The following is a 123,205-nucleotide window of genomic DNA, read 5'->3' as shown; positions in this document are numbered from 1 at the left end:
CTAATTATAAGCATGTCATCAATATAAGAGAATTTATCACATTAAAAACTTTTTCAATGCGCAAGTGTTTCTGAATCTGTTTAAGAATAAAGTCTTATCTACCGTATGCAAAAATTTCTTCCTATAAACATTCAAACTAGAAATAAGTTTTGCTATTATTCCTCCTATTTGCAATGACTTAGGAACCACCACTTTCAAATTCTTAAGTTTTGAAACAAGAAAATGTAACTCATAGAAGGATATGTTACTTATCGATAATAGAGACATTATTAACTATTTGGAATTCAAAAATCTTTTATGATAAAAAATTTATTCACACTTTATTTTTTCTATGTTGTATTTGAACTCTAGCGAATTTCAAATTTCCTTTGGAGACTTGACAGAGGTAAATAGATTGTACAGCTTATCTGACAAGTAGTTGAGAATATGACCTCTGCACAGCAATTCATCTTCTTCATTTTTTTTATATGCTTTCACCTTTTCAGCGAATATAATTTGTTTCTTCAAAATGATCTAGTTTTATAAACTATTGATTCATCATAGAAATAACCTTCGAATCCATTGCGATTAATACCTTAAAATTGTTGAGGCAGTGGGTGTAAAATAGGTTTTGAAACGTAATGAATCACTATCTTTAAGATATTAATTGCCCCCATTAGATTGCTATAAGGTTATGGTAATATACCTCCAGGATACAATAAAGTTTGAAATCTGCAAACAGCAACTCCTGAAGATTTCCCTTAAGAACTCTTTCTACGAACGGAATTTAGAGAGATTAGAAGAGAAGAAGAAGAAGAAGAAATAGAAGTAGTATATTTTTTAATTAAAAACTCATCCACATTTATAAATAATAAAAAGTCATGGCACCTATTCTAAACAAACATGTCTGTCTATTTTCAACAGATATGACTGTTTATTTAAATTGATATATCTTCTAACAGATGTAATTATATTCGTTTATTAAAAGACACATCTTCTAACAGTTATAACTGTTTGTGTATAATAGACATGTCTATTTATTAATAGACACATCTACTTATTAACAAACATATCTGTTCGTAATTTATTTATGAGAATTAAAATAAGATAATTATTTTATTTCACACACATACGTGCCAAATGCCATATCAAAATAATATATATTATAGGAATGACCTATTTTTCTGTGAGAGAGGGAACACTATTTTTTAGTGCTCCCCGTGTATCTAATAATTAGCCCTAGGATTGCTGGTTATGAGCGTTGTAAATGATGATAAATGCATAATTGGTCACTATCGATTGCTCCCTATTTGTAAAAGTAAACTATAAACCAAACCCTTGGCCATATATCCATATGTGAGCATGTTTTGCGAACAAACCCATCCCACTTTTTCAAACCTTAATCATATCATCGACGACAAATATAAATGGTCACTGTTGCTTTTGTTTTTGTGACCATCCAGGTTTAGCCAAAATAAGGATGTCCAAGACTAGATCATATTCCTATTGTAGGATAAAAGATACGTATCCACCAAGTGGCACTTCTATTTCCCCAGGTTTGGGTCATTTCCAATGTGTGGAAGGCAAATTAAATAGTATCATTTACTCCTATGGAAATATCTATAGCTCAATTTTTATGCCATAATGCGATTCTAAAGTAAAATAATAGTAATTTGGATTGTTAGTAGATGTTTTAATTACTATATTTTTGCAAGTTAATTTAAGTTAGAGACTAGATATGATGAATTTTTTTTTAGGAATAACTTTTTTTATTAATAATAACTATACAAGATCTACTTAAAAACTCTACCATCAACCCTACTTAATAACAGTATATAATTGAGCGTTTTATAATTTAATTAATGTAGGGAAAGAAATCATATCAATTAATGTGAAATAAATGTTTATTTAAGGCAGTTTGCAAGAAAATGCTAATATGTTAAGAAATTATTTTAGCACATGTTACTCTCATATATATGTGAGATTCATGCTCCATATTTTAAACTATATTTTAAAAAATAATTAAAATTTTGAGAATGTATAGCACTATATCCTATATATATTAATCCAGAAAACAACCATTGTTCATAATGTGGTTGCATATTCGCAAGTATACAAGTCGTTCAAGTAGTAAAGAAAATATATCGTCCCACAGAGATTTGTTATTTGAGTACTAAACTATAAAAGTTATGATTATTTTGGTTATCGATAATTTTTGCCAAAAATAGAGTAAGAGATGCAGCAAACTAAATTGAAAAAAATAAGGAAATTATAATAAATTAAGCAATTAAAATTCTACGCACTATACTAATTTACTAAAATTTCAGCAAGTAACAAAAGATTTAATTAATTAATGGTAAAAATTGATTTCAGAGTTGAGGTTCATGAAGTAAATTTTATTGGGATTTGGATAGGCAAAGCCAAGATTAAGGGAAATACAAGTTTGAAGGAAGTTGATTCTGATTTCCTTTAATTTATCTTTCAAGCAAACTAAAGAGTGTTTTAAAGGAAACTAAACCTCATTCTCATGCGATGTTTAATTACCCAAAACCCTTTAAGCATTTTAATCAACTTGAAATTCCACTTAACCCATTAGTTTATTTCTAACACTAGGTGATTAAGTTCATTATCTTAATTATCTATCATAGATTTTCACCTCTCGGTCTTTCAATCTAAGATTAAGAACAAAACCCAAAAGGTACCAACAATGGGTATGTAAATAAGCATATAAGATAAGAATCAAAGCTTATATATATTAAAATCTGATTAAAACCCATCCAAATCCACAAATAAAACTTAAATTATTACACCCAACTCTGAAATCTTAAGTATCTACTCACTCATACTTGTATTTACAAGTAGAAAATATGAAATAGAGTAAGAAAACATGAAAATAAAACTAAAAATAAAAGAACTCAGAAGAAGAAAATCTAAATCTCTGAAAGTAGAAGCTGTAAAATGTCACTCTGTATGTGTTCTTCCTCCAAAAATGGCGTGATTCCCTCTTTCCTTTTTCTTTTGATTTTTCTCTCTCTTTCTCCTTTTGGTAAAAATGAGAATATAATGCTTATATATCCCCTCAAGGTTTGCCCTAAAAATAGTCTCTAAAGGGATAAAGACAAAAGGTGTGAAAAGAAAAATTTTTTCCATGTCAGCAAATCTGCCAGCGCCATCCCACATGCCTCATGTTGATTTAAGTTGTTTTCCACATGCCTCATGTTGATTCGGAGGAGGAGCCTTTAGATTCTGCATGACCAGCTACACAGGGCACGCGGGAATTCCTGAAACTTTCGGCGTGTTTTGCTCCAAAATCTCTGTTTACACGACTCGCCACACGGGGCATGTTAAAGCCCATGAAACTTTCGGCGTGTTTTGTTCCGAAATCTCTATTTACATGACCCAATGTGAATTTACATGCCTCATGTGGATTCCTATTGGCTAACTCTTATCTTCACATGACCCTCAACACGAGGAATGTTGAGGCCCTTGAAAGTCTCGGTCAGTCTTATTCTTTAAGCGAATTTTCTTAATTTTTCACACCATTTTAGGCTTTCAAATCACTTTAAATTTCTTCTATATGAACCTTTTTATCTTTAAACCTTATTAAAACCTATCAAAAATATTAAAATTTCGAAAATCAAATATAATAAAACTAAATTAACAAATTAATTAAAATAAATATTAAATGCATAAAATTACTAAGCTAAAAAGGGTAAAATGAATATAAAACTAACTTAAAATATCTATATAAAATAACTAAAATAAACATTAAATGCATAAAATTACTAAACTAAAAAGGATAAAATGAATACAAAACTAATCTAAAATATCTATATAAAATGAGTTTATCATACTGCATGCTCGCATGATACTGGTGCCGGCAACCAGTGGAATTAGCTAGCTATTTATTGGGCTAGTCTTCAAATGCATTGAAGTTTCTGAAAATTTATCATTATTATTATTGTTCTCAACTTAAAAAGGGATCACAAAATAATGGCAAATACTATTTTCTTTGAGATACTACATTGGAGAGCAGTATTCATAAGAAAGAAAGGTTGCATAGCCAGAGTGACACCGGCAAGGCAACAGCCTTTACCTTCTCAAATCCCAAAGTGCATGTTTTTAACGTCAAAAAAGAGAGCAAACCTAAGTTATCCTAGGTGTGTAATTAGCTTTAGTTATTAGGACTCCTACGGATTGGGGAGACTTCTTTTGGTTGGTAGGTGGAAGGACTTGTGTAGGACAAACGTGAGTATATATATATACACACGTACAAAATCTCTGATCATTTCATTCACAGCAAAAATAAATAAATTAATAAATGAAAACAGTGCAATTATCTGTTCAAGCTAAATGATAATGGTAGTGGAGTGGAAGGCATTTGCGTTTTGATTTTTATAAAAAGCGATGAGAGAATAGACTTAGCTGGACCCGGGCACATGCTACCTAGCTGAAAAGGAATTCAGCCGGCCTATAGTGTGTAGGGTTTTCGAGTTGAGTCCCCCCATAGAGTCCATGCCATTTATTTGTCATTCTGTGTTTGAATGGCTAACGGTTTGTGAAATTAAAGGCATCTGTGAAATGGGTTTCTTTTCTTTTAAAAAAGAGTTATTAAATAGAGAAGAAAAAGAGTGCTTAATTGGATGAAGAAATTTATAGGCATGATGGTCCAGCTTGATAATTGCAGCCTTATAGCTCAGATGCACAAAGGAAAGGAGTGAGTGAACGGATGCCATGAATAGCAATCACGAGAAGCAATGCATAGAGTATCAAAAGTTCAAAACCCAAAATTCTTGTTCATCCAGTAACTCTCTTAGCACTGCTCTCTGTGCTACTGAAAATGATGTTACTTATCACTTATCAGGGATTATTATATGAAAGGAAACTAACGTACTCAGAATCAAGGTATTTAACATCAATATCATTATATATGCCCAGGTTTATAAAATATATATGGAAATATCAAAATACCGATGGAAACGTGACTTAATTTCATTTATCATCCCTTAATTTTTATGTTGTTTCATCACTGTCCATCAACTTTGATTCATATCATAAAAATATTCAAATTTTAATTTAATATCATTCAAAATTCATCTGGTTATATTCTGTTGGGTATTCCAATTAAAAATTGATCCGAACGTGTTTAAATGGATACCTCTTAGAGACGTTATTGTTATCATTCTTTTGGGTATCCAGTCTCTCAACAGCCGGAGGTGCAAAATAGCTCTGCCTGCTCCTGGTGTGTTCCCCCTGACTTCAGATCTGCCTCCTCTGGGGTATTTTTGTGTTTGGAATCACTGTGAGTTGTTTAAATTAATTCCATCGAGCTGTTTCATGATGCCTATTGCTTTTCTAGAGTGGCTTTGCGATGGGAGTTAGTTGGTGGGCATCGACTTTGTCTTAGGTGAAATCAAAATCTAGGATTTGATTTTTTTGGATCTCAAACTTTCTTTCGTTTGGTTTTAATTTTGGGACAACTTTAGAACCATTTTAGTATTTCAGACCTTGGTTAATCTAGCTTGAGCTTTGGGCTATGTAATCAATATGTTGGATTTAGTTAGATTGAGTTTGGATCTGCCCCAAATGTAATCTGATTATGCGTCGTTGTAGTGGTGTTAAGCCTTTTCTACTCATGCAATGAAATTTTACCTTGAAAAAAAAAAATCAATTAATTTAGATTATTTTAAATGTCTTTTATGTTTTGCAGTTTTCTAATTTGGATTGAGAAATTATTATTTAATAAAACCATTTGTATATATAAGTGTCTAAATTTATTCATTGCATTTTAAAATTTCACTTAATTGGAGTGGCAGCTAATTTGTCCCCTGCTGGGTCTACTTTCCGTCCTTGGTCTTCGTGGGCTTGTAGAATAGACTCAGAGAGAAGCAGCACCTGCACATAGACATTCTCAATTATCAAGATTCACGATATTTTTAACATATCAGGATTTTTAAACTAAAAAATATCAAAGATATCTTTGATAAACTAATTTATCATGCGATAATTTGTTGAAGAGAAACAACAGCTGAAAATCATATCGAGGTCTCCTGATATGCGATCAATCGACCGATATTTCGTTAGAAATGACGAAATCATCAGGACTTTTTTTATTATTGTTATTATTTTTATAAAAACTTTTTAGAGTGTATATATCCATTAAATAAAAAAAAATTAATATATCATTAAAATAATAATAAATTTTACTATAATATAGTAAATTTTACTATAAAATATATACTATATTTTTTTTTTTAAATTCTGATTGGTTGGATATATAATATAGTTCATTCACTTTATTATAGCTAAGTATTTTCCATTTTTTCTGCTTATAGTAGGGGGCTCTTACCCTAAAAAATGAAAATCCTTGCAACATTAATATTTTGATGGTAGTGCTTAATGGTATGTGGGTGACCTCTAAAATTATGAGATTTTGAATTCAAGTTCTGATAAAACTCAATCATACAAAAAAATATATATATTTCAATGATCTTTTTTTTTTTTTTAAATAGCTATCGGTAAGAATTTTTAGTTTTCATTGATAATAATTTTCTTATTATTTTTCTAATAATTTTAAAATATATATTTATTTTAAATAGATTTTAGACATATCTCTCTTAATTTATTATTACATATAAATTTTAAATAAATAAATTTTTATGCTTATTTTTGTTAAAAAATTTTAAAATTTTAATATTTTTTATCTCATTTAATGAAATTATTATGTATTTTTATTATTAAAATATGTACATATTTTTAGAAAAGTATTACGTAAGATGTAAAACTTTGATTCAATAAAATATTTAAATTTAAAGATTGTCTAATAGAACTAGTAAAAAGTCAATAAAGTGAAAAAATGAAATATACAATTCATCAATTTATATATTTTATCAACATCATCATCATCGGCTATTTTAAATTTTTTATATTATTCTCTTTTATTTGTACTCTATTTAATACAATATTTTTTTTAATTTTAATATATATATATATAAATTAAAAATAACTAAAATGATATTTTTCAAATAAAATCTTAATATCAAATTAATATATCATTTAAATAAAAAGTAGTCATGGAGAATGATAGAATTACCTTTATTATCTGTATGAATTTATATAAATATATATATATATATATATATATATATATATATATATATCATTTTATAACTAATTTTGATAATTAATTGAAATTATTATTATATTAATAATTGATTTATAATTTTTATTTTTTTAATAAAATGATTAATTTTAAAAATTAAATAATCTTAAATATATGATTAATAATTAATTTCTTTAACATAAAATAAAAATTTTTTATAGATATATTTTTTTATTAATAAATTATTTATAGTATTAATTTTTTATAATAATATATATGATAATTTTTTTAGCAATTTGTCTTATAAATACCTTTTTATATATAATTTTTTGTTAATATTTTTTATTAATTGTTATTATTAGTAATTTTTTAATAATATGCTCATATTAATTTTTTAATATTAATTTTTATTAATAATTTATTATTTTAATAATTTTTAAAATAAATTATTTATTTATTATTGAAAATTTTATTTTTTTTTATTTTTTTTAAATTAACAACTAATTTTTCTTTATTATTAAATTGATTGTAAATAGTAATTAATTTACAAAATATTTATAAAATTACAAAATTAAATACGTCAAATTTTTTTACAATCAATTATATTTCGATTGCTATTAACAATCAATTTCATTGCTAAATCAATCGATAATTTTTTATTAAAAGTTTTATTTTTTTAAATTTAATTAATTTAATAATTAATTGGATTGTGTGTTTGCTTTTATATATATATATGCTAAAATGTTACTGAGGGGAACTATGGCTGGAAATCAACCAAAGAAAAGGTACAAGACTAAAGTCAAAATAGGAAACCAAGTCTCGCTGTAGATAACTGAAAAAAGAAAAAAGCTTAGTTCTAGAAAACAAGCAAATGATATAGCAAATTCATGAAGGAGCTCCTTAAAACTTAGAAAGAACACCTAGCAATCTGATTAATTGTATACGCCTTCATGGTTTCATTTCAAAAGGAAAAAGAGAAGACCCAAAGAACAGATCAATTGAGCCGTTGTAAGCTGCCCGTTCTTCGTTGATCTGCTTAACAAAATTTGGATCACTTCTTCATTAGGCACAGATTAAGGAAAGTCTAATACCTTGCCGATTTCTAATGTTTTTCAAGCTTCAGTTCCTGCATTGAAAGGGGATGTTTCATTTGAGCCCCGGGGGTGCGAATTCATGCAACATATATCACTATCAGTTGGCTTGTTGATTTTGGATCCGACCATAGTTGAAGATTTCATGTACTCTCTCTTTGATGCTTTTTCTTCTTATCGACACAGAAAATTTAATTAAAATATTTATTATCTCATAGAGAAATTTATTTTTCATTTTTTAAGCAACTTGCTTATTTTAAAATATTATAGAAAAAACTTAAGACGTATATAAAGATAAAATTTTTTTAATTGGCTCAAAAAAATTATTAATTGTTATTTGTAAATAATTTCATTGTATTCTACATTAATAACCAATTCAATTGATTGCTCAACTGAATTTTTTTTTTTGGTGCAATATAAAATCACCTATTCACAATACAATTTTCCATACACCAATTGCAAGAAGAAAAGGCTTAAATTATAGAAACAAAAAAGGAAGATAAAAATACCAAATATCGCACAACAAAGTACTGAAAAGAAAGAAGCAAAGTTGGGGCAACAAATTGAAGAAAGCATATGAAGAAATGGTGGAGAACAGTGAAAGTGAATGAATATGCAGAGACAAGAAGGACGAGGGAGAAGGGGGTTAGGGGGGGATCTACGGGCGAAAAGTTTACTGGGGAAGCAGAAGCAGGGGCTTCTGGTCTTTTTAGCAGACGATGGGTTATCGGGCTTGGTAGTCAGTAATCGAAGAAATTCTACTCGCTGCTACTGCTGCGTCTGTGAGCCGCCCTGCATTGCATGATCTTTGATTGCCTCGTCTCTTTTTTTAGCTTTTACGGACATAAAACTCCATACACAGTAAATGAAGTTCTCTCTTTATTGCTTACTCCTTCATTCTATGCAACTTTCAACTTACAAATTTCACGTCTCATTAATAATACCAATGGCATCGTGGTCTCTGTTCCGTGTTTATATAAATTTCCTTTTTTTTTTAAAATTTTTAGTTATTTTTTTTTCTATTTAGTTATAAGTTATTCAATGACCTTGATCTGTGAAATTTATCATTAAAAAATAAAATTTTCCTCTCTCATTGTATGAATAAATTATTATTATTATTATTATTATTATTATTATTATTGAACTAGTTGAATTTTTTATTAAATTAAAAAGTATTTATTTAATGATAAAATTAACAAAAATTAAGAGATTTTAAATTTAAATCTCATTAATATTGAGTTGGTTATAATTTGATGTGAGCTACTATTACATTTATTCAGAATTAACTTATTTTTACAAAAAGTTTTTATTTATCAATTTAGTTTTAACCCAAAAAGGGGCGAGAAGACGCAAATGAAAGCAACAAAATAGGCCAATGACAAGGCACAAAGGCAGAGAGCCATCGATTCGATGAGTCCACATCCTACAGCCTGCGACCAAATTACGCTGCGGAAGCTGCTCTCTTTCACCCGCACACTCAGAGTCTCCGCTCCCTCCCTCACTCGTCGCGGGGACTTTTCTTTCCTTTTCTCTCTTCCCAAACAACCAACCCATTAAATGCCTTAAAAAACAGAAAATCTTAGTAATTTCTTTTAGAGCCGCGCCTCTCAGTCAAGTACAATCATGTCCTTTTCTAATCATGTATATATACTAGTTGTACCCCTTTTTTTGCTCTTTCTCTGTCTCCATTACTTGTCAAAATCACACATCAAATTAACAATGTCTGGTTGCATTAACTGGTCAATAATCAACTGAAGGGTCTGATTCAAGGCAGTTTTACAATCTCGTCTCTTTTCTCTTCTTTCTTTCTCTTTGAGCTTGCTATGATATCCCACTCTTATTTCTGACTTTTTCCTCTTCAAGATTGAGGTAACGATCCCAGCCCAGAAGCCACCCCAGACAGATTTAGCAATAAAACAAACTAACTTGGGACTGAGTTAGTTCTACAATTTTCAACTTAGTTCTATAAGAATGGTGCTTGTTCCTCTTGTTCTGGTTTCGGCCTAAAGCCCTTTGCTTCTCTCTAGCGAAATTCTTTTTCTTCAGGACCATTTTCAAATGTGTGACAACAAAGTGGAATCGGCCAAGAATCAAACCCAACAATCGCAACAGCAGCAACTTTCACCTTCCCCAAAAGACCCACTTGAGGAATCACCAGAAACGAGACCACACCATCACCAACAGCCACCGTCTGTTGTTGTTACCGGAGCTCCTTTCATCTCTACTCCTCTGTATGTCCCAATCGGTGCTACTTCTTCTCCTTTTGACCAACAATTTGACACTGTGACTGTAACCCCCAAGAGACCCAGATATGCTACTGCCCAATGGAAAATATTGCCTTCACCAAGCCAACAACAACAAACACAGACTCCGATTGTCACCAGCGAATCAAGCCCATCAGGGCCATCACCATCAACAAATCCCACCCCCATCGTCGCCTCCACCACCACCACCAACCCACAAACCCAACAACTTCACGCTACAGCCGCTTCCTCCTCGGACACGGCCTCATCTCCTCCACACTCCCCTATCCCTTCTTTCCTGGCAGCTTCTGGTCATGAGACAAGCAAAACAGAAGGACAGCAACTTCACCACCAGCTTAGAAAGGGCAAGTATGTGAGCCCAGTTTGGAAACCAAATGAGATGTTATGGTTAGCGAGGGCTTGGAGGGTCCAATACCAAGGTGGGTATGATGCCTCTGGTACATCTTCGAGGACTGAGCACCTAGAGACCGGTCAAATCACCGGCGAAGTCACAGTACAATCAACAAGAGGGAAAACGAGAGCTGATAAAGATGCAGAAGTGGCAGAGTTCTTGCAAAGGCATGGGGTAAATAGAGATGCAAAAACTGCTGGTACCAAATGGGATAACATGTTGGGTGAGTTTAGGAAGGTTTATGAATGGGAGAGAGGCAGTGAGGGAGATCAAATGAGGAAGAGTTATTTTAGAATTTCTCCTTATGAAAGGAAGCAACGTAAGTTGCCTACTTCTTTTGACGAGGAAGTGTTTGAAGAGTTGTCTCAGTTTATGGGTTCTCGCATGAGAACTTCGAGCAGAGGACCACCTGCAATTGCTTCTGATGATGATGGTAGTAGGACTGCTCTTACTGGTGCAAGAGCTCTCCCTCCACCCCCTCCTTTCAAAGAAGATGACTATTCTGTCCCAGGTAGGCACTCTACTATTAGTAATCAATAGCAATGTTCCATTATTTTCCGCTTCTTCCACTTGTTTTCTCTAAAGAATGCAACTTTATTTTTTTGGGCAGCAAGGACAAAGAAAGTCATGACCAGTGGAGCTGAAGCTTACTTTCACGGTAGTAGGGGGAGTATGTTAGGGTTTGAGACTTCGATGGACGTCGTTGCTGGTACTTCTTCGTCATCAAAGGAGCGTCGTAGAATTGGTAAAATAAGAATGACATGGGAAGAATCAGTGAGTTTGTGGGCTGAAGAAGGGGAAAATAGAGGGAGAGTGAGGGTTCAAGGATCAAGCTTTTTGAATGCCGATGAGCTCACTTTCTTCGACGATTCCATGGTAGCTTGCACCATGGAAGCCTTCGAAGATGGACCCCTAAAAGGTTTCTCGGTTGATAGATTCGTTTCTGGACAACAAGTCAAAGTCTTCGGAAGAAGAAAGTCTTGCCCATCAGCTTCCGCTTCTTCTGGTACAAATACCTTTGTCTTAACATGAGCATTTTAAAACTGGAGTCTAGGAATTCACATCTCACAGCTTTCTATTTATACCAGGTTTCGTTGAAAGAGCTCAGCTTCCATCAATAGAACCCTCAATAAGATGTGAGTCTAGTGATTTATTGTTCTAACGAACGCAACTGTGTGAGCTTATGGTTTACGATGAAATCCCTACCAGTTTTCTTTTCACGTGTCTTTTACTGTTAAATGTTGTTTTTAGTTGGGAAATTTGAAACGTAAGGCATTTTCCATAATATGTATATGCATGTTAATATTATGCTTATATGAACAGCAATCCCACCAGGAGAATTTCAAGATCCAACTGAGTATTACGTGGGTTGTCTTCGAGTGCCACCAACAGCACTTCCAAACTTGTTTGAACTCTCATGGTATTTACAAGAGCCGCCACCTGAAGAACTACGCTTCCCACTTAGGAGAGATGTTTACAGAGACTTACCTCCAGGCAAAGAACGCTTCTTCGCTACTACTGCTGAACTTTTAGATTGCAGAGGTATCGCATTTGATATCTTGAGCTCAGTTATCCGAACTAACCCTTGCATCAGTGGTGGCAATGCCTCGAGTAGAGACTCTTTTATTGGCATTTGGGATGATTGTATTAATAGGGTTGTGTCCAAATTCTGCTCTGTTGAAGTGGTTATTGTTAGAAAAGACTCTTCATCATCAGTGGATACATTGCAGGATCAGTGGCCAAATGTGACCGGATTTGTTAGAAACTTTTGTTTGTGGAGAGGAGAGGAAACCGACCAATTGAGGGAAGGTCTGATTGATCCCTCTTCTTCTATAGTAGAGAAGCTTTTATGGACTTATATGGATATCCCTTATATTCTAGGCTACTATGCAGTTGGCTACTTGGTAACATTTTGTGCATTGTATCGATCCCAAGATCGCATAATCCGTACCGATCTCTGTACTTTAGACCTATCTTCACCGGTGGAGAGACTAAAAGCCCTGGTGCCATGTTACAGAATAGCTGGGTTATTGCCATTGCTAGCTGAACGCTGCTTCAACAACGTAAATAATGGAGGAACTTTAAAGCAATTAACCTTCAGTGATTTTGAAAGAGTGGATGCGGGCGATGGAGGCATCATCGAAATGACACCCAACACAGTGACAAGATTCTTCCCCAACCGAAGAAAATGGGCAGCGGTCAAGGAAATATACGATTTTCTTGATCAGAGAATCCCACACGCAGAATTCATATACCTTTCACGGGAGAAAGATTTGGCATTGGTGTTCAAACCAAGAGGGGTGAAATTTAAGCCTACGAACTGTGAGCAACTGGTAGAGGCTCTTAAATACGTGACTAAAGCCTTGGTAGCACTGCATGACCTATCTTTCATGCACAGGGACCTGAGTTGGGACAAGGTAATGAGAAGAGGCGACGGAGAAAATGAGTGGTTCGTATGTGGGTTCGATGAGGCGGTGGTCGCCCCTCAGTTGAACCCACATGAAACAGTGGAGGCGCGTGGAAGGTACGCTCCGGAAATGGGAAGAGGATTGCATGGGGTGAAAGTGGACGTGTGGGGTGTAGGTCACTTGGTGAAGACGTGTGGATTGTGTCCAAGTGGTGTGCCGAAGATGCTTAAAGAGTTGCAAAATAGGTGCTTAGATCAGAACCCAGAGCAGAGACCCACCGCCGCCGATTGCTATCACCACCTTTTGCAAGTGCAGTCATCTCTGCGATCATCCTCCTCCGGAGGGACCTATTGAATTGACTGATGGGGTAGCTTTTGGGTATTGTTTTGGGGTTTTATTATTTATATATATTGTGGGTTTTTAGGGTGGCTACTGATATTGTTATGGGCTGAATTTGATACCTTAAAAAATTGGTTTCAAGAGAAAAATGGCGGCTGCTTCCACTGCAGTGCTGCGGCTTCTGTCTTGGGGTTGCAACAGCTGGTCCCTTTCTATCAAATCATATCTGAAATTTTAATTTCATTTAATTTTGTAACAGTATTTTTTGGTTTTTCAATTATTATTATCCTCGAGATAGTGACGAGCTGCGACACTACCCATTTCTTTGTGCTTGCATGCGATAGCTATGAGCTGAAGGTAGGGACGGCATCGGCGGAGGTTTTTTTTTTTTTTTTAGTTTAGGATGAATTCAGTTTCAAAAATAATGTGACAGAGATCAAATTTAGATTTTATATTTGTTTTTTATTGTTTAATAGTTTATATAAATATTTAATTAAATGTAAAATATATTTTTAAAATAATATTTATAAATGTTTATATATTTTATAAATTATTGAATTTTTGAAATATAAATTAGTAATAAAAAATAATTTATATAGAATATTAATTAAAATATCTAGGCTCAGGATGTGAGGAGGATGTTATTCATAAGATTAAAGCCGGATGGTTGAAGTGGAGACGTGCCACGGGAGTTTTATGTGATCGTAAGATTCCCAATAAATTAAAAGGAAAATTTTATCGCATACCATACGATTGCTATATGGTAGTGAGTGTTGGGCACTGAAAGAGTCGTATGCATCTAAGATAAGAGTTGAGTTGCAGAGATGAGAATGTTAAGGTGGATGAGTGGCCATATTAGACTAAATAAAATCCGTAATGAAAGTATTAGAGAAAAGGTAGGAGTGGTGCCAATTGAAGATAAGTTGAGAGAAGGGAGATTGAGGTGGTTTGGTCATGTGAAGCGTAGACATACGGAGGCTTCAGTTAAACAAGTAGAGCACATTAGGTTAGAGGATAGAAAAAAAAAGGGGTAGACCTAAATTGACTTGGAGGAGAGTAGTACAGCATGACTTAGAAGCATTACACATTTCTGAGGATTTAACCCAAAATCGTTCAGAGTGGAAAAAGCGAATCTATATAGCTGACCCTAAATTTTTGGGATAAAGGCTTAGTTGAGTTGAGTTGAGTATTAATTAAAATATATAAAATGAAATAAATTTAGATATTAATTAAAATATATAAAATGAAATAAATTTAGATAAAATGAAATAAAGTTGAACAGTGAGGTCTAAGACAGTAACTCTCTGTTGTGAAAGGTATTTTTTATTTTTAATTAGTAAAATAAAAAATAAAAAAAATCCTGGGTTGCCTACATGTTCCCATAAATTCATGTTAGAAACAGGAGGTGATAAGTTGGATTAATGAGCTTTATAGATCATCAAATTTTCTGATTCATTAAGAGAATTGCTTTCACTCTCAACGAGGAAAATATTTGCAAAATATTAAATAAGAACTTTTTAAAACTTAAGTAAACGGATCTAATTTCATTCTAAAAACATTTTATGTAGCAAAATTATTTAATTTAACTCATTTAAAGATTACTTTCCTATTATTTAATTGAAAGGGTAAAAAGTAAATGAATCCATCAAAATAAGAATTACAGCAAATTTACTCAAATTTGAACTGATTATTATTAAAAGGTTAGAATTAATTTAATTGACTCTTTTACCTTTATAAACCTGTTTTAACTCGAGATTCTTTTAAATATATAAGACTCTTCACATCTACCCACTACGGCTTTAATATATTGTGTTTCATGTTAAGTCGTTTACTTCCTCAGCAAGTGACGCAGTGGACTTTGCAAGAACAAGTTGGCATTTTTTAAGAAAGAATAAAATTCTGCCAACTGCGCTACCAAATAGATTGAGCATCAAATATTGTATTTGAAATTTGTAAGAAAAGGGGAACATAAAATCCCACAGATTAATATTTGCTATTCGTAGTTGGAAACCCATTGCAATAAACAGAGTACTCCAATGTCAGGTCAAAATTCAGCATCCATTTGCAGAGTGAACCCCTACCAATATCTCCAGATTGTGGTCAATCCTGATGGCACAATTACAAGAGACCCCAATAGATACTCAAATTCTTCACCCTCAGTCGATTCCACTCCTGTTCTTTCCCAAGACATATCCATCAACCAATCCAAAAATACATGGATTCGTGTCTTTTTACCTGATTCTTCCTTTACTTGCAGCAAACTTCCTCTCATAGTTTACTTTCATGGCGGAGGATTCATCAATTGCAGTGCAGCCTCAACAATTTTTCATGATTTTTGCTCAAACATGGCCGTTGACATTCCCGCTATTGTTGTCTCTTCCAACTACCGCCTGGCGCCTGAGAATCGTCTACCTGCGGCCTATGATGATGCTGAAGAGGTATTCCAGTGGATCAAGAACAGCCAACTCGACTGGCTGAGAGAGCATGCTGATTATAATAGATGTTTCATAATGGGTAGTAGTGCAGGGGCTAACATAGCTTACCATGCGGGCTTTCGTGTGGGCGGAGAAGTTGGTAGTCTTGAGCCGTTGAAGATCAAAGGGCTGATACTGCATCATCCATTCATCGGTGGAACCCAAAGGACGGAGTCAGAGCTGAGGCTTGTGAACGACCTTCATTTGCCACTAAGTGTGAGTGATCTCATGTGGGACTTGTCCTTGCCAATTGGGGTTGACCGTGATCATGAATATTGCAATCCAACGGCCAATGGTGGGTCGAAACTCTGGGAGAACATGAGGTTGCTGGGATGGAGAGTGTTGGTGACTGGATGCGATGGTGACCCAACGATTGATCGTCAGATGGAGCTTGTGGAGATGTTGAGGGCCACAAATGTAGGAATTGCAAGCCATTTTAGCGAGGGAGGTTATCATGTTGTGGAGCTTAAGGAGCCCTCCAAGTTCAAGACTCTGGTGTTGGTGTTGAAAGAATTCATGTTTTCTTCAGCAGATGATTAGAAAATGTGTCAGGCCCAATGGACTTTTTGGTAATGATGGCCATGATTAATAATGAAATATTATCTTTGTCAGTCCGAAAATAATTTTTTTTTAATTTGTAGATCTACTCTAAGCTTTCCTCTCTATATTTTTCCTTGTACACAAGGAATATTGCGACACTGAATTAATATCTTCTTGTGTTGTGAAATCCAGATTTTTAAATGCGCAAAAGTTTCCATATTAATCAGAAAAGGTCAAAATTACGTATAAATTGATCTGATTTCCTTATTTAGCTTAAGATTTTGTGCATATAACATCTAAATATTTTTTTAAAGATACAAATGATAAGTTAGCTAATAATATATAAATTTCTATCCACTCCTAACGTAATGGAGGAGTTTTCTTTCAATTAAAAAAATTGCCCATAATGGGCCTAGGCACTTAAGGCTATAAGCTTTTGTCCTTGGGTTTGGACTCTAAGCCCATACATGGTTGCCCCAGATGCTTCACATATAATGATCCGATTAAACACTACAAATAAAGGTATTCAATATTTGAATGTGTCCTACTCACCAATGATGATGAAAGTTTTATTTAATTTAAACATTTTTTAATGATGATAACAATTTAAAAAATATTATCGCCTTGCTCAGTTTCTCTGTGCTGCTTGAGGCTATAAAATATTTCGTGGATCCAAATGATGGGCTGTGATTGGGATTTTCTCATCTTTGTTCAGTTTTTCTGGATTTTTTTTTGGTTAATGGCCAATTCATGTCGTGTTTATCGTAAAAACACTAAAATCAATTTCCTGGACTGCCTTAGGCTGTACTGTTTTTGGCCACAATGGGATTGGTGTAGGATACCATACACTCAAAAAATAACCAACATGAAAGAGTGAGGTGTGAAGTAGTTGACTTCTCTCTGGGAAATAAAGAGAGAAAATTTCTTTTTTTTTTTTTTTTTTCTTCACTTCCTCTTCGGTTAGTTGATCATCCTTATTTTATTAGAGGTCTTTTTTGCCCTTTTTAGATAAGGAAGATCCTTTCCCAGCTCAGAAATGTGGGTTAATCCTCCCTCTTTTTTGGGCTGAGTTCTATTTATATTTTGTTGATTTGCTTTTGGTAGCAGATTTGTTGGGATATTTCTATCTACTTGCATGGTTGGGTTGTTGCTTTTATGCAGATGGTGACTCGGGGTTTTAAGAAAGGTGGCTCGAGTCCTGTAGAGGTAGGATATCATCTCTTACTTTTAGTGGGTTGGTTGCAGTGTTCCTGCTTTTTATGGGTTTTCAGTGGGAGGATAGTAATCTCATAGGCCTTTGCATGTGTGGCTAGCTCCTATGACTACAAGGGATTAAGAAGCCACAGAGCTCTATCATGCTCTCCTCCCAAAATTGCTGCTAGTTTGCTCTATTACGGGCTTTTCAGGACTTGGTTTTATGATTCAATGAAGACTTCAACTCTACTTTTTGGATGTTCTCTCTTTACTTGAAGCCTGGTTTTTAAGGATGGTGTCTCTATTTTTGCTTTCTCTAGTACTGTGGTTTATTGTTATTGCTAAAGGAGTGAGATGGAGGTGGCGACAGAAAAGATGGTCTTGAAGTCCTCAATCTCTCTCTCTCTCTCTCTCTCTCTCTCTCTCTCTCTCTATACATATATATTCTCTTTGATTATCAATAATAAAATCCTTACTTTCGAAAAAAAAAAAAAAGGTTGACTTCATAGTACAGATTAGTAGATAACGATGGATTGGAAACTACTTAAACAATTCACGTCATATTTCCAAATTAACAGGAAAAGAGACGTTGTTAAGGGAAGAAAAATACCTTATTATACTTGTAACTCATCCATTGATGGGTATCCATATAAATGTATTTATATTAAAGTTTTATAACAATGTTTCAACTAGTTTAATAAAAATGTTTTAAAAAATTATCATATGGCAGTCTATTTTTTTATAAAACAATTGTATTATCATATTAAATATTATTTTTTCATTTAAATATTATTAAAATTTTAACTATTAAATTTTTATATAATAAAAAATAATAATTATCTAAAATTATATTTATTATAATTTTTTAAGAAGTTTCAAATTTTCAAATTTACAATTTCAGATGTTACAAAACTTTGCTCATTATATTTTACATTTTTAAAAAATTAATTATTTAATTAAATTTTTTATTATATTAAAAAAAGTGATTTAAAAATTATATATAAATAAATAATTTCTAAATAAAATTTATGTAATAATTTTTAAAATTTTATTTTAAAAACATTTCATATATTTAAAGTCTAAAAATTTTATTAATGATATTTCAAAAATCATTACATGGCACACTTTCTTTTTCTACTTTATTGATATATATTAATTAATTTAAAAATAATCTATTAATTTATTTATTAATCCGTGAAATAAAATTATAATTAATTAAAAATTTTATTGTAAAAAAAATTAATAATATGATTATAAAAATATATATAATTATATTATTAAAATAAAATAATAAATAATGTGGGAAAACCGAGTAATTGCTCACGTAAAATTGAAAAAGCCCACAGAAATGGATCTGCCGAGGGCCTAGGAAGAAGTGTTGCTCAGGTGAAGTTGCATTTCGGCCTACGCGAGTAAATCTGTCAAGTTCCAAGGGCCTATTAGTCCAGAAAAAGGTGTTGTTCTTGTGAAATTGCGTTTCAGCCCACAGAAACAATTTGGGTTCGTCGTTTCTGGGAAACGTTCAAGGTTGTCATATGAGTCAAGACGACAACTCAAGTATAAGAACCACATATGGCAATATGCATGCAGCACCATCTAAAACTTCACTGAAAATATCATCACCATCAACCTCTATCATTGAAGTTCATTTTCATTTCATGCGCAAAAGTTTTGTACTAAATACTAATATCGTTTTCGATCAATTACGTGAAAACATAAAACAGCACTAAAATTCAACGCAATAAATTGTCTCCTCAAATAAATAAATAAATAATCATTTATCATCTTTCAGATTATTTGCATTGCGTGGCGAATGCTTATCCCGTCCTTATTTATTTTTAAGAATCTCTGTCAATTTTTATATTTATATTGGAATTACCATTGCTGTAGAGGTTTAGAGCGAGAGTGGATAAGAGATATGAGGAGTGAATGTATATATGTACATATATATTTCGTCGTTTTTCTGACGATATCTCTCTATATGAACATGTCATTTTCTAGGTATGCAGCCAACAGAAAAGACAAGGAAATAGAAGAAATAATATTTTGTGTAATTGAATAGCCATTCTTGTGTGTTCGTTATCCTGGCACGTCACTATGAAAGAATTACAAGTAAAATATCACTCATTTGTTAAGAAAGAAACAACGTTATCCAACTCAATCTGCACTTCCTTGCGAGAAATTATATACCATATCCGATTATTTTATGTAAAATAGCCTATATAGAATGATAAATCAATATATACATATATATATAGTGAATTTTAAAAAATTATAGCGGAAAATAGTTATTTTTTCTTTTAAATTTTAATAATTATATTTATATATTTTCTATTATTTTATCATTTCATGTGATATGTTATATGGAACACCGACTTTACTATAAAATTACTCATTTTCACGATGTGGTCCTAATGGGTCTAAATTAGCCAATTCGAACAAACAAAGTGAGCTAATCTCGCAATTAATGGTGGGTTATTTTATATTATCATGTAATTAACAACAAAGGAACTAGGGTTTTCACTTTTTCTTACGTTTGTCTTATATGCAATGAAAACTAGATGATTTAAACCAGGGCAGCAAACACAATAGGTCTAGTTGATAAAGATATGAAAATGATAAATTTTCTAAGCAATGGTTGGGCAATTAATTAATGAAAGAGTGTGAGTGATATTGTTTTTATTGCCTGTCCTAAATAATTATATGGAAACCGTTTGAACTGTTGCTTTGTTGTTTTTGCTATTTGCTTATGAGGGGATTTTGTTAGTGTTCATGTTAGTTTATTTAATCTCTTGCACTTACTTCTTATTCAACAAGATAACGACACAAATACCCATAAATACAAGCCCCATCAATTTGTCCTTACCAAATTCCAAACAAATAAAAATAAAAAATTGTGTTGCATGGGAAGCATTGGATAGAGACCCCTCATGTGCATTGGTCCCAACATTTGAAGTGAATCTACCACGCCATGATTGAATAGCCTTTACACAATCATGCAGGAAGCATGCATGTGGATGCTTTCTACTGTTGGAAACATTAAATTATCCTTCTTCGTTTAAGTCCAACATCCTATGTACATGTTCATTTTTGGTTAATCCTATGTTGCTCGCTCGTCACTTTATTTAAATTGGACAAGATTGATTTTTTTTTTTTTAACGGATGTAATTGTATAATTTTGACAATGCATCGTGAAGAAATGAAGGATTTAAGAATAGATAAAAAAGAAAGAAAGGTGTGAAATTTGTATGGATGTGGGTTAAGGCAGGTCAGGTGTGGTGGGTATTCATGAAAGAAATCGTAAGAAATGTCGTGTAGTGACAAGGGAATAGTTTTCTGAGCAAAATATATGTATACATGTTCCTTCTTGGAGTTGGAATAGAGAGTGGCGCCAAGACAAACAACAAATGTTTCCATGTGATGCGGGCCTTTTGGAAGGGAGTACGGGAATGGCACTGTCATTGTCCTTACCTTTGGCGGCTGTGTGCCCAAACAACATTTCTCAATTGGAACAATTAGTGTATGCAGCCAATTAAGATAGCTGTCACCACCATAAATTCAAACAAATTGCGAAATAGAATACTCACTGTATTTGCAGGAGGATGAAGGATCTGCTGTAAATTCATTCCCTAGTTTCTCAAAACCAAAATTTCCTTACTTTTTTGTCGAGTAACAATAGACTAAAAAAGCATGTGGTGCAGAGAAACATGGTAGCTAGAGTGAGAACCATGGTAATAATAGACTCCTCGTTGTTGTCGTCAGCGTCGATGCTAGCTGGGGATGTGTATCATGTGATGGCAAAGACGATGGCGATCCATTAGATAGACAGAAACCTACTGATAAGTTAAATCGTCTTTTGGTTTAACTTAGGTTTTAAGTTGAGTGCCCTCTTGACATGATATCATGTTGGACAAAAATAAATGCAAAAGAATAAAAAATATTTTTATTGAATAGAAAGAAATTCTTTATATATTTCATTGACACAAAAATTAATTAATTGTACTATTTATATAGCATTAAAGTGTAACTAAATAAAATAAAATCTCATACAAATTTTAACTATTTAATCAATATTAGATCATCATCTTAAAAATTAAAATGCAACAATTTTAAAAACTATTATTTCTAAAATCTTGAAAAATATTATGAAGACTAAATCAATCATATTTGAATTAATTTCTAATATATCAGAGTATTTCATATCAAGGTTTATAGTTTGATTCCTGATTACTCCGTTTATTAGTTAACATAAAGTAAAGTGACTTATGCTTATTTACGCTTCAAGCCCAACCTTGTTTTCACTAGCAGCATGCCATTGACTCGCTGTATGATGCAGTCATGGCCTTTAATTTATTCCTTAAATTTTTTTTATTTGGTGATTTGGCGAAGTTTCTTTACGAAGAGAGCACAAAAGGCCCGTTAGGTTACACAAAAGGTAAAGTGAAAGAACTAAGAAAAGGCTAGTGGCATCTCATTGCAGGGCACTGTTAAGAGAGGTTTTAATGGAGTGAGAGATTAGATTAATAAATTTTTGGAGTTGGTAGAAGCATGATTAGAAGAGATGGGCGAAACGAAATGATGAGCTTATAATAACACATGGGGAGTTGCAAATTTGAAAGTTTAAATAGCTAGGCACCCTCTATACATATTCACTAGAAAAGAATGTTACTGCATTCAAGGACAAACGCCACGACAAATGTTGAATGTATTTCTTTCTATTCTATATTGCAAAACCTTCCAAATCTCCAGATATAATATATATATATATATATATATTATTCATTTATGACAATAATGAAAATTACACAAAGAAAGCTCTGTCAATCCTCTTATGGATTGTAGCAAACTATTGTTCCGAATGATTCAATTGGTGGGCCATATCCTTCCTTGGATTTATTTGAAACTCTCTTAATCCTACCCATGTAGATATAGGTCCAAGAACAGCAAATACACAACATACTATTGGTTGATGTTATCTCTGACGAAGGATTTTGAACCATGGAATCATTTCGATGATCTAAAGGAATTTCCATTGCAGTTTCAATTTTTGTTTTTTTATATAAATTTCAGATTAAACTTTTTTTTTTTTTTTTTGGGTTGGGGGGGGTGGGGTTGGGTGGTGTTGGTGGGGGTGGGGGTGTTGGGTTTTCTTGGAACTTGACCTGCTTGTGCGGTGTTGTGCGCACATGCCAACAGAGAAGGCAATTTGGTTGTCATAGATTTGAATGGAAGAAGGTATATATTAACACTGAAAAGCAGTTTCTCATATGTAGTCTATTTTTAGAAGAAAAACAATCAAGGATTAGTATTATGATCGATCAGTAGCCAGAAAGTAAGTGCAGCACAAACCTTTTGAGTGGCGTGCTACTGCAACATCCTCTATGTGTGTGTGTGTTTTTTTTTTTTTTTTTCATTTTTTTATAATTTTCGAACCTAATTTCCAAAATTTGAATGAATGTTTTATAAAATGAAAAAGAAAAAGTGCAGAGTTCAGTTCTGCCTTGTGTAATTCATGTGAAGAGAGGTAATGCTAGTAATAGTTTTTTGTTTTAGAGGAATATTCTTTCTATATTATCAAAGAAAAATACAAAAATTTAGCACATCCAAGTTTCGATTAATTGGTTCCTTACGTGGCTTTTGTTCATGAGCGAATAGTTACAGACTTATGAAAATAAAAACTAGCATTTCCTTCTCTATGTTATTGCTGCTATTTGTCTTCCTCCAAATCTGACCAAAATTCCCATCTCTACCTTACGCTTCTCTTTCCTCTCCCACCAATGTCACTTTCCCGGGCGAAAAAGACCAATAGCATGCAGAGGTCTGATTAATTGCGACGCATTACTAGCTACCCCACTTTCTTTAGCTACTTTCTCTGTTGAAGCCAATTTGTGAACATTTCAAGGGTTTTCATGTCGGCTCTGTAATGCTTCTGTGTAAATTCAAGAAGCGTGGCCCATTTAAAATCAGGATATATTCTTGGGTTGCAACTGTCCACCAGTTCGGTTGGAGGAGTTACCATCTTATCACTCTTTGGACTCAGAAAAAAAGCCAGAGATTTCCTTTGTGTCTCACTGTTCACCACGGCTCTATGCAGGCAACTCTTGTATCTCCCATTACAAAGAGCCTGATAAAACAAGGAAACAAAGAAAGCCCACTATCAGAAACATTAACATTTGTCTAAATTTTAACCTTCTCGATTTCCTGAAATTAAATTATCATCTTGATATTATTGTTTACCAACACATCATCATATCATATGAGTATGAGTAGGCGTTCCATATGAAGCTAAAAAACAACTTACCATGAAGGTGTCGCCAATGTTAACGACAAAGGCTTCGAAATTTGGGCTAATTGAACGCCATTCATTGTCTACGAAAACTTGAAGACCGCCCACTCGGTCTTGATGAAGGATTGTTAATGATGTTGGATCGCAATGAGGCCCAGTTCCTAATGTCAGGTCAGGTTTTTGGCATGGAGGATAGTAGTTAAGCCTCATTATGGAATCATTATCTTCGAAAAATTCCCTGAAATGGGCTTTGCTCACTCCTAGGCTCATTCCAAGGAGTTCCATGATTCCCAGTGACAGAGTACTCATAGACTCGCAATAGTCTTGGTACACCTTCCTGGTCACACAAAGATAGAAGAAAACTTGTTCTTTTTAAGTCTTCAATTTTAATTTATATATAAGAAACAAAAGAAGAGGAATAATCGATCATAATATAGTATCATTGGTCTGGTCTCTGCCTTACCCCAATTCTGCGAAACTTTCACCCATTGTCTTATGGAAATAGTCTTGGACGAGTTTTGCTGAGTTTTCCTCGGCAGAATAGCTAAAAGAAAGCGTTTCTTTCCAAGGAAGCTTAGAGCAAAACCTGCCAGTGAAGCTACTAGCATATCCACAGTGCTCTCCAATTTTCCTCTGAGCTCTTTGCTTCTCTGAGAGTGGCAATTCAAAGAAGTTGTCCATGTAGCGATGGGCATCGGCTATGAGCTGTCGATCGACTCCGTGATTAACAACGAGAAAGAAACCGTGCTTCTGGCATGCCTCGCCTACTAGCTTTGAAGCCTCCATTGCGGCAACAGGGTCACCAGAGAGGAACCCACCCATGTCAATAAGAGGAACAGGGAGTTCTGGTGCATTAACGTTAGGCTTTTCATGGTCTGGCCAAATGAACTGTTGGGGTATGCTGGATTGGTAACTAAGCACTCTGGCATCAAAAACTATAGGTTTCTGATCATCTTTGCATTCTTCTTTAGGATGGTGTTGAGGTATTGATGGCATGGCTTTGATGCAGTCTATTGCCATTGCATTACAATTATTAATTTGCAGTAAATGATATGGAAATTGAGAGAAGGAAAGGTTAATTAGTTATGGGATAGAGGAGTATGAAGAAGAAAAGGAGGGAGAGAAATAAGTTTATGTGAGAGTGAGCTAAGCGTGTTGTGCTAAAAGAAAAGCCAAGACCGCTCTCATCGGGCAGATCGGTGAACAAAAATTGGAATCTTATAGCTCCCTCTCTGGGGTTCGCGTTTCTCTTGTTCTGTTTTTGCAAGGGAGGGCTTCCCAAGAGAGAGCTTTGCAGTTTGAGGTGCTTCTCTATGAGAAAATTAGGTGATGGTCCAATTTACTGGAGTTGTGTCCTTTTTATAGTTGCCAGGGAAGCCTGCCCAATGGCTATTTTTTGGCGTTTCTTGGTGGAGAGAGAATTGCTACTCTCACCTGTGAACTCTTTTCTGTCTTCTATCGTAGGAGAGGACAATGCTTCTTCTGTTCCACCCAGAATCCCAACTTCTTGTACATTAAGTACCTATAAGTAGGCCTATGCCCTACAGCTACAAGTTGAAAGGGGCACTGGATTGAGGATGCAGTCTTCTGTGGAAGCAAGTATGAACAAAGGATACTAGCCGAGCTGATAGTTTTGTTAGTAGCATGCTCTAAATTATATCATATAGTATGTATTTTATACATGTCTTATTAATAAAAGATATTTTCATTTTTGCGTTTACATAATATATTTATGTGTAATAAAAAAGGTCCATTGATATTTTGTTAAAAATTCTATTCTTAAGTTGTTAAAAATATGAGTGACCGTATTTCCATCACAAAGTATCACAAATTGGTTCACAATTGAGGATACTTCACACAGGACTTGACTTATCCAGAAAGATTATATTCATGTTTGTTCCCAATGTATTTATATGAGATATAAATAAGATGGAATGGTGAGTCTCATACAATATAACAAACATGATAGGCACTTATGCATGATAAGTAGGCCGAACCAGTAACATTTATGACAAGCACATGGAGTTTACTCTTGTCAATGTATTGTCATAAATCATATCAGTGCATATAATCTTTAGACCTGAAATAACACAGTTATCTTATATATAGGTAGTTTGAGTTTGATACTGCTTTCATACTTGTACTGTGTATGGGTATATGAGCATGTGTTGGCTCCTACTAGTTATATATGGAGGTAGGTGTTGATCAAGATGGAATCTGTTACCCTAAGTAAATAGGGATAAAATCCTCTGTTCATTTAATTGTTCTTGATGTTTTAAGTTCCTGGCCAGGATAGATAGATTTAATCAGAAAAGAGTTTATGATGAGAAAATCTTTTTAATCAAGAACTGGAATTAAAAGAGAACATAACATTCATAGCAAATGGGGTTTGACATAAACTATAACTCCAGCTCGAATTGGGATTTTATAACAAAGAGATTCTAGTACATGGTAACATATGATTATAGGTTCATTTAAGGTAAACCTTATTACTAATTGGGTGGCCATGGCATGCTATGCTAGGTGTTAACCATGGTCTATGAGGTGCATAAAATGATTTAGAGAAATCATTTATGGTAAAGAGATTCTAGTACATGGTAACATATGATTATAGGTTCATTTAAGGTAAACCTTATTACTAATTGGGTGGCCATGGCATGCTATGCTAGGTGTTAACCATGGTCTATGAGGTGCATAAAATGATTTAGAGAAATCATTTATGGTAAGAAAGAGTTCTGATAATATTAAGAGTTAATATCATGTCTCATTGCCAATTAGTGATGAGCCTAGTAAGTCACACACATACACAAGTAATTACCAAATTAAATATGATTTAATTAATTAATTAAAGAGTTTAATTGATGAATTAAATAGGTTTGGTTTGCAATTAGATTGCAAAGCCCTTGCATGGCTTGAAACCAAATTTAGGTTAATGGATGTATAGATAAGTTAAATTTATACTTAAAGTGTTTAAATATGAATTTAATTATGAGAAATTAATTAATAGAGATTAATTAATTAATTTATATTTGACATAAATTGATTAGAAGAAGAGAAATAATTATTTTGGGTTGAGAACTCAAAATTAAGACACGGGGGTATTTTGGTCATTTCACAGGATGACATGTGGCACCATGAGATGGTGACACATGGCACTATACATAAGCTTGCCATTTGTCTTTTAATCATGTAAGATGATCAAAGTCAAGATTAAATCTAGGTTTGACACTTGGCACAATGTGATTGGGTCAATTAAACTAAGAGCCAATCAAAAGGTGACATGTGGCAAGGGTTTTAAGTGGTGACCTAGCTATATAATGTGTTATTATGAAAGAGTAAAATAACAAGGCTGCTATTCTTCTTTGGTGCCGCCACCCAAAGGAGCCTCTCCCTCTCTTCTTCTTCATCTTTCACCACTTCAAAGAGAATGACCAACATTCTCTTGAATTAAAATTGCGAGAAATCATTTCTAGTGTCCTGTATACATTTGTAATCTCTCAAAAGGCAAAACCTGAATTTCTAATTGATTGGAAAGGCTTAAGAAGCTGTTCAAGGGGCTGCCATTAGTGATCTTAGTGTGGACAAGCTAGAGGGACAACATCTGGTGTCCTAGGAGCATCCCAAAGGTGTCAAACATACTGCAGACCATTAAAAAGGTTAGTGCACTTGTTCTTAATCTAATCTAGGGTTCTAATGAATTAATCTGTTAATTCTAAAATCTTAAATGATAAATGTAGATCCAAAAAATATATTAAAAGTATTTTAATATGTTGTTTATCATTGAAATTAAATAGATAAAAAAGAATTTTGCATGATACATGTGACCCTAGATGAAAAATTTTTTTGAATTCAATGATCTAAACTTATATTTTTCATGCTTCTGCTCCATCAATTGGTATCAGAGCCACTATATTTGCTATATGATTTAATTGTGTGATTTGATCATGAGGTTATTGATTCATTGCTGGTTGTAAAGCAAAGGTGGCGGCTTGATGAAGAACACCATGGTGCACATGGCTGTTTGGACTTGTTTGTGGCTTTGGTTTCAAGGCCCATAATTAGGGCCATGACTAATTAAAGTGTTTAATTAAGAGTTTTAATCACACAATTAAATTTTGATTCAAATTTGAATTTTTAAATTTGTTTGAATATGATTCAAATCTGAATTTTTAAATTTATTTGAATCTTATTCAAATCTGAATTTTTAAGTTGAATATGAGATATTCAATTTAATTTAAGTATGTATATTTTATTTAATTGTTAAATAGTGATATGAATAATGGATTATCATGGACAATAAAAGACCAATGTGATTGAATTTATTTTTTTATGTTTCTTTGGGTTGTAAATTAATTAATTTATTTTAATTTATTTTGGGGCATGTATTATAAAGGTTGTAATATTTTGGGTTGTAATTTCATTTATTTAGTTCTTGTAAATTCGTCTTGGTATGCCAAGGATTACTATGTAATTGGATTGCAAGAAGATCAAGGAGGTCAAGAGCATTGGTGAGACCAGTGGGAGGAATTCAAGATCAAGTGTTGATTATGTACTTCTTCAGTAACTCTTGTAATATGAATGAATGAAATGCACCTAGGAATGCCTTGATTCAATTCTTGGTGGCTCAGAATTGAATTCCCTAGAAAGTCCATGATCATACTATATTTATTATCCATGAATGCATGAGATGTATGAGAATGTGTGCAAGTATATGATATATGCATGCTAATTGGATATTGTGCAAAGTGAGACCTTAATAGTAATTAGAACGACCACAAAATCTTCCAAAAAAATGATTAAGTTGGAAATTGTATAATTAAAGTAATTATAACATGGGCCCTCCGTTGGGGCAATTATTTTAAGAAATTTCAAATAGTTGCATATGATGTAATTAATTTAAGAGATTTTCTTAAGAATAATTGTTAAGCATGAGATGTTGTAAATATGTAAATGGTTTGGTGGCCAATAATGGATGTGCCTGAGGACATTAAAATTATTTGCATGTTTACTGGCTCAATAGGATCAACTTAACTAATGCAAGATAAGCCAATATTGGATGTGCATGAGATTTTGAGCATTAGGGGCTAGGTAAAGGATTGAACCTCACATGAGATGTGATGGGCAAGGAGTTGCTCACTTATAGTTTATTGAAATTCCAATAATGGATGTGCCTGAGAATGATCAATAAGATTATAAAAATTCAATCACCCACTATAAATCCATCCAACTAGAATTTCTGTTTTCTACTTTGGAAGTATAGGATTCGCTAAGTTAGTGGGAGGACCAATTTGATTAAAAGACCATAATCATTTTGGTTAATTGCATGATACATTTACTAATTAATCTAGTTATTTTCTGTAGTTAATTTTCTGATAATAATGAGCATAGAACAACCACCACCATCTAATATCCTTACAAGTATACTTGATCGCAATAGGTTGACAGGACATAATCTATCTGATTGGCTAAAAAATTTGAAACTTGTCCTGAACCTTGAACATTTAGGATATGTTCTATACTCACAGGTTCCTGGTCCCTTACCTCCAGAGGCCACACAAGAGGAACATGAAACTTTAGACAAGTGGAAGGAGCATGATATGAGAGCCAAGTGTTACATGCTTGCTTCTATGAGTAATGAGTTACAGAAGTAGCATGAAAACATGCAGAGTGCGAGTGAGATCCTCCTTCACCTGCAAGAGTTGTATGGTGAGCACAGCAGGAATGCTAGGTATGAGATATCTAGACAACTGTTCCGCATGAGGATGTCTGAGGGACAGAATATTGGGGATCATGTCCACAAGATGATTCGGCTGATTGAGCAGCTGGAACATCTTGACTTTAACATGAATTTCTAACTGCAAACGGATTTGATCCTTCAGTCCCTACCTGAGTCATTTGAGAATTTTGTGACAAATTTCTACATGACTAAATAGGAATGCACCTTGGCTGGTTTACTCAACATGCTGGTTATTGCCCAAAAGAATATGCCGGACAATAAAGGAAAAGAGGTAGCTTTGATTGCATCTTCTTTTGCTGGAAAGTCCAACAAGAAGAAGGGCAATAAGAAAAAGAAACCTCAGATTCCTGGTCCTTCTAAAAAAATAGCTAAACAGAAAGGGAAGACTAAAGCTGATAGAGGCAAAGGAAAGTGTTTCCACTGCCAGCAGGATGGGCACTAGAAAAGAAACTGCCCAGGGTATCTTGCTTCTCTGAAGGACAAGAAGGATACATCTTTGGAAGGTATGTCCATATCTTTTTATTTAGATTCTGACGATACTCATAGTTCATCTACAACTTGGGTTTTAGATACTGGTGCTAGTTCTCATATTTCTTATGATATGCAGGAACTAGCAAACAGTAGCAGCTTGCGTTCTCAAGATGTTAGACTCCGGATTGGCAATGGCTCAACTGTTGAAGCTTTAGCCATATGATCTAAATCTTTTTACATGTTTAGACATATTTTGTGTTAGGATAATTTTTTATATGTACCTGATGCTTTTAAGAACATCATTTCTATAACTAGTTTGACTAGAAATGGCTACGAATTTCAGTTCACAGATGATGTTTGTAATATTTATTTTAGAAATAAATATATTGGTTCGGGTTATATGAATGATGGTCTTTATTATTTGGATAATAATAACAAGCACAAAATGAATGCAAGCGATCTAAATGAATGCAATGCCATGGTGAAAATCAACTCAAGTTCAAAATATATTTGACACTTAAGGTTAGGTCATGTTGCAGAAGATAGGATTGCAAAATTGAAGAAAATGGGGATTCTATCCTCATTGGGTTCTGAAACTATTCCAACCTGTGAATTCTACCTTCAGGGCAAAATGACTAGATCACCCTTTGTAGGACAAGGGCTAAGAGCTGAAAATATTTTGGAGCTAATACATAGTGATGTATGTAGTCCATTTAAAAAAATAGCTAGAGGCGGTTTTCATTATTTTATTACCTTTACTGATAATAAATCAAGGTTTGGGTATTTGTATTTGATGAAATACAAACATGAATCCTTTGAAAAATTCAAAAAATTTAAATCTGAAGTAGAAAATCAAACAGGAAAGAGTATTAAAGCTCTTCTATCATATCGTTGAGGTGAATACTTGAGTACTGAATTTTATGAATACTTGAGAGAGCACGGCATTATTTCCCAACTGACTCCTCCAGAAACACCACAGCTGAATGGTGTATCTGAAAGGAGAAATCGTACCCTATTGGATATGGTACGTAGTATGATGAGCTATACTGATATGTCAATCTCCTTTTGAGGATTTACATTAGAATCAGCTTTGCATATTCTGAATAGGATTCCATCAAAATCAGTATCTTCCACACCTTATGAGATATGGCATAGAAAAAAACCAAGTCTTAAGCATGTTAAGATTTAGGATTGTCCAGCTTATATCAAAAAGCTGAACACTAATAAATTGGAAACCGGATCAGAAAAGGGTCGATTTGTTGGATATCCAAAAGATAGTTTTGGATATTATTTTTATTTGCTTACATCACAAAAAGGTTGTGGTAAGTAGAGATGCCACATTTCTTGAACAATAATTTGTTCAAAAAGGAGGCAAAGGAAGGCAAATAGAGTTAGAATTGGAGAATTCTGACTAACCAACAGATCAGATGAATATAGATCTATCTACTCAACCTACACCTATTGATGAAACATCTACAGTTGTTCCTCGTAGAACAATCAGGGTATCTCACCCTCCAGTGAGATATGATTTCCTTCATGAAGAAGAACAAGAGTTGTCTGCTCATGAAGAAGTAAATCATGGAGATGATCCACTTACCTATGAAGAAGCTATATCAGATATAGACTCTTCAAAATGGATTGATGCTATGAAATCCGAGATTGATTCCATGTATAAGAATCAAGTTTGGGATCTTGTTGACCTACCTTAAGGTATTGTACCTATAGGGAACAAATGGGTTTTCAAAAAGAAAATTGGTTCTAATGAAAAGGTAGAGACCTATAAAGCAAGGCTAGTAGCGAAAAGGATTTCGCCAAAGGCAAGGAATTAACTATGAGAAAACTTTCTCGCATCTTGCCATGCTTAAATCAATTAGGATTCTATTAGCAATAGCTACATACTATGATTATGAGATTTGGCATATGGATGTCAAAATAGTTTTTCTCAATGGATACATTAAAGAAAACATTTTAATGAAACAACCTAGGGGTTTTGAATCCCAAGATGGTTCCAAAGTATGCAAGCTAAAGCGATCCATTTATGGGTTAAAATAAGCTTCGAGGAGTTAGAACATCCATTTGATGATGCCATTAAGTCATTTGGTTTTATTAAAAATGAGGATGACCCATGTGTATATAAGAAGGTTAGTGATAATGCTATCACTTTCCTTGTCTTATATGTGGATGATATTCTGTTGATGGGTAATGACACAGGTATGTTGACAACTATAAAGGTATGGTTGTCAAATACATTCTCCATGAAAGACTTAAGGGAGACAACCTATATTCTTGGGATTCGCATCTATAGAGATAGAGCAAAAAGAATAATTAGTTTATCCCAAAGTCTATACTTGAAAAATGTGTTAAAGAGGTTTAACATGCTTGATTCCAAGAGAAGATTGTTACCAGTGAGACATGGTATCCACCTTTCTAAAGAGATGTCTCCAAAGACACATGAAGAAAGAGATAAAATAGCCAGGATTCAATATGCTTCGGCTATTGGAAGTTTAATGTATGCAATATTGTGTACTAGGCCGGATATCGCATATGCTGTTAGTTTGACTAGCAGGTATCAATACAATCTAGGTTTGGAACACTGGATAGCTGTAAAGAATATCCTTAAGTACTTGAGAAGAACTAAGGATTTATTCTTAATATATGGAGGTGGTGACTTACAATTGGATGGTTATACTGATTCTGATTTTCAATCAGGTATCGATGATAGAAAGTCTACCTCTGGGTATGTGTTCATTTGTAATGGAGGTGCAGTCAGTGAAAGAATTCCAAACAGAGTACAACTGTAGATTCCACTACCGAGGCTGAGTATATTACTGCATCAGATGCTCCAAAGAAAGCTGTTTGGATAAAGAAGTTTGTGACAGAACTTGTAGTAGTTTCTTCCATTGAGTCGTGATTCCACTTTCTTTGTGACAACAATGGAGCGATCATCTGAGCTAAGAAACCCCGGTCTCACCAGAAATCTAAACACATAGAAAGGCGCTACCACATTATCAAAGAGATAATTGGGCGAGGCGATGTAGCCATGCAGAAAATAGCATCAGCTGAAAATCCAGCTGATCCATTCACTAAGCCTATGTCACAAACTCAGCTAGACCAATATCTTGAGAAGACGGGTCTAAGATATTGTAATGAATGGCTCTAGTGCTAGTGGGAGATTATTAATAGTATGTCCTAGAGTATATCATATAGTATGTATCTTGTACATGTTTTATTAATAAAAGGCATTCACTTTTCTGTTTACATAATATATTTATGTATAATAGAAAAAGTCCATTGATATTTTGTTAGAAATTCTTTTCTTAAGTTGTTAAGGATATGAGTGATAGTATTTCTACCACAAAGTATCATAAATTGGTTTACAATCGATAATACTTCACACAGGACATGACTTATCCAGAAAGATTATGTTCATATTTGTTCCCAATGTATTTATATGAGGTATAAATAAGATGGAATGGTGAGTCTCATACCATATAACAAACATGATAGGCACTTATGCATGATAAGTAGGCCAAACCACTGACATTTATGACAAGCACATGGAGTTTACTCTTGTCAATATATTATCATAAATCATATAAGTGCATATAATCTTTAGACCTGAGATAGCACAGTTATCTTGTATATAGGTGGTTTGAGTTTGATACTGCTTTCATACTTGTACTGTGTATGGGTATATGGGCATGTGTTGGCTCCTACTAGTTATATATGGAGATAGGTGTTGATCAAGATGGAATCTGTTACCCTAAGTAAATAGGGATAAAATCCTATGTTCATTTAATTATTCTTGATGTTTCAAGTTCCTGGCCAGTACAGATAGATTTAATCAGAAAAGAGTTTTTGATGAGAAAATCTTTTTAATCAAGAACTGAAATTAAAAGAGAACATAATATTCATAGCAAATGGGGTTTGACATAAACCATGACTCCAGCTCGAATTGGAATTTTATAACAGAGAGATTCTAGTGCATGGTAACATATGATTATAGGTTCATTTAAGGTAAATCCTATTACTGATTGGATGGCCATGGCATGTTATACTAGGTGTTAACCATAGTCTATGAGGTGCATAAAATGATTTAGAGAAATCATTTATGGTAAGAAGAGTTCTGATGATATTAAGAGTTGATATCATGTCTCATTGCCAATTAGTGATGAGCCTAGTAAGTCACACACATATACAAGTAATCACCAAATTAAATATGATTTAATTAATTAATTAAAGAGTTTAATTGATTAATTAAATAGGTTTGGTTTGCAATTAGATTGCAAAGTCCCTAGCATGAATGTATAGTATAAGTTAAATTTATATTTAAAGTGCTTAAATATGAATTTAATTATGAGAAATTAATTAATAAAGATTAATTAATTAATTTATATTTGATATAAATTAATTAGAAGAAGAGAAATAATTATTTTGGGTTGAGAACTCAAAATTAAGACACATGGGTATTTTGATCATTTCACAGGGTAACATGTGGCACAATGAGATGGTGACACATGACACTATACATAAGCTTGCCATTTGTCTTTTAATCATGTAAGATGATCAAAGTTAAGATTAAATCTAGGTTTGACACTTGGCACAATGTGATTGGGTCAATTAAACTAAAAGCCAATCAAAATGTGATATGTGGCAAGGGTTTTAAGTAGTGACGTAGCTATATAATGTGTTGTTATGAAAGAGTAAAATAACAAGGTTGCTGTTCTTCTTTGGTGCCGCCACCCAAAGGCCTCTCTCTCTCTTCTTCTTCATCTTTCACCAATTCAAAGAGAATGGCCAACATTCTCTTGAATTAAAATTACTAGAAATCGTTTCTAGTGTCTTGTATACATTTGTAATAGGCAAAACCTGAATTTCTAATTGATTGGAAAGGCTTGAGATGCTGTTCAAGGGGCTGCCATTAGTGATCTTGGTGTGGACAAGCTAGAGGAACAACATCTGGTGTCCTAGGCGCATTCCAAAGGTGCCAAACACAATGCAGTGCATAAAAAATGTTAGTGCACTTGTTCTTGATCTAATCTAGGATTCTAATAAATTAATCTGTTAATTCTAAAATCTTAAATAGCAAATATAGATCCAAAAAATATATTAAAAGTGTTTTAATATGCTATTTATCATTGAAATCAAATAGATAAAAATGAATCTTGCATGATGCATGTGACCTTACATAAAAAATTTTTCTGAATTCAATGATCTAAACTTATATTTTTTATACTTCCGCTCCATCAAGTTTTAGGTGACAATATTCTATTCAGTTGTTTGATTTAAATTTAATGTTTCATGTTTAGTGGTTGTTGTAAAAAGGGGTTCATGTCACCACCAATGTATGATAGTTGATTTTCTTATGAAATGACTTAAATCGAGAACAATTAATAATGCTTGATCAGCAATTTTAAATCGAATAAGACAATATTTAACACTAAGTAATATAAATTTTTTTTTTGCAATTCAGAAAAAAAAAAAAAAAAAACACTACCGCTTATGATTTACTCACTCATTCTAGCTAATACCTTCAATAGTTATTAGATTACTATTTTAACAATTTTAATTTCATGAATTAACTTCTCAACTTGCATGTATAGAATGTATTTTTTTTTTTTTAATTCAGTTCACTATGGACTTAAAAATAAGATGTATGATAAAATTCTTATATTAAATACACGACTTCTATATGATTATGTTCTAATTCCATGACACATTAAACTTAGATAAAGAATTTTCCATATAAAATTAAAATTAACATTCAACGTTTCCATATAAAATTAAAATTAACATTCAACGCATATATATAGATTTAGCTATTTAAATTGTATCCACATTCATTTTGAAATGAAAATGTGAAATTTGAATTAGAAAGACTTTTATAAAGATATGTATATTACAAACAAGCAATAGAAAGAGATAATGCACCACAATAATATATATATATATATATGGGTCTTTTATGCCATGGAAAGAACCAGAGCAAACTATAGTTGATCCAAAGGTCCTGGTGCCTGGGTAGCCAAACATTCAGCATCTATTAGTTAAGGTTTAAAAACGCAGATTTCCCCATCATTTCATGTAATTATGGTGAGGCATGAGTAAGAAGAAGAGCTGTGCCTGGGTATGGCAGTGTGTTGAATTTTTATGAGTATTCAATTCGTTAAATTCTAATAGAATGGATAGTATATAATTGAGTTTATGATGAGTTGGAGTTTGAAAAATAATACTAATAATAAATTTAGATTTTACATATAGAGTGTAACACTCTTCACCCGATTACAGTGTACTCGAGTAAGGCGTATTACATTCGATGTCGGGTGAGGGGTGTTACATAGAGTATCGATTATATAAATTCATTTATATATATACTTAATTAAATGTAAATATATGTTTTTATAATAATATTTATAAACTTTTATATATTTTATTTTAAATAAAATAAATTTTAAATATTTTATAAAATTATTAAATTTTCAAAATATAAATTATTAATAAAAAATAATTTTTTACATAAATTATTAATTAAAATATATAAAATTAAATAAATTTAAATATTTTTAAATAATAATAATTAAATTTAAAATAAATTTAAATAATTAAAAATAAATTTTAATAAATTTAAAATATAATTAAATTTTTAAAAATATTAATCAAATTCGTGGGTTGCATCTCAAGCGGTGCCTGCGAGCATCTATGATTTTCAGCTTTCTCCTAAAGAGGCCAATGTTTGTCAGCTTTTTAATTATCAAGCAGTAGAATTTTGGCTTAAACTTGTTTCTTTCTTTCTTGCTTTCAGGCTCCCGAGGGGCGTCTTCTCTATTTACTTTATTTTACTCTTTCGGAGAAAAGGGAAACGAAAGGATCTCACTTTCTTTTCTGTTTTTTTTTTTCTTTTTTTTTTTTATAAAGATAAACACACATATACAATTTAAATATACGATTCAAAGATAAAAATAAATATTTATTAAAATTATAATAATTTTAATAAAATTTGTATTTTTATATAAGTGACACACCGCACACTTATTAAAACTAATGTTCTCAGCTCAGGCCAAATTTGTTGGTACTGATGCCCTTCTTTTCCTATTTAGTTTTTCATTTTAATTCTATTTATTTTTGCCGAGTGAGGCTGAAAGGAAATAATTTCGTCATTATCACCATTCTTGGAATTAAATAGACATGTTTGATAGGGATAAAGTAAAGGCCTGAAATTACCGCTGATGGGTTGATTCAGGTTGTAAGAAAGTTTAACCTGAGAAATCTTAAGTTCAAATCTACTGTTATGCACATATTTATATTGTCCTTTAAAGAAAAACCTGAAATTAATATTTGACATCCACAGTGGGGAAAATTGTTACTTTGCGGGTTAACAATTGAGAGTGAATTATCTTCTCCCTCGCTTTCCTATTTGCTCTACCGATCAAATCTGTCAACGAATGTAATGTACTCTGTTTACAAGATGACCGACCTGTACTTTTCTGCAAATGTTGTATGATAGGCTTGTACATTTTTGTCTTTTTTGATGTATTTATTCTAAAACAAAGTCATCATACTTTGATAAATAGATAGGTAAACTATATATTACATTCATCTTGAATGTGTACATTTCAGTGCAACCTGTCAAACCAGGATGTTTAGATAAGCTACTGAACATATGTATTATTGGATATTGATTTATTTGCAGAACTCTCAAAATATGTATTATTGGATAAAAAAAATAATTTTTAATGTTTATTTAAATCTTTTTTGTTATTGTTAATAGGTATAATTGGAAAAGGGGTTTTTTTTTTAATTATCACATAAAATTAAATTTTTTTAATATATTTTACTAAATTACAATATTTATAAGAGTTTACATAATTAGAGTGAAACAGTAAAATTGAATACAGATTTTAATTAAAGAAAGTAATAAAAGTGAATTTAAATTATCACTGATTTAACGTAGAAATGGTAATGGATATGATATTAGTGAAAATTAATCTACTCGAATTTCAACTCAAGTAATATTCTTAAAATTTGAATTCATCCCGAACTCAATTAAAATTTATTCTCAATTACTTGAACCCACCATGCATGATTATTATTACTAAAAAAATATCAGAACTCATTTAATTTTATATATTTTAATTAAAAATCTATATAAAAAAATTATTTTTGTCAATAATTTATATTTTAAAAATTTAATATAAAATATTTCAATTTTATTCTATTTAAAATAAAAAATATAAATATTATTATAAAAAATATATATTTTTATATTTAATTAAATATTTATATAAAATAATTTTAGATAATGGATACTCAATATGTAAAACCCAAACTTGATACGAGTATTAAAATTCAAACATGAACCTATCATAAATTCAATTATATATTACTTAAATCCGTTCTATTAAGGTTTGGTCGAATCGGGTGTCTGTAAAAATCTAACCCATTGTCATCCCTAATTTAATGTAATAAATTTCTTTTACTTGTAAAAGTTATAATTTATATTATTATTAATTTAGAATTATTTTTTAAAATAGCTAGCTTATAAAAAAAATTAATTAATGCATTTTAAATAAGAAAAGTTTATTCTTACACTAATATAATTCAATCACGTTTTATTTGGAGCTTTTAGAATCATGTTCCACCATTTCTATTAAAAGAAACTACTAATGGTTATATGATCAACAATTTCCCCCTGGGTGATGATCCTTGAGACTTCAATCTGCCTTGATATCAATTGACAATAGGTAACTCATCTCTATATTACTCCAATTTGAGCAATTTTAATCTAAGAGCTCTTAAAATCACGCGTCAATATTTCTACTGTAATTAAAAGCAATTATTGATAGTAAAGACACATCTTAGCTATTTCTTTTAAAATATTGTAAATCCTTGTGTTTCATGTATTTTTTTTTATAAACAGAGCATACCCAAATTGCAGGTAAACATCAATCAACTTCGGATTGTATTTCATGTGTTATGAGCGGACATTGGTATTTCGTAATATGCTTATTTGACACGTTATTCAATAAGATAAAAGATAATTAGTCCTCAAAGTACTATTCCTATAGTTGACTTCTCATATGATCAACAATTAGATTACTATTTATTTCCATTTAAATTTAAAATATCTGTTATAATGATATATTTTCAAATACTTTTAGCTAAAATTTGATTTTTTGTAAAAGAATTAAATTATACGATTTAGGTTAATTATTTAGATAAATTTCTGATTTCAAGTACTCTGTCGAAAAAGACATTGAAAAAAAAGTGAAAATTTTGATCAAGAACAAAATATATTTTATCACATATATATATTTTTTTTCATAAAATTAAAGTTTTTCCTTCATATTATGTGTTCCATTAATTTTGTGGATTTCATGCACTTCACATAAAAATCTCAAAGAAGTGGCCAGATTGAATTTTTAAGAAGATTTATTTATTTATTTATTTTTTAGATTCCATTTCTATCAATCAATGTGTTGTTATATCATGAAAAAAAAAAAAGGAAATAAGCCCAAAAAAATATTATGAACCGAATATTAATAAATTAATAATTGACTAATTGAATATTTATTTTATAATATCAAATATTAAGATTTGCAATCTCTTTTCAAAAACTTTCTATATAAAATATTACAAAGCCTACATGGTATAGTCAATAATACATATACATAACTATTATTTAATTATAAAATATTTTTCTTTGTTTAATTTTAATTAAAATTTAAACTCAAAATTAAATACAATTTTAGTATCAATGATAAACATTCCATTTCTTCATAGAGTTGGTTCTATTTTTATTTTTTAACATAATGATTTTTTTTTTAATTTATTTGTCTTTGCTTTGTAATGAGTTCGAGATTTTATAATATTTAAGATGATAATTTTAATATTATAGAATCAAAACTCATTGAATTAAAATTTTGTAAAAAACAAAAATATAAAATTTTAAAATATCACATTGAAGTTAAAATTCTCAATCCTCAAGGTGGGGATAAGATTTTTGGTTGTTGAATTGCCTTCATGTCACGGGGATAATTAAGCAATGAGTGAAAAGTTAATGTACAATTTATTTGAGGTGGGAAATTATATTTATCTTTATTGAACAATTTTTTTATTTTTCTAATAATAAATTAAAGGACAAAGATTTATAAATCCCATACAAGCTTATATATTTATTCTGGATGATGAGAACTAGATAGGATAGAGGAACAAAACTGTATATATGCAATAATTAGTCATCCATTTGTTAGTAGGGAACTCTTATAATTAAAAAAAAAAAAGAAGTTATTGAGTTTTAATTTAATGATACTGAGTTATTGTCTAAATTAGTTTTTATATTTAAGAAAATAAATTTATATATATGATGATCTAGATAATGCAGAAGGGATATCTCGAATTGATTTATCAAACAATGAGATAAAAGGATAGGAAATTTCCCAAATAATGTAAAATTTGCATATAAATGCAATGTAGTTAATGTAAGAGAATAGATAATATGGAAATTGGTGGGCTATAGGTGGCAATTAAGGTGGAGGTGATTTATGAGGCTACTAGCAATGGTGGTGGGTTCGACAAAACGTCATTCACATAGAAGGAAACCCTATGATCTTACTACAACACAGGCCCCCCAAATTTGATTGAACATCTTACTTGTTTACTATACCCATAAATGGAAAGTGTGTGTCATGTTAAGAGCAACATACATAGTTCTATCTGCTCCAAGTACTCACTCCACCAAAATTTGCTTGCTTTTTTGCCCATTTGTTACATCATTTCCTAGTGGGTCCAATTAATGGAGATTTTCATTTCATCTGAAATGACAAACCCAATTCTTTTTTTTTTTTTTTTCAAATTCTCAAAATTTAGTTAATTAATTTGATGGAATAACTGTCCTCACTCCGACTTGGCCTGCTCCTAAATACCTTAACATTAGTAAAGAATTCTCCTTAAAATTAAATTTTAGGGTTTGTACAGTTGAGTTTGGCATTGAAAGAGACCTATATGTATACATATACACATACACACAAACATCGTACTACTTGCCACGAGAAGCTCCGCCATGTCATACAAGAGAAGGGACAAAAAGTAAGGTTGCAAGAGACTGTATTGTTGCTTTCTACTGCATATATTATGTGGCTGGAAATCAAAATGTAACTATGTATATTTTTTTTTTTAAAAAAAAAAACCCAGAAATTGCATGATAATCTTTCAGGTTTCAGTAACTGATGATTTTTAATTTATTTATATTAGTTGATATGGGTGTTGTTAAGCAGCAAAGCAAAGCAGAAACAATTGGACTTCAACTTAAAACAGGAGAACAAATTCAAAAAAGTTAATAACTTTAACTGGAGAATGAGTGACTAAGTAACTATATATAATTAAGACTTCTATACGTAATCTTCCAATTTCAAAATTTTTATTGAGAGTTCTCTAAGATTTGACTTTGCAAATTAAATCTATTGCTGGGTCCCAAATTGACATTTGATTTATATTGCCACATTTCCAGCACTCTTTTCTGTAAATATCTCCTGTCTAGCTAGGCTTGCTCCTAGCTATTTTTAATTTGGAAAAAGTAATTTTTAATTACTTCAACATTATATCTACCAGGGATCACTTCAATCTTTAATTATTTCCACTCATTTTAATTATATTGAGCAAAACCCTTTGATCGAAAGCATACATGCTATGATTCCGAAGTACAGTTGTCTGTCTTTGCTTCAATACAAATAAATATTCATTGAATAATTAAATATATATTGAAATGAAATATATTAAAAAAAAAAAAAGAAAGAAATTGTGAAGGAGACAGAAGATCGTGCAAAGTATCAAACAGAAACGCTCGTTGATGAGATCGTCTATTCAGTATTCAGTAGTGGGAAGTGAGGAGGGAAGTGCGTGCAGGAGCACTAAGGTACGATCACATAAAACATAGGTCAAATTACCTTTTCGTCCTTTATTTTATCAAAATTAATATATGTAGCATTAAATTTTTAAAATTAATGATTTAATTCATGCATTTTGACTATGTCAATTGAAAGTCCTCTGTTCATATTTGAAAATAGTATTGTTTTTCTTTTTAATGTGATAGAATTAAAATACAAGAATTAAAAGCATATATAATAATTTTTTACAATCTAGGGATGAAAAAAATAATTTTCTTATAAAATTGAAAAAAATTGGAGGTATTATAAAGGATAAATAAGTAATTTACTCTAGGGTATACAATAAAAATGGTACTATTATTATTATTTTTTTTTAGGAGAAATTTTATTTATTTATTTTTCAGTTGACTTATAAAATTGCATGTCAAGTATCAACTAATGTCCAGTTCGCAATTGAAGTTGAAAGGGAAAGAACACATTTAAGAAAAATATTATTTTAAAAACTATTTAAAAAAAATCATTTAAATAAATATTTAATAAAAAAAATATATATATATTTTTTAAAATAAGAACTCTGGTAATAATAATATTAAACAAATCTAAAGAGATTCTCCATTAAGCATATGAAGTGAGTGGGGGAGACTCCAAAATAATTAAGAATCATTTTCTTTTCAACAGACTATTAGGCAACAGGATTCAACACAAGAGAAGAGAAGATGGGTTGTTAATTGTTCCATTTTAATGATTAAGTTTTGAAATTTATTATGAATTTTTGGGATTTAAATAATGTTATTAATTATTATCCCCAATTATGTCAACCCAATAAATTATTACAATCATAATTAAGAAACTTCGAGAAGAAAAACATTTCAGAAATACAAAATAATTACTTATACCACAAACCACACCTCGATTTCATTAGTACATTCAAATTGGAAGAATAATAATAATAATAATAATAGGAGAAAATTAAATTTTTTTATATATATAAAAAAAAATTTTATAAAAGAAATATTTTATGGGCAGTAAAATTATAATTTTAAATTTAAAAATATAACAAAATGTTAGAATATGTTTATAATTTTTCAATCTTTTTTTTTTTAAATTTTCCTCTTAAATTAAAGAGAAAATGAAAATCAACTCCACAATTTATTTCTCTACCATTTTTTTTTTAAACCAAACATAAAGTAAATAAAATTATTTTCCTCTCAAAATTATTTCCTTCATTATTTGTCTTCTACACTGTTGTATTTGTGTTTGCCAAACGTGCATCTAACATTTAATCACTTTATCAATAAAAGCCTATTTTTATATAGAAATAAAAAAATATTTTATTAATTAGAAATAAAATATAAATTATATTTTATATAAATAAAATTAACCATTTATATAAAAATATGAAAAATTTAGAATAATTAATAATATAGATACAATATGTAGATTAACGAATAAATAGACTGCACATTCACTTCTTAACATTATAGTCTTTTTACAAGTCTTATCAAATTTCACATCTCTTATTAAAGGAAATATATGTACCTCCTAAAGTACTTTTCTAAAAAAAGTCTCAACAACAAAAATATATAAAAACTCATGAGAGAAAATATCACAAAAATTTAAGAAATACCAACAAAGATAGATGTAGGGATTTATTCATTAAAATCCATCAATAATGATAGATTTGAGATATATTGCTCAAAATCTATTCCGATTAGATATAAACATGAAAATTATTAAAGAAAAAAAAGAAAGAGAATGGGTTGTTATCATTGCAAATATTAATGGTGACTATTTAAAGAGAATATCAAAGAGAAGAAACGAGAAAATATAAGAAAAATGAGAAAAAAGAAAGATTTCTAAAGAGAAGGTAAAATTGGGAAAGATGATGAAGCCTAAAATAGTACATTCACTAATATGGGTTCAATTTCTATCGTCTCTAATTAAGGAACTAATTAAACAAAGAAATAATAGTTAGAGTTCCACTAGGGAGGTACCTGGTGAGAATTTTTTAATGCTCAAGTTAGAGAAATAGTAATATAGTAGAAATATAGTAAAGAGAGAAGAGAGAGTAGGTCTGAAAAGAGAGAGAGACCCTTTTTCATCTTTACCTGTCTTATTTATAGAAAAAGTGATAGGAGTATATTTTTTTGTATATTCTAGAGAATATTTTTTAAGAAATATATTTTTCAATAAAAAAGAATATATATATTATATGTGATTATTTTATAGTGTATCAAAAGGTAATATTGATAAAGTATTTAGGATTACTAAGTTGTTTTTTTTTTAAGGATTAAATTGTTATTCTAATAACACTTAAGAATGGATCATACAACCTTTTGTTTTTTTTTTTTAATAAGAGGCATACACCAGTTTTCATTTTTATTTTTGTCGAAAAAAAGGATTTTTTTTTTTTAAGCAAAAAGATGTTCAACCAAATCTCTAAATGAAAATAATGATTAAATTTTGTAATTTAAAACAAGTAAAATAAATAAAAGACAAAAGTTAATGGAATATAGATATTCCTGTGAAAAAAGCTTATGAGTTTAATGGTGGAGAGACATTAGAGAGTCAAAAGCTTAATTATTTTGAGTCTGGACTAACGTAATAAAACAATATTTTTAATTCAATATTATTAAACAATCACTAATTAAAACTAATAATATATACTTTTTTTAAAAAAAAAATTAAAAGATTTTTATTTATTAATACAGTGAGCTGAATTACCCATAAGTTGCTAAATGGGGTATAATAAAATTAATTTTAAGAGTAAAATTGAAAAAAATAAAAGAAGTTGAATGAAGGTTTTAATTAAGCCAGTTATTCTATAATTAGTAAAAGATAGTTTGACCAAAGCAAGTCAAATAAAGAGTAATGCTATTTCTTTTTAAAGCTTAAGCGTGAGAAAGTGATAAAAGATTCACCAAACATCATCACAGAACTGTTATTAATATTTCAAACTTGGAATCATATCAGTCTCCAGTTATTCCAATTAATCACTTTGGGATTTACTTTCCGACAAGATCTTGTGGATAAAATTCATATTTACTCTCCTCAAATCAGCATTAATGCTAGGGAATTATAAGGGCTTTATTATCACTATCATCCATATTTGTCTTTCAGTCCATTAACTTATCTGTTTCGTAAAGCAAAAGACTGAGAATTCAATCCCTCTTTCACTTTAATAATTTCTGTATTATTGAAAACAAATGCTCATTCTTCCCACTAATTAGAGCTCAGTAGTTAAGGGGCTGGACCACTGAGGTTAGGTATTTTCTTATTAATATATAAAATAATTAGAAATTTATATTGGGATGTAGTAAGATCTATTTTCTCAAGGGAAAAGAAATCTCATAAAACCAATATTTCTACTTTCGCAATTTTCAACAAAATGACTGAGTGATTAGTTGAATAAAGCCCAAGCATTAGATTGAGGCATATTTGGGGAGTATTGGTCCATTTGATGTTGAGATGATCTGAATTCTGAAGTAGTAGGGTAGAAACTGCTAAAAGTTGGCCACAGGACAGAGGACAGTAGATGAGGAAAGGAGGAGGGGAACATCAAGGTCCATCACTAGAGGCAACTAACATGATGGTGGAGTTGTCACAAGGTCATGCAGATAAAAGGTGGAGCAAATTGAGTTTTCTCTTCAAGAGCAAATCCCATGAAACTGATAGACCCAACAAGGTTGGATCCATACACAACTATTGCCAAAGTGTTTTTGTCAATTAGGACAAACACAGTTCCATTCTCATACTTGTCTCTACAATTATTTGTTGGTGGGTCTGGTGGAGGATTTAAATCATATTACAAATGGGGGGCAGAGACAATCCGGATTGATTTTGGTTTTGGACTTTTGAAGAAAAAGGCAGGGCTCCATTTCAATTATATCAAAAGTTTTGTTCTCTTTGCCAAAGGAAACACCATTCCAGTTTCTCACTCAACTTATGTGCCCACTTCAGGGGCAGCTAAAAGGCAACTAACAAAAATATGACTCAAGTTTTGTGGTTAGACCACTATGTTATATATCCAATGTTTAAACATCACTTGTGAATTGTGGCCAAAAGCTTTCGTTCTATTATTATTCACCAGGTAGTGGTGATACATTAGAGGTTTAACACTCTAATGTGCTATATACAAAGAGAAAGGAAACCTTCAATTCAAACTGAAAAAGCACACTTCTAGGGTCCCCTTGTTTTTTCAAGGTGCTTTTCTTCAGTGAATAAGAGAAAATGTAGTTAGAGAATGTCACACCCTGATAAAAAAGGCATAAAAGTTTTCTGAGAGGCGAGCTTGTACTAGTACATGCAAAGCTTCAGAGGTCAAATATAGTGTCTTGAGTGCTTGCTGTTCCATTATGTCAATTGGGGTTGGCTTGCATTTGAAACAAGATTGGGATGAATTATAAGCACAATATTTCTCCCACTACAGCTTATAAGGTGGTCATGGTTTATCTTAGTTGTACACTCAGCTCCCACAACAGTTGGTCGGGATAGCTCATTGGATGTTTTGTTGTATGATGGAGATCTTATCTGCTGAGGCCAAAAACCAATAGGATCAACCCTGATTCTAGCTACTTTGCTTCCCATAGGAATACCACCATATTATGCCCTTCGAAGGGTTGGCCATTGCTCACTAGGTGGTACCCAACACCAATATATCCTTCTTGTTACTTCTGCACGCACAAGACACTAAATGGGCATGCTATTTCATCAAACGAAGCTGCAACTTGGTACTATCATCCAAGGCAATGGATGCTATCCCCTTCCAAGTGGCCTTTAATCATGTAATGTCATGCTGCTCCTAACACCACTCTCTGAGTCATTTCAAACCAATCAGATGAAATAAATTAAAAGTTAAATGACACATGTTTCGAATTTTAATGCTGTTTTCCGCTAGTTCCCTTTTTATGTTTTTTTCCCAATTGGAAATTTACTCACTGGAGTTCTTAACCAGAAGCCCAAATTCCAGCACTGGAACCTGAATAATGAATTATCTACAACAAAACTGACAATAGAAAAAGTTGATCAGGAAAGTCTTTCCGGCTTTGAGCAGGCATCGTCTAATCATATCTGGTAACTGGAAGGTTGCTCACCTTGATCATAATTAATAGTAATATATTTGGATTATTTACGCTGCTATCCATCCGCGACGGTACCGAATCAAGAAGTCGAGATTAAAAGGCAGGAACCAAATGACAGATTTTATTTCCACTTGGCTGTTTTATTTACTTTACCTGGACTAATTATATCACAATAACAGATGGCTACAGAACCAAAATTGAACAGCTAATACATGTAGCAAATTAAGCCAAAAAGAAAAGAGATGAAATTCCAAGATGCCACTTGATTCATGATACTAACAATTCAAGGATATGCATTATGTGATAACTGTAGGCTTCTCCCTGCCTGTGAAGTCCTTCAATTTTGACAGAGACAATGCCAGATCTGAAACAAACCAAAAACATCATTAATACATTTTCGTTAAAGAAGGAAGCTTCAATTTTATGCACGTAAAGCACAAAGAAGTAACATTTTGCTTGCATAAAAGAATTCCAAGCTGACCTATTAATGGTTTCAAGGCTGTTTGGGCATCCATCTCATGTTTAGAGGCAACTGGTTCAAACTGTTCGATGTACATTCGAACAGTTGCACCTGCAGATCCAGTTCCCTACAACACGTGGAAATTTCAGTTAGATAAAAAACTGTGCCATATAAAGTTTCAAAGCTAGAAGGACAAGAACAAATGGCACATACAGATAACCGAAATATTATCCTTGATCCATCAGTAAAAACAAATCGAACCCCTTGCTTTGTTACCACGCTTCCATCCACCTGAATAATTGCATAAAAAGACAAGCACAACAGGCATATTTCAAATTATAATTGCCTCTAGGAAATATAGTAAAGATAACAAACAAACAATGCATTTTAACTTACAGGATCAGTGTACTTGAAGTCATCAGCATACTGAAGGGCATAACTGCCTGCACCCTCAAATTTCATGATGGTCAAACATTTCAGAGAAGAAACGAGATTAAATGATGTATTAAGCTTACCATATTTTATCTCCTGGTTTGCTTACACACAAGCTTACCATATTTATCTCCTGGTTTGCTTTTAGAGACCAAATCTCTAAGGTATTCCATCATTTTATTTGCTCCTTCAGACTCACATTCCTGAAAAAGAAAGATGTATTAAGGAGTTGCATCTACTCTCGCCCAAGACAATCCAACTTACTCTAGTGATGTTCAAGATCAAGAAGTCCAAAATATAACTGCACCAGCAATTACAACAGTGTAACTATTTAAACTGCAGCTATGATGCTTACTTCATAATCATATCTAGAAAAGAAATTTCTTCCAAATGTTGCCCAGTGCTCTTTCACAACATCAGCAACAGATACTAACTTCTCCCCTGGTTTCTTGTCCTTGTTTCTGTATGCAATAATTGAAAGCCAAGCTAATACAGCCCTGCCATTTGAAAATTTTAAGTTATTAAATTGGGATTTAACGGTATGGTAACAGAAGGAAGAAAGATATGCTAAAATGAAAATATAGGAGGAAAAGTATACATGTAAATGATAAACGTCAACTTTACAAATGAAAATCACTAATCAATTCTACCATGAACCTATTAAAAGGTAGACAGAAATGAAGTATGATAGAACTTGAGGGAACATAACCAACATTATGCTAACCAAGCATTGCTGATATGCTACAATACAACATGATTCTGATAAGGTTTTGATAATTCCAACATGGAAATCACATCTGTACTGTTTCTGTGTTAGGGTCCATTTGGATAAAATAAAATAGAAGGGGTATCTGAATTTGACATTATATTGGTGTTTCATAATTTTTCCCTTAAAACACATTCAAATCCTCCTTCATTGTAAATGCACATCCATCCAAACAGATTCTTGTAAAAATTTCAAACGTGCAATCAAAACAAAAACTGTGTTTTGTGACTTGATTCGCTTGAACTTTCATTATAAGGTCAACCAACTATGAGGAACAAATTTTAGCTAGGTTGGATGCAGTTCCATAAGAATAGTGGATCATCTACCTCCATCCACATAATATATTGTAGGCTTCACACCCTTCTAATAGGTCCCAAGACACAGTTCATGGGATAATGGTAGATTGCCAGCCTCTATTGCCATTAATAGACCCCCACAAAATTTGTGAGAATTCAACAATTGTGATAACCACCCAAAAATTAACCACAGACCTTGACAAAATCATATACCATAAATATTGCCAACCAGGAGTTTTTGCGATGTGAGATAAGACTTGAAGGGTGTGATTCTGATTCTCTTCTTGATACACAATTTTTAGTCATAATTTATGAATTCTACTGTTGGACTGCTTAAACATTTTTGTGCGCGCAACCATGCATAACAAATTTATGATGCTTGGATAGATGCCAGAGTTGCATAGACAGCCTTAAGAAGAGAATTCAACTGAGTTGACAAATACAGGTAAGAACTAAGAAGCCTTAGCGTCAGTATATGTGGCTGATTTTGTCTACCAATAGATATGTCATAGTCAGTACCATATGCCATCCTTCTCACGAATGTGATCAGAACCAGTTCCAAAACTCTCTTCCCCACAAATAGACAACTTTCCATCATCCATAAGATTGCCAAAAAATTTCCAACCCGTGGGGACCTAAAATCAAGAAATAAGAGAATTCAATAGGATTCAAACATCTCCAAAGATGTAAACTGAATTATAACTTGTTTTGTTCCTTCACAAATCACTTTTTTATTTGAAGTGCTTAACCTCAAAAAAAGGAAGATTCAATTTTTCAGCCACACGATCCAGCGCACCACTTGTTGGCATGGACCGCGCTAAGCCCTGAAAATTGGAATAGAATGTCATTTCCCATTCTTTGAAAATAAATAATGGAGGGAAAGGCTGGATTATTCCTACCTTAGCGCCACTCTTGAAGTACGGAATGGCTCCTTGTGAATTGGCAGCAATGATTGCAACAGAATCTGAAGGAGTAACAAAAAACCCTCTACCCAGGATCATGTTTCTGTCACCATCGCCTATGATAAAGAAAAAGACAATTAAATTGCAAGCCAACATAACGTATTTATGTTAGTTGAATCCTATGTAAAAAACTGATAATAGAAATTACATTCTGATTCTGAACTTCTAATGTTTTACATGAATTCAAAAGATTTACTAATAAGGAAAGACAATGACATCATTATTTAATCATGATATGAGATTAAGAAAAAAAGATTGAATGACTGAAACAGGAAAAAAAATGTTTATTCAAATGCAACAGATAATAAACATGACCCTGTAGCATAAAACCTAGATTTTCAATTTACTCCACTCCCATCCATCTTACCCAGCATCAACCTTGTAAAATGAACACTCTTAACAAAGCATCCAACACTAGAATAAACTCAAGCACGCATCACTTTCAAATTTTACAAGTTCTCAAATTTCCCCTAATGATGACTACAAGTAAATTTGTACTCATCTTTCCTAAATGGCAGTAAACAAGATCATCAAAGCAAGCCAACAATTGGTTGCACATGCTCAGTATCAAAATCCATCCTACAGGGAACTCAAGAGAGGACAAAGTTTGACAACAGTTCAACAACCCTACCAAGCGAGACCTCTACAGCTTTGACGGAGACCAAGCTTGGTTAAAAGGCAATATCAAATGGTTTGCCACCCAAATCAATCAATTTAAGTCTTTGATCTTTCAAGGCCCTCACCTAACCAACACAGTTTAGCTGCTTCAAAATTCCCACTATTTCATCATGCAAGACTTGTTTTGTTCTTTTGCCTACTTTTCCCCCTGTAATATCATCTATCTGGATAAGATGTTGAGACCACAGCATAACACCTTCATCTAATTTGAAACTCAATCTGATATTCTCATTGCATAACTTGTGAAGCAACATAACCTAGAGAACTGATTCTCAGAAAAACTTTCTCCACTGGACTAATAGCTTCAATGAGTCAAATATTCTCAAATACCCCCATGCCCTCCATTTATGCTGCCAACGGGTACAGTCCGGGTAAACCACGACCTCTTGGATTCAAATTGCTGGCAATGATAAAAATCATAGGATTTTCCAAAGCCCATTTGCAACTAAGATTTATTTTCGATACCCATTGTCAGCCGTGTACATAACCTTAAATTTTTTCAAAGAATGATCGGTCTGATTGATTTGATCAGTGACCCAACCGACTAGTTTAAACCCGACCGGGTTAACAATTTTACTGGTTAGCCGGCCGGTTCATTCCGGTTCAGGACGGGTTTCTTAGAGGTAGGGTTTATGAATGAACTGAACCGGATCGAGGTCCTGTTCCCGGTTAAGCCGGTCCAACCAGCTGGTCTGGTTTTCAAAACCATGGTTATAACTGAAGCCCAAATTTTCTACTCCTCTTTTTACATCCTTCTTGTTATTTCAATACCAAAAAAAAAAAAGGAAAATCAAGGAAATTATAGAATACAGCATAAAATACAAGTGAATTTGAGCATACATAAAGGAAATGGATTCATCTAACATACCATCACTTGCAGCTCCAAAATCAGGCCCATTCTCACTATACATAATTTTCACCAAATCCTTGGCATATCTGTTTTATAATACAAGTCAAAAGTCAGTATCCTTTTCAATAATTTCAGATCACTTCCACTTGAGTAGGCATTATTTACTTACGTAAGATTAGGATCTGGATGACCATGCCCAAAATCCTCCAGGGGCACTCCATTTGAAATTGAGTCCTATATGAAAAATCTAGCATTCCTATTAAAAATTTACACATAGTTGAAAACTATTTTCCAAATATTCCATTTGCAGAACGTACTGGACTGGCTCCCAGCTTGTCCACGAAGATGGGCTTTGCATAAGCACCAGTGACCGCATGCATGGCATCAAAAATAAACCTAAAAGATAACACCCAGTGTGATATATTTTAAATTTAAAACCAAACATTTTGCTTTAAGAATAGATTCAAAAATGTCTAAGATTGCAATTTGTATCTGAGATATAACAAAAAGGCATAATTCTGTAAAGAGAAGGATTTTTCTTTTTTTTTTTTTTTTGGGAAAGAGGAGTGATTGATATTAGGTAACCAATACAAAAAGCACAAATAATTATAATGGAAAATATAATTGTCCACCCAAAGTTCCAAACATTTTTGCAAGAGTCATTAATTGGAATGGGAAGAACAAATATAACTGTAAATATGGCCACAGATAAGAGTGGCCTGGTGAAACCATTAAAAAGATGTTGAGAAGTGTGAGACTCTCAAATCTCAAAGCTGCTGGGAGCTTCTCTTGTAACTTATTCTGTTAGTCAGTTAGCTTAGTTTGTTTGTTAGTTTTGCTTAGCTGGATTCTTTGTCAATGTGTATAAATAGCTCAGCTGCACTTCTTCAGTTCATAATGAGAAACCAGTTTCTTTTCTCTCCCAACACAAGTTTTCCAAAAGATAAAGTGCGAATAGTTCAGGGCAGTCTTATTGTGTGGAAATCCAATATTTTATCTATTTACTTATTTTAATTGGCTAACATTAATTTAATATATTTATCTAAAAAAATATATTTTATTGGATGGCCTGCTTATTTATTTATTTATATATATATTATTTTTGAAATTAAATATATATCTATAATCTGAATAACCCAGTTCAATAATAACTCTTATCTCATTGTATACCTAATAGAACTTTTCAAATATATATACCCTAATCATTTCTTTCTGTTTAACTTTGCTCTCAAAATCTGTTTATCACCTCCTCTTTCTACCAAATACTCTCAACATGTATTTTCATCATCTTTCATTATTGTTATATATGTGTGTATATATATACATAAATATATAAAAATTTATGATTTATAATCTGATGTGCGCAGAGAATCCATAAATTCTTACTTCTCTATTCATCACCTTGGATTATATTTTCAAGGAGATTCGAATATTCAATCTGTCAGTTGAAATTGTCTCTTTTTCATTGAATATAACTATTATCTTGGAGATTTCAGGTGAGTAGTATTTATAGTACATGATACCGTTTTAGTTCCCTTTTAAAATTTCTTAGCATTAAATTTGTTATTAAATGAAATTTTAAACCAATATTTTAACAATTATTTTACATGTAATTTTCTAGAGTTTTATTTTATTATTGAATTTTATTCCGATTTTGATTAAATAATTAGGATTCCGGAAACAGGCCTCTTATGTTTTTATATTGATTGATATATGATTATAAAATTTACCGATGTGTTACACTGAATTGATTTGAGATTGATTTGATCTTATTGACTCTCTGGAATTATTGAAATAAACTATTGGAATTGTACTATCAGTTATTATTTGCTATTTGAAATTTTTTTTGTTGATTTTGATTGATTTGTACAAATTGATTTTCTGTTTTGAATTGGTACCTGTGCCCAGTATTTGTATCTATTATCTGGCCCCACCATGTGGACTACCACGGTATTATGTTGCATTATTGAGTCATACATCTTTGCAGATTATAGTTTGTAATAGTATCATATGCATTGATATCTGTAAAGGAGGAGGAAAGTATCTAGTATCTGGTAGCGCGCTTACCATCTGGCCTTTGGTGATGTGGAGTATCATCACCCATGTGTAATGTACCATAAAATTTTATCAAATGAATTTCTTTTATATATATATATATTTTATGAAATTATTTTATTAATGATTTTGATAGCATGAGCATGATTTTATTGAATAGAAAATTTATTGTGAAATTAATCAAGCGTCTGCCTGTTCCTGTTCCGTTGTGTGCTGTAATTATCATTCACTGAGCATTAGCTCAAATCACGTTTTCTCTGTCTGTTATCTATTTCAGATCAGTAGAGTTCTGTAGCTGATCCAAATATTCCGTCCATTTTCTGGAGAGGGAAAATCTTTGATTTGTTCTCATGGTATGCCCGAATTCATGTTTCCTCGGGCTAATAATTAGTTTAGCTTATTGAATAGTTTAAATTTTTATTTGAAATCTGTAGAGACTCCGCAGTTTACTTATGGAATATTTATGTTGTTTATTCAGTGTTTTGTTTATTTGGATTTTATCTATTTTTGGGATTAGCAAGTGACAATTTATTTATTCAAGATACTCTGATAAGGCTTGCATGATTTAAGAATACTTAAATTATGTGCCGGTCGTGACATAGAATTTTGGATCGTGACAAAGTTGGTATTAGAGCCCAATTTCGGTCTAGTAAACTTGCGGAGCATAAGATCCTTAACGTCTTTTCAGTTTATCATTGCTTTAGATATCTGCATCCTTCGTACTTTTTCACCTATCTTAATTTGGCTAACATTTTCAGATTTAATGCTTGTTTATTAAAATAAATAGATGCCTGGGTCTGTTAAACGTAATTGGAGAACGAAGGCCAAGGGACTTAATGGTGCTAACCTTGATCCAACAAGGGAGGTATCACCTCAAACTATTAATTAGACATCTGAACAGACGCCTATGGCTAAGACTGGGGCACAACCATTCCAATTAGCTACTGCAGCTCAAACACCTAGAGCTGATCAGGTTACTGTGGCAGCTCTGGCAATGAGATTGCATGCAGTGAATCGTGTTGTTAATACTATAACTGAGTACCTTACAGCTCAACAACAACAACCAGCATTTGGCCCTATTTTAGCACTAGCTCAAGATAGGGCTCAATTTATTGACTCCACAGACTTTCTCAAGCTAAAAACAAAGGAGTTCACTGGAGAGGATGCATTAGCTGAACCCTTAGATTTTTTAGATGTCATGGAGAGGTGTTATGACACTATGGGTTGCAGTAGTACTAGGATGGTGATGTTGGCAGGAAATCAGCTTAAGGGAGTTGCTCGTGAGTGGTATCTCTCTAAGAAGAGTGGGCAACCCGAAGTTTCTATCCTCTGGCTTGAGTCTCACTCTCTCTTCTTAGAGCGATTTCTCCCTCCTAGTGTTTAAGAGGCTAAGGCTTTGGAGTTTGAAACCTTGAAGCAAGGCAACATAACAGTTACAGAGTATGAGATGAAGTTTACCAAATTATCCCGCTTTGGTAAACACTTAATTCCAAATGAAGAGAAGAAGGCTTGCAGGTTTGAAAGGGGCTTACGAGACAAGGTAATTGATCGTGTAACTCCTTTACGACTACCTAAATATGAAGAGGTGGTTGATCGGGCTAAACAAATGGAGATATATGATGATGAACGTTGGGCTCGTGAGTAGTGCAAGCGGTTTAAGAAAGATGGTCAGGGTAATCAGTTTAACAGAGGACAGAGTCATCAGGGTTCTTATCAGGGTAATAAGCAGGGTTCTCAGTCTACAGTTTAGAATAGGGCACATCAATCTGGAGTTGGTCAGGGATGTGAGCAGAGGACTCATGCAAGGAATGCTCGGTATAGTCACATTAGCACTAGGCCTGTTTGCACTCCTTGTCAGCATTGTGGTAAGCTACATAAGGGCACTTGTCATTGGGTCACTAGGGCATGCTTTGGTTGTGGACAGCTGGGACACCGTAGACAGAACTGTCCTACTAGTGGGACAACTCAAGGTGCTGGTCAGGCAGCACATTCTGCTCCCTCTCAAGTTCGGCCAGTTTCACAATATGGTGATAGAAGTCAGGGTTCTGGTGGTCGTGGTCAGGGTGGTAGAGTTTTTGGTGGTAGAGGATCTGCACTCAGGGACAAACATCTGGTGGTAGAGGTCAAGCCCAAGTGTTTGCTTTAACTCAGCAGGATGCTCAGGCATCTAGTGTAGTAGTGATAGGTACACTTCCTATTTGCTCATTTCATGCTGAGTACTATTTGATCCTGGTTCCAGTCATTCCTTTGTTTCTCCATACTTTTTCATGAGATTCAGTACACCACCTACTTTATTAGAGTATCCTTTATCAGTATCAACACCTATGGGGAATGCAATAGAAACTGATACGGTGTATAGGGGATGTATAGTTCAAATTGGAGATAGGGAATTAGCTGTAAATCTTGTCTCTTTGGATATGTTTGAGTTTAATGTGATTTTAGGCATGGACTGGCTAGCCACTTATCACATTTCATTGGATTGTCATAATAAAGTTGTGTTCTTTAAAATTTCTGAGGAGACAGAATTTCAATTTTAGGGAGATCGTAATATAGCCTCTAGTAATCTTATCTCAGCAGCGAGTGCTAACCGATTATTGCGAAAGAGGTGTAAGGGGTATCTAGCTTATGTTAGAGACGTTCAGGTAGAAGGTGCAAGTTTGGAGAATGTTGCAGTGGTTAAGGAGTTTCCTGATGTGTTTTCAGAAGATTTATCAGATTTACCCCCGGAACGAGAGGTAGAGTTTGGTATAGACTTAGTTCCTGGAACTGAGCTCATATCTATGCCACCTTATCGTACTGCAGAACTTAAGGAGCTGAAGAAGCAGCTACAGGACCTACTAGATAAGAGGTTTATTCGCCCTAGTGTTTCTCCATGGGGTGCTCCTATGTTATTTGTGCGGAAAAAGGATGGGTCTTTGAGAATGTGCATTGATTATAGGCAATTGAATAAGATGACTGTGCGTAATAAGTCTTCCACGCATAGATGACATGTTTGACCAATTCAAGGTGCAAGTGTTTTTCCAAGATTGATCTTCGATCTAGATATTATCAATTGAGGGTCAAGAAAGAAGACGTACTTAAGACTGCCTTTAAGACTAGATATGGACACTATGAATATCTTGTAATGCCTTTTGGTCTTACCAATGCTCCAGCCGCTTTTATGGATCTCATGAATAGAGTTTTCAAACCTTTCTTAGATCAGTTTGTTATAGTGTTCATTGATGACATTCTAGTAAACTCAAAAAGTAAGGAGGAGCATGAGCAGCATTTGAGAATTGTCCTTCAGATCTTACGAGAACACAAACTATATGCTAAGTTCTCAAAAATATGAGTTCTGGTTAGATAGTGTGGCTTTTCTAAGCCATACAGTGTCTAAGGATGGGGTGTGTATTGATAAGAAGAAAGTTGAGGCAGTGCTTCATTGGCCTAAACCAACAACTGTGTCAAAGATTCGTAGTTTCTTGGGTTTAGCAGGGTATTATGATACATACATTTTGCATAGTCATTTAGGTCTAATTTCATAGCTATTTTATTCTATTATTAGTTATTTTTTGCTAATTTCATTAGTTAATTAGTTAGTTTTCCATAATTGTCGATTTTGGATTAATTTGTATCTTTTACTTTGTTTTGTAGGAAAAATGGTGTTTTTGAAGGACTGAAGAGAAATTTTGCCATTGAGGAGTGACTTCTACAGCCAAAGATGTCAAAAACAAGTTTTCAAGCTGAAATATGCATTGATCAAATTGTGCATAACTTGCCGCATAAGCTATGCAGATCTGCATAAGGAGAAAAATCACTGTTCCAGAACCAACCGAAATGTGCATAAGGAGACTGCATAGCTTATGCACATTCACGCCTCCCTTATGCACTCTCACAGAATTGTGCATAACCTATGCACCAAGTCATGCAGTTTCGCATAAGTGAACCAGAACCAGCCGAAAACTGCATAAGGGACTGCATAACTTATGCAGTCCACTTATGCAGTCCCATAAAGGTTTCATTAATGAGCTGGCAGAAGATTCTCTCAGATAATTCCTCCTAGAACACACCATTTTAGGGCTCCATGTCAGAAAAATGCTATAAATAGTCTCATTTCCCATTTTTAGAGGGAGAGACAAGGAGCAGAAAAGAAAAGGAGAGGAGAGGTAGAATTTGAAGAGTTACTTTCACCTTCCACACCATTTTCAACCAAGATTTGCAGATTTCTTTCTTTCCTTACATTTTTCTACATTTCTAGTGTTTAATTTCTTATTCCTTAGCTTAGATTAAAGCTTTATTTCCATTTAAACTCAATATATCTTGTAAGCATTATGGATAGTGAGTAGTTTTACTTTTGATTCTGGAGTAAGGGTTGTAATATTTGAGATATTTTGTGGATTTTGATTGGGTAATCCATATTTTGTGGTCTTAATGAGTTTTATTCATTTCTTGTGTGCTTAATGACATGCTTAGTGTAGGATCCCATTAAGTGATGTTCTTAATCCATGGTTGAGGCACCGAAAGGAGAAGGCCTTGTGATAGATAATCAAGGAATTGGACTTAATTAACTTAGACCTAGAAATAGGCTAAGGATTAAGAGGATTCACAGATTAATTAAAGAACTTAATGGGTCTTAATTAATTCTAAGTCCACGAAAGTAGGATTAAATTGATTAAGGCACTCTTTGTCTCACTCGAAAGGGAATTCAAAGGATTTAAGAATTAATCTCCTTAAAACCCATTAGTTTCACAAGATTGGATAACCAATTTAAAATCCCAAAATAGCTCGAGTATGAAATCCCGAACTCCGGAATCGCCTTTTTACTATTGTTAATTTCTAATCGAATTTAATTACTTGCCATTTTGAATATTGCCATATTTGAACTTGCTTATTTCAATTTGATGCAATTTTAGTTTAATTAATACATTGTTGAATAGAATATTAAATTTTGCACATATAGATTTCACATTCTCAATACCCATTAATTCATTACTTTAATTTCAAAAATATTTCAATTTACTCAACTTTTTATATCAAAAATTCAATCATTAACACAACTCCTCATGGGAACGATATCTTTACTGTATTACTTGTACGACCCGTGCACTTGCGGTTGGGCCACATCAAGTTTTTGACGCCGTTGCCGGGGAGTTGTTTGTGTAAGATTGAATTCTTGATTATTTTAGTTGTTTTTAGTTTTATTTTGTTATCTTTTCATTTTGTGTTTGTTTGTTCTTTTTCAGGTACTTTTAATCTTTTATGAGAAGAGCTAGAAGCTCAAGTGACACATCCTTACTGTTCAATACTGAAATTGAGAAATTTTGTAAAGCCAACAAGAAAGAAACCAGAAAAAGAAAAGAAGCCTTGAGAGAAACTGAATTAGAAGCAAACATGGCTGATGAAAGAATGAGAATTGGTGTTAATGCTGGAAATGATCGAAACAATGAAAATGCAGCCCAAGGTGAAGAGGTTGTTAATGCTAATGTGCCTAGGGGAAGTATGATGGATCATGCTTTTCCTCGTTTTGATGACTTGAGAGAGAGCATAGCAAGACCAAGAATTGATGCAAATAGCTACAAGATGGATTTTGGAGTTCTTCAAATGATTCAAAATTCTCAATTTGGAGGACATCCTTCTGAAAATCTACACAAACATCTGAAGAAGTTTGCTATGATTTGTGATATGCAAAAACAACCTGGAGTATCTGATGATGCAGCAAGATTGAAGCTATTCCCGTTCTCTTTGAAAGATAGAGCATTGGATTGGCTTGACTCTTTACCTCACAACTCCATTACAAATTGAGAGCAACTCACCGATGCATTTCTTGCACAATATTTTCCACCTGGAAAAACTCAAGAATTGAGGAATCAAATGACAGCTTTCAGACCAAGAGAAGATGAAACTCTCTATGAGTCATGGATGAGATGGAAGGAATTAGAGAGACAATGCCCACATCATGCCATTCCGAAATGGATGATAAACCAGAATTTTTACACAAATGTCACTCCTGCAATAAGAGGGATTATTGATGCTCAAACAGGAGGAGAATTTATTATGAAGCATGAAGATGAAGCTTATGAGCTATTGGAGAAAATTGCAAAGAATACTCATCTTTGGAGTAGTCCAAGAGGACCAGCTCCAACTCAAAAAAGGCAAGCTGCTGGAATGTATGATCTTGATCCATTCAACATGATTAATGCAAAGTTTGATGCACTTACTAATGTTTTGGCTAAGAAGATGGAAGACTTGAGTATGTTGGTTAGTTCATCATCATCAGCTGGAAGTTCACAACAAGTTGCTTATGCAGAGGGAACTACCAGCTGTGGAGTAGATTATGGAGAACAAGCAGCATATGTTGGTAATTATGGAAACAAGCAAATGGGGAATTCTTATTCTCAAACTTACAATCCAAATTGGAGGAATCATCCCAACTTTTCATGGGGAAATCAGCAAAGTCAAGTTCCAAATCAGAATTTTCAACCACAACAGCAACAAGGAGTTCCATATCAGCAAAATAGGCAACCATTGCCTAATTTTCAGCAGAAAAATATGAATCCTCCACCAAAACAGCAAGAACAAAATTCCACCACTGAAGCTTTATTGCAACAGATTCTTGCTAACCAAAATAAGCATGATGAGGAGATGAGAGAGATGAAAGCAAGGCTAGAACAGATGCAAACACATAACAGAATGCTGGAAAATCAGATTGCACAACAAGCATCTTCCTCAAGTGCCAAGTCTTTTGGAAAACTACCAAGTCAACCAGAAAACCCAAGAGAGCAGTGTCAAGCTATTACTTTAAGAAGTGGGAAAGTTATAAATGATGAGAAGAGTGAAAACAGTGAGAAGAGAGAAAATGAGAAAGAAACTGATGAGAGTGAAAAACAAGAGAGTGCAGAAAAATGTAAAGAGAAAATTGAAGAGAAGGAAGAGAAGTATATACCTCCTGAGCCCTACAAGCCACAACTTCCCTTTCCACAAAGATTTCAAAAAGCCAAGCTTGATAAGCAATTTGGGAAGTTCTTAGAGGTTTTGAAGAAACTTTACATAAATGTGCCATTTGTTGATGCTCTTTCACAAATGCCCTCTTATGCAAAATTCTTGAAAGAAATTCTCTCAAACAAGAGGAAACTTGAAGATGATGAAACTGTAGCTTTGACAGAAGAATGTAGTGCTATCCTCCAAAGGAAACTTCCTCCAAAGCTCAAGGATCCAGGGAGTTTTTCAATTCCATGCCACATTGGGGAATCATGTTCTACAAAAGCTTTATGTGATCTAGGGGCTAGTGTTAGCCTTATGCCCCTCTCCGTTTATGAAAAGCTCAATATGGGAGATCTTAAGCCAACCCACATTTCTCTTCAGTTAGCTGACAGATCAATCAAGTATCCTGAAGGGATTTTGGAGAATGTGCCTCTGAAGGTTGGAAAGTTCTATATACCTGTTGACTTTGTCATCTTGGACATGGAGGAAGATTCTAATATCCCAATCATCTTGGGAAGACCCTTTCTAGCTACAGCAGGAGCATTGATTGATGTTAAGGGAGAAAAGCTGACTCTTAGGGTTGGTGAAGAGCAATTGGTTTTCAATATTAATAACACTATGAAGAAGCATCATTCTGAAGCTGATACTTGCTTGAGAGTTGATATTATTGATGAGCTGGTTGAAGAACATTTCAGAAAGAAATATCCAGAAGATCCACTTGAAAATTGCTTGGTTCATGGAGGAGGCATAGACTATGACAACCCTCATGTGGCTGCATATGCTCAACACTTAGAGGGAAGTCCACCATTCATTTCTGCTCCAGTTTTTCATCTCACACAAAAGGAAAAAGTCGAATTTAAGCAACCATCATTCAAAGAAGAAGATGCACCTAAGGTAGAACTTAAGCAACTTCCTTCTCAGCTCAGGTATGAATTTCTTGGCACTAATAACACTTATCCAGTAATTGTAAATGCAAACTTGAGTACCTTAGAGGCTGATAAGTTGTTAAGAGTGTTGAGACAATTTAGGAAAGTCTTAGGATACACCATAGATGACATTAAGGGAATAAGCCCACACTTTTGCATGCATAGAATCATTTTGGAAGAAAATTGTAAGCCATCTATTGAACATCAGAGGAGGTTGAACCCAAATATGAAAGAAGTTGTTAAAAAGGAAATTTTGAAGTTGCTTGATGCAGGGATCATATACCCTATCTCAGATAGTACTTGGGTGAGCCCAGTACATGTTGTCCCAAAAAAGGGTGGAATGACAGTTGTCAAAAATGAAAATAATGAATTAATTCCCACCAGAACAGTAACTAGTTGGCGAATGTGCATAGATTACAGAAAATTAAATGTTGCCACTAGAAAAGATCATTTTCCACTTCCCTTCATTGATCAGATGTTAGAAAGACTGGCTAGGCATTCTTACTTTTGCTATTTAGATGGATATTCAGGTTTTTTTCAAATTCCTATCCATCCAAATGATCAAGAGAAAACCACTTTTACTTGTCCATATGGAACCTTTGCTTATAGGAGGATGCCATTTGGGTTGTGTAATGCACCAGCCACTTTTCAAAGGTGCATGATGGCAATCTTCTCAGATTTCATTGAAGACATAATGGAGGTTTTTATGGACGATTTTTCTGTTTATGGATCTTCATTTGACATATGCTTGGCTAATCTTTCTAAAGTTTTGCAGCGATGTGCAGATACTGACCTTGTGTTAAATTGGGAAAAGTGTCATTTCATGGTTCAGGAAGAGATAGTGCTTGGACATTTGGTGTCTAACAGAGGAATAGAGGTTGATAAAGCCAAAGTTGAAGTGATAGAGAAGATGGCTCCTCCTACCAATGTCAAAGGAATTCAAAGTTTCCTAGGACATGCCGGGTTCTACAGACGCTTTATCAAGGATTTTTCTAAAATAGCCAAACCTTTGTCTAATTTGTTAAGTAATGACACACCATTTGTATTTGACCAAGAGTGTTTGGATGCCTTTTGCAGGTTGAAGCAAGCCCTTATCACTGCACCAATCATGCAACCACCTGATTGGAGCCTACCTTTTGAAATTATGTGTGATGCTAGCAACTATGCAATTGGGGCTGTTCTTGGTCAAAGAAAGGACAAAAAGGCTTATGCTATTTATTATGCTAGTAGAACACTGGATGAGGCTCAAACAAATTATGCAACAACTGAAAAGGAATTTTTAGCAATTGTCTTTGCATTGGAAAAATTCAGACCTTACATTATTGACTCAAAGGTGGTTATATTTTCAGATCATGCAGCCATCAGGTATTTGCTCCGTAAAAAGGAGGCTAAACCTAGGCTCATTAGGTGGATTCTGATGCTACAAGAGTTTGATTTGGAGATTAGAGATAAGAAGGGAGCTGAAAATGTAGTTGCTGATAATCTTAGTAGGCTGAAATTGGATGATGAAGAATTGGATGAAATCCCTATTGATGAGTTTTTCTTGGATGAACAACTTTTCTCTCTTGTTGCTAAACTACCTTGGTATGCAGACTTTGTGAATTATCTATCTTGTGGAGTTTTACCCCTAGGTATGACATGGCAACAAAAGAAAAAGTTTTTGCATGAGGTGAAATTTTATAGATGGGATGATCATTTACTCTTTAGGAGATGCTGTGATGGTTTAATAAGGAGATGTATTCCTGATGAAGAGACACAGAGTATTATACATCACTGCCATGCTTCTGATTATGGAGGACATTTTGGAATCTCTAAAACAGCTAGTAAAATTTTGCAAGCTGGTTTCTTTTGGCCAAATCTTTTTAAGGATGTGAGGAAATTTGTGTTGGATTGTGATAAATGTCAAAGGAGTGGAAATTTGTCAAAAAGAGATCAAATGCCCCTAAATAATATTCTTGAAGTGGAATTATTTGATGTTTGGAAAATAGATTTTATGGGGCCATTCCCTCCTTCATATGGTAATAGATACATCTTAGTTGGGGTTGACTATGTGTCAAAGTGGGTGGAAGCTATTGCAACTCCAACTAATTATGCTAAAGTGGTAGTGAAATTCTTGAAGAAATTTGTCTTGAGCAGATTTGGAGCTCCTAGGGCTGTAATTAGTGATGGGGGTTCCCATTTTTGCAATAAGCAATTTGAGAGCTTAATGAGGAAGTATGGTGTAGTGCACAAGATAGCTACCCCATACCACCCTCAAACTTCAGGACAAGTTGAAATTTCTAACAGAGAGCTCAAGCATATTTTGGAGAAAACAGTGAACAATTCTCGGAAAGATTGGTCTATCAAACTAGATGATGCTTTATGGGCATATAGGACTGCCTACAAAACCCCTATAGGAACTACTCCCTTTAGGTTGGTGTATGGTAAGTCTTGTCATTTACCTGTGGAGCTAGAACATAGAGCATATTGGGCCATTCAGACCTTGAATTTTGATCTTAAGCAAGCTGGTGAAAAGAGACTATTGCAACTTAATGAGCTTGAGGAACTGAGGATGGATGCTTATGAAAGTGCCCGTATTTACAAAGAAAGAACTAAAGTTTGGCATGATAAGCATCTTAGAAAAAAGGAATTCAAAGAAGGTGATTTAGTTTTGTTGTTCAACTCAAGATTGAAATTGTTCCCTGGAAAACTTAAGTCAAGGTGGACTGGTCCATATAGAGTTTCTAAGGTTTTCCCTTATGGAGCAATTGAAATTTGGAGTGAAAAATCTGGGAATTTTAAGGTCAATGGGCATAGATTGAAACATTACATAACTGGAGACCCAATAATAGGAGCAAGCTGTTACAAGCTCTCCAATCCCCCACCTCTTTTCAGTGAAATTAATGAAAAGTCCAGCTAAGGACTATAAATTAGCCCTCTTGGGAGGCATCCCAAGTCCTTTTATTTTTATTTTGCTGATTTACTTTTACTTTCATTACTTTTGTTTTTATCTTGAATCTCCCCAAATTCAATTTTTGACATTTGTTGAATTTTGTCCCTTGTAGATGTATTTCAATGGAGGAAGGTTGGTGAACTGCTGGGGAGTGACCCTTAACCTGAAATTATGTTCTTTAAATCTCCTACAAATTGATTGATTTTTGCTGCATAACCAGTGCAGGGTCTGCTACCTGGTTTATGCAGAGAGGAAAAATGAAATCTGCAGCAAGGAAAGGTCTGCAGCAGATGAATTATGTCCTTGGGTTGCTACCTGGTTTATGCAGAGCAAAAAAATGACATTCTGCAGCAAAGAAGGTGTCTGCAGTAGATGGCTTATGTTCTTGGTGAGGTTGGGTGTGTAAATTTTTAATATTTGTGCTTATAATGTTAATATGGTGGTAAGTGAGTCATTTTTTACAGTTTTGAGCTTATTTGGGTTGTGGGATTCAAGGTAGGTATGGTGCATTTTCTTGGCAAAACTTGGAGAGTTCATTTCATCATTTGTGAATAGATGCAACTTTATGCAGATTTTATTGAGTTTTAATGTGCTAAATGTTGATTTGCAGAATTTGAGTCAAAATGGCATAGTTCTCAAAGGTCTTTTATGTAGGATCCATTTCTACATGCTTGTGTGATGCATTTTTATGAACTTTGTATATATTGATGTGTTTTTGGTGAAAATTTCTCATGGTTTATGCTTCATAGAATTATATTTCCTCATTCTAGGGTATTTTTCACACTTGCAATTCATGTTCCATTGCAATCTTAATCTTGTTGAATTGTGCATAAGCAACTGCATAGCTTATGCAATCCTGCATAACCACAATTCTTGCCATTTTTCACCTTTATTGCAAGTGCATAAGGAGAGTGCATAGCTTATGCAACTCTGCATAGCCTAATTTTGTCAAATTTCACATCTTTCGAAACCTGCATAAGCAGAGTGCATGACTTAAGCACATTTGCATAACTTCAAATTCTTCATTTTCTCTCTCTTCCGAAGTCTGCATAATGAGGGTGCATAACTTATGCACTTCCGCATGACCAAAAGCTCTGAATCTCCAAACCTGCCGAGGGGTGCATAAGCAGAGTGCATGACTTATGCACTTCTGCATAACCAGAAACCCAAAATTCCAAAACCTGCCGAGGGGTGCATAAGCAGAGTGCATGACTTATGCACTTCTGCATAACCAGAAACCCAGAATTCCAAAAGCTGCCGAGACATGCATAAGCAGAGTGCATAGCTTATGCACTTCTGCATGACCTCACACTCTGAATCTCAAAACCCATCGAAGAGTGCATAAGCAGAGTGCATAGCTTATGCACACCTGCATAACCACCAACCCAAACTCCAAAAATTGCCGAAGTCTGCATGAGCAGAGTGCATGACCTATGCACTTCTGCATGACCCGATTCTCTGAAAAATCAAATCTGCCGAGAGGTGCATAAGGGGAGTGCATGACTTATGCACTCCCGCATGACCTCACACTCTGAATCTCAAAACCCATCGAAGAGTGCATAAGCAGAGTGCATAGCTTATGCACACCTGCATAACCACCAACCCAAACTCCAAAAATTGCCGAAGTCTGCATGAGCAGAGTGCATGACCTATGCACTTCTGCATGACCCGATTCTCTGAAAAATCAAATCTGCCGAGAGGTGCATAAGGGGAGTGCATGACTTATGCACTCCCGCATGACTTCATTCCTCAAATTTCATATTATAGACGGTTTGTTCAAGACTTCTCTCGTATTACAGCACCTTTAACTAAGTTGATACAGAAGAATGTAAAATTTCAATGGTCTGAGGCTTGTGAAAGAAGTTTTCAAGAGCTTAAGACTCGTTTGACTGCAGCACTAGTGTTAGCTCTTCCGTCTGGATCAGGGGGTTATGCACTGTATTGTGATGCTTCTAGGATTGGTTTAGGAGGTGTTTTGATGCAGCATGGACGGGTTATTGCATATGCTTCTCATCAGTTGAAAACACACGAGCAAAATTATCCAATTCATGATTTGAAAATGGCGGCAGTAATTTTTGTTTTGAAAATCTGGAGGCATTATCTGTATAGTGAGACTTGTGAAATCTTCACTGGCCACAAAAGTCTCAAATACATCTTTGACCAACGTGATCTTAATCTTAGGCAAAGGAGATGGGTAGAATTGCTGAAAAATTATAATTGCACCATACAGTATCACCCTGGAAAAGCTAATGTGGTGGCAGATGCTATAAGAAGAAAGCCTTCTGGTAGTTTAGCCCATATATCTACCAAGAGGAGGCATCTGATTGGTGAATTACATGAGTTGTTAGATCAGGGAGTAGAGTTTGAAATCGTAGCTGAATCATTCTTAGCACATTTTCGAGTTAGGCCTATCTTGATTGATCAAATTAAGGCTGCTCAGAAGAGAGATTCTCAGTTGTGTAAGATTATAGATAGTATCCATCAAGGCCAAGCTCAAGGGTTCATGTTAGATGATGATGGAGTTCTTCGTTATGGCACTAGACTTTGTGTCCCTAATGTTAATGAGTTGAGAAGAGAAATCAAGAAGGAGGCACACAATTTTGCTTACACAGTACACCCAGGTTCAACTAAGATGTAGTGTGATTTAAGGGAGCATTATTGGTAAGGTGGCATGAAGAAAGATGTTGCAGATTTTGTTACTAAATTTTTGACTTGCCAACAGGTTAAGACAGAACATTAGAGACAATCTGGGTTACTTCAGGCGTTGCCTATTCCCGAGTGGAAGTGGGGGCACATTGCTATGGACTTTGTTGTAGGTTTACCTAGTACACGAGGTGGTTACAATGCAATTTGGGTGATAGCAGACAGCTTGACAAAATCTGCTCATTTCCTTCCTATGAAGATTACATATGCTTTGCTAAACTTGCACAGTTGTATATAGACAAGATTGTTAGTCTTCATGGTATTTCAGTTTCCATTGTCTCTAATCGTGGTACTCAGTTTACTTCTCGATTTTGGAAGAAATTCCGAGAAGCTTTGGGAACACGAGTAAACCTTAGTATTGCTTCTCACCCTCAGACAGATGAACAGTCAGAAAGGACCATACAGACATTGAAGGACATGCTTCGTGCATGTGTTATGGATTTTGGTGGCTGTTGGGATCATCATTTAGTAGAGTTTGCTTATAATAACAGTTATCAGGCAAGTATAGAGATGGCTCCATATGAGGCATTATATGATCGAAAGTGTAGGTCACCGATTTGATGGGATGAAGTTAGAGAAAGAAGGTATACTAGACCAGAGTTGATACAATTAACTTTAGAGAAGGTTCGGTTAATTCGTGATAGACTTTTGACTGCTCAAAGTTGATAGAAAAATTATGCTAACCCTAAGCATAAAGATGTAGAGTTTATGGTTGGTGATTATGTATTTCTGAGAGTTTCATCGATGAAAGGAATCATGAGGTTTGGGAAGAAAGAGAAGCTCAGTCCTCGTTTTATTGATCCATTTGAAATTTTGGAGAGAATTGGAGCAGTTGCTTACCGTTTAGCCCTTCCACCTGGTTTTTCACATGTACATCTAGTTTTCCATATTTCTATGCTTAGAAAGTATGTACCAGATCTATCTCATATTTTACAACCTCAAACCATACAATTTAGAGATGATATGTCATATGAGGAGCAACCAGTAAAGATTTTAGATTGACAAATTAGGAAACTCCGATCTAAGGAAGTGATTTTGGTAAAAGTCTTATTGCATAATCACTCAAGTAGTGAGGTCACACGGGAGGCAGAATCTGAAATACGAGCCAAACATCCTCACTTATTTAATTTTTCAGGTTAGGAATTTGTCTGTTTAAACTCAGGGACCGAATTTCTTTTAAGAGGGAAAGTATGTGGAAATCCAATATTTTATCTATTTAATTATTTATTTATTTTAATTAGCTAACAATAATTTAATATATTTATCTAAAAAAAAAATATTTTATCGGATGGCCTGCTTATTTATTTATTTATATATATATTATTTTTGAAATTAAATGTATATCGGTAATATTAACAACCCAGTTCAATAATAACTCTTATCCCATTCTATACCTAATAGAACTTTTCAAATATATATACCCTAATCATTTCTTTCTGTTTAACTTTGCTCTCAAAATCTGTTTATCACCTCCTTTTTCTACCAAATACTCTCAACAGGTATTTTCATCATCTTTTATTATTGTTATATATGTGTGTATATATATATATATATATATATATATATATATAAATTTACGATTTATAATCTGATGTGCTCAGAGAATCCATAAATTCTTACTTCTCTATTCATTACCTTGGATTCTATTTTCAAGGAGATTTGAATATTCAATCTATCAGCTAAAAGTGTATCTCTTTTATTGAATATAATTATTGTCTTGGAGGTTTCAGGTAAGTGATAATTATAGTACATTACATCGTTTTAGTCCCTTTTAAAATTTTTTAGCATTAAATTTGTTATTAAATGAAATTTTAAATCAATATTTTAACAATTATTTTACATGTGATTTTCTAGAGTTTTATATTATTATTGAATTTTATTCTGATTTTGATTAAATAATTGATTTTGTCAATTATCTCTGCATTAGAAACATTAGGATTCCAGGAACAGGCCTCTAATATCTTTATATTGATTGATATCTGACTATAAAATTTACCGATGTGTTACACTGAATTGATTTGAGATTGATTTGATCTTATTGACTCTCTGGAATTATTGAAATAAACTACTGAAATTGTACTATCAGTTATTATTTGCTATCTGAAATTTTTTTTGTTAATTTTGATTGATTTGTACAAATTGATTTTCTGTTTTGAATTAGTACCTGTGCCCAGTATCTGTACCTGTTATCTGGCCCCACTGTGTGGACTATCACGGTATTACGTTGCATTGTTGAGTCATGCGTCATTGCAGTTTGTGGTTTGCATTAGTATCATATGCATTGATATCTGTGAAGGAGGAGGAGAAAGTATCTAATATCTGGTAATGCACTTACCATCTGGCCTTTGGTGATATGGGTATCATCACCCTGGTATACTGTACCATAAAATTTTATCGAATGAATTTCTTTTATATATATACTCAACTCAACTCAACTAAGCCTTTATCCCAAAAATTTGGGGTCGGCTACATGGATTCGCTTTTTCCACTCTGAACGATTTTGAGTTAAATCCTCAGAAATGTGTAATACTTCTAAGTCATGTTGTACTACTCTCCTCCAAGTCAATTTAGGTCTACCTCTTTTTTTCTTTCTATCCTCTAACCTAATGTGCTCTACTTGTCTAACTGGAGCATCCGTATGTCTACGCTTCACATGACCAAACCACCTTAATCTCCCTTCTCTCAACTTATCTTCAATTGGCACCACTCCTAAATTTTTCTCTAATACTTTCATTACGGACTTTATCTAGTCTAGTATGGCCACTCATCCACCTCAACATTCTCATCTCTGCAACTCTTAACTTAGATGCATACGACTCTTTCAGTGCCCAACACTCACTACCATATAACATAGCCGGTCGTATGGCTGTATGGTAAAATTTTCCTTTTAATTTATTGGGAATCTTACGATCACATAAAACTCCCGTGGCACGTCTCCACTTCAACCATCCGGCTTTAATCCTATGACTAAATCCTCCTCACATCCCCCATCTACTTGAAGGACTGAGCCTAGATATTTAAAGTGATTACTTTGGAACAATACTACTCCATTCAAACTAACTCCTTCCCTATCACCAGTTTGGCCTTCACTGAACTTGCAATGCATGTATTCTGTCTTCGTTCTACTTAACTTAAAACCCTTTGACTCTATAGTACTTCTCCAAAGTTCTAGCTTCCTATTGACTCCTTCTCGTATCTCATCTATCAGAACAATATCATCCGCAAACATCATGCACCAAGGAATACTCTCTTGTATATGTTTCGTCAGTTCATCTAAAACTAATGTAAAAAGGTAAGGGCTTATGGCTGATCCTTGGTGTAATTCAATTGAGATCTGAAAATCTCTTGTGTCCCCTCCCACTGTGCGCACAATAGTAGTTGCTCTTTCATACATATCTTTCAATACTTGTATGTACCTAATAGATACCCTCTTTTGTTCTAACACATTCCATAAGACCTATCTTGGAACACTATCATAAGCCTTCTCCAAATCAATAAAAACCATGTGTAGATCTTTCTTCACATCTCTATATTTCTCCATCAAGCTTCTAATGAGAAAGATCGCTTCCATAGTTGAACAACCGGGCATGAAACCAAATTGATTGAGAGAGATAGAAGTATCATGACGTAGTCGATGCTCCACAACTCTCTCCCACAACTTCATAGTATGGCTCATGAGTTTAATTCCCCTATAGTTTGAGCAACTCTGTATGTCTCCCTTATTTTTAAAAATAGGTACTAAAATACTCTTCCTCCATTCATCAGGCATTTTCTTTGAGTTTAGAATCTTATTAAATAATTTAGTTAACCATGTCACTCCCATATCTCCCAAATACTTCCACACTTCAATTGGTATTTCATCGGGTCCACAGGTTTTACCCACTTTCATTCTCTTAAGTGCTTCATTTACTTCTAAAGATCTAATCCTTCTAGTATAATTTACATTCTTTTCTATTATTCTAAAATCTATATTCACGCTATTTCCATTTTGACTATTATTAAAGAGATCATTAAAATAATTTCTCCATCTTTCTTTAATGTCCTCATCTTTCACCAACACTTTTCCTTCTTTATCCTTAATGCACCTAACTTGATTGAGATCTTTCTTTTATATATATATTTTATGAAATTATTTTATTAATGATTTTAATAGCATAAGCAAGATTTTATTGAATAGAAATTTTATTATGAAATTAATCAAGCGTCTGCCTGTTCCTGTTCCGTTGTGTGCTGTAATTATCATTCACTGAGCATTAGCTCAAACCACGTTTTCTCTGTCTATTATCTGTTTCAGATCAGTAAAATTCTGCAGCTGATCCAAATATTCAGTCCATTTTCTGGAGAGGGAAAATCTTTGATTTGTTCATGTATCCTCGGGCTAATAATTAGTTTAGTTTATTGAACAGTTTAAGTTTTTATTTGAAATCTGTAGAGACTCCGCAGTTTACTTATGGGATATTTATGTTGTTTATTCAGTGTTTTATTTATTTGGATTTTATCTATTTTTGGGATCAGCAAGTGATAATATATTTATTCAAGATACTCTAATAAGGCTTGCATAATTTAAGAATACTTAAATTATGCGCTAGTCGTGACATAAAATTTTTGATCGTGACATATTGACTTGATTTGAGATAGATATGAGGACATAAACTACAATTCCTTTCAGTAATCAGTGGAGGATTCATATACCTGAAATCTGGCCGTGAAAGAAGACTTCTGATGAGCTCAAAATCAAATACATGCTGCAAAGAATCTCACAATTATTGAAAATCAACCACATGAATCGTTATCCAAAGACAAAAAATTTTTGTTTCTTACCTCCACTAGCTCTAAGTAGTCAGAAACTGGGTCCACTACTTCAACAATGAAGTTTCCATATTTTGTAAATCCAGGATGAGAAAGATCAACATCAGGAATGTCTGCTATTTTAATCTTCGAGATCTGCATAATAATACCCAGGTTAAAATCTTCAATACATGGCAGCTGAATGGCTGATGACGCTTAGGTGTAGTCCAAAATATGAAGCTTAGCTCACAAAAGTGGAATAGCATATCATTTTTTGAAGAAAAGAAAAGATAATCATGAACGCTCAAACTCTTTTTTTTTTTTAAATAAAATGTTAACAAATGAATTATAAATATAAGCAAAATTAGGACTCGATGAAAAATAAATGAACCAAATAATGCTAATTCATATGATTCTCCAACACAGAGAGATCTAAAATTTGCCAACATTCTCTAATATCAAATCAACAAACAATTTATTATAGTTTAATTGACCACAACAGACAACTTACTACATGGCCAGTTTGTTCAAGTTTATTACATTAAGAAGCACCCTTGACATACCTAGAAAATTATGTAGAAGAACTTGATTATGAAAACTAAGCCAAATGCAAGCCCTTGCTTTACTCCATACCACATATCAGTTTTACCAAGGCTGCTCTGACTGAGTGGGTGTTGTAGCCCAATATCTTGTATAAGGATCTTATTATGAGTCTCTAATTTTATATTTCTCATGAGCCTCTCTGCTCACGAATGAAGAGGATGGAATCAATTTCTCATGAACAGTATGGTGTTTTGGGGGTGTTCAATTAAGCCCAAAATGATCTTTTTGGCCCAATTAATCCACACTTATCTATTTAAGTTCAAATAGACACAGGCCTTTGAAAAGTTATATGAGAAACTTGGAACTAAAGAAGAGAGAAAGATATTTATAGATTAGCAAGGAGGAGAGAAAGGAAATGTCAAGATCTCAATCAAGTTAGGTGTATTAAGGATAAAGAAGAAAAAGTGTTAGTGAAAGATGAGGACATTAAAGAAAGATGGAGAAATTATTTTAATGATCTCTTTAATAATAGTCAAAATGGTAATAGCGTGAATATAGATTATAGAACAATAGAAAAGAATGTGAATTATACTATAAGGATTAGATCTTTAAAAGTAAAGGAAGCACTTAAGAGAATGAAAGTGGGTAAAGCCTGTGGACCCGATGAAATACCAATTGAAGTGTGGAAGTGTTTGGGAGATATGGGAGTGACATGGTTAACTAAATTATTTAATAAGATTCTAAACTCAAAGAAAATGACTGATGAATGAAGGAAGAGTATTTTAGTACCTATTTTTAAAAATAAGGAAGACATACAGAGTTGTTCAAACTATAGGGGAATTAAACTCATGAGCCATACTATGAAGTTGTGGGAGAGAGTTGTGGCGCATCAACTACGTCATGATACTTATATTTCTCTCAATCAATTTGGTTTAACGCCTGGTCGTTCAACTATGGAAGCGATCTTTATCATTAGAAGCTTGATAGAGAAATATTGAGATGTAAAGAAAGATCTACACATGGTTTTTATTGATTTGGAGAAGGCTTATGATAGTGTTCCAAGAGATGTCTTATAGAATGTGTTAGAACAAAAGAGGGTATCTATTAGGTACATACAAGTGTTGAAAGATATGTATGAAGGAGCAACTACTATTGTGCGCACAGTGGAAGGGGACACAAGAGATTTTCCGATCTCATCAATTGGATTACACCAAGGATCAGCCATAAGCCCTTACCTTTTTACATTAGTTTTAGATGAATTGACGAAACATGTACAAGAGAGTATTCATTGGTGCATGATGTTTGTGGATGATATTGTTCTGATAGATGAGACACGAGAAGGAGTCAATAGAAAGCTAGAACTTTGGAGAAGTACTCTAGAGTCAAAGGGTTTTAAGTTAAGTAAAACGAAGACAGAATACATGCATTGTAAGTTCAGTGAAGGCCAAACTAGTGATAGGGAAGGAGTTACTTTGAATGGAGTGGTACTGTCCCAAAGTAATCACTTTAAATATCTAGGCTCAGTCCTTCAAGTAGATGGGGGATGTAAGGAGGATATTAGTCATAGGATTAAAGCCGGATGATTGAAGTGGAGACGTGCCATAGGAGTTTTATGTGATCGTAAGATCCTCAATAAGTTGAAAGGAGAATTTTACCGTACAGCCATACGACCAGTTATGTTATATGGTAGTGAGTGTTGGGCACTGAAAGAGTCGTATGCGTCTAAGATAAGAGTTACAGAGATGAGTACGTTAAGGTGGATGAGTGGCCATACTAGATTAGATAAAGTCCGTAATGAGAGTATTAGAGAAAAGGTAGGAGTAGTGCCAATTGAAGATAAATTGAGAGAAGGGAGATTGACGTGGTTTGGTCATGTGAAGCGTAGACATACGGAAGCTCCAGTTAGACAAGTAGAGCACATTAGGTTAGAGTATAGAAAGAAAAAAAGAGGCAGACCTAAATTGACTTGGAAGAGAGTAGTACAACATGACCTAGAAGCGTTACACATTTCTGAGGATTTAACCCAAAATCGTTTAGAGCGGAGAAAGCGAATCCATATAGCTGACCCCAAATTTTTTGGATAAAGGCTTAGTTGAGTTGAGTTGAGTTGAGTTAAGTCCAACCCTGCAACCCAGAACACACCCATGCTGCTCCTACTACTACTTTTTCTTCTTCCTCTTCTTCTTCTTCTTCTTCTTCCTCTTCTTCTTAAAAAAAATTAACCGAAAAAAAAAAAATAATAAGCCCAACCAAGCAACCCATAATAGAAACCACGCTCCTCCTCCTCCTCCTCCTCCTCAACCCAATAACCCAAAAATTCTCGAACAAAATTAGTTATATTATTTTCTTTATTTTTAATTTAATTTTTATTATTAAAAATTAGATTTTTTTTTTTGGCCAAAAATTGAGCCAATTTGAACTTGAATAGAAATGTGTGGGTTAATTGAGACAAATAGCTCATTTTGGGCATAATTGAACATCTCCAAAAAGTTTAGAGGCATAATTGAACTTGATTCCATAATTTTCTCAGCTCCTGTTTCACACCCACAATTAAAAAAGAGAATAGAATTCCATTTTAAGATTTACAAGGAAGTAAACTAAATTCATAAGTTAGTAAATAACATTCAATTTCTGTATAGAACTTAAAGTGTATCAAAATATATCCTTGCAAGAAAATAGCAAACTAGAAAATGTAGTTTAGAACCCTAATATCCTCATTTTTCTTTTCAAAAAGGAACCAAAGGCAAGAAGCATATGGCCATACTTAAGAAAGATAAACAAGATACTTACAGAAAGTGTATTTCCATAAATCTTGTCAGTGATAGATTCAGGTGCAGGTTGCCCACTGTTGTAATTAAACTGGAAAATCAATAGAAACATGACATTTACAACCATAATATGAAAGTTTAAAGATTCCTACTTTTATATATAAACTCTTAAGAAAATGTGAACCACACAGTTGTTGGATCAAATAAGAAACTGTGTAATTTATATACCAAAAAAAAAAAGATTTTGATCCATATATATGCACATAACCCTTTTTCCAAAAAAAAGGTTTAAGAATGTTTCAATAAACAGCAAAGCTAAAAAGTTCAGGATACTCAGAAATTTTTCAATAAACAGCAAAGCTAAAAAGATAAGGATACTCAGAATTTCAAGTGATGAACACATATAACGCAGATTGGCAACTAGTAGGAGTATGATAACAAAAGATTAGTGGGTAATTTTACTGAATCATGCATATCTGCCCATCACACTTAAATGCCATATTCTCATGCATTGGATAAAAAACAATGTGGAGGTCTGGGGCTGCAGTTGCCGTTTGGTTTAAAGTCAATGTGAAACTGCAGCAACATCTCATGAAGGAGAATCTCACAGAGACATGAGTACACGCTTACACTAAGTATTCATTATCTGGATGTGGGCAAGTGATAGGCACTAGTAATTCACCTTTATCCCCCAATCATATTCAGGGCCCCCAGGATTATGGCTTGCGCTCATTATAAAACCACCATTGGCCTGTCAGAACATTTGCTTAATTAACAAACAAAAAAGAAGAAAAATTAGTAGCAATTAGATGAGAAAACATGTGTTCACCTTCCTCTTTCGGATCACTGCAGAAACAGCTGGGGTAGACATAACACCTTCCCTGCAATGATGGAATATTAATGTCCATAACAAAAGCACTATATATATGTGTGTGTGTGTGTGTGTGTGCGCGCACGGGCGCGTAATGACTTTGAACCTTTAAAAAAAAAAATTAACATTAAACAGTATCATGTTCAACTAGTAGATAAAAAGAACAAAATTCCTGCAGAGATTCCAATGTAATTAACAAGTAGACCAACTAGAAAAGGGCAAAGCTTAAAATTCTTCGTAAGAATTTCTCATTCAAGATCAAAAGGCAATCAAAATACTCACTTGCCAACCAGGATTTTACCAACACCATTCCCTGCTGCAATTTTAATGATTATCTGCAATCCAAATCCAACTTAAGTAATGCGCGACAGAGGAATCATATAACCAAGCACGGAGAAGTTAAAATGAACCATGCCGGGTTGATAAGTAAAAAATAGGACCTGTGAAGCTTCTTTGTTGAAGTAACGACCGTCCCCTCCTAAGACCAACAAACCATTCTTGTAATCCTCAGATGGTAATGAATTAAACAATGCCTATACATTCAAAATCCAAAATTTCACCAAAACCACCCAATCGTAAAAGCTAAGACATAAATTCAATGCCACAAAAACGTGTAAAAGAATCGGACCTGGATCCAATTCGCAAGATAATTTTCTTGCATGAAAACTTTAACCTGCAAAACGATAAAATTGATCCAGAATGAAATGAACAAGCGCAACCTGACGATGAAAAGCTATCAAACGATGAAAAACAAATAGACCGAAGGAACAGTATAGAGTGACAGGTACCTTTTTTCGAAGACCACTAGTCCCTGTCTTCTGGCCCTCGATCGGCTTCGTTGGCACTGAATTAATCTGCAAAACATAATATTCAAAATTCCCAACGGTTAGAGAGAGAGAGAGAGAGAGAGAGAGAGAGAGAGAGAAGACCGAAACCTTGATGCCTTCAGGTTCGGCGATGGCGGTGGAAGAGGAAGAAGATGAAACTTTGACGGAGAGAGAGTGAGTTAGTGAAGTTTTCAAAAGAGAAAATTTAGGAAAGACGAGAGGAGAAGAGGAAAGCAGAGAAAATGATGAGATTGGAGGAGAAAGGACGCTCCCATTTCCATTTCCATTATTCGAATGCTTAAACTTGGAGATGGCGTGAGAGAAGACGTTTTCTACTCTCAAACAAGAAGAGAACACCATTGTTACGGTTAAGGAAATCTTCAGTGACGATGATCGCTATAGCTTTGCTCGCTCGCTCTCTCTCCATATATGCATTAGTGAGAGAGTGACAGAGAGAGAGAAGACCTCAAGACTGAAAGAACGGAGCAAAAATCCAGCTTGCCTTTTTTTATTCGTTAGGTAATCCAAGACTGCCTCGTGTACTTGATAGGATCCTCCCTCTCACACTCGTAATCACGTGAATTGTGAACTGCCATTTTACGGCTCCTATTTTTTTTTATTATATTATTTTTATTTATTTAATTTTAATTAACATTTTGAGTCAAAATTTAATAATTACAAAAAACGATTTTAATAATTAAAACTTATTATTGATTATATGACTTTTGTATAAATTTTTTTTCTTCGCTTCGAATGAGAAGAATCCAAAACGATAGAATTTGGGCCAGTGAGGCCCCTTCATCAAACGAATGACAGTAATAAAAAGTTATGATTCGGTGGATGGTTTTCATATTTGTCCATATAAAAAGCATAATGGGCTTTCCGTGTTCCACTAGGCCCACGGCCATGTGAGGGATGGTACAACCGAAGAAGCCCAAAAATTAGTAAATAGGTGATGAATTCCATGACAAAATTAATGCTTTTGTGGATAAAATTAATGCTTTAATTTTTTAAACATCACCAAGATTATTTATTAAAAATGAAAATTTTTGAGAAAAATGTTTTAATGATTTTTTTTAATTTTTAAGTAATAAAAAAATCATAATCAAATATCAATTTAGACTGAAAATATTATTACGATTAAACATGATAACTATCTGTTTGATATTATTATTTGAGTCGTGAATTTCCTTACAAGCAAATGTAATAAAACAACACAGAAACAACTTAAGAGCGAGTACAAGAAGTAGGCTTCTATAAATCATGCATGACTAATGTATGATAGTATATAATGCCAAATACACCCATTCTCCCTATTCAAGGCCACTTTCAAAGATAAAACCGTAAGGCGGAAAAGCCAAAATAAATAATACCTAGAGGTATAAATAAAATAGATAATATTTTATTTAAATATAAAAAAAAACTGTGATAATATTTAAAAAATATATATAAAAAGGGTGATTCAATGGGATTTGAAGTAATTCAACATTAATCACCTAGCTCTTATATCTTAAAATAAACATTGGATCGCCAAATTAATTATACTTCTGCACTTGTACAAAGAGGAGTATTATTTATGAAAATGAAGACTCGAATGCTAGAGGTTAAAATGTACTGTGCAAGGTCTACATATACACATGCAAGCCATAACTCTCTCTTTTTAATGTTATACTTCCTCGAGAGCAAGTCTCGGTTTTTGCTGTTTCAGCGACTGTCTTCTGTCCCTTTGGGTGGCGTAGGGTAGGGCTTCTCCTTTCTCTTTCTAGGCATAATTTTATCCCTCCCTACCTCTAAATAAGATGTACATTGATTTTAATTTTTTTATGGTTCTGCCTTACGCTTGGGCTAAAAAATGAGGGTTGTTACTTACTAATGTCCTGCGTGGGTAATAATCGAATTAAAGGTGAGAGGGATTGATCAGCTTGTTGGTCAGAGTAAGAGCATGGCGTGAGTGGATACCGATGATCAGAGTCATTGTCGCTCTCTTCTATCTGCCGATGCTGTCCTACTACTTTTTCAACCATGCATCCTCTGGTTCTCCCCTAGGTTTGATGGTCATGATTTTATTCTTATGAGTGCCCCTAGCAGTAGATTTTGGTGTTTATGTGAACAAAAATAAAATGGAATGAAATTGCAGAGATTGAGAGAACAAAAATGGGAATGAACTTGATTCTCGTTTCCTTGAATCAAAAGAAAAATAACTGTCTCCTGTTTATATTTTTTACAATGAGAATCAAAATCAACATAATCTAGAAGTTTATAATCAAACTATGAAAGCTACTTTTCCTGCCTTAACTAATAAACGTCAGGTCTTAAACCTTCTCTGTTTTGCTTCTTAGTTCAATTTAATTTAGAATGCGTACCTTCATGTTGAGTGTTTTATGTAAACAAAATGCCCACTTTCACTCAAGTACATAGCGCACCGTTTTGGTTTAGATTCCTTCCTCCTCAGCTGCTTTCGCAGGAAACAACTAATAAGTTAAAAATTAGTTGTTGAATCAGTGAGTTTATCATTGTACCATATGCCTTTTTTTTTTTTTTTTTTTTGCTGGAGATGAATTAGCCTTTCTTTCTCAATGTAAGTCACCGAAAGGAGGAACCCTATTGTTTGCAGCGCTGATAGATGCTAATGTCGGTTCCTTGAAGACCGGATCTCTTAGGGAGTATTTGGTTCACATGTTTGGTGCAGCTGATAGGTAATAGATACCCAAACAGTTGAACTAAAGTGTTTGGTAAGTTTAAAAAAAATAAATGAGTTGTTTGATTCACCTGTTGGGTGCTGTTGGGTGCAGCTGATAACTGATAGACACCCAAACAGGTAAACTGAAGTATTTGGTAAGTTTAAAAAAATAAAACTGATAGCTGATGGATAGCTGATATAGGGACTATTTTGTTTAACTGTTGAATACAGCTGATAACTGTTAACTAATAGTTGTTACTGATAGCTGATAGCCGGTAGCTGATGATAGCTGATTTATATTAAGTGTTTGGTAAAACTAGGTTTAGCTGCGGTTGTTGATATGTGAAATAACCAATAAGGGTATGTATTATATAATTTATTTTATTATTAAAATAAATATAAAAATATAAATTTATTATATTATATTATTTATTTTATTATTAAATTAAATATACAATTATCAAATTAATATATTATATCATTTATTATATTATTAAAATAAAAATATAATTATTAATCTATTATATTATATTATTTATTTATTATTAAAATAAGAAAATAATTAAAATTTTCAAAAATAATTAAATAATTTAAAAATATAGATAAAATAATAAAGTAATTATTATTGTTGATAAAAAAACTTATAATTAATTTTAAGTTTTTATATATAAATAAAAATTTTATATTTTATGTTATTAATAAAAAATATTTTAACAAAATTGAAATGTGTTAATTAAAATGTTAAAATTATAAATGAAAAATATAAAAGTATTAATAATATTAATTTTCGAGTTAAATAAAAAAGAATAATATGATCAAAATAAAAAATAAAATTAAATCAACTATCAGCTGATGAGAAACAGCTCTAAAAATAGAGCTGATACAAACTGCAGCTGATGGGTACTATATCATATACCCATCAGCTATCAGCTTTATTTTTTAAAGCTTACCAAACATTCTAGTTCAGCTGTTTGGATGTCTATCAGTTATCAGCTGCACCCAATAGGTAAACCAAATAACCCCATAGTATCCATCAGCTGCAGTTTGTAACAGCTCTATTTTTAGAGCTTTTTCTCATCAGCTGATAGCAGATTTTATTTTATTTTTTATTTTGACCATATTATTCTTTTTTATTTAATTCAAAAATTAATATTATTGATACTTTTATATTTCTTATTTATAATTTTAATATTTTAATTAATGCATTTCAACTTTGTTAAAATATTTTTTATTAATAACATAAAATATAAAATATTTATTTATATATAAAAATTTAAAATTAATTATAAATTTTTTCTTTATCAACAATAATAATTACTTTATTATTTTATCTATATTTTTAAAGTTATTTAATTATTTTTTAAAAAAATTTAATTATTTTGTTATTTCAATAATAAAATAAATGATATAATATAATAGATTAATAATTGTATATTTAATTTAATAATAAAATAAATAATATAATATAATAAATTTATAATTTTATATTTATTTCAATAATAAAATAAATTATATAATATATACACTTATTACTCATTTCACATATCAACAGCAATAGTTAAATATAGTTTTACCAAACACTTAACATAAATCAGCTATTATCAGCTAACAGTAACAGCTATCAGTTAACAGTTATGTAACACCCCTATTTGCATAGCCTAGTACATTTCACTATTCTGGTGACGGGTATCGGTCCGGACAATTAAAAGGATTAGAATCACATCTAAGATACCTAGTTAAGCCTTAAATACAAACAATTAGTAATTGTCAAATAGTTAAGTATAAAGAAGAAAAACAAAATATAAAAAGTTAAATAAATCGGGAGTCATAGTGATGGGTGACTTTCTCGGGAAATGACTGCGAAGTTAGTTTAAACTCAAATTTCGAACCTAAAAATGTAACGTCGCGGTCCTAAGAACTATTGCGAACACAGTGGAAAAGAGAAAATCATGAAAAAGAGTTGTTAAGTAGGTCAAATAATTAGGTCAGAGATTCAGAAGAAATACCAAATAACTTTCAAACCAAATCAGACCGGCGAGGGGTAAATTGGTCAATTCACCCCTAGAGGTGACTCCTGACCTAATTATCCAATAAAATTAGAGAAAAGAAAATTTTAGAATCGGGAATTAAATTAAGAAACTATGGAAAAATAAAGGAAAAAGAAAAATAAAAAGAAAAGAAAATTAGAATAATGACATCACCTACATGACCTAAGCATTACCTCATAAATAATTACCATTTAATTATTCTATTTGACTAAGTCAATTAAAGGGATAAAAAAAAATTAAAAAGGATAAATTTTTTTCTTCTTCTTCTCCAAATTCCCGTAGCTCTCTCTATCCCATTTCTTCTCTCACCAAAAACCTCCATTAAAGCATGCTTTAAGCTTGCTTCCAACCACTAAACCTTATCTTGACCCCAAATTATTCCATTAGAACTTGATAACCTCAATTGAGAAGAAGATTGAGCAAGAAATAAAGAAGGAAAGAGGAGTAGAATTGAATATTGAACTTCAAAGTTTAAGGTTAGTGAATTTAATTAAAATTTTATGTTTAATACTTATGTTTTTAGTGTAAGTAACTTAGATTTTAACTTAAAATTAAAAGAAAATAATTATTCGGGGACCAAACAAGAATTTCAGCCAGCCTTAGTTAGGGTTTGAAATGAATGATTTTGAGGTATTTGAATGGTTGTTTAGGTTGAGTTGTGTAGGTGAAGTATGGATATATGTTTTGAATGCATTAGATTTAAACTCTATGTAATTAGGGTTTTGAGCATTTTGAAAAATTGAAAAAAAAGTTGAGAATTAGTCAATTGATGTAGTTGACCTTATTTGAGTTGAGAAATGGTCAATTGTGACCATTTGTGGTGTGTGTGAATTGTTAGAAATAAGTTTCAATTCGGATTGGTTAGGGTCATTATGCAGATAGCTTGACCTAGGTCCTTTTCAGGGACCAAAACTGAAAGTTTACCAACCTAATTGGTGTGAGGCCAATTGGGAATGAAACTAGACAAAAAATGAACCATTTTTCATTCAGGAATCATGCCCAGAAAATGACCATAACTTAGTGAACAATTAGGCCAAATCCGAAATTAGGCACACTGCCTTGTATAAAAATGACCTAATGAACAGTAGTTACTTAAATGACCATAACTTGGTCTAGGAAGGTCCAAATGACCTAAATTTTATACCGATAGAAAGCTGAGACATAGTCCTACAACTTTCATGAAGAAAACAAACCCAAATTTTGACCATAACCTGTCCAAAAAATCACCTGCAGTCAGTGTATAAAAATTGCTAATATCTAGAAAATACCCAGAATTTTGGGTAACATCAAATCCTGCCAGCCCCATTCAAATAGTCATATCTTGGGCTACAAAACTCCAAATGGAGTGATTCAAAAAGGAAATTAAAGTTAAGACAATAGAGAACAACTTCTGTGAAGAAAAATTTGCTAAATTCTAGCAGCAACATGAACAATGGAACAGTGTAAAACAGGACACCAAATCTAAAAAATTTAAAATTGTGCATAGGAAACCTAAAAATCTAAGGAGCAACTAAAACCAACAAAATTGGTAACTAAAATGTGGTATGTGGGTAAAATTGAAATCCCTATACCTATTAAGCATAAGAAAGTCAACAAATTGACTCGAATAGTGTCGTAAATAGTAACTGATGCTGTGTGTCCGCAAGTGCACGGGTCACAGTAGTATAGTTTTAAAAATTGATATCGATCCCACAGGGAATTGTGCTTAAATTGGAAATAAAAGTATAAGCAAATTAGAATGACAAAAATTAAAAGATATTAAAAATAAAATCTAAAAATTAAAATTAAGACAAAAATTAAAGATGTAAAATGAAATTTGGAATTAAAATTGGTATTTAAGGAATTAATGCTAAATCAAACAATTAACTAAAATTAATTAGACTAGATTACCAAAAATTAATTTGAAATTTCTATTTATGAAATTAAGAAGAATTAAATCTAAAAAAATAAAGTAATTCTAGATATTGGATTTAAATTGAAATTGCTATTTATGAGATTTGGAGGATTTAAATCTAAATTCAATGAAAATTAAATTGATTCTAGAGATTGGATTTTTTTCAATATTGTTTGCATGTGATTTTTCCCTAATTTAGCCAAACACATGAGAATTGCAATTTTGAGGGAAATCAATTCTTAAATTTTTGAAACCTTTTTCAAGCATCTCAAAATTGGTTTTCATTAAATCAAACCCTGTTTTCACGGTATTTCAAATCTAACAAAAACCCAATTAATGCTCTAATTGATTTTTGGAAAGTTCCCCTTAATCTTCTTAGCTTATTTCTAACACCAAGAAAATAAAGTTTATTGCAAGATTATCCATCCCCAATATTCACTTTTCAGTCCATCTATTAAGGATTAAAACTTAACTTAATGAGGGCCCATTCATCAAGCAAGGAAATAAGCACACAAGCAATAAATCAAAATATAACAATCTTCATTTAAATGGCTAAATCAGTTCAAAACCACAAAACAAATCAATATTTACAAACCCATCTCTAGAATCTCAATCAACTACTCACAAATCATTGTTTAAAGACAAACCCAAATGAAGAAATGAAGAAATAATGGAAATGTAAGCTAAAAGGGGTAGAAAAACCCAGCAAATTTGCAGCAGGATCTCTGCAGAAAAGTGCAGAAACGTGATCCTTGCTGCTGCTGGAAGAAGATGCTCCTCCTTTTCCCTCTTTCTATCTTTCTAAAAATGACTCCCTTGCTCTCTATGGAAAGAAAGTGATAAAGGGCACTTTATATAGGCAAGGGGACTGTTCTAGAATGGGTAAAAGGGGGAAGGATCCAGAGAAAGTGAGGTAAAAAGGCTGGAGTAACGGAAATGCCACGTCAAAAATTTTCCAGTAAAAACGACATAAGCCGAGTCAGTTGTGTCGCGGGTTGTGTCGCTCTCGGCGTGAATATCTGACGATCGACACAACCTGCGACATAAGCTAATTCGGTTGTGCTGCAGGTTGTGTCGCTCTCGGCCATTTTTAACTCAACTTCAAAATTTTTTGCAATTCGACTTTAATCTCCTCCAAATGACTACTCTGATCAAAATTCATCAAATTTCTCCAGATTTATCCTACAAAACAAATAAATTCCAAAAATTAAACTAAGAAAAGTGAAAATTGCAAAATTGACTAAATATATACTAATATCTAAAATAATAGCTATGAATAAGGGTAAATTATGTACAAAAATTACTCCTAAATGATGATCTAAAATGCATGCATCAAATTCCCCCATACTCAAACTCTTGCTTGTCCTCAAGCAAAATTTCATTAAAACTCATTTGGAAGGGAATAGAATCAGTCTTTGAAAACACAAAATTCACTAATCCAGACCACCAACTTACCTCTAGCCACCAACATTCCAAATTCCCACCAGCAAAAGCACAAAGAATGAAGCAAGCACTCTCAACTATTACAGAATAGCTAAGAATTAACCAATCAACCCAAGCAACAAATACCAACCAGCTACAAGAGTCAATTGTGCCAAAACAAACCTAAATGAAATAGATAGCCAATGTGTCTCAAATAGATGGTGAGTAATGTATGAAAGATTATATTGCCAAACCCATATGCAAGCATAAAAGATCTAACTCTACTAATGTAACAAGCATTTTTCAAAGAATCATTAGGTCTTTTTAAGGGTTGTAATGGGGTCAAATAGGGTAAGATTGTGGTTAACAAAGAAAGGGAATAAGGTAAACAAAATATGAGAATAATATTAATCATGAAACTCAAAGTGCATCCAATTTTTTTTTTTTCTCTTTTTTTTTTTTATTAAGAGGAAAGAAATTCGCAATGAATCTTAAGTGCTAACACAATAAAGGGACTACTTTTATAATATATTTTTTATTTTGTATGTGTCCCTATTTCACGTCACACCCAAAATTACCTTTGGGATATTTTTGTGACTATATTTTTTTTATCAACTTTTCACAATTACTCTAGCACTTTTCAAGATGTTTCAATCCTCCAAGTTTTTTTTTTATTTTTTTTATTTTTTATGCACTTAATTGCTAAAATATTATTCTCATAAATAGGTGGTAGTGTTTAGGTTTAACGGCTAGGTAAATGATTTGGGTTCCAAAGAAATTAGGGAATTAAGGTTCAAGGGGGTTTGCAAGGGTTAAAATGAGATTAAGGTAGGTTAAGGCTAAATGTGAGGTTTAAAATATGAAGGAATGCCTAAATCATATTCTTATCAAATGCAAGTTAAATTTCGCTTTGAAAGATCTAAGATGCTTGTTCTAGGAATGGTGAGACGACAAGGACCATTTTCTTCCTTAAAGGCTTATCCAGACACTCAAAACTCAAAATAACTAATCAGAATCTGCATACCTAGATGAATGTATTAATTTTCAGCTATTAAGTAAGAGAAAGAATAATGCTTAAGACTTTGTACCCAGCTGGAACTTTCATTCCACTAACCATCTAAAGGCAAGTTGGATTGCTTGAATAAGTGGCTTATGGAATTCAAAGACTGGTTTAAAAATCCAAAAATTTTAAATGAAATGCATGAGTGTAAATGTCAAGTCAACCTATATGCAACTAAATATGCATAACTAAGTGTATGAAGCTATATGCAAGTGTATGTATGTGAATATGTACAAGTATGAGTGTGTTGCTAAATGAAAAAGGAAAAAGTAATTTTTGCAAAAAATTTACCCTCTCCCCCATACTTAGAATGAACATTGTCCTCAATGTTAAAAATGTGCAGAAAATGGGTAGCTGATATGTGCATAAAGAATTATTACCATGTTGCATAAGCGAGAGCACAACTTGTGTTGACAGTGACACAAGCTGAGATGAGAATTGTTACCTCATTGAAGTGCAGCCAATTGAATTAAGTAAAATTTGGACAGCTGCTGCACTCATTGCAAAAGAAACAGTGCAATGGAAGCCATTAAATCAATTAAACTCAAAAAGTTGAAATAGAGAGTTAAGCTCAAAAATGTAATCATCGAGTGTAAATCCGAAGTAGCACATAAAAGCAAGTGAGCAATGTACTAGAGATATAAAAGAAAAATGTATTTTATGAGGAATTAAAAAAAACAACACAAGCAAAATATTAACTAAACAAGTTCAAAATACTAATTAATTAAGCAACGAAATTAAAGACATGAAATGTTTTTTTTTTTTTTTTTTTTTTTTATGCTCATTTGCTTGCAATGCATTGCATCCCATGCACAAGGAAATTAGAACAATGTTAAACTCTGAATAAGGAGTATAGAAAAACTTAAAACAAATATATATATGAAAGAAATAAAGAATCAATGAAAAATTATGAGTTATGCCCAAAAATGCTAAGTTTAGGTCTTTAGCTTGACCATACTCACTCAAAATGTTATGGAGAATGAGAAAGATAGCAAGTTGCTATCTTCTCAATTGGCTCACCAACTGAATAGTGCCTCAACCTTTGCCCATTTACCTTGAAATTACCCGATTTTTCACCAAAATTTTCAACAGCACCATGAGGTAAAACTTTCACAATTTTGAATGGACCTGACCACCTTGATTTTAATTTTCCTGGAAAAAATTTTAACCTTGAATTGAATAAGAGAACCAAATCTCCTTCTTTAAAGTCCTTTTTCTTGATATGCTTATCATGCCATTTTTTAGTTCTTTCTTTGTAGATCCTAGCATTTTCATAAGCATCAAGTCTCAATTCTTCTAATTCATCAAGTTGCAAAAGTCTTCTGTGTCCAGCAGCTTGTAAATCAAAATTGATTGCTCTAATGGCCCAATAAGCTTTGTGTTCTAATTCTACGGGCAAATGGCATGATTTCCCAAAAACTAACCTATAAGGTGTAGTTCCTATGGGGGTTTTAAATGCTGTTCTATATGCCCAAAGAGTGTCATCTAATTTAAGGGACCAATCTTTTCTGGACTTATTGACAGTTTTCTCCAAGATTTGCTTGATTTCTCTATTTGTGATTTCTACTTGGCCATTTGTTTGAGGGTGATATGGTGTGGCAATCCTATGCTTTACCCCATATTTTCTCATCAATTTTTCAAATTGGTGGTTGCAAAAATGGCTACCACCATCACTGATTATGGCACGTGGGGCACCAAACCTTGTCAAAACAAATTTTTTCAGAAATTTCACCACAACTTTTGCATCATTGGTAGGTGTAGCAATAGCTTCTACCCATTTAGATACATAGTCCACCCCTACCAAGATATATTTATTCCCATAAGAAGATGGAAATGGCCCCATGAAATCAATTCCCCATACATCAAACAATTCAACTTCTAATATGGACTGTTGGGGCATCTCATCTCTTTTGGAAATGTTGCCTACCCTTTGGCACCTATCACACTTGCTTACAAAGTCTCTCACATGTTTAAACATATTAGGCCAATAGAAACCTGATGTCAAGACTTTTTCAACAGTTTTTGAGACACTAAAATGACCACCATATTCAGAGGAATGACAATGGTAAATAACATCATTTATTTCTTCCTCTGGTATACATCTTCTAATTATTCCATCATTGCATCTCCTAAACAAAAGAGGTTCTTCCCAAGAATAAAATTTAACATCATGCAAGAATCTTTTCTTTTGCTGCCAAGATAAATCAGGTGGCAAGACACCACAAGACAAGAAATTCACAATATCAGCAAACCATGGAAGTGCAGAATTAACACATACAACTGCTCATTCATGAAAAATTCATCAATTGGCACAATTTCATCATCTTTATTTTCAGTTTTTATCCTAGAAAGGTGATCAGCCATCACATTCTCAACACCCTTTTTATCTCTTATTTCCAAATCAAATTCTTGAAGTAACAATATCCATCTAATCAACCTAGATTTAGCTTCTTTCTTGCTCATTAAATACTTTATTGCTGCATGATCAGTGAAAACAATTACCTTTGAGTTGACCAAATAAGAACGGAATTTATTAAGTGCAAATACTACCGCAAGGAACTCCTTTTCAGTTGTAGCGTAATTGACTTGGGCTTCATCAAGGGTTCGGCTTGCATAGTAAATGGCATAAGGTTTTCTATCTTTTATTTGGCAGGGCGGCTCAACGAGAAACTCACTTGCATCACACATGATTTCGAATGGCAAAGTCCAATCTGGGGGTTGCATGATAGGAGCTGTTGTTAAGGCCGTCTTCAACCTGCAAAAAGAAACCATACAATCTTGATTAAAATCAAATTTAACATCATGATTAAGATTTGTTAAGGGTTTAGCAAGTTTAGAAAAATCTTGAATAAATCGCCGGTAAAACCCGGCATGTCCAAGGAAACTCCGCACTCCTTTGACAGTGGTTGGAGGGGGCATTTTTTCAATAATTTCTATTTTAGCTCTATCCACTTCAATTCCCCTATTTGAGATTAAATGCCCTAAAACGATTCCCTCTTGGACCATAAAGTGGCATTTCTCCCAATTCAACACCAAATCATTATCAGCACATCTCTGCAAGATTTTAGACAAATTAGTCAAGCATGAATCAAAATTAGTACCATAAACTGAAAAGTCATCCATGAAGACCTCCATAATTTCTTCAATAAAATCAGAAAAAATGGCCATCATGCATCTTTGAAATGTGCCAGGTGCATTACACAATCCGAATGGCATCCTTCGATAGGCAAAGGTGCCATAGGGACAGGTAAAGGTAGTTTTCTCTTGATCATCAGGATGTATTGGAATTTGAAAGAAACCAGAATATCCATCTAAGTAACAAAAGAATGAATGCTTGGCTAATCTCTCTAACATTTGATCCATAAAAGGAAGGGGAAAATGGTCTTTTCTTGTAGCATTGTTCAACTTCCTATAGTCTATGCACATTCTCCAACCTGTAACAGTTCTAGTGGGTATCAATTCATTATTCTCATTTTTAACAACTGTCACTCCACCTTTTTTTGGTACAACATGCACAGGACTAACCCACTCACTTTATCGGAAATGGGGTAAATAATTCCAGACTAGTAATTTTAGGATTTCCTTTTTCACAACATCCTTCATTGTAGGATTCAATCTTCTTTGGTGTTCAATGGAAGGTTTACTATTTGGCTCTAGAAAAATCCTATGCATACAAACTGTTGGACTAATTCCCTTTATATCATCAATTGCATAACCCAAAACTCTTCTATATTCTCTCAAAACTCTCAACAATTTGTCAATCTCAATATTAGTCAATGATGTATTAATTATAACAGGATATGTTTCATTTGGTCCAAGAAAAGCATACCTGAGGTTGGAAGGAAGAGGTTTAAGATCTACCTTTGGGGCATCCTCTACCTTTAATGATGGTGGTTTGATCTCCAAATTTTGCACTCCTTCAAGTTGAAAAATTGTGGCTTCAGGATGTGGTGGAGAGCTCTCCAAGTGTTGTGCAAAAGCAGCTATGTTGTGATTATCATCATCAATGCTCCCACCATGGACTAAGCAATTTTCAAGTGGGTCTTGTGGGTAGCTTTTTCTGAAATGCTCTTGAACAATCTCATCAATAATGTCTATCCGCAAACAAGACTCAACTTCTTCATGTTTCCTTTTCATGGCAGGATTGATGTTGAATATCATTTGATCATCTCCCACTCTAAGTGTCAATTGCTCACCCTTTACATCAATTAATGCACCAGCTGTTGCCAAAAAGGGTCTTCCCAATAAGATAGGAACTTTTGTGTCTTCTTCCATATCCAAAATGACAAAGTCCACCGGAATGTAAAATTTCCCAACCTTGATAGGCACATTTTCAAGAATGCCTTCCGGATACTTAATTGAACGGTCAGCCAATGATAGATACATGTTTGTGGGCTTCAATTCTCCCATATTCAACTTCTCATATATTGAAAGAGGCATTAGGCTGACGCTAGCTCCAAGGTCACATAAAGCATTTGCCACACAATTATCACCAATATGACAAGGAATGGAAAACACACCCGGATCTTTGAGTTTGGGAGGTAACTTTTTCTGAATTATAGCACTGCATTGCTCTCCCAAGTTGATGGTGTCATAATCTTCTAGCCTTCTCTTGTTGGAAAGAATCTCCTTCAAAAATTTGGCATAACTCGGCATTTGGGATAGTGCCTCAGTGAATGGCACATTGATATACAACTTCTTTAGCACTTCAAGGAATTTGCTAAATTGTTTGTCTAGTTTATGCTTGATGAATCTTTGAGGGTAGGGAAGGGTGGGTTTGTAAGGTTCAGGTGGGATGTATGGTTTCTCTCCCTCATCTTGCTCACTTTTGCTTTCTTCTTCTTTTTCATTTTTCTTGCTCTCAACTGAATTTTCTTCTTTTGTGCTCTCTTTTTCTTCTCTCTTGTTTTCACTCTCTTGACCAACTTTTTTACCACTTCTCAAGGTTACAGCCTTACATTGTTCATGAGGGTTTTGTGGTTGGCTAGGTAGTTTCCCATAGGAATTGCTTCCTGATGAGCTTGCTTGTTGCGCCAATTGAGTCTCCAACATGCGGTTGTGGACTTGTAATTGATCCATGGTTTGTCTCATGTGTTGCATTTCTTCCTCCAATTTGTTATTCATCTTACTTTGTTCAGCAAAAAATTTCTCCATCATGCTCTCCAAGGTTGGCTTCGGTTCATGAGGTGGAAGGGATTGTTGTGCTCTTGCTTGATATCCAGGAGGTGGCTGCCTTGTGGGCTGAAATTGAGGCTGAAATTGAGGTCTATTCTGCTGCACATACTGCTGGTTATGAGGATAATTTGAGCTTTGGCCTTGTTGAGCAAAAGTTGCTTGTGGCTTCCATGTTGAGTTGTTCACATTAGAATAAGAATTTCCCATAGGTTTTTGTTGATAACCTCCTGCATAAGCAGCTTGTTCTTGCAAATAATCATCTCCATAAGAAGAGTAATCAACTCCACAACTTTGAGTTCCATCTGTGAAGGCAACTTGTTGCATAGTTGTAGGAGTTGAGGTTGTTGCCTTTGTGCAAAAATCACTAAGAAGCTGAGTCAACTGATCAAATCTTGCATTCATGTAGCTAACTGAGTCAAGTTCATAGATCCCAGCTTTCTTTGGCTCAAGTGCTCTAGGATTTCCCCATAAATGGGTATTATGAGCAATCTTCTCTAATAGATCATAGCATTCTTCACTTGTCATTCTCATGAAATCTCCTCCTGCTTGTGAATCAATTGTGTTTCTTATGGCTGGAGTAACTCTGGTGTAGAAATTCTGAACAATCATCCATTTCGGTATTTCATGATGATGACATTGCCTTTCAAGCTCCTTAAATCTCATCCAAGATTCATACAAAGTTTCATCATCTCTTGGTTTAAAAGCTACCATCAAATTCCTCAAATGAGTAGTTTTCCCGGGTGGGAAAAATTGAGATAGAAAAGCTTGAGATAGCTGCTCCCAAGTAGCTATAATAGCTTGTGAGAGTGAGTCATACCACTCCAATGCTGAATCCCGAAGAGAGAATGGAAAGAAGGTGAGCCGAATAACTTCATCAGAAACTCCAAGTTGTCTTTGTGTACCACATATCATCAAAAATTTCTTCAAATGAGAATGAGGATTTTCAAGTGGGCTACCTCCAAATTGTGAATTCTGAACCATTTGAATAAGACCAGTTTTTAATTCAAATTGATTAGCTCCAATAATAGGTCTGTTATCTCTCACATCAGTACATCTAGGAAAAGCATAATCTAACATGGATCTTCTTTGAGGATCATTTTGATTAGCAACTGCATTTTGCCCGTTTTGCCCATTTCCTCCATTGTTTCCACCAATAGCTCTATTTTGATTCTCCATATTTTCGATTGTCTCCTCTTGCTCAAATATTTGTTGTTCTTCTTTTTCTGCTTCTTTTCTTTTTTTGTATTCCTTTTTGTTGGCTCGACAGAATTTTTCAATTTCAGGATTGAACAACAATTCAGTATCACTTGTGCTTTTCGATCGTCTCATAAACAAGAAAAGTACCTGAAAAACACAAGGAACAATAGTGAAAATAAAAGAAAATAAAAATTCTAATTAGCTTAAAACAATTAAAATCCAACTTAAAAACAAACAATTCCCCGGCAACGGCGCCAAAAACTTGATGCTGTGTGTCCGCAAGTGCACGGGTCACAGTAGTATAGTTTTAAAAATTGATATCGATCCCACAGGGAATTGTGCTTAAATTGGAAATAAAAGTATAAGCAAATTAGAATGACAAAAATTAAAAGATATTAAAAATAAAATCTAAAAATTAAAATTAAGACAAAAATTAAAGATGTAAAATGAAATTTGGAATTAAAATTGGTATTTAAGGAATTAATGCTAAATCAAACAATTAACTAAAATTAATTAGACTAGATTACCAAAAATTAATTTGAAATTTCTATTTATGAAATTAAGAAGAATTAAATCTAAAAAAAATAAAGTAATTCTAGATATTGGATTTAAATTGAAATTGCTATTTATGAGATTTGGAGGATTTAAATCTAAATTCAATGAAAATTAAATTGATTCTAGAGATTGGATTTTTTTCAATATTGTTTGCATGTGATTTTTCCCTAATTTAGCCAAACACATGAGAATTGCAATTTTGAGGGAAATCAATTCTTAAATTTTTGAAACCTTTTTCAAGCATCTCAAAATTGGTTTTCATTAAATCAAACCCTGTTTTCACGGTATTTCAAATCTAACAAAAACCCAATTAATGCTCTAATTGATTTTTGGAAAGTTCCCCTTAATCTTCTTAGCTTATTTCTAACACCAAGAAAATAAAGTTTATTGCAAGATTATCCATCCCCAATATTCACTTTTCAGTCCATCTATTAAGGATTAAAACTTAACTTAATGAGGGCCCATTCATCAAGCAAGGAAATAAGCACACAAGCAATAAATCAAAATATAACAATCTTCATTTAAATGGCTAAATCAGTTCAAAACCACAAAACAAATCAATATTTACAAACCCATCTCTAGAATCTCAATCAACTACTCACAAATCATTGTTTAAAGACAAACCCAAATGAAGAAATGAAGAAATAATGGAAATGTAAGCTAAAGGGTAGAAAAACCCGAGAAATTTGCAGTGAGGATCTCTCTGTAAAAGTGCGTAAACGTGATCCTTCTTTGCTTTGGAAGAAGATGCGTAGATGCTCCTCCTTTTCCCTCTTTCTATCTTTCTAAAAAAGACTCTCGTGCTCTCTATGGAAAGAAAGTGATAAAGGGCACTTTATATAGTCAAGGGGACTGTTCTAGAATGGGTAAAAGGGAAGGATCGAAGAAAGTGAGGTAAAAAGGCTGGAGTAACGGAAATGCCACGTCAAAAATTTTCCAGTAAAAACGACATAAGCCGAGTCAGTTGTGTCGCGGGTTGTGTCGCTCTCGGCGTGAATATCTGACGATCGACACAACCTGCGACATAAGCTAATTCGGTTGTGCTGCAGGTTGTGTCGCTCTCGGCCATTTTTAACTCAACTTCAAAATTTTTTGCAATTCGACTTTAATCTCCTCCAAATGGCTACTCTGATCAAAATTCATCAAATTTCTCCAGATTTATCCTACAAAACAAATAAATTCCAAAAATTAAACTAAGAAAAGTGAAAATTGCAAAATTGACTAAATATATACTAATATCTAAAATAATAGCTATGAATAAGGGTAAATTATGTGCAAAAATTACTCCTAAATGATGATCTAAAATGCATGCATCAGTAACTCCGAAATGAAAATTTTCAAGAACGTTAGTTTAAATATATTGGGGCTAGAATTAAGTATATATGAATTAATTATTGGATTTATTATGAAATAAGTTATTGAAACACTATAGATTATGTGTTTCAACTGAAAAATACCTGGATAAGGATAGGATAAACTGAGTCAAGGACTAAAAGTGACTCACATCAGGTTTGTGCACAATAAACTTTAATTTATCATTTTCTAATTAAAAACTTATTTAGTTATGCATTGTGAATTAGTTGTACTAATTATGAGTTTCGAGCAATATTGTGTTGTCATTTTATGAATGGAAATTTGAATTGAAAATTGATTTGTGTTTTGCATGAAATGTTTGAATAATTTGATTTAAATTATTTTTGATTCACACTTGGCATGACAATATCACTATGTTCCTCCTCCATTTATGGGGTGAGTTTGACTATATTCTTCTCTCTCTGGCTTGCCAGTCTGAGGTAAGTTTGGATGAGTACTCATTAGCTAGTTAGCCACCTCCCTCATTGATTTCGATTAGTGGGGTGAGTTTTTCTTATCATGGTGTACAACACGACATATTTGAAAATTTTGTGTCATGGCCTAAGTTGTTTTATTAATTGACAACACTGTGCTTATTAAATTGTGTGATCAAATTTGTGTTATATTAAGTTTTGAAAATTGTCAAATATTTAAATTGTGATGTGTTATAAATATGATTTGAAAATTGAAATGTTATTGTGCAATATTTAAACTGTGAATTGATAACAAATATTTTATATTTGCATTTTATATTTTATTGTGCATCACTGAGTATTTTTATACTCAGCAATAGTTTTCTTTGCTGTCGCAGATAGAAACAAGGAAAAAGCAGCAGAGTGAGCTGCTGATTGTTGATACTATACAGAGACTTTTGTACGGGTATTTAGTTATACCCTTATAATTAGTTGATGTAAATAATGTTATAGTCATATGAAATTTTTTTGTAATTGAGCAGTTGTATAGTTACATGTAAAAATATTATCTTTTGGCTTGTTATGTATGTGAACTATATTGTGAATGAAATCAAATATTTTGAACGTAATGAGAATGAATTTACTTAAATGTTTTGCAATTGTCATAAATTATGGAGATTGGTTGGATTTGTGATGATTTGAGTTTTGATGGTTGTAATTGGGTTAAAATGGATTATTTGGAAGTGTTTTTCACAGGTTTTGAAGAACTGTTTTTTCCAATTATAGACGGCACTCTGCCGAAATTTTTTATAAAATTTGCAGAAACTTTAAGTTGATTGAAAATTTGATATATGGTTTATCTTCAAATAAAAATTTTTAATTCCTACCAAAAGTGCTCACTACCTTCGAAAAGTAAGAAAATTGATTTAAAATCCCTTATAGTATATTTAATGAGTTATCGGTAGGCGAAGTATGGTGATTCATTAGATATACTACGGGATCATGTTATATCTTACTGAGGGATAGGGTGTGACAAGTTATCAACTGTATTCAACAGTTAAACCAAACAGGCCCTAAAACTGATAGCTGATGAATATCTGATATAGTACCCATCAGCTGCAGTTTGTATTAGCTCTATTTTTAGAGCTGTTTCTCATCAGCTGATAGCTGATTTAATTTTATTTTTTATTTTGACAATATTATCCTTTTTTATTTAACTCAAAAATTAATATTATTGATACTTTTATATTTTTTATTTATAATTTTAACATTTTAATTAACGCATTTCAACTTTATTAAAATATTTTTTATTAATAACATAAAATATAAAATATTTATTTATATATAAAAATTTAAAATTAATTATTAATTTTTTCTTTATCAACAATAATAATTACTTTATTATTTTATCTATATTTTTAAAGTTATTTAATTATTTTTTAAAAGATTTTAATTATTTTCTTATTTCAATAATAAAATAAATGATATAATATAATAGATTAATAGTTTTATATTTATTTTAATAATATAATAAATGAATAATAAAATAAATAATATAATATAATATATTTATAATTTTATATTTATTTCAATAATAAAATAAATTATATAATATATATCCTTATTAGTCATTTTACATATCAACAGCAACAGCTAAATATAGTTTTACCAAACATTTAACATAAATCAGTTATTATCAACTATCTACTAACAGTTATCAGCTATATTTAATAGTTAAATTAAATAGACCCTTAGTTAGTGCTGTGTTTAGTTAGGGCTTGTAAAGACTTTTTCTATTGTGGGTTAAGTGATCTGAGTAATACTAGGGGCCTTTTTGATATTAAGCCATTAACCTTTCATGACTAGGCTTTGTATTAAACTTGGGCTCTAACTCTTTATGAGAATTATATAATAAAATTTATGCTAGCATTTGATATAAAATAATAATTTAATAATAATTAAATACATATACAAATATAGTTACTATTTAAAAAAATGTTAAGTGATATAAATTTTTAAAATATATATATATATAAGTTTGTTTATGCATATATATTTATTTATTATTGAGTTACCGTTGTATAATTACTCAACCCTTCAGCTCTCTCCTTTTTTTTTTTTTTTAATGAAATTTACTACCTTTAAAAAAAAAAACTCATTATTGGGAGACCTGTAATTTCGCGACAATTTCTTCTGCCATTGGCACTCTCTTTTCTCGACACGTGGCCTTTTGTGTTCTGTGACCCATGGGAATGGCGTAACAGGTAAGATCCAAGTTCCGACAGAAGCATGGGGCCGCTCATTAGACGAGTACGAAACGCATTTGCTACTCGACACGTGCCTTCTTTGTTGGACTTAATAGTCCCAACCACCCTATCCCTCCCCACAAAGACACGGAAGTTTTTTGGTGCATAACACGCTCATCTGATTTGCAGAGGTCAATGAGCCTATACACCAACCATAGGCGCATTGCTTAATTACACATGAAACATTGCATTCAATTTCACTTAATTTTATAATTGTATTCAAGGATGTGCTTAGGTAAGAGTTAATGTAAAATAAATATGAACTCGTAACTTAGTAATTGAATATTTATATTTTCGCTATAAAAAGTTTAAAAATTATTTTTATTCTTAAAGAGTTTTTTAAAATATCAATAAAAATATATATGAATTTGCATTTTAAGTAAAAGGACTGTTAAAAAGGAAGGGCTTGTATGATCTCCAGTTTTGGCAAGTAACCATTAACAAAAAGTTCATATATCATTATCATTATCTTTCACTCGGAAAGGTTGTAAAGACATGGGTACACGTTCCCATTGTCTCCACCGCTAAGCCTACATAATTGATGATGATGATGATATGAGAAAATAGGGGGAGGGAGAGAGAATATGAGAAAATTTATTCATTTGCTTTGTTTCTAGGTTTTCTTCAAAAAGAAAAGAAAAAGAAGGAAATGGGGAGAGGAAAGGTGGTTTTGGAGAGGATAGAAAACAAGATCAACCGCCAAATAACCTTCTCCAAAAGAAGAAATGGTTTGCTCAAAAAAGCCTGTGAACTCTCTGTTCTTTGTGATGCTGAGGTCGCTCTCATCATCTTCTCTAGCCGAGGCAAGCTCTTCGAGTTTGGTAGCACAGAGTAAGATAGACATTCTTTTTCCCTAACTTTCTTTATATCTATTTAAATATATTTTCTTGTTTGAAATGAAGGGTATGCTTTTTCCATGTAGCAAATACAATTAATATATCTTCGTGTTCCCTATAGCTTAAGGCTATAGCTCTGATAAAGGATCACTAATAACGAGAGAGTACAGAGTGATTTTAAGGGGAAAAAAAAGGCATTTCTTTGAATCGAGAAGATTGAGTTGTTCTTGGATAGAGTCTGAAGGTGATGTGTATTCTCAAGATCCCTCTCCGTAAATAGAAGAACCTTGATCAGATCTTGTCAAGTCTGAGTACTGGCAGCTTATAATGCATATCTAGGGTTTTTCCCCCTCTAACTTCTTTTAATTCTTTCACAAATCTGCTCTGACGTCCGAACCCCAAAGAGACAAATAAGCAGAATAAGTGTTCACAAGACGTTAAGTAGAAATATAGGAATCATAAACTTTTGTCTCCATTGAATGGGGACCGTGGCTGGTCGTTGTGCCATCTTAAGTGAAGGGTTTCTTGGTCTCAATTTCTTATAGATGATCAGTTGTTTCGTGATGGTGTTTGATGTGCACAGATCACTGAATGCCGGCGGTTCTGGTTCAGGTAACTATATATGTATATGATGCTTCTTAGATGTGATTGTTAACATGCCAGTTTCAATAGTATTTTTTTTTCATCTCTTTGTTCTAATTTCTGCTAGCTAGGAGACTACTGCAGAATAAGTTAAGGACTTGAATTTGCACGTAACTATAGGAAATAAAACATAGCTTGAATTGCATGTAATATTTACTGTCACTTTTTAGAACATCAATCGCACGCAATTCTAAATGTTAATGGACTCATTTTGGAGCTATGATAATCAAAGAAAATGATTTTGTGCTGCGTCCAAATGCTTCTATATGTAGTGATCTATGGATTTTTTTTATTTTATATAATTTCAGTTGTTCCATAATATATATTTGCCTTGATCTTTTTCCTCTCTATACATTTTTTAAAACATGTTAATTTTCGTTCATATTAAAAATACAAGAGACAGCTTATCAGAGTCATCTCAAGAAGACATCTCAATCGAGCTAATTGTACCAAAAAGATATAAAAAATACATAAACTTTTTCAAAATCCAACTAACGTTCATCATAAACATGAAAAACAAATAGAAGCCCTATTGTTGCTCTGATTACGAAAGCATGTAACTGCAGTACTCAGATGCCTTCAAATCGAACTCAACAGTCCACACACAGAATAAGGGTAGTGGTGACAAGCCTCCTAGCACCCAATATTAATTCATGGAGCCAAACACACCTTCTAGCTAGGCCACCTTCAAACTTCAGATAGGAGAATCCATAAGAAGATCTACAACTGTCTCCTTCGAAGCTTATAGTTGGATCTCTGGATAAGGGAGGTACTCAAAAATATGCTTGGCTTATGGTATATAATTAAAACCCCTTGCGATATCATCACATAAAAAGATTAAGACCACAACTTGAAGAAAAAGGGCAGAACAAAATTCTCCCATAGATGAAATGAAAGCCATAACAGGCTACAAACAAGAAGAAAACCAAACAAAAGAAAGGAAAAGCTAGAAAAACGGTGAGAATACCGCCAGCGACAGAGAAGTGAAAACTACAGAGACCTTTCTAGAAAGAAGTGGAGAGAAACCTTCAAAAAGAGAGCCCATTTAAAATTGCTTCCCCCCCCCCCCCCCTCCATTGAAGGTGCAAGTCTTTTGGATTTTTTTTTTTTAAATAATGTGGTGAAGGATAACGCATCAAAATTTTTAATGGTTAAAAAGTAGAAATTTTAAAGATGTTTTTATATATTTATTATTTTAAAAATTCATACTTTATTTCTAAAAAGTACCTTCTAAATATTATTTTTATTATCATCAAATTAACTGAGAATTTATTGATAAAAAATTTTAAAATAGATGTATTCTCTACTTTTTGGTCATTGGATCTTATCAGTATACCCAATGTCCTAAATATAGTATTAAGAGATTGAATATTTACTCTTTAGATTGTCAGTTACACAATGAAAAATACAAAATAAAAAATCTTTAACATCATATTTAGAAACTATAAATTTATAAGAAATTAATTTAATTAATTTTTTTTTATCAATTCTCATAGTTAGAAATTTAATAAATTAATTTTTTTATAACATAATGAATGAAAATTTCAATTCTTTAGCAAAACAAAGAATTCAATTTTTTTAAAAAATTCATTTTAAAAAAATAAAAATTAAATAAAATAATTTATTTAATTATCTCACAATTATTTTTTTACATATGACTTATTCTAAAGAAAGCTTAACTCTTATAAAAGAAGTTGGGCAACTGATCATATTACCCTTGATGTGTTATTTCTAATATGTAATTAAGATTATTTAAAACTTTGGATAAATTATTATTCAGTGTTTGAGTTTTTCCATAATTATAAGCTGAATCATTTTTTTTCTTTCAAATTATAATAATCAAAACACCCTTATTAAGTTATATAAATACACTTAACACTAGCTAGTATATACAATATAATTAACGATATTATGGATAAATGAGAGAGAGCGAAATTCTTCAAAGACACAGAGAGAAATTCTTTAACTGTATACAATTATTAGATTTGGGTGTTTATTTCTAGGAAAATATTTTTCACATGTTTTAGATACTCAAGAAAATAAATTAAATAAATTTTTTTTTAGTTAAAGAGAAAATTAAATCATTTTTAAGGAAAATAACTTTCTCATTTCTTAGTTTTTAAACATTGATAATTTAATTAAAATATAAAAACACTTATACATACATGATATAAAAATATACTATTAGTTTAACATTGCAACTAAATAATATAAAATATTTTTATATATAAGTTATTTTCTGCGATACAAGCTTGCATTATTAATTAGTTAATTTTAGGAAAGAATTTTATAAAAAAATAACAGTGGGTCTATTTAAGAAATAAATCACTCAAGACCTTTTTTTTTAGAAGAATGAAATTCGAATCCTGCATATCTTTCACTATTTAATTTATGATTAAGTTAGTTATTAATTAGGCTAATCTATGTAGCAGAGAGAGCATTCTTCAACTGAGAACAATCAAATCAAGTAAATATAATTAATCCAGTGAAATTATTTACATCATCACCCAAGAGAGAGGAAAATGAAAGTCAGATAGTTATTGAAACAAAACTGCATGGTTGAAATTGAGGAGCATAGCAATAGAGTAATTACGATTTTCTATATAATATATAAATATGTGAAGGGGAAAAATTAACTTTGATCAAATTATTTGTCATTATTTATAGTATTTATAATTATATTTTTAAATATTTAATTTAATTTTAGAGTTTATATAAATCTAAAATTTTTAGTCTTACTTACATTTAAACTCTACTTAATTAAATTTTTATTGTAATATAATATTAAATAAAATTTTATAAAAATACTCTCATGATTTATATTATTTATAAAAATAGAAAGGTATTTTATTTATATGAATCACTTTTGTAAAGAATCCTAATAAATTTTTATCTCTATCTTATAATTATTTATGTAAATTTATTTTAATACAATAATATTTGAATTTACATATGAAAACAAAAAAAAAATTTGTCATTCAAATATATGAATTCCTTTATTAATGCTTTTTTAACCAAAAAAAAATCATATTCATTGATTTTAAAAAAATATTTAATTAGTGTATAATATATATTAAAATTATATAAATCTAAAATTTTTAAATAATATATAATTACGTATAAAGTAAAAAAACAAATTATGTATATGAGAAAAAAATTTGAATAAATAAATAAATATATGTTATTTAAAAATTAATAATTAACAGAATATGTTAAATTTGAATTTAATTATAAAATTAATATAATTAATAAAATGATCATAATTTATAATATTGATTTTTTTATTTTAAAATAATACATTATTAAAAGTTTAAAAATATTAATATATGTATATATAAAAAAGTATAATATTTTTATTTTTATTTTTTTAATACTATAATATTATTCTAATTTGGTAAATAGTTAATGTGTATAAAAAAATTTAAAGTCATACTTTTAATATAGAATTATTATTTTAATTTAATAAATTTTTATTTAAATATAAACACAAATTGATAAATTGATTTTAAAAAGTCATAATTTTTATATGAATACAAGTATTACATCATTTAATAGAATTTTAATTTATTTGGATTCAATAATTTTTTTATTGAAATTTAACGTTTTCTTCTTGAAAAATAAATATAACAAAATTAATTTTAAATTATATTATAAGTTAATTTGAAAAAATATTTTACTGTGAATCAAATAATTGTATTTACGTTTTTACTGTAATTATATCAATTAAAAATAATAATGTATTAATGTTAGTGTTTTTTTTTTCTATTAGTATTGATATTTTTTATAGAAAAAAATATTTTAGTTATTAATTTATTATTTATAAATAATTTATTAGTATTAATATATTTTTCAATCTTATTTTTAAAATTTTTCTTCATATCATGAAAAATTTGAAATTATATAAAATATTATATATCAAATAAAAATTAATAATATTGATAATTATTAATATAGATGTGCACAATCAATTTTGCCAAAAAAATTTAAAAAATCAAATTAAAAATAACTAGAAATAAAAAAAATAATATTATATGAAATTATACAAAATTAAATTTATTTTACTATTATATGTATAAATTCTAAAATAGTGCTAAAAAAATTTAAAATTTTCATGTTAATTATATATTTTTTATAAAAATTATAAAACGGTAAAAACTAATTGGTATACTTATAAACTAACAAATGGTTAAACTTTGTTTTTTTTTAGAACAAATAGTTAAACTTATATATTTATAAAGCACTTATAATTATAAAATTATATTATAATGATAAAATTTTCATTATAAATTTTACCTATATAATTTTCTATTTTCATTTGTATACTTTCATTTTCATTCACTTAATATGAAAATAATAAGAGCATATATAATATATATATCACGAAAAATGAAAAATTATCATATTATCATAATAATAATAATAATTAATATATTATAATAATATTATATCATTTAAAATATTAATAAAAAATAATATATAAAAATATTAAATTAAAAGTACGTATATGAGTACAAAAAACATATAATACACGTTTAAAAAAAAATAGTGATTCTAAAAGTCTTTATTAAACTGGAGAGTTTATGTATACATAATTTATTTTTAGTAAAATGAAATTGTATAAAAGAAAACTTTTTTAAAAAAGTTAAATAAAAATGCGGAACATTATAACATATTTTTGGAGCACAATGAAAATAATGTTCTCAAAAAATGTGTCCTTCATATAATTTAAAAGGTAAACCTCTCATAAAAGTAGATGATAATAGAGATATATAGAACTATTTTCGGAACCCTCATCTCTGAGAATAGTTCTATATTTCTCTATTACACCTTCGCATGCGAAAGCTCAATAAATTTAAAGCGTAAATAAGTACAGACTCATTTTGCCTTATGCTGAAATATTCAATAATAAAGAGATATAAAATTAATTTTTAAACCCTTATCTATGAGTTTAAGTTTTTAAATTGAGTGTTTTCTTGACATAATTTATGTCCTTCAAACTAAAAAATTCAGAATTTAAATTCTAGTTATCCCATTTATTAGTTGAATATTTTAACATAAGACAAAATAAAACTATACTTATTCACGCTTATCATATAACTATTCTGAAAATCCTCATTTGCAAGCTTAAACTTGTAAGGTGAGTTATTTCTTAACAGATGACTGAATAATCTCTCAAAAAAAATTCACTTATACTAAATCAGTTTCGTTATGCATGTAGATGACAATTGTTTATGTGCTTTGGCAATTCACAATCTGAATTAATTAAGCACTTAATTAAACTGAAATTTGCTGCCTAATTAATTAATCAGGATGACCAAAACCTTGGAGCGGTATCGACAAGTTTGTTACTGCTCACAAGACATTGACAATGGAACACAGGTTTGCTCTTTATTTCATTTTTCTTTAGATATATAATTTTGATATTCTCTCTAGCTACATATCAAAACAAAGATTATTAAATACTTATATTACAGTATATTTCTATTCATATAAATATGAAATTCATCTCATATATATAACGTGAATATGAGGGCAAATTATACCTATGATACTAATTAGTCATGCATGTAAATGGCATTGAGTTCTTATTTTGGTGCATCTATTTATTAACATGCATGCAGCAGAACTTATACCAAGAGGTCACAAGGTTGAAGGCGAAATACGAATCCCTTGAGCGTTTTCAGAGGTTATACATAACGTTTTAATTTTATTTTAGATATGCCAATTGTTTTGAGTGCTGACTATATATACATATGTGTGTGTGTGTGCTTCCTAAGGAATTTGCTTGGAGAAGAACTTGGACATCTTAATGTGGAAGAGTTGCAGAAGATTGAGAAACAACTAGACAATACTCTTTCAAAAGCCCGACAAAGGAAGGTATATACATATAGTATTTATCAGTTTAATTTCTACTTAACTTTTGTATTTTGCTTAATAATTAAATGGTAAAAATCATATAAATAATGAAGATAACTATTTAATTTTTACTTATATAAGTGCAGTCACAGTTGCAGCTAGAACGATTGGAGGAACTACGCAAAAAGGTCCGTAAGATCTGCTTATTTTATTCTTTCATTCAGAGATGAATTGGAACTTTAATTTAGGAATGCAAATCAAGTTCACTATTTCTTTGTTTGGCTCGTCGCTCGTGGCTTTTTCTCGTATATACACTGGCAGGAGCATGATCTTCAGGAGGAAAATAAACAGCTCAAGATTAAGGTCTTGATACAAATTCCTATTGATGTCATGGAATATGTAACTATATAATGATGGCTTTTCAAGTTTGCTAATGTTTTAATTTTCAGCTTGAAGGAGGACAAGCAGCTAATCAATGTCTAGGAGGCCCTATTTACAACCAAACTATGGTGCACCATTCATACCCTAATAATTTGGGACTCCAACTCATATTATAGACTCCATTTGAAAGAAGGTAAAGTAAAGTAAGATTTTATAAAATAATTTTTTTTCCATGATTTTCAAACTTTTATAATTTCTAGCATTTGGAATGAATGAAAAGTTTTTTTTTTTTTTTTTAAAGGTATTTGAAGGTTTTAAAGATAAAGTTTTCTTAATCAACCAATTTAATGGATTGGAAATTTAAGTTGATGTTCCAAATGTGTCAAAGGAGGATTTAATGGATTGGAAATTTAAGTTGATGTTCCAAATGTGTCAAAGAAGGGGGGGGGGGGGGGGGGTGTGAATTGGACTAATACAATTTTTTTGTTCTTATTCAAAACTTTTGAAAAATCGTGGCTTAGTTCAATAAAGTACTCTGATATGAGGTGTGTGATTGAAAAAACTCAAATGAACAATTGACACACATTTAACTTAAAGTATATTTAGTTTACTGATCAAGCAAAATATATCAGTTCTCAGTAAATAAAGTAGTAAATTAATTTAAATCACAGCACAGTAAATAGAGCAGTAAACAATATTTATCGGTACTCAGCAAGCATATTAGCAAAATTAACTCAACCAGAAAATAAAATGCAGGAATTTAAAAAGTAAGGGTTGAGAAAATTGAACACCTAATTTTTATAATGATTCGGCCTAATTAACCTACATCTACTCTCTCAAAGATTCAACTTTATTATTCTTCTCTTTTAAAGGCAAGAGACAAAAACCGTTTATAAGTTTTTAATCCAAAGCTTTTATAAAGTAGCTTCTAACTTTTACCAAGTGTTATTCCAAACACTTTACACCATCAATTTCTAATTGGTGCTTGAAAGACATCTCATAAATAATAACGAAGTATTTAAAGCCCACTCTCACTTATTACAATAAAATTTAGAAATAATATATGAGTAGTTATGTCAATGATGAGTAATGAAAACAAGTGAAACCATTTGAATGAAAGCTTTAATGACTTTGAAGAGTTAGAAATACTAGAGCAACTTTCATTAAGTACAAAATGACCAAGAGTAAATATATTTATAGTCTCAAGTTGTTTCTAACTGTCCAGGAACTCATTTGAACATTATAATTTCAAATTTCAAGAAAATAACATTTATTTTATTATTTTCTGCGATGTTTTATAGAGTTGAGTAAGTTAGCAAACCAGTTTGCATACCAGGAATGATAGAGAACCAGTTAGCATACCAGGAAAAACTTTTCTACTTAATTTTGAAAAATTAAAACTTTGCATCAAATTACAATAAAAGACTTTTAGGCTATTCAAAACTTAAAAATAAATTATAAAAACTCGAGATAAAAAATTTGAGGAAATAAAAATTAATTTTATTGGCTCTACTATTTAATTCTTTTCACAAATAATCCTAAAATGGTTAAACTATACTTTAACTATGTACTTTCAATTTGATCTTTAATATAGCTTGGAATGTAGCCTTTTCTTATTGTCTTCTTTATCTTTGATTTGTCTTATATTATCTTAGAATGTCATATTTTTCTTAAAGCACAAGTCTACCAAACTCATAAATTTTTTACTTTATCCTTAGAAAGATACAATAAAACACTTAAAGAAATGTTAGCTTGACTATAGTTGAGTTTTGTTATCATCAAAATTCATGCTCCTTTGAATTCATGGGGTCAAAAAAAGTTTTTGAAAGTTTTCAAAAATCTTTAAAAATAAGACTTTAAAAAACCTTTCACTCTCTAAAATACAAATTCAAGGTTTTTAAACTTTAGAAAATCTTCCATTTCCAAACAAAAGCTTAATTATATAGATAATCTGTTGTATTATCAATATTGCAAGCTACTAATTTTTTCTATAATTTAGTTTTAATTATTTAAGTAGTAGCATGAGTCTGTAATTTTTTACTGGATTTTTCTCATTATCAGGAGGAGAAAAATATTTGGTTCCACTGAAGTAAGAAATGTTTGATGCAGATGATCAATTGATTAATTTTCTCATGAAACAGGTATCATCAGAAAGAAATGTTTGGTCCGAGGAACGTTATCCGCGGGAGGAATAAGTGACACGTCTCATACATACATATATATATATATATATATATGGCTTTATTAAAGTTTCTATTATTGAACTTGCGCATAAAATGTCTTTTGTTGGAGATAAAATTATTATTACAGATCAGAAGATGTTGATGAATATTGAACGTTAATTGAATACATGTTGAACTCTTTTTTAAATTAAATGAGAGAATGCTATGCTGTAATTAAATCATAGGCCGAGTCTTCATATTATTCTACAAAATTTTTAAATTTATATTTTTAATATTTTTAGACTTTAATTTTGAAATAATGAGATTTTATTTTATTTAATTAAACTTTAACACCACACCTTTTGATACGTGTCATACTCATATATCAAATTCCTCCAAAACGACGGCAACAGTCTTGCTTTTCTTGGACGATCGAAATTAAGCCGAGTGTGACCTGTGACTTTAAGAGCTTTAGATTTGCCTGGTGCCACGAAACATATGGACAACGACACGTCTGCCTTTGTTTTTTTGCCTGAAAATCACTTTATTATTCTCAAATTGCTACATTCATGATACGTTAAAATCACTGATTTGAGAATTTTCCCTTTTTTTATATAAATTTTATTTTAAGTTAGCGCGTATATAAAAATATATATATACATATATGATCTTATTCTACTAGATGATAATGATATTAAATTCATAATTCCATGAAGCTTATTAATGGTTATGGAACCCACATGAAAACTACAGTGTGCCACCTCTCAAATCAACAAGTTCCATATAGGCAGGAAGCCATTGCGTGCAGCGCAGTTGTTTTACAGCTTATGGCTTGTATTATATTTGTTTCTGTGGATTTTTCAGCAGCATAGTAGAATTAACATCATAAACAAATTTTTTTTTTTTTTTTTATCTATATTTCTGCACTATACTGCACGGAGCCGTTACGCGCTTTTCTTTCTCTGTGATTCTTGTTGCAATCCTCGTCTTTCTATTCAATCTCGCAGTTTCAACTTTTGAATGGCTGCCAATCGCAATCCAGGTGCTCTTTTTTTTTTTCTTTTTTTTTTGTTTAAATTCCTTTCTTTTAATTCCCTTTTTTTGGCTATTTTATTCTTTGGATGTTTGATTAATTCTGTTTCGGGATTTCAATGTTCTTTCAATCATTAGTAATCAATTCATGCCTGGGATTTTTGCTGTTTTATGTTGCAAGATTGTTTTATGTTATTGTTTGCTGATTGTTGAGCTTGTTTCTTGAGATCATTTCTGTATATTTTTCCTTATATGCTTCGGGTTGGGTTCTCTGTTTTCAATCATGTGTGGTGTTCTTATAATTTCTGGTGAGTTCTCATCTTAATTAGTTATTTTGATTTTTATAATATTGCAACAAGAACGAAATACACTTAGGCCTTAATCTCAAACTGGTTAGGTTCTGCTATATGGAATTGAGATCAAATCATATTGAAAATTTTATTTCTTGTTCTCTAAAAGTCAGTATTATTGTACGCACAGAGATTAGGCAATTGATCCAGAAACGGTTGCTTTAGTTGTTTTTCACCATTACCTTTTTCTCCCTTGATAAGGAAAAAGGAAACGAAAAAAAAAAAAAAATACTGGCTTGGTCCAAGCGTCCAAGCATGATTTGCAAGGCACAACATTCTTGTTTATCTCAATTTGATCAGTATTATTGAACCCATTTTTTCATAGTTTGCACTGAAGTGAAGGCAATTGCAAATGCGTAGGTGATTCTAAAGATCAAGCCTCAAAACCAAATGAAGAGCCTAAAGATAACGTCTCGCTAGTTGTTTGCTTTGGGGAAATGTTGATAGATTTTGTGCCAACAATTGGTGGAATTTCACTGGCGGAAGCACCTGCTTTCAAGAAGGCTCCTGGGGGTGCACCTGCTAATGTAGCGGTTTGCATATCAAGGCTAGGTGGTTCATCAGCTTTTATAGGCAAGGTGCATGTGAATAAATATAGCTTAGTCTGACTCATTAAGTTGTTGTCTTTCCACCTCATTGCATGCCAAAAACTAGACCTTTATTATTAGCTGCTTTCTGCCTGGAATATATGGAAAAGAGTATCATGTCAGGTTCTTGGCTATTACTAGCTAACTAAATTTCTACACCCTAACCCCAAAAGAAGGGCCATGAATACGAAAATACTGTCAACCATGGTAATGAAACATGAACAAACTTACTTAGAAAGAATTGAGAAAAATGGTAACTGCTATATTCTCATCTGAAAACAGAATACAGAGTCTGTGTCTTTATATACAAGTCTAGCACACAAGCTGCGCATGTGAAAGGAAAAGAGAAAAGAGAAAAAATAAGTTACAACAGCTGTGGAATAACTTATATAACAAATCACTTATTTTAATCCAGCTCAGCAGTCTTCTACATCCCCCCCTCAAGTTGGATCATGTGGAAGTGACACAAGAGACAACTTGGAAACAAACTGACTATGGAGCTCAGAGGTTAGAGGCTTGGTAAAAATATCTGCCAACTGTAATTGTGAAGAGACATAAGATGGAGCAATAAAACATTTCTTCAACTGTTCCCTAACAATATGACAGTCTATGCCAATATGTTTAGTCCTCTCATGGAAGAATGGATTGGCTACAATATGTAGAGCAGCTTTATTGTCACATCGCAATGAAATAGGCAATTGAATGGGAATCTGCAGATCTTTAAAAATATAAGAAATCCATAACAATTCACAAACTGTGGAAGCTAAAGCTCTATACTCAGCTTCTGCAGATGATTTGGAGACTGTATTTTGCTTTTTGGTCTTCCAAGAGATAAGAGAATTACCAAGAAAGATGCAAAAATCAGTAAGGGATTTTCTAGAAAACACACATGATGCCCAATCAGCATCACAATATGCTGATAACCTCAAATCACAATCTGCTGAAAAATATAATCCTCTAGATGGACAGGATTTTAAGTATCTTAAAACATGCATAGCTGCATCCATGTGAGGCTTCCTAGGCACTGACATAAACTGAGATAAATGTTGAACTGCATAACTGATGTCAGGTCTAGTTATATTAATATACAATAGCCTCCCAATAAGTCTTCTATAAGAATCTGGTTCAGATAATAAGTCACCAGAATCTGTAGACAATTGCAGACCTTTAGGCAAAGGAAACAAAGTTGGTTTTGCATTTGTCATACCTGAATCTGCTAACACATCAAGTATAAATTTCCTTTGACTAAGAACTGTGCCAGAATCTGACCTTGCCACTTCCAATCCCAGAAAGTACTTCATAAATCCCAAGTTTTTAATTGTGAACTTGGAATGAAAAGCCTGTTTAACAGTAGCAATAACTTCTGAACTAGTGCCAGTAATTATAACATCATCTACATACACTAAAAGAGCCATAAATTGGTTTGAATCTGTTTTTGTAAAAAGACAATGATCATTCTTGGACTGAAGAAATCCAAGAGAGTGAAGAAAACTAGTAAATTCCAGGTTCCATTGTCTAGAAACTTGCTTCAATCCATACAAAGATCTTTTTAAAAGACATACTTGACCAGGTTTAGCTTTGTCATACCCCTGTGGTGGATACATATATACCTCTTCATCCAAGTACCCATGGAGGAATGCATTATTTATATCTAACTGATAAATCGGCCATCTTTATATAGTTGCTAATACAATGAATATTCTCACTGTAACTAGTTTAGCTACAGGAGAAAACCTGTCCTTGTAATCAAGTCCTTCTACCTGATTATATCCTTTAGCAACTAATCTAGCATTGAACCTCTCTATTTCACCATTAGGCTTACACTTCACCTTATATACCCACTTAGACCCAATAGCCTTTTTCCCTTTTGGCAAAGGTGTTAACACCCAAGTTTCATTCCTTTCCAAAGCAGACAGCTCCTGCTGCATAGCTTGAATCCAATTAATGTCTGTTGAAGCTTGTGAAAAAGTTGTAGGTTCATGAATAGTAGACACATTATGAACAAAGGAAGAATGAGAAGGTGTAAAAAAAATAACAGGGTTGAGGAAAATACCTGATTTATTGGCTGAGCAAGTGATAGCTAGTGAAGGAGAGTCTGCAGAAGCTAGATTAACAAAATCCTTTAACCATGCTGGTTTAGAAACTGTTCTAGTTGATCTTCTTAAAGGAGGATGAGGTGAAGGTAAAGAAAGAGAAGATGAGTCATTAGAAAGAGGTAGAGAAGATAAAGAAGGTAAAGAATTAGGTGGGGAATGATGAGAATCATTATCATTGATAGTGATATCTGTGACAGTTGATAAAGGCTCATTTGCAACATTATCAATTGGTTTAGGAAGAACAACAGAATCAAAAAAAATAACAGGAGTAGAAGAAAAAACAGAATGAAAGAGAAAATGATTGTCAAAAAATTTGACATCTCTACTTACATATATTTTCTTATCCTTCAAACTATACAACTTAGACCCTTTATTCACTCCTGAATAACCAATGAAAACAGATTGAATTGCCCTATCATCAAACTTATCCTTGTAAGGATTGAGATTGACAGCATAACACAAACAACCAAATACTCTCATATGACTATAATCTGGTGGTTTATGGTAAAGTAACTCATATGGTGTGAGCCAATTAAATTTTTGCATAGGCAACCTATTGATGATATATGTGGCTGTTAAGACACATTCTGACCAAAACTCTTTAGGTAACTGTGCTTGTATCCTTAAAGTTTTGGCAGTATCTAGAAGATGCCTATGTTTTCTTTCAACAATCCCATTTTGTTGTGGGGTATAGGGACATGTTCTTTGATGAATTATACTTATATCAGACACCAGTTGAGTAAAATTACTATTTACAAACTCAACACCATTATCAGTCCTAATAATCTTGACTATAGCATCAAACTGAGTGTTAACCAACTGAAGAAATTTAGATATAGTAGCAACACTTTGAGACTTGTTATGTAACATGTAAGTCCAAGTAGCCCTAGTCTTATCATCAACTATGGTAAGAAAATATTTGGCCCCAGTGACTGAAGTAACTTTATAAGGTCCCCAAATATCTATATGAACTAACTCAAACTCATGTTGTGCTTGTGTCTCTCTAAAAGGAAAAGGCAATCTACTTTGTTTTGCCAAAGGACACACAAAACAATCAAAAGATTTGTCTCCTGAAATACACCCTTCAATTCCCAAAATGTGATTCATTTTCTTGACTGACACATGCCCTAATCTAGCATGTAAAGTAGAGATATCAACTTTGGAAACAACATTAGAACTAGAACAAATGTAATTCTCTTTATTGATTCTTGAATTAGAGATCATGGTATTTACAGGTGAAGAAATCAAAAAATTGTTTTGCAGACTCAACAAACAATCGCTTATACTAGAAGCCAAAAAACTAGATTTATCTAGCTTATAGAGCCCTGCAACTTCATGTGCCACCGCTATCACTTTCTCAGTCTGAAGGTCCTGAAAGAGACAACAAGAGGGATAAAAAATAAGTGTGATTCTAGTTGTTTTTAACAATTTACTGACTGATAGTAAATTGTACTTGAATTTTGGCAAATAAAAAATATCATGAAGGCAAATGTTAGAGCTCAACATTATGGTACCTATTTGTGAAACTTGATTTTTAGTACCATCAGGTAAATGAACTGTGACAGGGTTAGGTAAGGTTTGAAAGGAATTAAAAAGGTTTTGGACAGGTGACATATGGTTAGTGGCACCTTTGTCTATGATCCATGAACATACATCTAATTCACTTACACAACATGCATGAATAAGACTAAAGTTACCAGCAAAAGATGTGATACTATGAAGAGTAGTGTTGCCTGAATAATTCTGATTGACAGGTCTCATCACATTAGCTACCACATATGCCTTTCCCTTTATCAACCTTTGTAATTCTTGTTGAATTGATCCAAATCTCACACTTAGATCTTCAATACTGTGATTATCTTCACAAGCCTCTAGTGGCGTATCTACTGCATTCATTTTTGTAAACAACTGATCTGCCCTAACTACTTGTGCTGTAGTAGATTTATATTGTCTAGGTTGATTCTTATTCCTAGACTTCCACCAATCTGGATATCCAACCACTTTGAAACAATTCTCCCTCATATGCCCATCCATATTGCAGTAATTGCAATGTCCATTCTTAGGATCATATTTTTTCTGTTCTTTCTTAATACCTTGCCCCTTAGAAAACAAGGCCACCTCACCAGTTAATTCAGAAAAATTAGATGCAATTTGTTTGTGAGCTTCAAACTTTATAACTGTCGAGTAAGCCTTGTTTATTGCTGGAAGAGGATCTGTCAAAAAAATCTGATTCCTTGCCTGTTCAAAACTCTCATCAAGTCCCATGAGAAACTGCATCAATTTGTTCCTATCAGTTATATCCGCAAGTTCTTTTGCAGCACCACAACTACATGCAGTCAAGCACTCAATCGACGCAAGCTCATCCCAAAGCTTTTTTAATCTTGTAAAATATTCAGCCACTGATCCATTTTCTTGATTAATTGAACTTATTTTCCTTTGAATCTGGTAAATCAAAGGTCCATTATTCTCTCCATACCTCTCAGCTATTTCATTCCACAATTCCCTAGCTGAAGCAGTGTATATGAATGCCTCTACCAACTCCTTAGACATAGAGTTCAAGATCCAGGATGTAACCATGTAATAACATCATTTCCACTTCTCATAACCCTCAGATCCCTCTTCTGGTTCCAGAATAGAACCATCCACAAACCCTAACTTTTGTTTGGCTCCCAATGCTATTTTCATAGCACGACACCAAGATCGAAAATTACTCCATATCAAAGGTGCCGAAACTAGAATCATACCTGGATGGTCGAACCCTAGCAAACTCATTGGATCTCCGCTACCCTGATTTCGAGTAGCTTCGCGTTCTACCGTAGCAGAATTTCGATCTCGATTAGCAACTTCTTCATCCATTTCTTCAACTCAATCTTCCAGCTTCTTTAGATTTGCTCAAAGAAACAAACCCTAGAATTGAACAGGCTCTGATACCATGAACAAACGTGCTTAGAAAGAATTGAGAAAAATAGTAATTGCTATATTCTCATCTGAAAACAGAATACAGAGTCTGTGTCTTTATATACAAGTTTAGCACACATGCTGCGCATGTGAAAGGAAAAGAGAAAAGAGAAAAAATAAGTTACAACAGCTGTGGAACAACTTATATGACAAACCACTTATTTTAATCTAGCTCAGTAGTCTTCTACAAAACATACCAATATCTGTTATATAAAATCAATGATTTGTTAATGCATCGTTAATTTGCCATTTGGTGACATGAATAAAAGAATTCATGTTTTCTCAATGGTTGTAATCTTTTGACCTGATTTATTGATGTCCAGCCTTGAATTAGAATTGATTCCATGTCCAAATCATAGTTCAAACAAAGTGTTTTGACACATTTCGTTAATACCAGATTGCGTTCTTTATATTTTACTTTTCCTCAGATTGTAATAAAATAGAATTTTAGTTCTAACATTTCCTATTCCAAATTCCCTGCTGTTTGTTTCTCAGCTAGGTGACGATGATTTTGGCTACATGTTGGCTGACATTTTAAAACAGAACAACGTCAATAATTCTGGTGTGCGTTTTGAGCGCAGCGCAAGGACTGCCCTGGCTTTTGTTACTCTCAGAGCTGATGGTGAACGTGAATTCTTATTTTTCCGTCATCCCAGTGCAGACATGCTTCTTCATGAGTCAGAGCTACATATAGATCTCCTCAAGCAGGTCTAGCTTTCTCTTTCTTGTTCTAACAAAGTAGCATATTAGATTATATAGACCAAAAGAATTACTGATTATTGCAGGGTATCTATCTGAAAGTTTTCATTTCCAAATCATATTGAATGCAGGCAAGGATCTTTCATTATGGTTCTATCAGTTTGATTGCGGAACCATGCAAGTCTGCTCATCTTGCTGCAATGAGGATTGCCAAAAACTCTGGCAGCATCCTTTCTTATGATCCAAATTTGAGATTGGCATTATGGCCATCACCAGAGGCTGCTCGGGAAGGCATAATGAGTATATGGGAACAAGCTGATGTTGTTAAGGTGCATTTTTTGTATACTGTTGCATAAATGCAAATGCACCAGCTCTTTTCTTTTTTCTTGGTTTGCATGCATGCCATGTGGATGTAAAACCATCTAAGATCATTCGACTAATACTTTTAGAATTCATTGTGATGATTGTATGAAATGGCAGATAAGTGAGGAGGAAATCGCGTTTTTAACCGGAGGAGATGATCCTAATGATGATAATGTGGTCTTAAAGAAGCTTTTCCATCCTAATCTAAAGCTATTGGTCGTGACTGAAGGCCCTGAAGGCTGTAGATATTACACCAAGGTAAGTTTATGAATCATCATTTACATATTAATGATTTCATGTTAAGCATCTCAGTGAAGACAGATCCTACATCCCAATTTGCACACAGCTCAACCAGGTAATAATTAAAGAGGTCATGTAGAGGTTGTAAACTAGATTTTCGCTGCAACCTCTCCATTGATGCACACCAACAAAACAACCAGGAGTGAAAAAGAGAAAAAAGAAAAAAAAAGCAAAGAAAAAAGAAAAAGGTCTTTGGGTAACTTAAATGCGTATCTATGTATATGGATATGGAAGCATATGGATTGGTTTCATTATTTTTATTGAAATCCTTTGAGAAACATCTGTAATGGTTGTCTCGTCAAACAATATAATGGATCATCTTTTTGACTGATTTTCCTCTGTAATGATGCCATGAATTTATGTAAATAGGCACTTCAAGAATGAAATAATCTGGATGGCTGGATTGCAACTATGGGTGTTTCTACTTGTATCATTTATAATCGGATCTTCGCTTGTACTAACACTAGCCTACACCTGCATCCTAAATCCATATTGGATAAGATGAAATTGAACTGCCATTTTTCCGTAGAAGTTTGTTGTTGCTATTAACAAAATAAATAGATAAATAATCATTTGATGAAAACTTCTGAATACTGAAGTTTTCACTCCTCTGTGACATGATCAATGTTCCATTAGGGTTTTGACCTCAATCAAACTCAATGTAGGAATTCAAGGGCAGGGTTGCTGGTGTTAAAGTGAAACCTGTTGACACAACTGGTGCAGGTGATGCCTTTGTTGGTGGGATTCTCAGAAGCCTAGCATCTGATCTAAGTCTATTGAAGGTACTTCTAGCTCTTATCATGTGAAATTTTGAATTGAGAGAATGTTTTAGCTGTATCTTTTTCTCCCTTTGATTTCTTGCAACATTAAAAAACTGAAGGCATTTCTTGGAAAAAGAGCAAAATAGGAATTTTGTAGGAATATCTTGACATCATTTGTTATAGGCTTTGCAAGAAAGCTTGCCTTGTACATTCTAGTCCTTTGCTTCGGCAGTTGAATTTTTCTGAAGGACGGGGCTTTATGGATGACTATAGTAGCTTGAGTTTGAAACTTACATGGATTTCATTATGTCATGTTACTGGATTTACTGAGATTATATAGGAAGCAGTTTCTAGAATCTAGTCAATTATGCATGTTAACAATGGAGAATCAATCCTAAACACCATGTGCATTGACAGTTCCACGTCGTAATTAACAGTTATATCCGTTTGTTGATTTGCTTCATCTGCCAGAATCATCAGTTATGGAAGAATCTAGTGTTGCCTTTTCTATTTAGCTGGGTGTGGAATTTTTCTTTGGGATGATCATTCATGGATGTCTCAAATTTCTGAATCCTACAAAACCAGATAAAGAACTTTACAAGTACCTTGGTGAAATTTTCGCCATTGGGTTAGGCACATCACATGTTTTCAGAGATTCACATGGCATCATTAAACAATGCAATTAAGTCTAGCTGTTCCCGTGACTGTAGCAACTCCAAATAACCTTGAGCTTAATCTCTTGTGCAGGATGAGATGCGGTTAAGAGAAGCTCTTCTTTTTGCAAATGCCTGTGGTGCTGTTACAGTAACAGAGAGGGGCGCAATACCTGCACTACCCACCAAAGAAGCCGTCCTCAAACTCTTAGGGAAAGTTCCTGCTTGATGAAATTAAGATGCCGTAGTTTTCAATCCTTCACAGTTTTCAAGCTTTTGCCTATGAACAAAATGGTTGGAATAAGGCCCTCCCTCTCTCTCTATTGGGCTTTTTTTGATTTCAAGTGTTGTAGATTAGATTGATTAATAAAATGTTAGACTGCAAATCTAGTCTCATCATACACATATAAATTAAAAGCTTTGGATTGATCATGTTGTTGGTTTTTGAATTTTAGGCTTGAGAGTTTTCAAGGAAGATGAAATCCTTCCTAGTATGCATGTTATGATCGGAAAGCATTCATATGAGCAGTTTTGCTGGAGTCTGGAGTTATAATTAGGCAACTGGGGGCTGGCCTGGTGAAGGCTTCTGTGGAAAAACTGAAAATTTGCGAAGCTTCAGCAGTTTTATGTTTGATTCATCTCCTAATAAAATCTATGGGTAAACATTCACGTGAATTTAATTTAATTTAATTTAATTTAATTAATAATATCTTTCTCAAATAAGTTTATATAAAATTTATATACAGTTAAAATAAATCATGAAATAGGTAAAAAAATAAATCAAATTGACTTGCCATAAATTCCTTGTTGATACGTCACCAGTAAGCAACTCAGTGCGAATCGGGTCTCGGTCTCCAGACTCACGAGGAGACCAAAGGTGCTGACGTGCTGTGCTGTGCCATTTTCTCCTTATCCCATGTGACTACCACGTGGACAAGGTCAAGGGTCAACACACCGCATGCCACTCACCATCTCATCCCAAAACCCAAATTCCCAATGGCAATTTCGTATATATATCAAATCATGTCATGCCGGCCGTCACCCGGAATATAGGTTGGGCAAACACGATGCACATTACCCGCTGAGCCAAATTGTAAGTATAAAATGCACGTCAAGTTAAATCGAAATAAAATAGAACTAAACTAAGGCAAGAAGCCGATAGACGCACACTGATCTGATCGGAGAGAAATCGGTGGATCCTCGTAGAGTACAATTAGAGAGGGAGAGATCACAATTACTTTTTGTTCCGGTTCAAATTTCACATTTCGAAACAGTAATGGCTTCAAATCCTTCGCTTCTTCCTGAGATCGGACCCGACGGCCTCGCCAGAGAAGCTCCTGTCATTGCCTACACTGAGAAGGTCTCTCTATTATATAAATTCAAGTATCTCTTCATTATAATTGCTGTATTTGCTGAATGTAATTATGATTTTGTGTCGGTTATGGCAGATAATCGAGGAAGAGCAGCTTCAATTGAAAAGGTGTTTTTTTTTTTTTTAAATTCTCTCTCTCTCTCTCTCTCTCTCTCTCAATTTAGATCTGTTACTGCAGGTGTTAAATAATCTGTTGTAGTATTGTTTAACTGCTGTATATGGTTGTCCATACGAATCTCCTTGACTCCTTTATTTCTCCATGGCTATATTCTAACACATTCAAATAATGTAGAATCGCAGTTCGGTAATGATTTGGCATTTCTTTAATGCCATGTTTAATTGTTGAGAAACAAGAAATTACAGAGATTAAAGCTTCATTAAATTTGAATTGTGTTGACCATTTATCATATTCTATAATTCTTAGCTCACTGAATTTAGTGCAACTCTTGGCTTAATCAATAAGTTGCCTGCTCAAAGAGTACAAATCTCTCTTTCTCTGTCAGTTTTCCCTCTTGTCTAAGGAATCAAACAGAGCACTGTGTTGGAGTTTAGATCTAAAGAAAATGTGCAACTAATGGCATCATGTTAGATTACCAAACTGTAGAAAAGAATGTCCTTTTGTTAAATATAATATGCCAAGTGGAGCTGAAATATCTCATCTAGAGGTATTGAAGTTCCATGCACTAGGCAATGATGTTTAGGTGTCTCAAAGTTCTTTATCTCATTTTGTCCAGATTATCCATTTTAAGAGAGGGGGAGCATACTAATAATGTCTATTCATTTTATTTTTTACTGTTCCTACTGTCCATACTAGAGATTTAATATGTGGATATGTGTGAGCTTCATTGATACTGATATTTTCTTGTAGGTATATTGAGGAAAATTACTCAAAAATAGGTGATGTTGTGATGTTTACTGTTCCTGCTGTCCATACTAGAGATTTAATATGTGGATATGTGTGAGCTTCATTGATACTGATATTTTCTTGTAGGTATATCGAGGAAAATTACTCAAAAATACGTGATGTTGAGAGAGAGCTAGCAAATCTTACAATGGAGATGAAACTTACGGCCGGACCTAAAAAAGCAGGTTGGTATGATATTGTCATGTTGCAATTTTTATTAACTTCCTTTCTTCAATTGTTTATTGTTAACTTTGTGACTATTCCTATGTATGATGCATGTCTTAAGCACTTGAACACATGAGAAAGAAAATAGAAATATCAACTGAAAGAATTCGCGCTGCCAAGCTGAAGGAAGAACAAGCACGAAAGGTTAGTCCCTCTTAATTGCAACACTCAGCTTATGTCCTCGTAATGTCTGCGGTTTTAACCCTGTATAATATAAGCACCACTTGAAATTATTTAGTACAGAACTCCATCCCGTCAAGCACCCAAAAAAACTTGATAAATAGGAAGCAAGTCAACCTAGCTGACTGTCATAGAAAAGAGAAACTCTCAAGATTAAAAAAATAATAATAATCATAAGGTAGTCTATTTTGTCCAAATTATGAATCATCTTATAGTGACTGAGAATATGTGAAGAGTCTTTTATTTAAATTTAAGAAGGCAAATCCTTAACAGTTAACAATCATAGGCCTGTATATATCATTCATCTGGTAGGTATGAAGATCTTGCAGTATTGCATGCAAAAACTGATAAGCTATAATATAGAGGAAGATATGTGATACATGTAACTATGTGGCTGCTTCTTGTTGTGTCTCAGTTTTTCTTGGTTTAAATTTTATTTTCTAAATGATGGTATTTCTTTACAAGCAAGATTTTCTATTTACTTAATTTGAGCATCCTTACAAGGAACGCTAACACATGGAGTCATGATTTTTCTTTTTGCCCCACAGCATACATGTGGGAGCTTTGAGATATGTGTGGTTTTTCTTTATACATTTAAGTAACAGATCATTTGTATTTTCCTCTTCAGTATGGTGTGTATTTTGTTTTAATGTCTTTTAGGTGTGGGAAGCAGCATCAAAAGCTGTAAAGGATGAGGAAGAAATTAAGCAAAAGTTATGTGAAGACTTAAATCAGCTGGTACATTTCTCCACTGAATAAAATTGCTGAACTTTTTGCCATTTGTTGCAAATTTATTTGATATGTTATCCTTAATAGGTCCAAGAAAGCAGTAACTCTCAGTTTTCGAGACTCGAGGAATTAAAAAGAAGACTGGAAGCATTAAATCCTAGCAGAGCATCCACCTCATCTCTTCATGTAAGCTTTCTTTCCAAAACTATTCATCATAACTTTATGTTTGTGCACTGACTTTCTGGAAAGCACTCCCATCCTATTGGAAATCAAAAAGGTATGCTAATGATAAGCCCTAGAATGGAAGAAATCGATATAATTACAAAGACAAGCCAGTGCATTATAAAAGAAATCAGATAATCTGCCAGAGTTTTTTTAGTTTTCTTTTTTCTTCAGCAAAAAATCCATATAAAAAAAATCCATTCCCTTTCCATTAGAAGTGGATGCTTTTTATATTTATTTTATTAACATCCTATTTCCTTGATAAAGGAATGCATATAATACTGAAGTTGCACGACACCATTACAATGATGTATGGATTGGGATCAACTATTAGTTGTGCTCTTATATACTGATTCTTATGGTCTTCTGCAAATGCAATATAGTTATTGACCTCTACAAACTTCTATGCAATTTAGCAAATTCAACAGATGGAATAAGGGATCTGTTCTCTTGTATTTTGGGGACTGGAGTATTCTTGGCTGTTATTCAAATGAGCTTAACCGCCAAGATAGACTCAGAAGATGCTAAACAAATTGATAACCCCACACGCACACACTCATATTTGTGCATGTCTTTCCCTCTGGGCAAAAAAAGAAAAAACAAAGTCATTTTGTAAGCTAAAATTCATTTGACCTTCTCCTTTGTGTATGTTTGAGTTTTGGAAAGTTTGAGGAAGGTGAGAAAATACATTGTAAGGGGCAACAAGAGAAGATAGATAATGAAGACAGTGGTCTTAAGTGATCTGTTGAACTAATTTACCTTATTATGCACATTTCACACATTGAGAGCATATTCCTCTACCTAAACCCAACCCCACTGCTCTCCAAGACTCCGACTCCCATGAAAAAGAACAGGGAGGTTTTGGGAGGAAAATGATAAATCACTTAAATGATTATTGAAGTTATCACTGTAGTAGATAGATCTCAGTTCCTGGTCAAGTCTAAAAGCATGAAAGTCATCCCTAGTGTGAACCACATCATTGCACTAATGTTCCAGAGTGATGGAGGAAGCTTTTATTTTTAACATGACATGGGTACAACAGACTTATTATTGTTTAAGGAAAGAAATATGAAGAATTTCTTTCTTCTTCTTCTAAATGCCAAATAGTGGTCCAACTGTCACACTGTATTTCATTGAGTAACATCTATTTGTCTTTGAAAGGCTTCTGACACTTTTCTGAGGACAGAAGATAATCATAGACGGCCTGAGGTATGATGTGGCAAACTGGTAACCATGGTTAACTGGAAACACATTTGCACACACATGGGTACACAGAAGCTTATTTAAGTATTAAGACATAGCTTCAAAATGTTCAGTAATTGCACTATGGAGAAGTAATGACACAAGCAACTTTTCACAAACTCAACAGAATTGTATTTGAGTTTGACTATGAAGTGGTTGCTATCAAGAAAGCTAATAGAAATAGAACTGCGTGTTTCCATCTATTTAACTATCACAGTTACGGAATATTCCTTGAACATTCCTTGTATACATGGTGTCTAGCTTTTCCATTGATACGCATGCTATTATATACATATAAATTGGAGTGGGTGCAGTAAAGATTGTTGAAATTTTATGCTTTGCCTTATTTTCAGGACATGAAATCAAACAGTGCAGCTGTAGATGCTTCAATTCCTCTTTCAACAGCACCAGGTGATAGAGTCCCTGAACATATACTTAATCAAGCAAATAGTGGAAATGTGCCAATTATAAACAAGCAGAATCAACAGCCTATTCTTGAGGGAGAAGGAAGAGGAAAAAGGAAAATTCAATTCCAAGGGAGAGGAAGAGGAGTTGGGGCTGTGCCCAAGGGTAGAGGATCTACAACACCGGGCTGGACTGGGGCTGGGTTTGATGTGGATGGTAGAAGTTAGAACCACCATTACAGATTCTTTTCCTATGATGAATCAATGAGACTAGTAGTTTTGCTTTTGCTCCAGTTGGTATATTCTTTGCTGTGTCTTTCGTTACATAATGTTTTCCAGTTCTCCCTTTATTTATTCAATTGTTGATAGGTTGTTCACATAGAAAATGTCATTTGACTTTTCAGAGTACACGTTGCTAAGCGACTCGTATCACCAATATCCTCCATCAATCAAAATGTTTCAAAAATCTTATAATTACCTTTTCTTTCTTTTCAATGTTACCCATCATTCTGTTGCAGTTGTAAGCTGAAATGTATAGATACCCCCTCTTCGCCCCTTCTTTCTTGCTTTCTTTTGGCCTTGTGTATATTGTTGAGAATACCAATGGTCCTCTCTTAGTTGAATCTATCAACTATCTATGTATGTGGTGTTAAAAGTAGGGAGCAGGGGTGTAAGGGTGGTGTTTTCCATGAGATGCTTCTGGTGAAGGTAAACTAATTTGTTACGAATATTGTCTTATTTCTCCTCAGTAGTAAACCTCTAAAATGGATTTCTCACCTCAATAACTTTTCACGCGATAGTGATAGTTATGTTGAGATATTGCAGAAAGAAAGAAAAGACAGAAAGTGAAAGGTTTAATTGGAGAATTGGCATTTTATTACCTCTCATGGAGGTGTGATCATTTCCAGGTTCTGAAACTTTAGTTTCTTTTGAATGTACTTTCTGTAATCATGTAGTTTTTTGACACTGAATACACAGTTTCCAAATGCTTCCTTCACCTTGTTCACTTAGCTTTGCCGCTATCCAGGTTTGAATGCCCTTTTCAAGGTTTCATAATTTCTTGCTATCTTAAATCCACTGTCTTTGCATATT

The 123,205-nt window shown here is 32.8% G+C and overlaps 7 protein-coding genes and 2 non-coding genes across 13 annotated transcripts; 6 read left to right on the top strand and 3 right to left on the bottom strand.

Moving 5' to 3' along the window:
- Nucleotides 1-10,230: 10,230 nt before the first annotated feature.
- Nucleotides 10,231-13,871, top strand: LOC110670187 (uncharacterized). The gene is made up of 4 exons (XM_021832155.2): nucleotides 10,231-11,338; nucleotides 11,438-11,833; nucleotides 11,916-11,963; nucleotides 12,151-13,871. Exons 1-4 carry the CDS (start codon nucleotides 10,231-10,233, stop codon nucleotides 13,587-13,589), a joined length of 2,991 nt encoding a protein of 996 aa, XP_021687847.2. The 3' UTR covers nucleotides 13,590-13,871.
- Nucleotides 13,872-15,516: 1,645 nt separating this feature from the next.
- On the top strand, nucleotides 15,517-16,659 carry LOC110665685 (carboxylesterase 1). Its single transcript, XM_021825898.2, has one exon. It carries the CDS (start codon nucleotides 15,611-15,613, stop codon nucleotides 16,586-16,588), a length of 978 nt encoding a protein of 325 aa, XP_021681590.2. The 5' UTR covers nucleotides 15,517-15,610; the 3' UTR covers nucleotides 16,589-16,659.
- A 6,651-nt stretch (nucleotides 16,660-23,310) lies between these two features.
- LOC110670142 (gibberellin 20 oxidase 1) lies at nucleotides 23,311-25,407 on the bottom strand. The gene is made up of 3 exons (XM_021832098.2): nucleotides 24,532-25,407; nucleotides 24,084-24,405; nucleotides 23,311-23,906 (listed from the first exon to the last, which is right to left on the bottom strand). Exons 1-3 carry the CDS (start codon nucleotides 25,086-25,088, stop codon nucleotides 23,646-23,648), a joined length of 1,140 nt encoding a protein of 379 aa, XP_021687790.2. The 5' UTR covers nucleotides 25,089-25,407; the 3' UTR covers nucleotides 23,311-23,645.
- Nucleotides 25,408-47,332: 21,925 nt separating this feature from the next.
- Nucleotides 47,333-77,559, bottom strand: LOC110670188 (phosphoglucomutase, chloroplastic). Its single transcript, XM_058138913.1, has 22 exons — nucleotides 77,165-77,559; nucleotides 77,018-77,083; nucleotides 76,858-76,902; nucleotides 76,670-76,762; nucleotides 76,512-76,564; nucleotides 76,188-76,239; nucleotides 76,041-76,109; nucleotides 75,381-75,449; nucleotides 72,081-72,203; nucleotides 71,952-72,004; nucleotides 52,001-52,079; nucleotides 51,853-51,917; nucleotides 51,702-51,769; nucleotides 50,093-50,211; nucleotides 49,943-50,017; nucleotides 49,713-49,828; nucleotides 48,487-48,628; nucleotides 48,253-48,334; nucleotides 48,096-48,142; nucleotides 47,913-47,990; nucleotides 47,721-47,826; nucleotides 47,333-47,603 (listed from the first exon to the last, which is right to left on the bottom strand). Exons 1-22 carry the CDS (start codon nucleotides 77,414-77,416, stop codon nucleotides 47,536-47,538), a joined length of 1,920 nt encoding a protein of 639 aa, XP_057994896.1. The 5' UTR covers nucleotides 77,417-77,559; the 3' UTR covers nucleotides 47,333-47,535.
- Nucleotides 59,574-59,680, bottom strand: LOC131175626 (small nucleolar RNA R71). The gene has a single exon (XR_009145821.1). It is a non-coding gene; the product is annotated as a small nucleolar RNA R71 (small nucleolar RNA).
- A 14,395-nt stretch (nucleotides 77,560-91,954) lies between the features above and the next one.
- LOC131175736 (small nucleolar RNA R71) lies at nucleotides 91,955-92,061 on the top strand. The gene has a single exon (XR_009145925.1). It is a non-coding gene; the product is annotated as a small nucleolar RNA R71 (small nucleolar RNA).
- A 5,545-nt stretch (nucleotides 92,062-97,606) lies between these two features.
- LOC110653233 (agamous-like MADS-box protein MADS3) lies at nucleotides 97,607-107,099 on the top strand. 2 transcript variants are annotated; one of them, XM_058139732.1, is made up of 8 exons: nucleotides 97,607-97,990; nucleotides 103,947-104,016; nucleotides 104,262-104,323; nucleotides 104,415-104,514; nucleotides 104,640-104,681; nucleotides 104,815-104,856; nucleotides 104,943-105,067; nucleotides 107,016-107,099. In XM_058139732.1, exons 1-7 carry the CDS (start codon nucleotides 97,809-97,811, stop codon nucleotides 105,048-105,050), a joined length of 606 nt encoding a protein of 201 aa, XP_057995715.1. In that variant the 5' UTR covers nucleotides 97,607-97,808; the 3' UTR covers nucleotides 105,051-105,067; nucleotides 107,016-107,099. The 2 variants fall into 2 exon arrangements, with proteins under 2 accessions (XP_057995715.1, XP_057995714.1); XM_058139731.1 differs by having other exon boundaries at nucleotides 104,259-104,323; nucleotides 107,016-107,098.
- A 537-nt stretch (nucleotides 107,100-107,636) lies between these two features.
- On the top strand, nucleotides 107,637-117,267 carry LOC110641589 (probable fructokinase-7). Of its 4 annotated transcripts, none has more exons than XM_058139729.1 (7): nucleotides 107,637-108,078; nucleotides 108,779-108,996; nucleotides 114,555-114,767; nucleotides 114,890-115,087; nucleotides 115,239-115,379; nucleotides 116,087-116,203; nucleotides 116,930-117,267. In XM_058139729.1, the coding sequence occupies exons 1-7, from the start codon at nucleotides 108,057-108,059 to the stop codon at nucleotides 117,062-117,064; spliced, it is 1,044 nt and encodes a 347-aa protein (XP_057995712.1). In that variant the 5' UTR covers nucleotides 107,637-108,056; the 3' UTR covers nucleotides 117,065-117,267. The 4 variants fall into 4 exon arrangements, 3 of the variants coding, with proteins under 3 accessions (XP_057995712.1, XP_057995713.1, XP_057995711.1); XM_058139730.1 differs by having other exon boundaries at nucleotides 107,642-108,078; nucleotides 108,744-108,996; XR_009145623.1 differs by lacking the exon at nucleotides 107,637-108,078 and adding an exon at nucleotides 108,162-108,376 and having other exon boundaries at nucleotides 116,058-116,203; nucleotides 116,930-117,086.
- Nucleotides 117,268-117,758: 491 nt separating this feature from the next.
- Nucleotides 117,759-122,590, top strand: LOC110641613 (uncharacterized). Its single transcript, XM_021793399.2, has 7 exons — nucleotides 117,759-118,195; nucleotides 118,284-118,315; nucleotides 119,199-119,296; nucleotides 119,398-119,480; nucleotides 120,177-120,254; nucleotides 120,333-120,431; nucleotides 122,063-122,590. The coding sequence occupies exons 1-7, from the start codon at nucleotides 118,112-118,114 to the stop codon at nucleotides 122,339-122,341; spliced, it is 753 nt and encodes a 250-aa protein (XP_021649091.1). The 5' UTR covers nucleotides 117,759-118,111; the 3' UTR covers nucleotides 122,342-122,590.
- Nucleotides 122,591-123,205: the final 615 nt, after the last annotated feature.

This window comes from Hevea brasiliensis, chromosome 17 (genome assembly GCF_030052815.1).
Source record: "Hevea brasiliensis isolate MT/VB/25A 57/8 chromosome 17, ASM3005281v1, whole genome shotgun sequence".
NCBI classification, from domain to species: Eukaryota; Viridiplantae; Streptophyta; class Magnoliopsida; order Malpighiales; family Euphorbiaceae; genus Hevea; species Hevea brasiliensis.
Note: the sequence above shows the minus strand (reverse complement) of the source record. Positions and strands in the feature narration are given on the sequence as shown.

Bases quoted from the DNA above. Each gene is read 5' to 3' on its own strand.
- LOC110670187 (XM_021832155.2), top strand. From the start codon at position 10,231: ATGTGTGACAACAAAGTGGAATCGGCCAAGAATCAAACCCAACAATCG. The intron at 11,339-11,437 runs GTAGGCACTCTA...TTTTTTGGGCAG, and splicing joins AGATGACTATTCTGTCCCAG to CAAGGACAAAGAAAGTCATG. The intron at 11,964-12,150 runs GTGAGTCTAGTG...TTATATGAACAG, and splicing joins AATAGAACCCTCAATAAGAT to CAATCCCACCAGGAGAATTT.
- LOC110665685 (XM_021825898.2), top strand. From the start codon at position 15,611: ATGTCAGGTCAAAATTCAGCATCCATTTGCAGAGTGAACCCCTACCAA.
- LOC110670142 (XM_021832098.2), bottom strand. From the start codon at position 25,088: ATGGCAATAGACTGCATCAAAGCCATGCCATCAATACCTCAACACCAT. The intron at 24,406-24,531 runs GTAAGGCAGAGA...TTGTGTGACCAG, and splicing joins GAAAGTTTCGCAGAATTGGG to GAAGGTGTACCAAGACTATT. The intron at 23,907-24,083 runs GTAAGTTGTTTT...TTGTTTTATCAG, and splicing joins ACATTGGCGACACCTTCATG to GCTCTTTGTAATGGGAGATA.
- LOC110670188 (XM_058138913.1), bottom strand. From the start codon at position 77,416: ATGGTGTTCTCTTCTTGTTTGAGAGTAGAAAACGTCTTCTCTCACGCC. The intron at 72,005-72,080 runs GTAAGAAACAAA...GATTCTTTGCAG, and splicing joins ACTACTTAGAGCTAGTGGAG to CATGTATTTGATTTTGAGCT. The intron at 51,918-52,000 runs GTACGTTCTGCA...TTTTTCATATAG, and splicing joins ACAAGCTGGGAGCCAGTCCA to GACTCAATTTCAAATGGAGT.
- LOC110653233 (XM_058139731.1), top strand. From the start codon at position 97,809: ATGGGGAGAGGAAAGGTGGTTTTGGAGAGGATAGAAAACAAGATCAAC. The intron at 104,324-104,414 runs GTTATACATAAC...GTGCTTCCTAAG, and splicing joins TCCCTTGAGCGTTTTCAGAG to GAATTTGCTTGGAGAAGAAC. The intron at 104,857-104,942 runs GTCTTGATACAA...TTTAATTTTCAG, and splicing joins ATAAACAGCTCAAGATTAAG to CTTGAAGGAGGACAAGCAGC.
- LOC110641589 (XM_058139728.1), top strand. From the start codon at position 108,352: ATGTGTGGTGTTCTTATAATTTCTG. The intron at 115,088-115,238 runs GTGCATTTTTTG...ATGAAATGGCAG, and splicing joins AACAAGCTGATGTTGTTAAG to ATAAGTGAGGAGGAAATCGC. The intron at 116,204-116,929 runs GTACTTCTAGCT...TCTCTTGTGCAG, and splicing joins CTGATCTAAGTCTATTGAAG to GATGAGATGCGGTTAAGAGA.
- LOC110641613 (XM_021793399.2), top strand. From the start codon at position 118,112: ATGGCTTCAAATCCTTCGCTTCTTCCTGAGATCGGACCCGACGGCCTC. The intron at 119,481-120,176 runs GTTAGTCCCTCT...AATGTCTTTTAG, and splicing joins AGGAAGAACAAGCACGAAAG to GTGTGGGAAGCAGCATCAAA. The intron at 120,255-120,332 runs GTACATTTCTCC...TATCCTTAATAG, and splicing joins GTGAAGACTTAAATCAGCTG to GTCCAAGAAAGCAGTAACTC.